This window comes from Hakea prostrata, chromosome 7 (assembly GCF_041222555.1).
Source record: "Hakea prostrata isolate BN-2017 chromosome 7, UWA_Hpros_2, whole genome shotgun sequence".
NCBI lineage: Eukaryota > Viridiplantae > Streptophyta > Magnoliopsida > Proteales > Proteaceae > Hakea > Hakea prostrata.
Window position 1 is genome coordinate 71,586,473 of NC_142606.1, and position 144,179 is coordinate 71,730,651.

The window sequence follows — 144,179 nt, forward strand, 5'->3', positions numbered from 1 at the left end:
AGGGGGCTGAGAGCAAAGGAGGAAAGAAGGAGTGAGAGCAATCGAATGAGGTTGGGGGAGGAGAGGGGTTGGAGAAAAGCAATTTTCATGGTTGTGGAAGTGGCAGTGAAGGAGTGGAAGATGAGGGGAAGGAGGGGAATTCAGAGGCAACAAGGTTCTCTGATGAGGGGGAGGGGAGGAGAGAGGAGGAAGGGGGGACGCCGGAAGTCATCCTTCAGGTAAAGAAACTCAGACTACATCCTTGTCACTTCCTGAGCAGCTAAAATGGATCTTCAGTGCTCCCCCGACAATGAGATGATCTGGACTCTCACTATTCGGCCCCAAATATTAAATCTTGAGTCCACCCCTAGTTAGCTGATTGTATGTAAACCACCTTTACTCTTAAAGACTTAGGCACTTTTAGCTATTCTCTTGGTTTGGAGGTTTCTCGTAGACCTAATGGTCTTCATTCACATTAGGGGAAATATATTCTTGATCTCCTCAAAAGCACCAACATGATGGTAAACTAGTTGTCACTCCCATGGCATTGGTTCTTCTCTTGTTTTGGATTATGGAACTCCTCTACTAGATGCTTGAGAATTCCAGCATGTTACTCGGGCTTCACAATGTCCATTGGTTACTTGTTCGGACTTGGTTTTGTGGCTAATCACCTTGCTCAATATGTGCATTGTCATACTAATGTTTATTGGATATTTGCCAATTGTGTGCTATGCTATCTACAGTATATGTCTACCAACAAGCTTTGTCCTATATCTTCATTAGCTCTTCATGCCTATACAAATGCTAACTAGGCCAGGGCCAGGAATCCTGATGATCACAAGTTTCTATAGAATATACTATCCATTTGGGGTATGATTTGGTTGCTTGGAGCTCTTATAAACAAAAAACAGTTTCTCGCTCCTTAACTAAGGCTAGGTATCACATGGTTGCCTCTGCCACTATTGAGCTATTATGGCTACGTTATTTATTCAGGAGTTTGGTGTTTTTCTCTATTGTGGAGAGCATGAATCACGAAGGCCCCTTGGGAGATACACACACCCCCACTTGGGCTGGTGTGTCCCCCATCTTCATAAGGTTAAAGAGGACCCCCTCGGGAAGTGCGTACCCATCCCTTGAGGGCCACGCTTGAAGTAAGTTCAAGAAGACCTTCTAGACTATGTCAAAAGAGTTAGTTATGAATAACTACTTAACATATCCGTTCCGAGAATTGGGGAGATAAACAAGCGAATAACATCTCTATCTGGCCCGCCAAAGAAGGGATCCTATTTTGAAGATATCTCACCCACTCTTCAACTAACTATACGAGATTCGAGGAAACGCCGCCTCCAGGTATCTTCTATAAAAACTCACATCCTACAGGGAGAAAGGTATGAGATTCATCTTACGAGTTATTCATTACGTCTTGAGAACTCTCTCGAGAACTCTTATTGTTACCTAGGTTGACTTGGGCATCGGAGGCGGTTCCCCAGCCAAAACTTAGCCGGTCCGTTCTTGTTTTCTTTGTGAGTGCAAGCATCTCAGCTATTCCAACTTGGTTGGGGAGTTCTTAAGGTGGTCATCTCAGTATCCGGCCCTTGAAGAAGTTCTAGATGCAACATTCTCCATAATAAGCTTGTGATTTGAAATGGTATTCACTGGGGCTACCTATCTTGTTGCCAACTCAATCTTTCATGCTCATATGAAGCATTTCAAGATAGATTTCCATTTGGTTCATGATATGATTGCTTCTCAGCAGCTCTCTGTTTGTTTTATTTTTACAGTTGATTAGTTAATTGACGTTCTTACCAAGAGTTTATCTCACACTTTGTTCACATGAATAAAAAGGCAAGTTGACTAATGGATCCCCTAGTTAGCTTCTTTTTTTCTTTCATTCTTCGTGTGTACCATAGTAGCATCGCATCATTCCCTTGTAACATCACTTATAAATACAAGTTTTAAATCCCTTAGAATGAATACGAGATGCAATATTATAACATAAGGATACAAGGCTACAAAATAGAGCCTTGCAAAGGTAGCATGGAAGATGTGGTTGAATTCTAAGTCGCATTAAGCTCAATTGTAAAATCCATTTTTCTCACATACAATTTTCCTTTTTCCATGATTGCAAGGTTGGGGAGTAATCCCTCTTAGGGTTGGACACGGGGTTTTCGTTTTTTTTTAAAGGGAGGAAGGTGATTTATTCAAGGTTGATTTAGAAAATTGGGGATGAGAGCAACACGAACATTTGGTTGGGCCATTCCTCTCTCATACCTGGGATATTCTACTCTTTCCCTTTCTTAGAGTTTTGGCAATGATATTTTATTCATCCAAATTTTTTTTTTGTTTCCCTTCTTTACTATATTATAAATTCAATTCTCTAAGCCCATTGATTGCAATCTTTCCCCTTTTTTTTTCATATTTTATTGGTCATGTGTCACATTGATGGCATGTTGTTTTGTAAATAGGGTATTTTCGTATAAAAGATATTGAAGTAGACTTGTATGTTTCACTAAGCCTTTTTGTAGAGGAGGATTAACAAGTTTGGGATCCTACAAAGGAAGAATTCTTACAATCAAATATACTTATAATTTATCAGCTAAGAAGTAAGAGAGGATACAAAGAGCTAGAACTTCATTGACAAGATCCATCACAAAGAGCACATACGGAAGAACGTCTAGAATTAGATAATCGAGCCGCTTGATTTGGACTTAACCAAAAACCCATATTTTTATTCTTCAAGGAGAACATATAATGAAGCAACTATTACTAGCTCTAAGTTTCATGCTTGATAGATGCGAATGGACATAACTTGTGGGTGATGTATGGCTGTGATAGGGTTAGGATATCATATACTTCTTGCAATAAGCATTTGGTTGGGATGCCCTCTTCAACACACCCCTCCAACAACACTAAGATTGACATAATGGATAATGCAAAGGGGATAACTTCTTCGAGCAAGATAGACAAGCTTGGTCAATCTATCAAAAGCGTCACTCGTCTGTTGGTGTCTTTGGCATGCTAGGAAATAAGAATGACTGATTCTTCAACCGAAATTCATGGTCACTTTTTGGGTCATTACTATGGCAATGAAAGCATACCTTGAATTTTACTCAACTACCAGCAAAGACTTGATATAGAGTAGTCACCAATGTTGAACCACAATGAATGTCAACAATGAACTAATTCTCCCGTAGGTATGGTGAATATCAACATGATGTTGCTCAGACAATAAATTGCTCAATGGGATGCTTAGGTATCATACTTAGAGATCACACAAGAAAACTGAAGGCAAACTTTGGCTATACCAGAGGATTTTGGTTTGGTCCGACAAGGTGAACTCCTAGCAATCTGTAGAGCAATTACAATTGCTCAAGAAGATGATATTCAACAAGTTTAGATTGAGAGTCACAACTAGAAGCCATGGATCTCATTCTTAAGAGAACACATATATAAAACCCTTCCATGGCTTCACGAGTCATGAAGCTTGTGCAACTTGGCTAGTTATACCGTCTTAACATAAAACTCCTCTTTATTTGTCAATGCAGGGTTGGTAGAATGGTAAGATTCATACTTCTTAGTAGAGGTCATGCCATTGCGAATGACAAACCTCCCTCTAAGGATGTAATCAAGGTGTGCACAAGCTAGCCCGGATGAACCTCAAAAAAAAAAAAAACAAAAAAACTCATCGTTATCCATGCAAAAAAGAAATGACAAATTACATATATACCTCTTGGGTTTATGTATTATTATGTACACCCTCTGGAAAATCCATACAAAAAAGAAATGACAAATTGTTATCGTTATTTTCATGCACTCTCCATGACCTAAAGGACCGGTTTCTGGGCCAGACCTTGACAACATATTGGGCTTGGGCTTTTCTTTGGCTAATGTCTCACCAAAGACCCACAGGCCGATAAGTGGCTTAAAGGCCCAAGCCAGTCACCAATCTGTGATTTGGCAAAGAGGCTCCACGTGGCAAGACCATATTAAATGAGCTCGGAGCTCCAGCTGTAGACGCTAGAAGACTTTGCACTCAAGGATCTTCTCGAGCCCTGGGGCGGCGGCTTGCTTGGCCTCCCTTTTCTTTTGTGGGCCTCAGTCACATCAGCAGAAAGGCATGACAGGTGCGTTCCCCGCTGATGGAACCCCCGGATGGCTAAGGCGACTCCCTTGGTCGCATCTTGGGTCCTTAAACTGCATAAGTCATCTCCACCCTCCATCTCATCACATGAGCATCTAGAGGCTGAGAAGCGTGCTATCTTTGGAGGTATGAATCAACTATATAACCCTTCACCAAGCTTGAATGGGGTAAGGCTCTGAACATTTTCAGCCACAAATCTTTTTAGCTTTCTAACTCTTAAAGAGCTTGATCTTTATCATCTTTTTGAGTTTTCACTCCTCAATAAAGTCTTTGATTTGCTGGCCTGGACTAAATCGATCGTTGGAGGTAGCTTCCCATCCTCAGAGACAGCTCACTTTTACTTTGTTTTGGTCTCAGGAGCAAGGGCTAGATCAAGAACAGACCATGGAGCTAATAATATTTTTTCCACCAACACAAATTACATATATACCTCTTGGGTTTATGTAGTATTATGTTACACCCTCTGGAAAATTTTCTATTACGTATGGCTTAAGTATGACTTAACATCTATTATATTTTTTAAAATTCCTTTACTGTGTTCTTTTAACCTCATACCCTGTTTCATTTTGAGTTTTAGAAAAATAAGAAGACATAAGAGGGGAAGGTCGTTCCATTTTTTATTGGTGGATTACAACGAACGATTTTTAGGTTTTCAAACTTTTCCTAACTTACAAAGAAAATTTAGCAAGGACAAGTATTTTATTTATTTATTTAAACAAATGTTGTTAAGCTAAAAAAAAATAAAATTTGAGGGATAGTTTATGAATAGGGCATATATATGTAAGTTGCTTCAAAATAATGTGTGCTTAGTATTCTTAATTGTCGTATGAAATACACTAGAAAATATCTTTATGTTAAAGGGGCTGCACACTAGCGAAATACGTTGCAACATGCTTTAGGAATTAGGATCATAAGGGGACTTGGTGCTCTTTCCATGTACCTCCTCAAACCTTTCTTCCTCGAGGGCAAAATACTGAATCAACTACCAATGGAAAGATAGTGGAGTGGTTAAGAATGTCACATCTCAGTGGAGAGATTGTGGGTTCAATCCTTACTGGTGGCATATGTAATATCCTCACCCCCAATTTCCCTACATATAAAGATTCATTAATTTCAACCATGTCATATAGATTGCTATTATATTCTTCTGACTCTCTTATCGGTTACAAAGGCAAAAGGAGATGCAAGCACCTAACAACGATAACCTGATGACAAAACGTAACTAGTTTCCAGTTAGCATCATACCTAGTGATTACAATCAACATGGCTAATCAAATAAAAATATTAAAGGAAATTGCAATAAAAATATTTTTATAATAAACAGTATCTGGATTTTTTAGTGATAAAGTTGACAAATATATTTAATAAAAATTCAATTTTGAGGTCCTTACTTTTTTTAAACATAAAGTGAGGTGTCAGTGCTTTTTTTTTGGTAATGGGTGTCAATGCTTTAAGGCCTCTATTTTGGGATGCCAGTGCAATTTGCTCTTAATATTACCTGTTTGTATAGAGACACATTTCCATTTTTGTACAAGACAAATGAATATACATAAAAATATACACATTATGACCAGCTCAAGCGTACCTTTTTCTTTTTTCTTTTCTCCTTCAGAAAAATAATATATATTTATAAATTATTAGAAGTACATATAGTAGACAGGAGAATATTAGGCACAGTTAAGGGGCTTCGAACATAAAGGACTTGGTTATGTGCACCTTAACTACTCCTCAAGACAATTGTTATCCGAACATAAATGGCTTGGCTATGACTACTTAGGATAGCTCTTATACATGATTTAAATACGAAGTTTTGCTCTTGGAGGCCGGGGATTCAAACAAAATAAACAAACTTACTTTCACCTAAAACTCACTTTCTTAGGCTCTCTTTTGTATCAATTATCATTCTCAATTATGAGAATTTTTCATTATTTAAAAATGTTTGGCATCTATCAGTTTTGGTTTTAGTTAAAATAATAGAAAAGCCTCCAAAATCCATAGTAGACTTTTTGTCTATTATGGATTATGGTGATAATTTCATTTTTTTCATCTATACAAAGGTTTACTTCAAATTTTATAGTTAAGATGAGGGTAAAATAGTCAATATACATTTTTAATAAGAAACCATACTTTTTTTTTTTTTCTCTTTTCTCATTTGCTCACTATCATTTCCTAACAATTTTTTATTTTGACATGTCAAAATTATTTTTCATTTCATAATTTATTTTTGACAACTTCACCAAACCATTTTTCATTCTTGACTAATAATGAATTCTTATACTTATATTTTTTGAAGGGTAATTTTCATCTGGACAGCTTGAGGTTTGGTTTATGTCATTTTTAGCTCAAAAAAGTTAAGACTTTGCATTTGCCTTTTATGCTATAAAAAAAGTCAATTTAAAGACAAATTGTCACTTTTTATGACCAATTAGTCCTTTTTTTCTTAATTTAATTTTTTTACATACACATCTCTACCTGCCAAGAAACTCATGACTCCCTTTTTAGTCAAAAAATTATAAAAATAATCTTAGAATTCAAATAAATTTTAAAATAAGATCAAAATACCCTTGTATGTTAAAATGACTCAAGTACCCTTTATTTTAAACCTTATTTGCAAAGTAAAATCTTAGCCGAGATGGATGAAGAGATTCCCCCTTCACCCATCTTCTTCACTTTCCGTTTGCTCAACTCAACCAAAGAGCAAACACTAGGGGTGTCAACGGTGTGGTTTGGGGCGGTTTTGGGCCGGTTTCGGTTTGGTGCGGTTTGGGTTCGGGCTAACTAACGGTTTGGGGTAACGATTTAGATTCGGGTTGACTAGAGATTTATGATGTGTAAGAAAAATAACAAGAATAAACAATTGAGCATCTTACAACAAAAGTGAAAATTATATGGAAAGCAAAGTTGCTATTGGTCAATTTCCATTAAAAAAAAACCCACCCATTCTATAGAAATCAAGAACCTAAATATTAAGTAGTAAAATGACTATTTGATATTTGAATTCATGCTTAATTTTTTTAATTGTCTATACCAACTACCTAATGGTAATATAATAATTCAAATAATATTTAATGTAAAATTACAAAACGGGTTATAACAGGTTGCGGTTCGGTTTCGGGTTGGTGCGGGCTCCACGACCCTCACCCAATTACGGCCCATTAAGGTTCGTTTCGGGCTATAACGGGCCGGTGCGGTTTGGGCTATAAATTGACACCCCTAACAAGCACCCATCTCCATTTAAGTTTTATCTTTGCAAGTAGGGTTTAAGCTACGGGGTAATTGAGTCATTTTAACATATAAGGGTAATTTGTTCCTAATATAAATTTATTTGAATTTTAAGACTTTTCTATAATTTTTGGACTAAAAGGAGAGTCTTGAGTTTCATGGCAGGTGGGGGTGTATATGTAAAAACTTTAGATTAAAAAAAAAAAAGCAAATTCATTATAAAAGTGATAATTTGTCCTTCAATTGATTTTTTCTATAGTACAAGAGAGGCAAATTGAAAGTCTTAGTTTTTTTAAACTAAAAATGACATAAACCAAACCTAAGGTTCAGATAAAAATTATCAAAAAAAAAAAGAAGAAAAAAGAATAAGGACAAATCAGTCATAGAAACGATAATTTGTCATTGAATTGACTTTTTCTATAACTCAGGGGAGACAGATGCAAAGTCTCAATTTTTTTTCGAATAAAAATGACAAAGACCAAATCTCAGGGGTTTGAGATGAAAATTTCCTTTTTTTAAATAAGCATAGAGAATAAAAATTGAAAAAAAAAAAAACAGAGATCCTTAATGTCTTCCGAATGTTTTCTAAAGAAAACACCCATTGGTGTTGCAAAACTTGCAATCCAATATGAAATATCCTTGAGAGTCCTTTCCGATTTAAAGGCTCATACTTTTGCCGCCTAATTAATATTATGTTCTTACCCCTCCCAAAATTTTCTATTTTCTTTTATTTTGTAATTTCGAAGAGATATTCTTGCCAAAAAGAAAGAAAACCGAAGAGATATTTGTACTTCTGTTCTGTTCGGAACTTTTAACAGTTCGCTTTAGGACTTCACGCCTTAAACGTTTGCAGTTCAAGAGTGAGAACTAGAGTTTCCCGGTACTATCGTTGGTCTTCATCCATGGCTGCCTCTGGGGAGCTTAGTCCACTGAAGAGAAGCTTCGAACAATTCACAAAGTCACAGTCCAAGATGTCTCATAGTGATGAGTGTGAAACTAAGAAAGAGAACGGACTGATTTCGAAGGAATTCGATGCAAGGAGGTCGGCCTTTACACTTTTGAATTTCTTTCTTGACATGCATAGATATTTAAGTGTACATAATGTTTTTCTTTTTTGGGTTGTTGTTTTTGGTATTCTGCAGTTACCAAAAAGAAGTTTTTGAAGTTGCTCTTCGAAAAAATACGATCGCTATGTTGGAAACCGGTGCAGGGAAAACAATGATCGCTGTGATGCTCATAAAGGAAATTGGGCAAGCAATGAAGATGAATGCAGAAAAGAAGTTGATTATATTTCTGGCACCAACTGTTCATCTGGTTAATCAGGTGTCCTAGAATAATCATTGGCAGTTTCAGTGTTTATTTTTTCTTGATGTGGTGTATTGCTACCTAATTTATCAAAATTTGTGTTTTTTTTTAGTGCTTTTCCGTTTTAAGTAAGTTAAAGTCTCCACTGCGTTTAGCATTTTGTTTCTTATGAGGAATGCTGTATTTGAAACATGGCTGGCTCCCCGCTTGCAGCAATTTGAAGTCATTAAGATTCATACGAATCTCAAAGTGGAAGAGTATTATGGCGCTAAGAATGTCGATGAATGGAGTGCCGAATCTTGGAAGAAAGAAATAAGAGATCAAGATGTAAGTTTTGCTTTATAAAGATTATTTACGGGCAGTAACTCATATGTCTCTGCTGCTATAATATGAATGTCTCTCTTCCAGCGTTTGGGGCTAACCAAGTGGGGTAATTATTCACAGTTTTCCACCGATAATATTTAATTTGTATCTAAAAAATTACCCTCTAATTTTCATGTTAATTTGTATAAACTGTTGTTGTTGAGTACATCTTTTCATCTAATCATTTTAGAATTAGAGAATGGGTTTGAAAGAACCAAGGGAAACCCATCCTTGATTTGGGTTTCAGAAGTATTCTTGTAACCTGTATTAGATTTGTAAGTAACAGATGAGAAAGATGCATATTGCTCTTGCTCTGATGATGGTGATGCTTTATGGGTTTTATCTGGGTTATAAGGGAATAAAGGAGACAGGATGAATCTGGTTGGAAATGTCCTTTCCCAGTAACCCTGCATTTGGAGTGGTTGTCTTTCACACCTGGTGGGAGCAGAAGCTTTGAAAATGGAGTTCTGACTTCAGATCCTTCTAGCAGAGCAGAAGTTAATTGTACTTGATGTCAATACCAAGCTAGCTTTTACCCCTTCTGTGTGCACTGACATGCCTAGAAATAGGCTCATTATGAATTCCTTTGGTCTTCTCACTCTGTTTTATAGGCCTCTGCTTCCCCCCATAAAGACAGATGCTTGTATGTTTTATTGCTTGTTTATTCTCCCCATTCTTGGGAAGCCTCTGTATTTAGCCTTCATTCTGCAGGTAATGGTTATGACTCCTCAAATTTTACTGGATGCTTTGAGGAAGGCATTCATGAGCATAGAAATGGTATGCTTGATGATATTTGATGAAGGCCATCGTGCAATAGGAAATCATCCATATACAAAAATAATGAAGGTAAAAGCTTGATTGGAGATTCAAAATTTTTCTATTATATGCATTATGTTATGGTAGTTGGTAAACCCTCTCCCCATTCTCCTTTTTATTTTTAATAATCTATTAATGATTTATTTTGTTTTGCTAAAGGAATTTTATCATAAATCTGGAAACAAGCCAAAAATATTTGGAATGACCGCATCACCTGTGGTTAGGAAAGGTAATATACTTTTAAAGAATGTTGGATTTATTTTACTGTTTCTTTTGTCAGGGTAGCAGGTAGGAGATCTGCAGGTGAAATGCAATATTGGAATTTCCTGTGTGAATAGTTGCTCAAAATTTTGTTCATGTCTTGGATGTGTTTTCATCTATACCAAGTAAAGGTATTAAATTTGATCATAGGGGCCTTCATAAGAAGCTATCAGTTTGGATGATGTTGGTTTTGGAAAATTAAGTTGGACAATAACAGTAGTTTGTGGAAGTCTTTTTGGAAACAATATCTATAACTTCAAACCTTGGAAGGTAGGTGCATAGACTTGATATATATATATTTTGTTATTTGGTAAGAGTAATTATGCTACATCAACATAATTCATCCTTATATGAATTCTTGCCTTCCAATAAGCTCTATTGAGATCATACTGGATACAAGGCCTAATCCATGCATATATTTTCTCACCACTTCTCCTAATGTTACTTTAGGTTTGCCCCTAACTCTCTTAGTTCCTTTAATCTAGATTAAATCACTTTTGCATACTAGGGCATTTTAAGGTCTTTGTTGAACATGGTTGTGTTGCCACCAATGATATTTTTCTAGCTTATGGTAGCTATTCACAAACCAGCTCTATCATGATTGTTCCTTACTTCATCCTCCTTTGTTTTGCCACTCATCGATCTCAACATCCTCATTTCTAGTATATAGAGTTTATCCATATGATGCTTCTTAATTGCCCAACACTTTGCACCATCCCTGATAGTAGGTCATACAACTAAACTATAATTTTTATTTTATTTTATTATTATTATTATTTTTATAGATTTTATAGGTGTATATTGTAAGCAAAGCCTTGTGAACAACTCTTTGCTTAGTAAACTATTTAGGATACATGGGAGATGATTGAAATTAGGGCAAAGTTCAGGAGGTATCTGTAGTTTAATGAATGCTTATTACCAAGAAGAAATTTTCTTATAGTCGAGTGAGGTGTACCGCCATACCATGTACTTCAGATCATCAAAACTGCTTTGTCTCACGTTTCCAACAACAATAATTACAAGAGTATACCCTAATCTCAACTGAATGGGGTAGGCTACATGGATCCTAGCTTACAAGGCCTAAGCTATGCATGGCTTTCTTCAACACCTTACTTAGGCTTGATTTAGGCTTGTCCCCGGCCCTTTTAGTTCCTTAAATCCCAAATCAAATCATTCCTCTAAATTGGGGCATCTCGATCTTTCCATTGAACATGCCTTGCCACCTCAAATGAATCCCCAGTTGCTTATCATGTGTTGAAGACTTGAAGCTACTCCAACTCAGTTGTCATCCAGTTTGGCCACACAACCATCTCAACATCCTCATTTGTATGATGTGTCTTAACCACCCAACATTTTATACCATATACCATAGCTGGTTGCATGGGAGAAAAAGGGGCCATACCTATTGCACAGGTTCCTGCATCTAGAAGGGCCCTATGACAGTTCTTTAAATTCACCTTCCAAGATTTAAAGGTACATGCTAATTACAAAGCACTTTGGATCTGGATGCTCCTGTTTTTTTCATTCATCGTACTTCAATTCTTTTGGCAACACCATCATCTATATTGCTTTCTTCGATATGATAGAGCCCAAATATCTAAAGTACTTACTTTAAGAAATCCCTTTCTGATGTAACCAGATCTAGCAAGCATAGGGCCCCTCTGAACGTGGGCCCAAAACAAGGCCGAATTTTCAAATTTCCCCACCCCCTTTGGGTATAGATAGGATATAGTTATTTCAGAATAATTTTAGGATCCAACATCTACTTTTTGTTTTTCAGTTGGATTGGTGGTTGGAGTCCTTGTTTGAGTGGGAGTCCCAGTTGGTATTTGATAAGATCCTTCTAATACCTTAGAAAATCAATACTAAAATGCAAGAAATTAACAAGATAGAGCTGGTTTTAATGGTGTCAATCACCCCCACACCTCACAGTGGTGTCCCTTAGCCTACGGCTGCCCAAGAAAACTCTCAAAAAACATTCGATACCCTCTCCACTCACTTGTCCCTCTATTTATAGACCCTCAACTAACCCTAATTCTCTCTCTCCTCCACATGGCCTCATCCTAGGGTCCTAACAGTATTCAATATTCAAGTCAGATTCCTGGTGGAAGTTGGTTATTTATTTTTACACATTACTATTAACGAGGAGATCTCTAGAATACTCCTTCCGAATTTGTTTTATAAGTTGTTGAGGCGTAAAGTGAATCCCAATCCAAAGTGGATTCCCAAATTGAGTCCAATTAAGTTCCCTAGATTGAGTCTTAGTTTGTTTCCCTCCAATGTAAGGCAGAAAAACATTAATCCCTGAAAAACAAAAAGTAGATTAATCCCTCAAATGGTTAATTCCAGAATAATTTTAAGATACAATTATGCATTAATCCCTGCTTTTTTCTCATTTATCTGCAGAAACTATAAGGAACCTCATCAGGTATGTAGCTGGTCAAATCTTCCATGATAAGCACAAACATGTAAGGGCTTAAGGCTGATCCTGGATGAAGCCCGCTTATAGTTGGGAAATTCCTTATTTGACATCTCGTGGTCACTATTAGCATCATAGATGTCTGTAATTATATCCACATATTCATATTACACCTTTTCTATAGTAATATAGTATATGCTAGAGAACTCTCTAGTTACTCTGTTCTAGGCTTTTTCTTGGTTAGTGATTTAACACATATGAACAACACCAAGAACGACGGAAGAAGAGTTGAGGAAGAAGGAGATGGAATTGGGGAAGAAAAGTAAGGAAGAATGGAGTAGCATGTTGTGTGTTGGAGTGAGTCTCCAATACACCTATATTACTTCACTGATGAAAAGGAAGAAATTACATACACCCTGCTGACGTAAAACGGTAAAGGCAACATTACATTATAAGGCAACTACTGATGAGACTAGTTTCTGAACTGCTGCTACACCACATGAACTCTAACATAAAGACCATATAGATATCCTTTTATCCTCTCTCTATCTTTTCCATGAGCCATCTAAGTAAGAAAATGACTTCCGTTTTGGACATTCTCAACTTCCTATTACAAATTCAAATTGGTTCTCTGAAATAGTAGTTTCCTTTCTTGGGTGGGTTGCAAGTTTGCAACCTCCCTCTTTCATAGCTTATTGTTTTGAGTCTAGAGTTATTGAAGCTTTTGGTATCACCTTTTATTTTTGTAAATGGAAAGCTCAATGCTTCTCGTTCATTACCATGGCCTTTTCTTGTGCCCGTAATCTTGTTAGATGGGTTGGTTAACCAAGATAAACCACAACCCTAAGCTCTTCCACATTTCTGTTGGAACCTCCATCTGGGTTTGGTGCTTTGCCTGTTCATTTCTCCTAATGCTTCTTTTACTTCAAATGCCTAATTTTGCTTATATATCTATGAGATGACATGTGGTGTCTTGAACTCCAAATGAATGCAGCCTTCTGGACACTATTAATTAAAGAGTCTCTGTTTATTTGATGTAACCTGGCCCTAGACAGCCCAAGAAGAGCCAAAAAGTGCCGAAGCCTACTTGAAAATGGAAGCTAGTTCAAGAAGGGCTGAGCACGCCCAAGGGCATTTTGGTCAATTTTCAACCGCTCTATATGGGTCTTGATAGAATTTCCTTGATCCAAGGGCCATAGATCTACTTTTGTTTTTCTATATGGGTTAGTCAATTTTAAAAATATAAAGTGCCCAAGTCATTAGAAGTTAGTTAGTCATAAGATGAGATTCTTTATCCAGAAGGAATCCTATATTTTAGAGTTTGTTTTTATTTGGAAGTTGTTTGCTTCAGTCCCAGGTTAAATGTCTTAACAAGATTCCAATTCTAGGGTTGTGATCTTGTTGTAATTTGATTCCTTTTTAAGTAGGGTAGTCTAGAGTTGTGATCCTTATCTATTTGGGAGTCCCAAACCCAGACAAAGTCATTATTAGGCTATAAATAGTCTCTTCTTTCATTGTAATTTTCAGATTTGATTGATGAATGACAAATTGAGTTGAAAGAATGGACTTGAGAGAAGTCGTGGGATCCCGAGATGGTGACCTGCAGCTGGGTTTGTGCACTGTGATTCTGCAATTTGAGTGATCTTCTCCTCTTCCTGACTTCAGCAGCAAGCCTTCCAAGTAAAATACAATCCCTTCCCCTTCAGTTCCGGCCAAGCCCTACACCTACTCTCACAACCATAGCCCTCCCATCCCCTTTCTTCTTCCCTTCGATACAGCAAACCCCTCCTCCCCCCTGTTAAGTCTTGTTTTCCAACACCTATTAGGCCCCCTTCACCTCCATAGAATTGCATTAACCCCTAGGAGCTACCCTTATTATTTCTTGAATTCAGCCCTATTTCCCCTAGCCCAGAAATTCCTGCACTTGATCTTCTATGTTGTGTGAATTCTGCAGAAATTTTAAAACTTAAGGAAACCCTAAATTAGGCAATCACACCTCCTTTAAACCCTCTGAATCCTTGAAACCAGTTTTGAATTTTCAGAACCAGCAAAACAGACCCAAAACCCACCATGGCTGAAACCTACCATTAACCCTAATTCCAGTTTAAATTTGAATTTCAAATCTGGGATTCAGTTTACAGTAGAATTCTGATCTGTTTCCAGTTACAGAAAAGCCCTAGAGTACTCTCACAACCTCTGAAACATCATTCACCCCCGCTGGAAATCCTGGGCAACCCTAAGAATCTGGGGAAATTATCAAACTGCCCTAGATACGGGCTTCATCATTAGTGTTCTATGAAAAGACGCTATCCATCTTTCCTTTAGTGTACTCATCATTAGTAGCCTGCCCTCGTCAGTTTCAATTCATCTGACAAAATTTCTACTCTTTCTTTTCTGGTACTTCAACTATCCAATGTAGTCTCATGTTCATTAGCTAGAAAAATGGAATATGCCAATTGTCCTCATGATCAGAGGATTCTTAGCCATTTGGAAAAAAAAACATTGTTTTAGCTGACCCACCAATAAATATATAAATTATTCATCCCCCCCCCCCAAAAAAGAAAATGCATGGTTGTGAACCAAACTAATCTCTGGGATATGGGATGATGATTTCTCATCTCCTCTAATTAGACATATCTAATAAAATGCCTCAGAATGTTAGTTGGCTCCTTCGAAGGAAGACTTAGGGTTCTCCATTTGTGAAATGGAGAACATTCTAATTTCAAATTTCCACCTAAGGATACAGCTTCTTTCTCATATGCTGAGTGCTTTATATGAGCTTAGAGATGTATGTAAAACTGACTTATGTATTTAACCTCAAGCTCTGTCCATGAACACTTTATATTGTGTTATAAAAAAAGAAAAGAAACAATAATCTTGTATGCTCGTCATTGCTTCTTTCATTTAGTGCTCCCTTAATGGTTCATTTATTAGATTACAGAGCATTTGGTGGATGCAACCTTTTCTACTTTTGAGTTATGTTTTTTCACCTGGTTCAAAAACCTTGTGGCATTTGCTTATATTTTCTTCAAACTGGTTCAAAAACTGGGTGGTAGTTGCTTCATGAGACCTTTTCTAATATTTTTTCTGAAATGTTTATATACGATAGGTGTATCATCAAGCATGGATTGTGAGGATCAAATTTCTGAACTTGAATGCATCTTAGATTCAAAGGTCAGTTATAGATTTCACCACACTTAAGTTAATTTCTGTTTTCTGAACTTTTTTTGGGTTACACAATGCAAACCTAAGTTTTTGTTGTATGAGGTGCTGCAGATTTATACTGTTGAGGATAAAGCTGAACTGGAGTTATATATTCCCTCTGCAAAAGAAATCACTAGATATTATGACCCCTTTAACTTTTGTTTTGAGGATTTCAAGACAAAATTGAATTCTTCATTTTCTAAGGTTTTCCTTTACCATTCTCTTTCCTCTCCCATTTGTGGCTTTTCTATTTTAGAAGTTTCTGATATGGCTCTTCTTTCTGAGCAGTCTGATGCTTTGTTGGTTGAGATGCAAGAGAAATTGCCAAGTCAATTCAATGACACTGATGAAATATACAGGAACTTCAGAAAACGTTTATCCAATCACCATTCGAAGATTCTGCATTGTTTGGATGATCTTGGCCTTATATGTGCTCGAGAGGTATTCCTATTTAATATTTAACCTGCATAATTTATATCAAGCATGTTCGAACAGTTGTGAGCTATTTCCAGGCCTTTCCATTAGCTGATCCAATTTACTCATTCATGAATTTGCTAGTGATTAATATTGAATCTTGATAACCCCCTCTTTTATTTTTTGGAGAAGAAAATGGGGTGGGCATGGTTTCTGAGCTTCTATACTGAAGGTTGGTGATGTGAACGCAGAGACCCCCCTTGCCGAACCCTAAGTGGGGCCTTGCTAGATGGCTATAAGAAGCCTTATTGAGCTGGCCGAATCTTCTAATAGGGGTATTTAGGGCATTTTCAGCCCTCTTTTATTGCTGGAATTATTTCCAGCTTTATCTCTAGAGTTTGAGTTGGTTTTTATCTCTTGATTTGAGCTATGTTTGAATTGGTTAGGTTGTCGAATGTGGATAAGATAAGACTCTTGTACAAAGAGGGTTCCCATCTTTTGGTTTTTATCTGTTGATTTGAGTTGTGTTTGAATTGGTTAGGTTGTCGAATGTGGATAAGATAAGACTCTTGTACAAAGAGGGTTCCCATCTTTAGGAGCTTTAGGAGAATTTTTATCTTGTAAGAGTTTACTTTTAATTAGAAGTAGTCTTTCAGTAGTTGGTGGTTGAGTGTCCTAGGGAATTCTTTTGAAGTGGAACTCCTTAGAGTCTTCAGTTAGTTTTTATTTTCAGCATGTGTCTCTAATTGTTTAGATTCCAATTCAAGAATCCACATTATATGGTGGGATCCTTGTCTGTTAAGGAGTCCCACATAGTGTTAGAGTCTTTTGAAGGCTATAAGTACCCCTCTCTTCTCCTGTCTCTCTGCTCTATTCCCTCTCTTGATGAGATCCGCTCTGCCATTCGTTCCCACAAAGCCAACAAGGCCCTTGGTCCTGATGGCTTTAGTATGGGATTCTTCCTGGCCACTTGGGACTTCATTAAGCCCGACCTTATTCACGCTATTCGCAGTTTCTTCCTTTACCCTGCCCAACTCTCCACCATCAACAACACCTTTCTTTGTCTTATCCCCAAAAAGCCTGGAGCCTCATCTCTCTCTGATTTTCGTCCCATCTCGCTCTGTAATCTCATCTATAAATTCATCTCCAAAATCCTGGCCAATTGTCTTAAATTGGTTTTCCCCTCTCTGGTCAGTCCCAATCAGTCGGCCTTCATTGCCGGTCGGAGCATCTCTGATAATATTCTCCTCTGTGCTGAGATTATCCGTGGCTTTGATAGAGCTAGCCATTCCCCTGCTGCTCTTATAAAGGTTGATCTTCATAAAGCCTTTGACTCTATTCCATGGGATTTCATCAATGAAGTCCTTTCGGTAATGGGCTTCCCCCCCCTTTGTCCACAGGGTCGAGACTTGTATCTCTACCCCTCACTTCTCGGTCATCACCAATGGCTCCCCGACTGGTTTCTTCGCTTCGCGTATTGGTATTCGTCAAGGATGCCCCCTATCCCCTTTCCTCTTTACCTTAGCGTTGGAAGTGCTCTCCCACCTCATTCAATCCAAAACTGATCAGATGCTCATTTCTCCCATTCCCAAGTGTCGCTCCTTTAAGCTCACCCACCTCGCCTTTGCTGATGACCTCATGATTTTCTCTAAGGTTGGCCACTCCTCCATCTCTTCTATCCTCTCGATCCTCTCCCACTTTGAATCCCTATCGGGACTTAGAGTCAACTTTGAGAAATCCACCATCTTTTTCTCTGGTCTCTTTGATTCCTCTAGAACCTCCCTCCTTGCGCTCTCTGGATTCAGCCCAGGCTCTTTCCCTGTGACCTATCTTGGTCTCCCCCTCATCCATGGTAGGCTCACTCGCCACCACTGCTCCCCCATGCTTGATCATATTCGAAAGAAGCTACAACTTTGGAAGAGTAAGCTACTTTCGTTTGCTGGGAGAATGGTGCTTATCCGCTTTGTCCTCCAATCCTCTTACCTCTACTGGTGTGGTATCTTTTCCCTGCCTAAATCTATCATCCATTCTCTGGAATCCATGTTTTGTGCTTTCCTTTGGAAGGGCCAGGAGTCTCCCCGCTTTCTTCATCCTATTAGCTGGAAGTCAGTTTGCTGTCCCCAATCTGAGGGTGGTCTTGGTTTTCGCCGTATCCATGATATGAATATGGCTTGTCTCATGAAACTCATTTGGAAGATTGCCTCCAAACATGATTCCATCCTGGGTTTCCGGGTCTATTCCTACCTTCTCAAGACTGACTTGATTTGGACTGTTCCGCTCCCCTCCAATCCCTCCTGGATTTGGAGGAAGCTCCTGATTCTCCGTGGTCGTGCTCTCCCTACCATTTCTATTAGTGTCTTAACTGGTTTCTCCATCTCTTTTTGGCTTGACCCCTGGCATCCGATGGGTATCCTGTACGCTCTTTTTGGCCCTAGAAACGTTTATAACACCCGTATCCCAAAATCCACTCCCCTTTCCACGTTCATCTCCTCTGGGTCTTGGTCCCCATCCCCCCACCCAAGTCTCACACAGGTTTGGAGCTCCCTCCCCCCTTTTCCCCCTCATCGATGATCGCATTACTTGGTTGCAGCCCCATCCTACCCCCTTTTCTACTGCATCAGCTTGGAACCTCCTAAGAACCCCATCTCCTCCTATCCCTTGGTCCCCTCTTGTTTGGTTTAAAGGCCACATCCCTTGCCATGCCCTAACACTTTGGAGAGCCCTTGGCCTTGCCCTGCCTACCCAAGCTTTTCTTATTAGCTGTCACATCCCCGCCAACCCTAACTGTACCAACTGTTGGAATAGTTCAGAGGATATTGACCATCTTTTTTTCAGTTGCCCTATTTCCCGCTTTGTTTGGTCCCTTGCCCTTGCATCCATTTGGCCCAGATCACGTCGTTCTTTTGGCTTTGCTCGAGATTGGAAATGGATCCTGAGAAATTTTGCTAGTACCTCTATATGTGACGATGTGGCTAAGCTTGTCTTTGCGGCCACTATTCACCATCTTTGGTGGGAGCGTAACATGCGAAGATGGACATCCAAATCCCGTCCTAGAGATTTGATTTGGAATGCCATCTGCTTTGATGTTTCTTCTAGACTTTGGTCTCTTCCCCACCCCCCTGTTGTAGATTCTCCAAGAAATAGTTTGATTGTTAGTTCTTGGAGTCTCTCAGCTTCTTTTTGTCCCCTTCTTGATTGGGACTTCCCCCCCCCCCCCCCTTTGTTCCCTTTGTAGGTGCTCTTTGTATGTGCTCTTTTGGCTTTTGGTAATTTAGTTATTTATTCATCCAAAAAAAAAAAAAAAAAAGTAGCCTAGTATTCTTTGTAATTCCCAAGTTCTGATTATTGAATAAAATTGGTTTGAGTTTGAGGATCAATGTTTCCTAGTTGAGGGGTCCATGGTTGAGTAAAAGTTTTGTTCAAGGATCAGTAATCTAGCATCCATTGCAACTTCTTCTTCTTCATTGCAGCAATCTACAAGCAATCAAGCAACTTTCTTCAAGAGATACAGCAGTAAACAAGTAAGTCCAGCAGCCCCCACCCCTTTCCGCCACCTCCTGTCTCACCTGCAGCCTTCCCCCACCCCTTTTCTTTCTTGCGCAAGTTCTAGGAACCCTCCCCCTTCTGTTGCGGACCCTCTCAGCCCCTCCTCCACTCCCAACAGTACCCTTATCCCCCTGCCTGCTTCCTGAGACAGCCCCCTGCCCATCCTCGACCTTTCCCCTAACCCCATGAGTCCCTTAACCCCTCTGCTGCCCTGCGGCAGCTTTAAAACCTCAATCCCTGCAGTTTCCTTTTCCCGGCCCCTTTAACCTTCCTTTTTCTCTCCCTAGGACCGACCTACCCCTAGGCCTTGGTTCTCTTGTTATTCCCCCAATTGAACCTAGTTTCCTTAGTGCAGAAAAATTCCTCCCCTTCATCTTCTTCCTCTGAATTTCTTCAAATTATTTTCTAACTGCTGAAACATAAACCCTACTTCAATTCAGGCCATACCAGCATACCCTACATTGCAGACCATCAAACACAAGTTCTGTAATTACAGAACAGCAAGTGCAGCCCCTCTCCCACCCTAGCTGAAACCCTCCAAACCCTAATTTTCCTGTTTTTGTTATAATTCAGATCTCTGTTAAGTATTACAGCAGGGTTTCTTGAGCTGCAGAATACCCTTTAAGTTCTAGAGCAAGCTTTCTCTTTGCTGGCATTCCTGGGCAGCCCTTAGTTACAGGGAAATTCCGCAACTACCCATCACTGTAAAACTGGGTTTACATCAGCTGGTTGTGGATCAGATGTGGACCTGTCATTCTGCGGCGCTGTGGTACACCATTCTTCATGTTTGATGAGCAACAATATAGGAAAGCCATTAAAATCGATGGTTCTTGCATGACATGAGCTGGTTGAACTCGGAATACAATCAAGCCTATGGAGTAGGAACAGCTGAATGTCAGGTGGCAATGAAGATTGACAGTTCATAATGCAAGCTCATTAGTGTTTCTTTTCCTATGTTTGGCACACAAATGCACATAAATGAATGGTTTGTGCACATGTGACATGTGAATACACTAACGTCACGGAATACAACAGAAAATTTTGGGTTCGAGTAAGTTCAGCTGAGACAGTCACCAAAATGCTCCACTGCCTTTTTGATATGGTAGTAGGAGGCTATAATTCTTTCAGTTAGAATTTTATGTAAGTTAATCATTTAAACCAGTCAATATGGTAGAATCAGATCTCCAGAGTGGTTGAGCAGCTTCAGTCTGTTAACATATTCTGGATTGATTTACTGGAACTTCCATAATGTGATAATATTATTAGCATAATTGTCAAAGCTTTTTGTAGGCCTGGTGCTTTTATTTTTTTATTTTTTGGATTGAGGGCCTAACCACTAGGCACCTTGTTGATGTTGTCTTAGTTTTTGAACTGCCTTTGTTCGCCTAGGACTTTGACAACCATGATTATTAGATGTTTGTGAAGATGCTCACATTGATCTTAGTCAGATTTGTCAGAAACTTTGTTTAATAAAATAATAGAGCTCATTAAATTTTCCACCTCTGAGAAAGCTAGATTGTTTAAACTTGTCCCATGAAAAATGTCTTTAAACTTTCAACAACATTTTTTGTTTTCTTTTCTGGATGCATTTTCAACAGCATCGTAATTACAATTGCATCATTGCTGTTGTTGAATTGGTGATATACTAGCATGGTTGGTTTCTGAATTTCAACTTTCTATTCCAATGGGTTATTGTTCTCTTCCAGCTGATTTCACATTAAAAAAATATCAGTGTCTTGGGAATAGAATACCTCCTGAGATTATGTTGGTATCATCTTTGAGGGATTATAGTGTTTCAGAGAGAATGTTGAGATATCCTAAATGATCCTTCCCACTCACTACTCTGCTAGTCAAATGGCTTAGATCTTCATTTTCCACATCAACTAGATAGTCTCCTTCAACAGAGATGTTACCCACTCTGCATCATTTTAAAGTGCCTCTTGCACCCAAATTTACTAATTCACCTTAATTAACCTCAGTGACATATCCGAGCATTCTGCAATCCTGAATAACGAATAATTAATACACAACCCCTTTCTGAATTTTTAGTGTTCTGCAAAAGAATATATGCTCAGTGATTTTTTTTTTGTAAACACTATTTCAGTGACAAGACTAGGAAGGATAAGATAACGAATGATCATATTGGAGCTGGTCTGGGAGCAGCTCAGTAAGTGACAAGTTACAAGAAAGTCGTTTGAGGTGACACAACCATATGTTCAACAGAGGCCTGTAAATGCCCTATATGGAGAAGTGATATAATCCAAATTGATAGAATTAGAAGAGCTAAGGGCATAGCAAAGATAACCTTAAGATAACCTTGTATCTAGCATGGCCTTAAACAGAGTTGATTGGAAGGTAAGAATCCATGTAGCCAACCCCATTTAGTTGGGACGAGGCTTCTTCTTGTTGTTGTTACTCTATTTGCTCAACCAAACAAACCCATTATTTTGTATTGATTGGAAAAAATGTGTGCCTTTTCCCCTTAAATTGAGCAGCCTGTGCAGTGTGCGGAGAGGTGCATGAGGTTGTAGGTTAGATGCAACCTAGTGAAGTAGTCTGAGGCACAGAGGAAGCACTTCATGCTTGAGATTCAAAGCACTTGCTGAAAGCCTGTTCTTTCATTACAGAACCTCTGCCCTTGCTGCCATCTTGGCTGTTGTTTTTTGTTGGGGCATCATATTGTTAGTGTTGACAAAGCGCTTGCTCTTCGTGGCGCTCTCACTTATCAGTCACTTCAACCATTCTTTCCATTTTGATTTTCCTGTTTCCTTACTAAGTTTGCCATGGTTTCTAATAGATTATGTTGGTTGAGTCCTATTAGGAGTTCAATTCTGTTAGATTTTTAGTTTGTGTAATTTTCTATTTCTTGTTACCCAAGTAAGGGTATTTATGTAATAGTTATTTTCCCACTTTATTATAAATAGAGGGCTTAAGATCACTAATCGATTAAGTCATTCTACCACAATCGTTTTTCTTAACATGGCATCAGAGCCAAAAATCGATTAGAGAAAAAAAGGAAAGAAAAGCAAGAAAGGAATGATCGTCTCTCTATCTCTTGATTTTGGGACTTGACCTGCTACCGCTACCGCTACACCATCGCTGCCCTTCACCTCTTCGCCATACCAGCAACCATCAATTCTCTTTTTTTCTTTTTCCTTTTTTCTGGAACCGCAAGACTCCACTGCTTCTTTTGGAATCACAAGAGTCCATCGCTGCCTTTTTCCCATTCTCGTCGCCTTCTAGCATCAGGACCTTTTTGTTTCTTCTTTTTTGGGAATCGCAAGAATCAATTGTTGCCTTCCAGCAGCAGAAGAATCCACATGTCCAGACCACCTCAATCCTGATAGAACCATGTCTTGGTTTTTCCCTTTCTAACTTATGGTTCTATTAGCCCAAAAAGAATGAAAGAAAAAGAAAAAATATATATTGATGTTTCAGGGGTCTCCTTTATAAATTTGAATATTCTCAGGGACTTTTTTTTTGCAAAGTTGCATATTTTCAGGGATCTATTTGTAAATGTGCATATTCTCAGGGACGTATTTGTAATTTTACATATTTTTTGGAGGTTTGTTTGTAATTTTTGCATATCTCTAGGACCTATTTGTGAATTCACATATCTTCAAGGGTCTTTTTTTGATTTCACATTTCTTTAGGGGTTTGTTTGTGATTTTCCATTAAAAAAAAAAAAGGGAAGAAAGAAAGAAAGAAATGGTGTTACTTACCCTATTCACCTTTTGAGTCCTATAAGTCTTATAACTCCCTAGACTTGATTGTGTAAGTTGTTTTGAAAGGGTGAAGATTGAAGAACTGCAGACAGTTTTTTGGCATTGTAACCACCGTTGGTACCATGGTATCTCGCCGAGATCTCACGAGATATCTCGTTTTTTCACCTTGGCAAGACGAGATGGAGGTCGAGATCTGCGAGTTGGGATGTCTCGCTCGAGATCTCGCCATATCTCGCCCTGGATCTCGTTGGAACTCTCAATTTTTGCCTTTTTTTGTGGATTTTGGCTGAATTTTCACTTGCAACTACTCTTAGCACATCTACAACAAGGAAGATCAATCATTCTCTACTTGTCTTATGAATTTATGATTTAATGACTTATATAGAACTTCTAATGGTTGTATAATTATTTTATTCTTGAAAATTGAGATTGGGATTCTCATATGGATGGAATTTTGATAACATTTAAGTTAGTTGATGCATTTGATATACTTGCTTTTCATTTATATGCTTTAAAGGTTCTATATTACATGTTGTATAACATTGCATTCCCTAATCCTACTACATTTCGGTTTCACACTATGGGTAGACTTAGAAATCATACATAGGGTTGTTTCTGACAAATCCAAGGCCACCAACATGTTCAAAAGGCCTTAGATAAGCTAAATACCAAGTTTCAACCCAATTGGGACCCTAAAACCCATCGAGATGGGCCACCGAGTTGACGCCAAAAAATTGTGTATCTCGACCGAGATTTCACCGAGATGGTCGAGATCTCTCTTTTTCAAGGTGGCGAGATCTCTCTCGAGAGCGAGATCTTTTACCATGGTTGGTACTACAACCTCTGTTGGCTCCAAACATTACTCCACTCTTCATCCTCTTTCAGTAAGATTTGATGGAACAAATTATTTGATTTGGTCTCGATCTGCCTACCTAACTATTTCCGGAAGAGGACTTGTTGGACACCTTACAGGCGCCACTATCAAACCTCCCACCACAGGTGTTTCACAAGATAAATGGATCTCGAATGACTTTCTTATTATGTCATTCCTTTTGAATTCCATGATTGCAAAATGCAAATATTGTTTGTGGATACATATTACTTGATACTGCAGCTCAAATCTAGAAGACTACTACTGAAATGTATGGACAGTTGGGGAATAATGCACAGGTTTATGAGCTATGGAAGAAACTTCATGAGACTACCCAAAAGGAACTGACTGTGGCCCAATATTATGCCGGGTTGCGATCTCCTTGGCAAGAGTTGGGGATTATCACCCCACTAATTTGGATGATGTGGCTACTTATAGGAAGCATGTTAATAAGATTCGGGTATATGACTTCTTGGCGGGTTTGAATGTGGAGTACAATCAGATTAGAGTGCAAGTATTGATTCGTTCTCCCTTTCCTACACTAGAACAATCTTTTGCCCTTGTTCAACGTGAGAAAAATCGTTAATTAGCCATGCTTCATACTCCTATTATGGAGAAATCAGCCTTACAGTCTGTTAGCACTAAATCTAATTCGGCCACGGAGATTTTCAAGTGTGAGCACTGTCACAAACCATATCATAACAAGGCTAATTGTTGAAAGCTCCATAGGAAGCCTGCTGATTTTGAGTAGAAAAGGGCATAAAGAATAGGAAAAATGAAGGCTAATCTTTTTAAGATGGTTTTCACAACACTTCTGCAAAAGTTGGTTTTTCACAAGAGTTAGCTACTCTGTGATTTATTCTCCCATCTTCTCCTACTGGTACAACCCTTTCTGCTGCTTCCTCCACTATCCATACCAATTCCTACCTTTCTACTTCGGGTAAAATTTTTACAGGCTTCCATGTTTCTTCAATTTCTGCTCCCTGGATTATTGATATAAGAGCCAAAGATTATATAACAGGTTCATCCTTCTTTTTCTTACATTATTCTCTAACTTGTTGAAAAGATAAAGTTTGAATTGTTGATGGCTCCTATTCTTCCATTGCTGGAAAATGTACCATTCAACATTCTCCATCACTTTCTTTATCTAAAGTTCTGCATGTTCTCTCTTTCTCTTCTAACTTGTTTTCTATGAATTGTAAAGTGACATTTTCCCTATCTTACTGTGTCTTCCAGGATCTAGTAATGTAGAAGGAGATTGGACGTGGTAAACTAAAGAATGGACTTTATTTGTTGGAGTTGATTGGAGGATTTACTTCTACTTTGACTGCCTCTTCTAATCAGGTCCATTTGGTAATATTAGACTTTCATCAGTGACATTGTAGGCTAGGTCACCCCCCTTTAGGAACTCTTAAAAAAGTATTTCTTGATTTAGTTTCTTCTTGTAACAAAGATGAATTTTTTTGTGAAGCCTACAATTTTTGCGAAGCGATTCCGTTCTACTTATTTACCTTCTTTTCATAATAGAAAATCTATTTCTTTTATGCTAATTCACATTGATGTGTGGAGCCCCTGCCAACGTGTATCTATTACTGACCATAAGTATTTTGTTACTTTTATTGATTGTCACTCTCGTTCTACATGGATTTATCTTTTAAAACAAAAACATGAGGTTTTTTAATGTTTTTGTGATTTTCATTATATGATTAAAGCTCACTTCAATGCCATTGTGAAGATCCTTCGCAGTGACAATGACATTGAGTATATTGTGGTGAATTTCAGAGATATCCCTCTGTCTCTGGCATAATACACCAGACCAGTTGTGTTGATACGGCTGCCCAAAATGGGGATGCCGAAAGGAAGAATTGGCATCTTTTAGAGATATCTCATTCAATTATGATTGCTATGAATATCCCTAACCAATATTGGAGTGATGCTATACTCATTACCTCTTTCCTTATGAATAAGATGCTCAGTAGGATACTTGTTTTTAAATGTCCTAATGAGATTATCTAGGGGGCCTTTTATTTTGTTCTTCCCCTAAAGGTTTTTGGTTGTGTGTGTTATGCCAGAACCACATCCCACCAGAGTAAGCTGGCTCCCCGAGGCCTACGCTGCGTATTTCTGGGGTAGTCTGCTTTTCAGAAAGGATACAAATGTTATCATCCTTCTTCCAAAAAGACTATTGTGTCTATGGATGTAATTTTTAAGGAGTCTTGCCCTTACTATACACCTCTTTAAGGGGAGAGTCCTAGAAGAGAGGTGTTCTTTTCAACTTTAGACCTTCTTTATCACACACAATGACTCCCACACACCACCACAACACAACTTAAGAGTTCAAAGAGAGTTTCTTGACCGGGGGAGACTTCGGTCACTATACCTGAGGACTCTAATTCTTCCCTTTGATTTTTGAACCATGTGAAGAACCTTGTCAGGGGGATACCACTCCTGTGAGGCACACTATTGAGGTATTTCAAAACAAGATTGATTATAATAAGGAGGTGCAGACTTATCAAAGGAAGAATTACAATTGACCAAAGCAGGTGGAGAAAAGTGACATGGTACCACTTCAGTCCTTTGCACCATAATCAGATTCTATTGTTTCCCCTCTAGTATCTTCTTCTAATATTCCTATTGCTTCTAGAAAAGGAGTTCGATCTTGTACTCAACATCCCATAGCTAAATATGTTTCTTATGACCCTTTGTCTGAGTATTACCATGTTTTTATATCCTCTCTATTATCTGTTTCTGTTTCGAAAAATTGGCAAAAGCCTATGCTGATAAGAGATGGAAGGCATCTATGGTAGAGAAAATGAGGCAATGAAAAGACATGCAGATGAGCCCTTGTTCCAGCTTTCCTTTGACAAAAAACCTGTCAATTTCATTGTGTGTAGTTCGATCATGTTGTAAAGGATTATTGGCAATACTGATGACAGCCTTTTTGTCACAATATAGTATTATAGGGTTTGGAACTTGGACTCCATTATCTTTTAGTAGGCCTTTCAACCATAGTAGCTTACAAGCTCCACGAACCACAGCTTAAGTACTAGATAAAACTACCACATTTTGTTTCTTACTCCTCCAAGTAACAAGATTACCTCCAACAAAGGTACAATAACCTTAAATTGACTTCCTGTCAGGAGATCCAGCCCAGTCTGCATCAATGTATGCTTCTACCTGAGTTATCAGTGGACAAAAGTATTCCTTTTCTAGGAGTTCCCTTCAAATACTGTAGTATTCTGGTAACAGACTTCATATGAGCTAAATATGGATCATGCATCATGTATGAACTGGCTCACTATCCCCACAGTATAAGCAATGTCTTGTCTGGTGTGAGACAAATAAATAAGCTTCCTACCAACCTTTGATATCTTCCTTTATCCACTGGTTCTCCCTCTTTTTCCTTTAGTTTAGCTCTAGCCTCAATGGGGGGATTAACTGCTTTACACCCCAACATTCCCACTTCTGATAATAAATCTAAGTCATACTTCCTCTGGGATTGGTATATACCATTCTTTGATCAAGCCACCTCAATCCCTAGGAAGTACTGTAACTTCCCTAGATCTTTATCTCAAACTCTCTGCAAAGAAAGTCCTTCAACCTTTGAATTTCCTTACCATCACTCCCTGTGATGACAATATCGTCCATATAAACAATAAGAAGTGTGATATTGGTACCTGACTTCTTGACAAATAGTGTTTAATCAGCATTGCTTTGTTTGTACCCAATAGAGGTCACTGCCTTTTGGAGGCTTCCAAACCAGCATGTAGGATGCTATTTTAACCCATAAATTGATCTCTTTGACCGACAAACTTTCCTATAGTATTGTCATTAGAGAAACCATGTGGGAATTCCATATAGACTTCTTCCTCCAACTCCCCATGCAAGAAGGCATTCTTTACATCTAGTTTATGTAAGTTTAAGTCTTTGTTCACAGCTACAGAGCATAGAAGAAAATTTCGGTCGAAATGTCTGCATTCTTAAAAAAGAAACTAAATTCCAATTATTTCGGAAAAGTGTCAAATTTTGACTGAAATTTCGGAGATTTCGACCGAAATTTTGACTATTTCGACCGAAATTTCGAACATTTCAACTTTCCAACTTGTTTTTGTTGATTTTTATCCTATTTTCACCTAATTTCCACAACTCCTTTGCCTTCAAACACCTCTTTTGCTCATTTTTTTGCCTCCAAACACTTCCTAAGACTCAACAGCTACAAAGGAAACTCCGGCAACAGTAGAATGTGAAGTAGAAGCCATACCCAATAGTTCCAAACTTCCCCTTTTTTATTTTGTTTTGTTCATGCCTTAAATGATCTTGTATTGCCTTGAAATTAATATATGTTTAGCCTAGGACTATGATCTATGATTGTGTTTTGTTACTTTATCTTTTTATTATTTGCTACCATTTTTTTATTTTAATAATTATTTTCTAAAATTATGTATTTTTATTTTATGTATATATGATATATGGGCTTCAACTTAATATATGTGAGACACCATCACTTGATCTAGTCGGTCATTTTATTTTGTTGACTTGTTGTATTTGTAACCATTCTACCAAACAATTCATTTGTGCTGATGATGAGTTTGTGCCTGTATGCAATACATTTTGCACTTGTTGGAACCAGTCATTTGTTAGTATACTTGAATGATAAATTTTCAATGGTTTTTTTGGGGCAAAATACTAGTTTCATTGTGTTTATTATGCTTGAAATAGGTAGTATGCAAGAATCCAAATCATTTTGAGTCCATATGAGGCCCAAAATTGAAGTTTCAATTTCCAGAATAAAGTGTCCAGTTTCGACCGAAATTTCGGCCTTTTGCCAGGTTGAAATTCCTGTTTCGGTCGAATTTTCTTCCTTGATACAGACAAAAGAACTCTGAGAGTGTTCAGTTTCGCAACAGGAGAAAAAGTCTCCTGATAATCAATCCCATATGTTTTGGTAAACCCCTTTGCAACTAGTTTAGCCTTCAACTTGTTGACGGATCCATCCATATTTTGTTTAACCGCAAACACCCATTTCCAGCCCACGGGATTTTTTCCTGGAGGAAGTGTAACCAACTCCCAAGTATCATTTTTCTTCATTGCCTTCATTTCCTCTACCATAGCTGCCTTCCATCTTTTATCAGCATAGGCTTTTTCCAATTTTTCGAAACAGAAATAGATAATAGAGAGGATATAAAAGCACGGTAAGAGTCAGACATAGAGTCATAAGAAACATATTTAGCTATGGGATGCTGAGTACAAGATCGAACTCCTTTCTAATAGCAATAGGAAGACTAGAAGAAGATACCTCAAGGGAAACAATAGAATCTGATTCTGGAGCAGGAGATTGAAGTGGTTACGTGTCACCTTTCTCCAATTGGTGTGGCCTGTTGTAATTCTTCCTCTGATAAGTCTGCCCCTCTTTATTATGGTTAATCTATTTTTGAAAGACCTCAATAGTGTGCCTCACAAGAGTGGTATCCCATGATAAGGTTCTTCATATGGTTCAGAAAACAGAGGGGGAGAATTAGAGTCCTCAGGTATACTGGACGAAGTCTCCCCCTTGTCAGGAAACACTTCTTAATCTCCTAAGTTATGTTGTGGTGGTGTGATAGAAAGGTCTAGAGTTGGAAATAACACCTCTCCTCTAGGACTCTCCCCCTGGAGAGGTGTATATTAAGGGCAAGACTTATTAAAAATTACATCCATAGACACAATAGTCTTTCTGGAAGGAGGATGATAACATTTGTACCCTTTCTAAGTAGTAGAATACCCTATAAATACGCTGCATAAGCCACAGGGAGACAACTTACTTTGGTGGGCTGTGATTCTGGCATAACACACACAACCAAAAACTTTTGGGGGAAGAACAAACTAAGAGGCTCCATGGAGAATCTCATTAGAACATTTAAAACCAAGTATCCTAATGAGCATCCTATTCATAAGGAAAGAGGTTGTGAGTATAGCATCACTCCAGTATTGGTCTGGGACATTCATAGCAATCATAATTGAACGGGATATCTCTAAAAGATACCGATTCTTTATTTCGGCAATCCCATTTTGGACAGCCGTATTAATACAACTGGTCTGGTATATTATGCTAGAGTCAGAGAGATATCTCTGAAATTCTCCATCAATATACTCGGTGTCATTGTCACTGCAAAGGATCTTCACAATGGCATTGAACTGAGTTTTAATCATATAATAAAAATTACGAAAACATCGAAAAACCTCAGGTTTTTGTTTTAAAAGATAAATCTATGTAGAACGAGAGTGACAATCAATAAAAGTAACAAAGTACCTATGGCCAGTAATATACATATGTTGGCAGGGGCCCCATACATCAGCATGAATTAGCATAAAATAAATAGATTTTCTATTATGAAGAGAAGGTAAATAAGTAGAACGAGTCTGCTTGGCAAAAATGCAAGTTTGTCAAAAAAATTCATCCTTTTTACAAGAAGAAACTAAGTCAGGAAATACTTTCTTATGAGTTCCTAGAGAGGGTTGACCTAGCCTACGGTGCCACTACTGAAGGTTTGATATTACCGAATGGGCCTGAGTAGAAGATGCATTCAGAGCAGAAGTAGATCCTCCAATTGGCTCCAATAGATAAAGTCCATTGTCTAATTTACCACGTCCAATCTCCTTCCCCGTTACTAGATCCTTGAAAATGCAGTAAGATGGGAAAGAAATCATTTTACAATTCAAGTCATGTGTAAGACTACTGATAGAGAGCAAGTGAGTAGAGAAAGATGGAATGTGTAAAACTTTAGACAAAGAAAGTGATGGAGAATGCTGAATGGTCCCTTTTCTTGCAATGGAAGAATAGGAGCCGTCAGCGATTTGAACTTTATCTTTTCCGAAAGTAGGAGGATAATGTAAGAAAAAAGATGATGAACCTGTCATATGATCTGTGGCTTTTGTATCAATGATCAAGGGAGTAGAAACTAAAGGAACATGGTAGCCTGTAAAAGTTTTACCTGAAGTAGCAAGGTAAGAGTTGGTATAGGTAGTGGAGGAAGTAGTAGTAAAGGTTGTAGCGACAGTAGAAGACTATAGAATATGTCGCACAGTAGCTAACTCCTGTGAAAAACCAATGTCTGCCGAGGGTGTTGTGGAAACTGTCTCAAAGAGATTAGCCTTCGGTTTTCCCCTTCTTTGTGCTCTTTTTTGCTCAAAATCAATAGGTTTCCCATAAAACTTCCAACAATTGGCCTTGGTATGATATGGTTTGTGATAGTGCTCACACTTGACAATCTCCTTAGCCGAATCAGATTTAGTGTTAACAGACTGTAAGGTTGATGGCTATTCGACAGCTCTCCTCGCATTGAATAAGGGCATAAGACTATTCTAGTGTAGGAAAGGGAGAACGACTTAAGACTTGCACTCTTATCTGATCGTACTCCACATTCAAACCTGCCAAGAAGTCATATACTCGAATCTTATCAACGTGCTTCCTATAACTAGCCACATCATTTGGATTTGTGGGGTGATAATCCCCATAATGTTCCAACTCCTGCTAAAGAGATCGCAACTCAACATAATATTGGACCACAATCAGTTCCTTTTGGGTAGTCTCATGAAGCTTCTTTTGTTGCTCATAAACTTGTGTATCATTCCCCAACTGTCCATATGTTTCAGTAGTAGCCTTCCAGATTTGGGCTGCAATATCAAGTAATAGGTATCTAGGGGCAATATTTGGATTCTTGGAATTCAAAAGGAATGACATAATAAGAGAGTCATTCAAGATCCATTTATATTGTGAAAAATCAGTGGTTGTAGGTTTGATAGTGGCACCTGTATTGTGTCCAACAAGTCCCCTTTCAATTAACTTGGCGTCGGAGGTCTTACTCGACCAACCCGGTTGAGCACGTTTTTTGCAGGTGCATTTTTTACGTTGTTGTAGTGGCATATTAGTCTTGGGTTCATGCATTTACCTATTTTGTCCAAGTTGTTTCTTGACTTTGTTAAAAAGTGTAATTTGAATGATTTTCATTTGTGAGGCTTGCATTCTAGCTAAATAGACTAGGCATGTTCACTTAATTCAGACCATCGTTGTAATGTTCTTTTTTTAGTCATTCATTCTGATGTGTGGGGTCCTTCTTGGGCTAAGTCTTTGTCTGATTATAGATGGCTTGTTATCTTTGTTGATTGTTGCACTAGGACCACATGGTTTTGCTTACTTCACCAGATGAGATGTTTTCTTGTGTTTCCAAAATTTTCATAATATGGTTAGAACTCTGTTTGGGACTATAGTCAAAATCTTACATACAGATAATGGGACTGGGTACTTGGGTGCAACATTTCCTTCTTACCTTGCTAACCATGGCATCATACACTAAACCGGTTGTGTCAACCCTCCACCTTAAAATGAGGTTGCCAAACGCAAGAATAAACATCTACTTGAGGTAGCACATTCCATGATGTTTACTATGCATGTGCCTCCTCAGTTTTGGGGTGATGCGGTTCTTATTGCAGCATATCTAATTAATAAAATGCCTTCTCCGGTCTCAGTCCAACGCTGCCCTCTTGAGGTTCTTTTAGGGGTTGCAGCCTTTACAGTACCTCCTAAGGTTTTTGGTTGTGTTGCCTTTGTCCGAAACCACCGTGTTTATGGTAAGTTGGATCCTTGTGTGTTAAGATGCATTTTCTTGGGTTATCCTCTTATGCAGAAGGGGTACAAGTGTTATCATCCTGGTTCTCGCTGTTTCTTTGTCTCTATGGATGTTGTGTTCTAGGAACAAGTTCTTTTTTTCCCCTTACACCTCTTTATGGGGAGAGTCTTAGTGAAGAGGTTCCAGTGTTGATTCCTCTTTTGGAGGATGGAGTGATTGGACATGAACAACTGGTGGATGATGTACAATGAGAGCTTAGACATTTGAAGACCTATAAAAGAAAGTTGCAAGTGACCCCTTCTGAACCGAGCTAGTTGGAAGCTTTGGTTCCTAGTCCTAAAGAATCCGTTCCTCAAGGTGAGTCTGTCTCTGACCCTTCTTTTTATCCTAGTTGGACTTGCTAATCGCACGGAGAAAGCAGCCGTGGACTCATCCTATTTCCAATATGTTTCATATCAGTTCCTATCCCCATAATTACAAAGTTTCAACCTCTTTGTCGTCTTTGTTCCCTTGGCAGGAAGCATTATCTCACTTGAACTAGAAGAAAGCTATGGATGAGGAAATGCAAGATCTGGAGAAAACAAAACGTGGGAATTGATGACTTTGCCAGCAGGAAAGCGGATTGTTGGGTGCAAATGGGTGTTCGTGACAAGGTTGTGAAAACATTCGTCTAGGCACCTAGGCAGCCTTGTCGCCTTGGTTTTCGTTGCCCTCTATTGCCTAGCATTGCCTTGCAACTATGGTTCGTGATCAAACACAACACAGATGGGATTGTTGAGAGGTACAAGGTAAGATTGGTGACCAAAGGGTTTACTCAGACTTATGGCATTGACTACTAGGAGATGTTTGCCCCTGTTGCCAAGATGAATGTAGTTCGAACTATTATTTCATGTGCAATAAATAAAGGGTGGAGTCTGTAATAGTTAGATGTGTGCATGGAGAATTCGAAGAGAAGGTATACATAGATGTGCCACTTGGGTGATCCACTGCCAAGACCCATGGGAAGGTGTGCAAGTTAAAGAGATCTTTGTATGGGTTGAAGCAGTTTCGTAGGGCTTGGTTTGGGAGGTTTCATAAAGCCATGATTTCCTACGGCTACATGTAGAGTAATTCAGACCATACCTTGTTCATTAAGCGAGATGTTTCCCATACTACTATACTTCTGGTGTATGTAGATGATATTATGATCACAGGTGTGAGTGAGAAAGAAGTTTCAGCCTTGACTTTTTTGGGGACTGAATTTGAGACAAAGGATATGGGCAAACTTAGGTATTTCCTTGGTTTAGAGCTGGCATATTTGGCCAGTGGTGTGTCTCTCCTTTAGAGGAAGTATACTCTAGATTAAATGGAGGAGACTGGGATGTTAGGCTGTAGACCAGCTGCCTAATTCACACTTGAAGGCAAAAGAAGGAGAAGCAGCTTATAAGGCAAGATGTCAAAAGTTGGTCAGGAAGTTGATTTGTCACACTAGACCGGATATCACATTTGCAGTTAGTCTTGTCAGAGTATGTGCATGATCTCTGTTCTTCGTATCTGGATGCAATATACCTGATCTTGAGATATTTAAAAACTCCAGGGAAAGGCATTTTGATTTCAAATCATGGATACCTAAGGGTCGAGTCATAACAAATGCAGATTGTACATGGTGTCAAGATGACAAAAGGTCTACGTTTGGCTACTGTGCATCTATAGGAGGTAACCTGGTATTTCTTGAAGAAGTAAGAAACATGCAGTAGTTGTATGATCCAGTGCTGAAGCAGAGGTTAGGGCTTTAGCTTAAGGTATCTGTGAGGTATTATGGTTGAAGGGGCTTTTCAGGAGCTTGGGACAGATTTAGAGGCACCCATACAATTGTGTTTGAACAACAAGTCAGTGATTAGCATAGCTCATAATCCAGTACAGCATGACAGGACCATGCATGTGGAGATTGACAAGCATTTCATCAGGGAAAAGGTTGAGACTGGGTGGCTCAGATTACCTTTGTTACCTCATATATTTAGCGGGTGGATGTATTTACAGAGTGTCAAGATGTTTAGTAGTATTATTGGCAAGTTGGGCATGATAAATATTTATTCTCCAACTTGAGGCGGAGTGCTGTGGGAGGTATGGCAGAGGTTTCCTAATTGGAATGGGATTCTCCAACCAACAACAACAACAACAACAACAATAAGCCTTGTCCCAACTAAATGGGGTCGGCTACATGGATTCTTGCCCTCCTTTTAAATTCCACCATCTTATTCTGGGATAGTTTACCTTGGACCTTTTATGTGTTCTTGAGACTAAGCACATATCCAAGACCACAAGTCTATGTTGTGCAGTTAAGCTTTCCCCCGGTATCACCTTGCAATCCTTGCACAACAATCTATCAGTCCTTCTAGTTAGGAAGAAATCTATTTGGCTTCTATGTTGTCCACTTTTGAAGGTAATTAAATGTTCATCTCTCTTTTTGAAGTAAGTATTTATAATAGATAGATCAAAAGCAGAAGCAAAATCCAAAATTGAAATCCCCTCTTCATTCCTTTCTCCAAAACCATATCCTCCATGTACACTCTCATATCCTCTTTGATCTTTTCCAATATGTCCATTTAAATCACTTCCTATGATAATCTTTTCTCCTTGACGAATTCCTTGGTGTTAGGTTGGTTTCCTATATTTTAATGGTTTCCTATTTGGTGTTAGGTTGGTTTCCTAATAAGTCTAAGATTAGTTTATCTACTCGGTTTTGTATTTCTTTTCCTACTCAGAGTGGGATTTTGTAACTATAAATACCCCATTGGGGCCTATGAATAAATCATACCTTTCAGCTGTAATTTCTTCAAGTTCCAGCATATAGGTTATTGAACTTTTTGTTGGAGAAATCCTTGTGTCATGGATAAGTAAGAACCATGCAGTGCATGGTGGGAGATCTCGCTCTCGAGGGAGATCTCACCACTATGAAAAAGCGAGATCTCGACCGAGATGGCGAGATCTCGGTCGAGATCTACCAAAAAATGTGCGTAATCTCAGTGGCCCATCTCGGTGGGTTTTAGGGCCCTGGTTGGGCTGAAACTTGGTATTTAGCCTATTTAAGGCCTTTTGAACACATTGATGGCCTTAGATTTGTGAGAAAATAACTTTAACTATGTCGACTTACCTATGTGTAAAATCGAAATTCTGTGAAATGCAAGTTTAGACAACATGTAATGTAAAGATATCAAGTAATTCAAGTTATCAACTATCAAGTATCAAATACATTAACAATTTAACATTACACATCAAGTATTCAAGTGATCAAACTATCAAAGAACTTAAATAGTTAAATCATAAATGTCTTCAAAATTTTACAACCATTTGAAGTTTTAGACTTTTAATAAGTCATAAATCATAATCCATAAGTTCACAATCACAATTCACAACTCACAAGACTAACAAGATTAGTAGATTACAACTTACAACTTACAAGACTATACAAGTATCACTTAACATTCTGCATCAATTGATTTTGAACAGTGGCCACATATGACTCCCAAGTCAACCCATCACTGTAGTATGTCACATATCGGTTTATATGGAATTGATATGTCTCCATGTCAGAATACTGGAGGAATAACACTTTGGGATAATCGTCAATCGTGGGTGAGTGAAAGAGCCATTTTTGTTGTTGTTGTTGTTGTTTATTTTTGTTGAGTATGTGGGTAGGGGTTTCTAAACCACTTAGTTAACAACCCACCTTCACTCCCATATGTGTACTCTCTAGGTGCAAGATCTTGAGGAATAGCATGACCTCCATAAGAATAATACCCGCTGTAATTTGACCTCGGTGCTATGATCCCCGTATTGGTACCCCGATGACAGGCAAGTGTCCAAACTCTGCTATTGTGAATCACTGTGACCATGATCTAGGCTCATGCTTCCCATGTTCAATTCAAGATCATTCATGCGCACATCATTACTCGTTTGCCCTTGGTTTGATCTGCTCTTCCTACTCTTAGTATACGTCTGAGAGATAGGGGAACTATGGCTCGCATGTGTCGTATGACTCGGATCTGGTGGAGGTGACTCCCTTTGTTGACGTTGACTTCCACCAGTGACACCACCAGCCTGACTGCCTCTATGACTCGATGGTTGACTGCCACTTGGCCCTATGGTATCATCGGCATCATCTGAACCCCCGCTACTAGTTGTCACCTAAGTTGTTTCAAGTCGACCAGGTGGCTCCACAAATGGTATAGTTGGTCCTTCTGATGCTGCTACAGGAACCTGACCCTCATCAGAAGACACGTGCTCAGCCACAGCATCTGGGCCCATAAAAGCAACAATGGTAGGATCCGACTACCCTCTTGGCCCATCCAGCACTAGGCCACCTCGATCCCTAACCCACTAATATATGACATCATCTTCCTCATCTTCTGCGGGGTGCTCGTGGAATATATCAGTCAACTCAATCGGTTCACGATTGTCATCATCTATATCATCTTGTATGTGCCCTACTCTCAATCTCATGTTGTAATGCACATACACTAAGTCCTTGAGCCTTTTACTCCCTAATTTGTTCTGTACCTTACTATGGATGAGCGAGAAGGTGCTCCAGTTCCTCTCGCAACCAGCGGATGAGCAAGTCTGTGAGAGTACTTTAATTGCTATGTCATTGAGATTTGGCGCACTAGTTCCATATAGCACCCACCAGTTAGCTGCATAACCAAAAATAAGAATGCATTAGGCAAGTAAATCTTAATATTTATGTAGCTTATCAGTTATCATTTACGAGTTATAGACTTAATGACTTATAGTAATGGACTATTTACCAGGATCATTTTTTTGCCTAGTTGCAACTACAAAAGGCTTTCTAAAACTCCCAGAGGAATCCCTGAACTCCCTGATCTGTACACCAATTCTTCAATTATTGTATTATGTATATGCTTAATGCACTAATGCAAGAAGTTGAAGAAACAATTGAATAAGTTCTCTCCTCTCCATTAATTGTCCCTTGAATGACGGGATTTGACACAAGTTTCTCCACCACGTTTTGCACCGCATTCATCAACCTTACATCAAGCCCCAAATCATTATTGTAATGGTACTTTGGGTTGAGGTAGTAAGCTTGCATTGTGGAAATGAAAATTTTGGTTAGGTGATTTGGTTGTTTACTTGTTTATAAATTATAAGTTATAACTTATAAGTTATAACAAATTAAGAATGTAAATTAAAGTATACAACAAAAATTTAGAGACTTAAAAGTGACTCACTAGCCAAGTGCAAAGGATGCATCAAGTGCGCCTCCTATCAATTATTGATGATCCTCTCGTAGGATTTGAAGGAGCTAGGGGCAGCAGCTCTAACCAACGCTTTCATTTGCTCGAGGGCAGCATATATGTGGGGCATTGTGGGCTTCTTCTTCGAATCCACCATCCTTGAAACAAACATAATAGGCTCTATAATGCCCAATGTCTTTTTCAGCTGCCTCAAAAAAGAATCATCAGCAATGGTTTGTTGGGCTAGTACTGCATCAGGATGGCTAGATCCACGCCAACCAAACCACTCCTCACTTGCAAACATGTGCCGTAGACCCACCACTTTCTTCCGGGAAGCTTTTCGAGCTACATAGTTGGTGGCGAATCTAGTCAATCTAGGTTTGACTAGATCACCCTTACAGTGGTTCCTTATCATCTTCAACACATAACCATGGTTATAAATAAAATTACTTACCCTTCTAGCCCTCTCAACCACAATATTGATTGACTTTCTTTTCCCCAAGTCCTTCAACATAAGATCAATCGAATGTGCTGCACATGGTGTCCAAAAGAGGTGGATCCTGTTGCTCTTCTTCTTCATCAACATTTCACCAGCTTTTTAGAAGTTAGCACCATTATCTGTGACAATTTGGATAACATTCTTTGGCCCTACCTCTAGGACCATCTCCTTAAGAAGCTTGTAAAGGTAGTCAGCATCTTTGATTTTTATCTGAGGACATCCACTGACTTAAGGAAGGATGTCTTTCCATTGTAGCTCGCCATAAAATTAATGGACTGTCTTGTAGGACCAGTCCATCCATCAGCCATCACAGTAACACCATATGTACTCCATTTTTCCTTTAATGAACCAATGTATTCATCCACCTCTTGCTTTACCTTTGGTAAATATTTATTAATTACTTCCCAAGCTGTTGGGCCTTTAACCCCTACACCTGCCCTAGCAACTGCATTGATCATCCCCTGATAATATGGTGGTTTGGCTACATTGGCTGCAATGTTTTTGTAGAGCATGAATTTGCTGATTGCCAACCTAGCTTCCTCCTCCCTAATGCCTTCTTTACCTCCAACAAACATATATGGAATGCTTCTTTGATAGATGTCTTGATGCTTGAAGAGGGAGGGGTCTTGGTCAAATGTGGCATCATAATGTCTAGTCTTCCTCCTCCTTTCGGTCCTTTTACTTCCATGAAAACTATTTCTAGGTGGCATGGATGCCCCTGATCCCAAACCACCTGCTCCTCTTGTCTGTTCATATTGCCTCACATTCTCAACATGTAAGGACTGTTTGTTAACTTCAATTGCAGCCTTCATCTGTCTCCACTCGGCCCGTGACTCAACACCCATAACCCTCCTCCTCTCTTTATCGTCGCTTGACTCCTCATCAACATCAAGAAAAGGTCTAGACAACACTGTATCCTCAAATTCCCTTTGCTTTTGTGCCATCTCGTCCTTTTTTTGTTTCCCTCCCTTTAAAGTTGTTGCAATTGCTTTTTGCACTTCATAAGGAACTTGGAACACTTGGAAACATTTTTGTAACCACCAGCCAAATGTTGTTTTAATCTAGTTGAACCACCAGAATTCAAAGTCTTGAGGCAATACTTGTATCGGGATTTTTTCTTGTCGGCAGTCAGTGGATCCCCATGTTGCCAAGCAATGCCCTGAGTCCCACTACCAGTGCCGCCACTCCTAGTAGTTGCCATTTTAGATATGTACAGCATTGAAAGTTTGAAATACATACATGAATGTTCCTAAATAATCATTAGAATAAATTTTAGATACATAAAAACATGTAAAAACAATTTATAAAACAAAAAAAATACACATTTTGTTCTAAGATAATATATATACAATGCTCAAACAAACATGTTAGTATTTTTAAAATAAACTAAAAATTATGAGCATCATTTAAAAAAAAGAGATATTTTTTTTTTTGGTTTGCCAACCCCGGTTTTATAAACCGGTGGTTCGACCCGCGTCGCACACCTGGCTGTGTTGGGTGAGTCTCCCAGTGGGGATTTTTTGCATCCACAAGGATTCGATACCGGAACCTTGCTTAAGCGAACCAAGTTTTACTACTTGGACCAACCCCCGTTGGTAAACAGATAAATTTTTAATAACATAATATTTTTTTATAATTATTTTATGTAAAAACAATTTATAAAACAACAAAACACACACTTTGTTCTAAGATAACATATATACAATGCTCAATAAGACATGCTTGTATTTTTAAAATAAACTACATAATATAAGCATCATTTAAAAAAAAGAAGATAATTTTTCATAATTTTTTATTTAATTATTTAAATAAAAATAAAAATAAATACAGCAAGCATGATAATCAAAATATGAATATATGGGATTGTAGCACTCTAAATGTAGTTTAACATAAGTGATAATCACATTCAAATCATAAGTATTTTTTTATAATTTATAATTTTTAGATAATATATTTTTAAAATACGAAAATTCAAAAAAAAAATTATTAATAGAAAATGAATTTTTTTTTTCATGAAAGTGTAGATCAAAGCTTGATCATCAACATATATTTATAACACATTCACACACCCATTGTAGAACCTTCTATTTGAAAAATTCAAATTTGGTGGAAAATCTTACCTTTGTTGAAGATCACTTGAAATATGCTTGAATCTGCTGTTGTAGATGTGTTGATGATGTTTTGAAGTTGAATCGCCAACAAATTCCGCCAAAAAATGACTTTTCCGGCAAAAAATGGCCTTACATTGAGAGAGAGAGGCTCGAGAGAGGCAAGATATGCCTCTCTTGAGCGAGATAGGGGCCTTTTAAACAACTTAAACAGGTGGAAAAACCACCTTAAGCGAGATCTCGCCGAGATATTGGCGAGATCTCGAACTGAGATCTCGTGAGATGGCGAGATCTTGAACCGAGATCTCCCATCTCGTCTCGCTATCGCAAGATAGCGAGATCTCCCTCCATGATGCAGTGGTGGCCAAATCAAGTGCAGAGTTAAATTTTTTTGAGCCATGGCACATGTCACTTGTATCTTGGTATGGGCAACTTGATTAGTGGGTGAACATTGTTTGTTTGATGGTTCGTCTATGCCATTATGGTGTGGTAGGCAAGCTGCTATCCATATTGCCTCAGCCCCTGTGTTTCATGCGCCTGCTAAGCACATTATATATGCTATTTTGTTCATGAGAAGCTGCAGCGAGGACATATGTCTAGTCCTGTTCGCACAAGAGAACAACTAGCAGACCTGTTTACTACACCTTTGGGAACTAAGAGTTTCTTTTTTGATAAGATTTCTATTAAAGAGGAAAAATACAAGAAAGGGTGTCCCCCCCCCCCCCCCCTAGAAAGAGGGCTAAGGAGAACCCAAACAAGAAGGGCATTTCCTCCTAACCAGTATCCCAAATAGGAACATAAACCTTACAGTCTGTAATAAACATGTGCTATCGCATCGCTTGAAATTGTTCAACTAGCTATGTAAGGAAGAGACTAGGATCCCACCCCACTTTTTGCTGGCTTAGGTGAACCCCTGTTATGTAATCTACTGGCTGGTTCTGTTCCCTCCATACATGTCTAAAGTCCACCTCTATTAACACAGCAGCCTCTTGCAAAATGCTCCTTTTCATAGCTTGGCACTTCCAAGGCCCACGGATAGTCCATGCTAAATATTAACTGCCAATTTAGAATCACATCTTACGTTTATGTCCAAATATCCTTCTTGAATGCAAATTTGAATCCCTTTATGTGTGGTCTGCAATTCCATTGCCAAGATTGATAGCTCTTCCCTTTATCAGTGATGCCAGTTCACAGCTGCATGAAGATATCATAGAATACCATGGAAGAATGATTTGAACTCATGTTTGAGTTGATTTGGACCTTGAAGAGTCCTTTATCTGTAGCCTTGAAGAGCTACTTGTCATCTTGAAGAATGACACCTGTATCCTTATCCTTTCTTTTCTATTTTGTTTATCCTCCATATTGATCCTAGCGGTCCTAGGATTGCACCATCCACTAAACCTTATCCATGTGTTGTACTAGATCAAGACCAATCTTGGTTTTGGTTTGGTTCTTCATACGGGCTGATCTCCTCAAGGCCTGGATGTGTAACCTTAGCATCTATAACAACTTCATGCAGCTATGAACTTGCATCAACCAGATTATGCCATAGGAGGATTGCCAACATTAGTTGTCAGCACCCCACCATATGTAGCTGTTAATTTTGATAGTGCTCTGTCATAGTGCAAATAGACCAAATTTGAAGTAGGCCTAAACCAGGAACAAGCCTTTGGAAACCTAGTCTTCCAGATAACATCAGTGCTCCACTTCCTAGTAATACAAGCAGATTGGGTAGTCTGTTCACTAGAAAAAAACATAGTAGCATGCTAACCTTCACATCATCCACAACGGCTGAGAACTATGAGAGTTGATTATATCTTGTAACAAGTTGTACTTGATTAATAAAATGCTCAATGCTCCAACGTAAGTTGAAGGGTAGTGTTAAAAGTATAACATATCGAAACAAGGGTTAAGTTAGGAGGGAAATCCCAATCCTCAGGATTGGTGCTGTAAGTGGCAAAATTGTCAAGTTAGTTGCGAAACCCAAATCTCAAGATTATCTGGCACTTATTCAGAGATGAATTCAAACGCATGCAAGTACTCATTTTTTCTGTTCTTATTTCGTAGTTGGTCTGTAATTCTATGTCTGTGCTCTATGAGATTGGAAGAGTAAATCTTTTTAATGTGAAGCCTACCTTGGTTGGTTTCTTTTTTCTTCTCCTTATTTGGTTTTCTCAATTATTAACATACCAAGGTCTGAAAACGGGTTCTGTGGTGCATGCCTGCATCCCAGCTTTGTTCTGATTTTTTAAATTTGACTTCTTTTGTAGGCTGCAAAAGTATGTTTTGAAAATGTACAGATGCTGGGCACTATGGAGGATGAACTTTATAGATCTAGTTCCATGCAGTGTAAATATTTTCTTGAAGACGTCCTACGAATAACTGAGGAGGTTTTGCCCTGTGGTATGGTTTCGAATTTAGATTCATTCATTCATTCTTCCAAAACTAGTCCAGTTGTTTGAACATTCCATCAAAGTCTGTTACCAACTTGCCATGACAATGGATTTGTACATAATCAAGCAGTGAATCAGTGAATGATTTTTCATGAGTTTCAATTTTAGCATTCATCTTGGTGGATTTCTAAAATATCTTTGTGTTGATCAGATCTTCACCCCTGTAAACATATGTAGATTTCCTGTATAATAAATTCCAAGGCTATGTTACTTGGACATTCTTTTAGATATCTGAATTCTGAACATCTATCCTTGGCGTATTCTGTTTGGCACCAGCATTTATCAACTCAGGTATTTAGCTGTATCAATGATTTAGAGGGAGGGGACAGGGGCTCAAAATGTATTGTTAAACCATAGATAGAAGCATGATTCGAGATCTTGGTTCCAGAACCCAACTTGTCATCCAAAAAACTGAGTTGGTTCAAGATCTTCTTGAGATATTTGATTGATCAATTTGTATCCCATTTCATCTTGGCATCCGAAGAAAAAAGGAGATATTACTACGATCTCTTTGAGTTCTCTATTTATGGGTGGATGCTGATTTTAGCTGTACCTCACGGTATTAGATTGTGGTTTCTATTTTACTTTATCCTTTGTAGTTTCCAAAATTTGTGTTTCTAGTTGCTTTCATCTTGTCATTCACTTTCCCCACACTAGGTAGGAAAATATTCTTTCAACAACAACAAGAAGAAGCCTTGTCCCAATTAAATGGGGTCAGCTACATGGATTCTTGCCTTCCTATCAGCTGTATTTGAGGTCATGCTAGATACAAGGCCTAGGCTATGCATATTGTTTCTCCACTTCTCTTGAGGTTACCTTAGGTCCTTCCCTAGCTCTTCTATTTCCTATCTTGATTATATCACTTCTCCATACAGGGGCATTTACATGGCTCAGCTCTACGTGGCCATATCACCTCAAACAACTTTCTCGTAGCTTATAACTTATTGGAGCTACTCCTAGACCAGCTCTAATATGATAATTCCTTATCTTATCCTTCCTAGTTTTTTCACTCATCCATCTTAACATCCTCATTTCTGCTACATTGAGCTTATCTACATGATGTTTTTTAACAGGCCAACACTATGCACCGTACATCATAGCTGGTCGAACAATGGTCTTATAAAATTTTCCTTTGACCTTTAAAGGAATACATCGATCACATTAGACCCCAGACACATTTCTCCACTTTGTCCACCCTATTTAATTCCTTGGTAAACATCATCCTCTATGTCACCTTTTTTATTTATGATTTAACCAAGGTACCTAAAACAATCGCTTTGAGAAATCTCCTTATCATCATTTCACCACCTAATCATCCACACGATCATGACTAAAGTTACAAACTAGGTATTCTTCTTTGTTTTACTTAGTTTAAAACCTCTTGATTTCAAAGTTTCTTTCCATGATTCTAACTTGATATTAATCCCTACTTATTTTTCATCTACAACACAATATTATCAGCAAAGAGCATACACCAAGGAACTAAGGCCGAGGATTCTGGAGAAGGCTCTGAAAATAGCATGCGTGAGAACCTGATCTTCTTAGAGCTTTAATACCATTTCAAGAGAAACCAGAACAACTGAAGAACAACAATAATATGGAGAAGATGGGGGAGGGAGAGTTGTGCAGAACACAATAATACTCTCCTCCTTATAGTAACCATATATTTATATTTTCCGTTAAAGTTAAGGAATCTAAACTGCTTAGTACCTAACCGAATACCCCTACTCCCCCCCCCCCCAAAAAAAAAAAAAAAAAAAAAAAGGAGGAAAAAAAAAAAAAAAAAAGAAGAAGAAAGAAAATAAAACAGAATAAATAAGAGAAACCTGCTTATGGTGGAATTTGCACAAGTAAAGACAGCATGGTAAATACACTTGACCCAAGTGTTCCCCATGGTACATTTCGGTCAAGTACCTATTGGAACTTCTAGAACATAAATAATAAGGATTAAGAAGAAGAGTCCCATGACCAGTAACTGGTCTACTAACCCTATTGGCAAGAAGAATAGGTGTGGGTTGTGAATTCATACAAAAAAGGTGTTATTAATGATGACTTACCAGTCATATGGGTAGAAACCCACAATAAATAACCCAGGGTGTTGTAGTAGTACTAGCAGTAAAGAGGGTAGGGGTACCTCCATAAGCTAAAGTAGCTGGAATTTAAAGGCCCAGTAGATTTAGAAGTCTCAAGGCTCTGCAATTAACACCTCAATTGTTGAGACCTCTTATTGCTGGTTAGAGTTCCTGGAAGATTTCTGCAACGTAAAAAGCTTGAGATTCTTTCTTAGAAATAATAACTTCAGAAAATTATGGTTTTTGATCAAAATATTAGCAAAATGGAATGTTACTGGAATCTGTACATTTTCTTTTGTCACACATCAGTTCACGAAATCTTGAACGGATATGTTGTAAATGTAATGACTTTTCATCTAATTATCTTTTTTGCATCTTGCAAATTATGATTTTCTTCTAAGATTTTGCATGGATAAATCCTTTACTCCAGCTTTAATGGTTTATATTATTTTGCTAATTGTTGCTCTTTTTCAACACTTAGACCACGAAAAAGTTTTAGATGTTGGAACTCTTGGCCTGCAGTCCCTTGAAATGGGTTATATATCACCAAAGTTGTATGAGCTGATCCAAATATTTCAATCTTTGGGGTGAGTCTACTGCGATTGGTGACTTGAATTTAAGGAATTAATGCTGCTTTGCGCTCATAGTCTCATACGAATATTTTCATCTGCAGGGAAACTAGGCAAATCTTGTGCCTCATTTTTGTAGAAAGAATTGTTACAGCTAAAGTAATTGAAAGATTTATGAAGAAGCTTAGTTATTTATCTCATTTTTCTGTTTCGTATCTAACTGGTGGGAGTTCATCAGTTGATGCACTAACACCGAAAATGCAAAAGAAAACTCTGGATTCATTTCGCCGTGGCGAGGTATCTGTATTGTGTAGCCGTTGAATCTTTAAACTTGCGTCATATTTCTGTCCCTAAGTAAACAATATGTCATGTAGGTTAACCTATTGTTCGCTACTAATGTGGCTGAAGAGGGAATTGACGTACCAGAATGCTCCTGTATAATACGCTTTGATTTGCCAAAGACAGTTCGTAGTTATGTCCAATCACGAGGACGTGCTCGCCAACCTGATTCTCAATATGTGACTATGCTTGAAAGGTACAAAAACTTTAGAGCTTATTTTGTTTACTTCTTTGTTGTTGTATTGTGTGGTTGTCTTCAAGAAAATTCTGCCTGACAATTCGGATCTTAATATCCAGCTTCACTTCAGTTTATTTTTATGCTGATGGAATGATGGTTATTGGGAAAAAGAAGCGTTAGGTAAAGGTTCTTGATAACTGGTTGCAAGTTTAGTAGCAAATTCAGTTTGTTTGGGTTTTTCCTTTCTGGTCTGTAAGGTCTACACTAGGAAAAGATAAGGGCTGGAAAGAGTATCATTAGCAAAGACCCTTCTTAGTCTATAAAAAGCAATTCCCCTTACAATCATTTAACTAATACCAGCCTTTCAGTTCGCTTAGCCTTATCCATCTTGGGATTTCTGAAAAATTGCATATAAGTAGTTAAGTATATCTCAGTATTAGCTAGCTTTGGGTAGTGGTGACAGGTTTTGTGATTGTTAATGTAAACAATCACAGGATTTGTGACCAGTACTGGGTGGAGAGAAGAAGAAAGAGAGATAGATGGAGAAGAAGGGAGAACAATTGGAAAGTAGGGTCAGTTGATAGAAAATATATTCTGTTGTACCAGCCAACATGTAATATCTATAATTATCCAAGATAGAATTACATAAGGACTATGACATAGAATTACATAAGGAATATGACATAGAATTACATAAGGAATGTGACTCCTATCTCTTACTAATTAACCCTAAAGCTTACCAAGAGATTCACTTGGACTAGGACAGTAATAATTAAAGACTCAAAGCAACGAGGAAATCACATTAGTGGGACTCCCCACTATCGTGCTACATCATAATATCTCATATCTGTATCTCATATCTCTGATACTCCCCTCAAGCGGGTGTATGCACAAAGACAGCTCCAGCTTGGACAAATAAGGACAAACTTGAAAGGCAGCGCTAGCCTTGACCTGTGTAGCAGTCAGACACAACAAGATGATGCAGACTAGCAGCCTGCGGCACTGCCTAGCAGCACTAAAGCATATTTTGGGCATCAGGGCTATTTTGGTAACTTTGGGTCAGATACTCTAGACAACAAGGCCCATAAGGACCGAAAGAAAGGCCTAGGGTTTCTGTCCAGCACCCTGCAACACTACTCGGCATTAGAGGAAGTTTGGCCAAACATAGGGGTAATTTAGTAATTTTGGGCAGTCCTAGTCAAAGCCCAGTTGGTTTAATTAAATTCAGGATTGTATCACTTACCTCTCCTCTTAGTCGATCAAATGGTACTTGGACCCCCCCTTTTTTTTTTGGTACAAAGGGGCTTTATTAAGCCGGGGGATGGGGATATTATTAATGTGCCTTAGCAAGAGTCGAACCCACGTCCTCTTCACTAATAGGTGTTGGTTTCAACCACTAGAACAGCTCTGCGATGGTCTTGGACCCCCTTTTAGTTGGATAATATTAGTTACCTCCCCTCTTACTAGGCCAAGGTACCAAACACCTTCATTTTCTTAACTTTTTCAATTAAATTCTATTTTTACCATCAAATATTTTTCTAAAACCCCGAACTACGCTTAATTGAAGAGATATTTTAGTTTAAACCCCAAATTATCCTCAATTACCTAGTAGGCAAAACCCCAAATTGCTTCCAAATGGGGTTTAAAGTGAAACATATTTTTAGTTAAGGGTAGTTTGGGGTTTTAGAAAAAAAAAATTTGGGTAAAAATAAAATTTAATTGAAAAATTAACAAAAGGGAGGTAGTTGATATCTTTGCAAGGTAGAGGGGGGGTAAGCATGGTTGTCAAGGCGACCAGAGGAGGCTAGGCGACAGAGGGCAGTGAGAACCAAGGTGACACCAAGCAAGGCCTCAAGGTGACACCAGGTTGCCTTGACCCAAAAAATTGGCCTAGGCACCAAGGTGGCTGCCTAGGCAGACGCTTTGACAACCATGGAGGTACGTTAGATTATCTGACTAAGAGGGGCTCCAAGTGTCATTTGATCTACTAAGAGGGGAGGTAAGTGATATTTGCTCTTTATGTTGTTATATCTGAGTCAGTCTAGGTTAAGTAAGAGTCCTAGTTAGGATATAAGTCCTTTTTTTTTGTTTCTATTTCAAAGCTGAATATTAGTAGGATGTCTAATAACGACTATAAATGCATAGCCTATGCTTGTAACCAGATCAGTTTTGATGAATAAAATTATTAGGAGTTACAGAAGAGAAGAGTTTTGATTGAGGTTCCTGGGTTTCGCAGCGCAGGAAGGACCTGCAGCAGCTAGGGTTGGAGGTTTCTTTCAGCAATTCTTCATCTCTATCCTCCAAAAGCAGTAAATACTAATCCCTACCCCTCCGATCCTCCTGAGTCCTAACCCCATTGACACCATAGCCCTTCTCCCCCTCTCTTGGCCTATGGCACCCTTTCTTCTTCCCCTAAACCCTAGAATCCTGTATCTTGTAATTCCCTCCACCAAATCCCTTCCCCTTCTAGAGTCACAACCCATCCTCTTCATCTAGCACTTGACCCCAACCCCCAGCCTGAATATCACCTATAAATTGTAGAATTTGAAAGCCTAAGTTGTCAAAACCCTAGAACCAATGAAGTTTGAATCTGAAACTAAAAACAGCAAGGTTCAGATCTGTGTTTCAATAACCCTAAGCCTAAACCTCCTAGCTGAAACCTATCTACCCACCCTAGGAACCGAGATTCCCTTAACTAGCCTAGAAACCCTAGCCACAGGGTTTGACAAACCCTAATTCGACTGCTGATTCCTTATTTGATGCTAGGTCTTGGTCCTCACCCCAACGAGGCTACATCACAAGCTCTGAGCAACACTCCGATCTATCGACATAAATCCATGTCTTCCCTTGAAAGACAATAGAATGCATCACCTGATGACAACATCAAACACAGTTCCCAGTGAAGGTCACAAAATGCAGCCCCTAGTAGCAACATAAAAGTCCATCAAATGATGCACCTAAATGCTATAGAGAACTCCACCAACTGTCACACCTAACGGCTTCATAAAATTCCATAAAATTGTAGCTTCGTTGCCTCCAAAAAAGATATCATGAAAGTGCAACTCTCATGGCTATTCAAAAATTTCATAAAAGTCTGGTCCAGTGACTACACAGAAGCGTATCCCAATGAAGGCCCTCAAACAGCAATCAGACTCACTCTTGAGTGCATAATATATATTAAAAGAATTCCGCAAAAATTGTTTTGCTTGCTGCAGACATTGAACTTTTCAATGGTTTATTGGTAAATGAAGCAAAAGAATGGCAAATCTATAGATATTACAAAACTGAAATGGGAATGACATGAATGTAACTAGGAGAAATGTCAAAAAGACACAAACTTAAAAGGCAAAAGGTAAACTTGGAAGGGGAAACTCTTAAACGCAACATGTAAACATTGTGAAGGGTATGGGTTATGATTAAAGATGGGATCCCCATGCTTTAAATACCAAATAAGTTAAAACTGAGAAAGCGGAAGAAATCAAATAAGGTTAAATCTGAAAAAGAGGAAGAAATCAAATAAGGTAATCTGATAACTCTAAAAAGGGTTATTTTGGTGACCAAAAAGAAGAAATCAAGCGAAGGATTATTTTGGTGACCAAAAAGGAGAAAATCAAGCAAAGGATTATTTTGGTGACCAAAAAGGAGAAAATCAAGCAAAAGATTATTTTGGTGACCAAAAAGGAGAAAATCAAGCAAAGAGTTATTTTGGAGACCAAAAAGGAGAAATCAAGCGAAGGATTATTTTGGTGACCAAAAAGGAGAAAATCAAGCAAAGTGAGGGTTATTTTGGTGACCAAAAAGGAGAAAATCAAGAAAAGTAACGTGAGACTCTTCTCTGTCGTTGAGAGTCACGCAAAGAAAGTCAAGTAGTCAACATCAGCAAAAAAGGAAACCTATTCATGATTGAAGAAAAAATATACCCCATGGAAGCCTGGAATGATCTTCAGACACAACCGTGAGTGTCAACCTCTGGTTACCTGAACCAAGCGGAAAGCGGGTTTGCAGTCTTGTGCTTGGATCTTTCTCGTTTTAATGTATGAGTCGCTCGAAGTCCTTAATTCACAAGTGACCGAAGAAAACTAGCAGAAGAGAGGGATCTGAAATTTTTTGCAGTTGTTTTTACAGTTCAAATCTACTATCATGAACCAGGAGAGGAGGCGGTGATTTGATCTGGACCGAAATAATCAACGGACCCTAAAACTCAGAATCAGGTGGTAGAACAATCCTCACTTCCTATCAGATCTAAGGATTAAGGGTGTCAGTGCCTCTTCAATCACTCCTTCCAACTCAAATAATCAAATAAACTCTACTGATCGACCAAATCTTCGGACCATAAAATATCAGAAGCTAAAGCAGCCACAGTGAATCAGGAACTCAACACCATATTAGCAAATGCAAGAACATCAAAGCATGAGATTGGATTGCAAGAAATAGCAATTTGGAAATTATTAACAGCGGAGCAATTTGATACTTCTCCCCTTAATTGGTAAGTCTTTATTTGCGATGATGACAACAGATTGTAATTAGTTTGATCCGCAGATAAAATTGATTGCATTAACCGATAATTCTCTACTACTTTTTGGTTCTTGCTTAATTGTATTGTCATTCTTTTTCATATTTAAAATGTATCCTGCTCATGGTTTGAGATCTCGCTGAGATCTCATTTTTTTCAAATGGCGAGATGAGATGAAGGGCCAGACGAGATAAGGGGCAAGAACTTGCTCAAGATCTGGTCTATCTCACCATATCTCCCCAGATCTCGCCAGAACTCTCAATTTTTGCCATTTTTTGTGGATTTCAGCTGGATTTTCACTTGCCATTACTCTTAGCACATCCACAACACCAAAGGAAGATCAATCATTTTATGCTAGTCTTATAAACTTATGAGTTATGACTTATGAATTATAACTTATATAAAAGTATAAACTTCTAATGGTTGTATAATTTTATAATTCTATTCTCGAGAGTCGAGATTGTGATACTCATATGAATAGAATTATAATGACATTTAAGTTATTTGATGTATTTTATACACTTGCTTTTCATTTATATGCCTTAAGGGTTTTATATTACATGTTGTATAACCTTGCATTCCCCAATCTAACAACATTTCGGTTTCACACTTAGGGTTGACTTAGAACTTATGCCTAGGGTTTTTTTCCTCACAAATCCAATGCCACTAGTGTGTTCAGGAAGCCTAAATTAGGCTAACTACCAAGTTTAAGCCCAACCTAAACCTGAAACCCATCGAGTTGGCCCAGAAAAAGACAATATTTCAAGAGAGATCTCGCCAACTCGGTAAAGATCTCGGTTTTTTGAAGGGGCGAGATCCTTGACGAGAGCAAGTTCTTGAACCATGATCTTGCTATCAGTTGGTTTGTTGATATGCTTGCTAGTTTTTCTAAATATAATGCTATTGGCTGATGTTAGTGCTTGCAATATCGTTAGGCATCCTGCCATGAGCTTTACAATGTTGCTCCCCTAGCTCTTATTACTCATTGCATGTTTGTGTTAATGGTTTTAAATGATCTAGCTTGTCATATTCTCATTTGGCAAGGCATTTAATGCAATTTTCTAATTACATAACAACCTAAATGGAATTTCTAGTGGGTCAGATTTTCTTTTTTGATTGGATGCATTACATTTTAAATTTGTAAGTAAATTTAGGAGGCCTTCTACCTTTGAGCTTTAATCTAGTTTCTAAATGAGTTTGTAGTGCAGAACATGACCCGAACCGGACCAGATTCTATTGGACTGAAATCCTGGTTTGAGGTTTGGGTCGAGTTTTTTTTTTTCTTCCTTCCCTTGGCCATCTCGTCTTCCTCTCATTAAAAAGCGGGATCTCATGAGTTCTTTTTCTCTGTCTCATATACAGGTCACCAACTTGGAGTTCATTGTAACTCACATTCTTTATAATGAACAAAAACATTCATGTTAGTTTAATGAGCAAATTGCACTGGCACCCCAAAATGGAGGCCTTAAAGCACTGACACCCCACTTTATGTTTAAAAAGCATAGAGACCCCAAACTGGATTTTCATTTGATATATTTGTCAAATTTATCACTCAAAATAGTTAAATCACTGTTTATTTTCAAGAATATCCCTATAATAAACAATGTTTGAAAGGTTTTCAGTGATAAATTTGACAAATATATTCAATGAATATCCAATTTTTGGGTCTCTATGTTTTTTAAACATAAAATGGGGTGTCAGTGCTTTAAGGCCTCCATTTTGGGGTGCCAATGCAATTTGCTCTAGTTTAATTAATCCCAGAGGGAGTTGTGCTAGTTGGAAAGTTTGATGTATAGTTTGCCAATCAAATAAATAAATGAACAAAACTGTTGTCAGTTGTCAGGCTTCATAGTAATTGAAAGCAACTATTTTATCTTCTGTCTAAACTCGTCAGATTATAAACTGTCTTAGTTTTATTAGCTCATTGAATTGCTTGTTTATAATACTTAACATGGTCCAGTGCTTGTTAAAGTTTGGTGGCTGATGCATATACTGCACCAAGAGAACTATATGTTCCATCTGAGTTGAAAATTTTTGGTTCTTTATTTGAAGCCATTGTTTATTACTGTTTATTTCTCATCAGCATATGCAGCAGGAATTTAGGTTCTGATTAGACATACATATGCAGGGGAAACATCAAGCAACGAGATCTATTATTTGATATCATAAGAAGTGATCGTTCTGTGACAGATACAGCTTCGAATAGGGACCCCAATGCATGCATTTCTAGAGTTTGTTGTGTTGATGAAATAAAAGCATATGTTGTGGAGTCAACTGGAGCATCAGTTACAGCAGATTCCAGTGTTGGTCTAATCCACCGATACTGTGAGAAGCTCCCTGGTGATAAGTAGGAATTTCAGTTCTCTGTATTAAATTTTTTTTCCCAACACTTGTAATCCTAGCATTTATTTTTACTATGTTATATCTGGGTTTCTTTCCTTCCTTGATTTCCTAGCTGTCTTATCACTCAGGTATTACACTCCGAAGCCAATCTTTCAGTCCTCACTGTCTGGAGGATGTTATGAACATACAATAATTTTACCTCCTAATGCAGCATTTCAAAAGCTAGTCGGCCCTGTGAACAGAAATTCTCATATATCAAAACAGCTTGCGTGCTTAGAGGCCTGTAAGAAATTGCATCAAATGGGGGCCCTTGATGATCATCTTCTCCCATATGTTGAAGATCCTTCAAGAGATGCAGTTATTGAAAGGAAAGAGGAGTCTGCTCCAGGAGCAGGTAGGTATTCTTATTTCTATGTATGAAGTTAGCCTTTGTTACCACGTAGTTGTTTATGGTCATAATATGTGGTTGTGATGTATTTAAAAATATCATGCGTGGTAGTTTGTTGTTGGTGTCAGTCTTGGTGTTTTATAATGTCTTGACTGTAACTAGATTAGAATTGATTTGAATCTTCATTCCTCAAAGAACAGCTACGTGGATAAGAATTCTAACTTATTTGTTGGATGGATCGTGTCAAATCTGAAGCCAACTCAAGGCCAGCTCTTAGAAATCGACTGTGGTTGCTTGTGCCACAAATAATCTGATTTACTGACTATGCTAGTGCTCTTCATCTCATGAAAAAGCATATTTGATATCTCAAATCTTATTTATGATCGGACTTTGGATTGGTTTAGCAAGCCATGACCTCAGTGGTGAGTAGGGGTGCAAGTTCGGCACTGGCGGCCCTGAGCCCGAATAAGGCTTGGGCTAAAGATTTTGGCCCTAAGGGCTGGTTAGGGCCAAAATATTCTAGCCCTGAACTAGGGCCAAGGGCGGGTCTAGGATTACTCTCTGGCCCGCCCAGCCATCTCGGCCCGTCCCTGATTTTGGCCCTAATCTTGGCCCTGATTTTGGCCCTGATTTTGACCCTGATCTTGGCCCTGATTCTAGCCCTGATCTTAGCCCTAATCTTGGCCCTAATCTTGGCCTTGATCTAGGCCCATGATTTTGGCCCTGATTTGAGTCTGGACCCTCCACCCGTATGGAGATGAATTAATTATAATCCACATGGGTGAATATTTGACACGTGTCAAATTTTAAAAACATGATCACGTTTTGTAACAAATAAATTATATCTTCATTACTAATGTAGTAAGCATCCACCTGATTTTGGGCCGATCTTTACTCTAATTTTGGCTATAGTCTTAATGTTAATTTGACCCTGATGTAGACTTTGACCTTCAGTCATTTTGATCATATTAGACTATGAGTTCACTTTTTGTATTATTTTTAAGATAATATTTTTTTTTAAAACTAAGTCATTTTTTGTTCCAAAAAATCATTGATTTTTTTTTGGACTAAGGTGAGATTAATATAAATATATAGAGAATCAATATTTAACAAATCTACACCCCAACTTCTGATCATGAATATTGACATCTTTCTTTTGCTTCCAATGTGATATTTCAGGGAAAAAAAATTATAAATGACAGATAGCTATGTTTGTAACTAAAATATAATTTTCTTTAACTACAAAAAAAATATCAATACTAAATTATCGTTGATTTACTTGTTAACAAAGTTTTGAATATGATTTTTTTTTTTTTTTTGGGTTGTTGTTGAATTAGGATATCAATGGGAGGGGTTTTCAATTTCCATCACCAAAGTAATGGGAGAGGTTTTACAATTTCCATCATCAAAGCAATGAAGACTTTTAGAGATCAATATAGAATTATGGAGTATGAATTTATTTATGTTTAAAGCAACACTATCAACTTATTGACTATTTTATCATTTTGTATGAGCTTGAATCATCTTATATGTTCCTATGAATTTTATTTTTAATTTACTTATGATACCTTTATTTTTATTATTATTAATTTTTTTGTATGAATTTACATTTGATATTTTAGGTCCAAGGATAAGACCAATTAAGGCCAGGGCCAAGATAGGGTCAATCAGGGCTAGGAACAAAGCTAATTAGGGTCAGGGCCAATTAGGGCTAATCAGGGCCAACCCATCCCAACCCGGCCCAATTAGGGCGGGAATGGGCTTGGCTTGGCCTTGTAGGGCTTAGGGCCAGGGACAATAATCCTTGGCCCTGAACTAGGGTCAAGGAGGGAATGGGCTATGATTAGAACATATAGGGCTGGGTTTGGGATTGCAAAAGCCCGGCCCAGCCCAGCCCAGTTGCAGCCCTAGTGGTGAGCTGAAGATTGACTACAACATATAGTTGTTGTATTTCCATATTGGCTTGCATCTATGCTCATACACCTATGTAAATATGAGAAGATGTTTTATCGAGAGACTGATGATGAAGCTTGTGTGGAGTGTCACTCATTTGAGCATTAGATGGATACGGTCTTTTCTAGATTAGCCCAACGCCATCATGGTCTACCATTTGTTAGTAACTTAGCCTTGAATTTGAGATCAACCAAGTGCCACACCCAAATCAAAACAGACTCAGCAATGGCAAACTTGAACCACACCTTTGGAGTTTTTGCGAAGACACTGGTGATCCTATGAGACTGTGCTTTAGACTAGTACTTGACAAATTGGAACCAGATCTGTTAGCCATTTGGGGTGACCTTGGAGGTGTTTGACTTTTAGAGTTTGTTGGAGTGATTCTAGGAGTGGCAAGTTAGAGGAGTTAGGATTTGAGTGTCAGACTGGAAGTTTAAGGAATTGAAGAAGGTATGAGGCCACTTCTAATGATTAGACCAGAAGTTGTTCAAAGTTGCAGGTTTGGGCTATAAAGGAGGTTTTAGTACAACAACTTAGCCTGATCCCTATTAATTGGGGTCAGCTACATGGATCTGCCCTTCTAGTCAGCTCTATTTGAGGTCAAAACTAAACACAAAAACCTAACAAGCATGTCTAATCCCACCAACTTTGTTAAGGCTATGAAATCACTTGTCCATATTGAGGCCTTTAAAGACCTCCATTGGACATGGTTGTCCGACTTCAAACGATTTTCTCGTAGCCCATCATGTATTAGAACTATTCCCAGAACCAGCTCTAACATGATTATTGCTTACTTTATCCTTCTTAGTTTGCCACTCATTCATCTGAACATCCTCATTTTTTGCTACAATGAGTTTATCTTTGTTATGCTTCATAATTGCCTAACACTCATTACCATACTTTATTTTTGTTGGTCATCATCATTTATTAACCAGCTAGAGCGACTTGGGGCCCACAAGCCCTGAGGGGAGGGGGAAGGTGTGGTAGGGGTGGAGGTTCAAACCCATGACCTCCTTGGACTTACTGCCTCTATATAGGTGGCTGCCACCACTATGCTAAGAGCACATCCACTCAGCCCATAAATTATAGCTGATCATTTGATGGTCTTGTAAATTTCTTTTTTTGAATTTCTATTGGAGTATGTTGATCAGACGAAACCTTGGATGCACCTCCCCACATCATCCATTCTATTTTAGTTCTCTAGGAAACCTCATCCTTTATACCACCTTTATTTATGTTTGAACCAAGGTACTCAAAATGATTGCTTTGGTGGAATCTCCTTATGAAGTTTCACCACCTCATTATTTGTCGAGTGTGACTAAAGTGACACTAAATATTCTATCATTGATTTATTTAAAGCCTTTTGATTCCAAAGTTGATATCCATAACTCTTAACTTGGCATTAATCACTACTTGTGTCTCATATACCAAAACAATATCATCAGTAAATACATCCACCAAGAAACCTCATCTTGAATGTCTCTAGTTAAGTGTCAATGATAAGTGCAAGTAAATAAGCGCTCAAAGATCCTTGGTGTAACTTAATTCTAATCGAGAATTCAGTAGCTTTGCACACAATTCTTACTTGTATCATCGAACGATTATACGTATCTTTAACTATGTCCTTTAGTACTTGCCATATTCTCTCTAATGACTCTGTTTTATGCTCTTCAATGTCAATAACGACCATATGAAAATCCTCCTTACAGTCTTTGCCTTTCCATAAGTACTCTAATTATGTAACAATAGCTTTCCTTTTAAATCTTATTGGCATAAAACCGAATTCGTTCTATATAATAGTTGTGTTAATGCAACATAGAGGGGGGTGAATAGGTTAAAACTAGTGGATTTGCCCAATTTTCGGGTTTAATTGGAAATACAAGATTAAGTATGCAAATTTAAATATAATTGAGCAAATTAAAGTGAAATTAAACAAATTTGTGAACACACAATCTACAACACAAGGATTTTATAGTGGTTCGACTTTACAAGTCTACTCCACTCTTTTGGCCTCAAAAGAGAAAACCATTGGTGATTCTCTTTCAATACGGTTGATAGAGTGTAGAGAATCAAACCCTTATAATCTTTGTTAAGGGGCAAGAGTATCTTTTTACAATCTTTGTTCGCCAACAAAAGTACCCTCTACAATCTTTGTTCAATAGGGCAGGAGCACTCAAAACCAATTCTAGTCTACCTTGACTTAAAATTAAAAACAACCAAATACAATAGATAGTTAGAGATTATCTTACAAGGGGTGTGACACTTCACCCCTTGTATTTGAGTGATGCAAATGGAGTTGTATATCCAAATAGAGATGATATGCACCACCAATGACCTTCCAACAATAGCCTTCAATCACCTTAAGCTTTGCTTCAATGAGCTTGCTTAAACATCTTATTATATTTTTTAAGGGTGGAGTAAGGTTGAGAGGCAAAACAAATAATTTCTTGTAATTTGAGAGATTAAGAGTATTTGGGGAGTGGTCGATCAATTTGCAAGGTTGTAGTCTCAAATGGGGTGGATTGGGCTTATATAGTTAGCCTTCAAGTGCCTTAGCCCAACCCCCAATGGATAGAAAATTGGCAAATTTTGGCCCAGCAGGATGTCCGTCTGACTAAAAAAGAGCCGTTACAAAATTGTCGTTGGAGCTACAGTACTAAAGGGAAAATCCGTTTGAACTTCTGTGACCAGACGAATGTCTGTTTGTAGCACTGAAGCACAAATTGAGACTTTTAAGGGTATTTAAGTTCTAACAACCCTATGTCCACAAACACACTTCCAACATGTCCAAGGACAATCTAATGACATGATGCACATGGTTTTGATGCAAATGAGTGTAATTACATATAAATTTGCACAGAGGTGTTCTAGGTGCTAATTTGCTAAGTCTTCTTGCTTTAGTTTTAGTTGATGTTCTTAATTCTTTTTGTACTCCATTTTTCATGCTCATCTTGACTTAGACTTCATGTCCATCTTGGCTTGGTCTTGACCTTGACTTGGGCTTGAGCATCCGGCATTGAGTTGGATTTGGTCCACTTGCTCTCTATTGAATTAGATATACACAACGTAATATAGCCATTAGTAATTCATGTTTGTTATCATCAAAACTAATGGAGGCTGACATGGCATTTCCTAACAAGTTTTTCCTTGTCTCATAATTTCACAATATGGCTCCTCGGTTTTATGCTTCTATAGTAGCACTTGGAGCTTTGAATCTCACCTTTCACAAATCAGAGCCATGATGCTTCTCCTTCATTCATCTGGCATTTTCTGAGGTTTTACTAATGGATTTTAATGGCTTTTAAGGGAGAGGAAAATCAAAACATGAATGGGTTTCTTTGTTTAGGGTACAATTGTGATTGGAAGTCATGTAGTGGAAGGGGATTATGGGCATAAAAAGAAGGGATTGGGGTGGATTTTCTTTCCCCAAATTGATGGAGATGTATTATGGTGAATGTAGATTGCTTCCATTGTCAATGAAAGAGATAGTTCACTTCCTAGGCACCCTTTAGTCTTCGAGTGTGGATCATCTCCCCTGACAAGGAGCACTCTGTGCTCCCCCGATGACATTACAACCACAAATTTTGTGGGTCCCACAAGTAAAAAATAATAAAATATTTTTAAAAAATAAACTCCATCATCCTAACCCAGTGGGCCCCTTGTAATTCGTGGTCAACAGCTGTCGGGGGAGCACAGAGTGCTCCCCGTGAGGAGAGACAATCCGGACTCGTAGTCTTCCTTCTAGAATTTAGGAACCCTAGACAGCAAATTGTCAAGTCTCTGTTGGAGATCTTCATGAAGGGCATAATTAGCAGTAACATAAAAGCAAAATTTGAAAATCGAAGTGTGTCCTTATTATCTTTCAGCAGGGAGGCAACAAAGCTGGTCAATCACAAAGGTAACTAGAAAGTCCTAATTGGATTCTAACTGTCCTCCTAATCCAAAACAGAATTGGACTTGAATATGATAAACACAGCCACAATGTTGACTTTAATTAGAACGGAGCATATCTATTTAGGGCATCTGTCCTTTTACAACTTGAATAGCATCATCATGGGATTTTTATTACTAATTAACTGAAATAAAATTGCTTATTTTCACCTTTTTTTCAATATTCAAATAAAATAAAAATATTGAATTTAGTAGAGACCCTAACTTATACAGGTGGACTGCAATCTTGGCTGCTGGGCCGCTTTGTAATGAGCCTTCGTTTACCCCCCTCCCCCCGTCCGCCGCAGATATGGATCCTTGGATCTGCATCAACTGTGTTGTTTCACATTTTGGTCTGACCCGCCTAGAAGTTGGTATTCTTTGTTTATCTACATCTTGCCACAAAGTAAACTGTGTTTTAGCAAAATGGTCTTCATGAATGGATGGCCGTCCAGAATTTAGGTATCAATTAACTTCCATTGTGGTGGAGCTTGGACAACCTGTCCCTAAATGATTTATCTTGTCTGTACGGCATCCCATGCTTGGGATTATTTGGTTTCTTGTACTACAGGATCTCCTCCCTGGTGCAACTGATTGCAGCTTGCGTTTAATATTAACTCCTTGGGATTCTCATCTGTCCTTCTGTTTCCTCGATTTCCAAAGGTGGAATGTAGACATGAAAATGTGGCATAATGCAGATATTTGGTGACAGAAAGTTCTCATCATTATTTGAATTTTTAGTACATTGATCTGCACAAGTTTGGTGTAATAGAAGGACATGGATTTGTGTTGACTTATTTTTATGTCTAAAGACACCTGTACACATGACATGCAATTATGATATTCGATTGTAACTATAGTTTGATCTTATATTCCTAAATGAAAACGTGTACCATTAATTGTATTTTCTGAAGTGGTTACATCTTCTATATGCGGTGGATAGATTTTGTGCATTCTTATCCCCCATCTCCCTTTTTCTCAGTCAACTTGTGTTAAAGCGGTGTTGATTTTTTATTGATTGTCTAAAGGAACTACAAAGCGGAAGGAGTTACATGGAACTGCCATGGTCCGTGCTTTATATGGAACATGGGGAGGCACACCTGATGGTTTTACGCTTCAGGCATATAAACTAAGTTTCTCCTGTAATCTCGTTGGGGAGTTCTATTCTGGATTTGTCCTTCTAATTGACTCAAAACTAGATGATGATGTAGCAAATGCTGAAGTTGAACTTTCCTTGATCCCTGACAAGTTGGTCATGTCATCTGTTTCCCCATGTGGGGAAGTTCGTCTGGATGCAGGGCAGGTAAAACAAAATGAACTTGTTAACATAGTCTTGGGATTATATATTAAGGAAAAATCTCTCATTTAATTTACCATGCTATGTTATTACTAACTAACTTTTCCCCCCCCCCCCCCACACCTAAACCCCCAAAAAAAAAGGTGAAGAAGTCGATGTGTTTCCAGGGATTTTTCTTTAATGGATTATTTTTAACTTCCAAGTCACGAAGAGAATATTTACTCAAGACAGAAAACAATGCCTTATGGTGCAGTTCGAAAATGTATCTGCTTTTACCATTTGATCTTGCGGACTCTGCAAGTGATGATTCTGTGAGAATTAACTGGAAGGCCATTGATGGATGTGCTGCAGCAGTTAACTTTTTGAAGGAAAAATCACTTTTCAGTGCTCATCGCTCTTTCATTAGTGAAAAGGGGGACACATTAGTCTCTAGTTCACCTGACACAAAATACAAGAGCTCTGAAGTTGTTCACTTGGCTAATGTTTCTGTTAATTTGAATGATTTGAAAAATATGGTGGTAGTGTCCATTCATACGGGGAGAATATATTCCATTCTTGATGTGATGATTGGTATGTCTGCTGAGAGTCCGTTTGATTTGACTTCTGATGCAGTCCCCTCAAAATATTCCTCTTTCGCTGAATACTTCAATAAAAAGTGGGTCATCATTAGACTTTCCGGATCATTTTTATTTTATTATACTTTCTTAAGTGGTCTTACTATCATTTTATCTGTCCAGATATGGCATTTTGCTGAAGCGTCCTGGTCAACCTCTGTTGCTGTTAAAGCAAAGTCACAATGCACACAACCTTCTCCTCGGAAAGCCAGATGAAGGTGGGGAAACATGGTTATTTTTTTAATTTACAGGGGCATATAAGAGATTTTTCCTCAAATATATGCACCATATTTAGTTTCAACCTTTGATGATGTTCAACCCTTCAACTCCCCTTTTTTCTCATTGTTATTTTTGTTGAAATATACGCAGGAACAATGAGCTGTTTTACCATTCACGTGAATAGCATTAGTTTACTCTGAATGAAATCCCAATAAAAGACAGAAAGATGGGTAAACTTTACTCTGAATGCCCCTAATGGGTCACTGATTGTGATCCATCCTCCAAATGAAATCGGAGATAGATGTGCTATGAAATTCATTGCAGCAAGGGGGTGTGATGGGTAGTGATGGGAGTCAGTCCAAACTGGCCCAGCTCTGGCTGCTGTCTGGTATGCTGGACTGCCATAATTTACAAATGCTCTCTAATTGTATGTTAAACAAGTCTATCGATTGACTGTTGCCTGAAAAAGTGACTGTGATTTCCTTCCTCACTGGCTAGCTTACTGATTTTCTACTCCCTAGTGCACTTGTCACCTCATTGTGGGTTAGAAGATGATGGGAACCTTCAGTGATGTTGACCAGAGTTGGATGCATTTTGAGATGTAGAAGGCTTTCTTAATTATATGGTTCAAGGTTAAAGTTCTAGCAAGATAGGTTGCCCATAGTAAAATCATGATGCGCTATGTTACTTCATAGCCAACTTTCAGATATAGATTAGCATATCCTAGGATGTATGCTAGGTCTGGCACAAGATGGTTGCATAAACTGAACTGGAAGCTCTGTAGGTATCTTTGCATTTACTGGTGTCTAAAGTTATCCAGGATATCCCCCCCCCTTTCTTTTTTCTTTTTTCCTTTTTTTTTTAATTTTTAATTTTCACTTTAAGATAAGACATAGGTGTGTCTTGAAGGAGACTTACTGATGCAGAAAGTTTGTTCAGTTGGGTTTAAATTAAATATATTAATATATCATGGGATGTGAGAGATGGCTTAAATGGTCATAGACATAGTTTTTAACACCACATTGTAAGCTCTATAATGTGATGGCATAAATCTCACAACACATTGCCTCAAGTTTTCAAGGTGATTAGGCAACCCTAAGTTATTGGAGGGGTCCTGGATGCCTAGGTGACACCAATAAATTGCTTGGGCACAACTGTGGTAGGCAACCCAATGCATCATCCAGCAAGCAGGTGTCTACATACCACGTACATAACTATCTTTTGTAACAAAATTTTAAAAGATTTGTAACAGGGTAAAATTTAAGTGGGTAGAATTTAAGTTATGAATAATTACCAGCAATGCAGATAAAAGTACCAAGATCTATTGAAATGTTTTACTATGTTGACGGTTCATTTATGTCAATTCCTGAATTTTCCTACTCCTTTGTCTCTTGATAGTATCTCAGTCCCTATTAGGAATATCGTGGTCAATATGAATATCTTCCACAGGTAAATGCTTGGAAATTCTGGTGTCCCACTTGATATGGTTAGCACTTTAATTTTTGAAAGCTGTAACCAACATGTGTGTGTAAATAGTTTCACACATCGTAGTGTTGCAGAATTATTATCTGACCTTGGCTTCAAGAAAATTAATGCAACTTAGTAGTAGGTTGACAGTCTTTTATCTCAATTTCTGAGGGCTATTTACTTACTAGAATTAGGTTGAGTGGTGTTTAATTATATGAGTATATGACTATTAAGTAAAAATGTACATAACTGGTAAAGTGTGTGTGACTTTAGCTATACCTAAATGCTTCAATATAGTGGCAAACATCTGAGTGCATTATATTTTCTGCTTTTCTTATATCTTAGTATCCTAATGCTTGCTATTTATCATTAGGTGGTGGGGTTGTTGAAAAGCTACAAAATCATGTTCACATGCCTCCAGAGCTTCTAGTTAGTGTTGGTGTATCAATTAATGTTTTGAAAACATTTTACCTGTTGCCTTCCTTGATGCACCGTTTGGAGTCACTAATGCTCGCCTGTCAGCTCAGACGAGAAATTGCTTGTCACCCAAATGACGGCCCTATATCAGGCTATCTGGTTTGTTAATTCATGCTTCAAATTCTAGCATTACTTTTGTCAATTGCTTTGTTTGATATTTTATTGCTCTAATGAATGTTCTGTGATGTCTAGATCCTGGAAGCACTTACTACACTTAGATGTTGTGAAAAGTTCTCTCTTGAGCGTTTAGAATTGTTAGGTGACTCATTATTGAAATATGCCGTAAGTTGCCATCTCTTTCTTACATTCCCCAAAAAACATGAAGGGCTGTTATCGGCCCGTAGGTCCTGGGCTGTTTGCAACTCAACACTACATAAACTGGGTACCAATCGCAAAATTCAGGTATGTAACTGTTTGTCATGTATATGTACATGCCAGCTACTTGCTTCTTCCTTTTTTTTTTTTTTTAATTGTGCAATGATTACGTGCGTGTAGCAATTTACTGCTAGGTTTATTGGTCCTAAATTCCCAAGTTGATTCACATCTCTCCTAGTTTAGTCTTCTATGAAACATACGTAGTTTATTCATGCTAATGGCCCCATGTATGCATGAACCTTCCAAGTCAATTGTCAATTGCTTGACTCATGAGTAGGCAGTAACGATTACTTGGTGGCGACTTGCATGCTTTGTTCATGATGAGAAAGAAGAAAAGAAGGAAAGACAGAAATGAAAACAGAAAGCTAAATAGATTTTATATATATGAACCTGATAACTTCTCTCATGGTATTTTCATCTGACATCCAGGGGGGGGGGGACTGCATCGTTCTACCTTCCCACAGAAGTTTCCCCCCACCCAGGAAAAAAAGAAAAAAAAAAAAAAAAAAAGGAAGAAAAGAAAAGAAAAAAAAAGTACTCATCCTTTACTTTGGTTGGCTTTAAGGACTGGTAATTGGTAATACAAAATGACTAACCAATAATAGCCATTGCTTATAAATTTTTTGTCAGTGGTCTCTTCGATTACTAATTATTATTGATGGCCTGATACAAATTATATTGGAGAATTTGTAACTCCCTCTACGAAAGAGATATTTTATTTATAAAATTGTCATACTATAAGTCTATAATTGGATTATGAGCTAAATCTTTTTAACCTTGCCTTATTATCATCATGAATTGGTTTTTTTGCATCAGGGTTATATAAGGGACAGTGCATTTGATCCTCGTCGTTGGGTTGCTCCTGGACAGCTTACTTCTCAACCAGTCTGTTGTAAATGTCTGGTGGATACTAATGAAGTGCCTCTTGGAAGAAAATTCATTACTGACGATACTAATATTGTTGTTGGAAAGGCTTGTGACAGAGGTCATAGGTGGATGTGCTCTAAGACTATAGCAGATTGTGTTGAGGCATTGATAGGAGCTTATTATGTTGGCGGTGGATTGAGTGCTGCCCTATTAATAATGAAATGGTTTGGCATAGATGTAGAGTTTGACCCCAGATTGGTAGAAGAAGCCATTAGTAGTGCATCTGTCTGGAGTTACACCCCTAAAGTTAATGAACTAGAAATGCTGGAGTCAAAGATTGGCTCTAGGTTTTCTGTGAAGGGTCTTTTGTTAGAGGCTATAACACATGCTTCTCTCCAAGAATTAGGAGTTGGCTACTGTTATCAGGTAATGAAATTTGACCAGCTACCACTGAGGAAGTTATTTGGTACTTCATTTTGGTTTTTCATGCTTCTTAATTTATGGCTTTGGCTGATTTATGACTCTATGCAAAATATTCTCTCTTTTTCTTTGTGGCCGGAGAAAGAGGGCAGGGGGAAGCTTATAACAGTGCCTAATTTTTCACACTCAGTAGATTTTTCTCATTCTACATTTAGCTGCATATACAAGAAGTATAACTTTTCTTACTGATGACCTTGTCATCGCAAATTTTTATCAGAGGCTTGAATATCTTGGAGATTCTGTATTGGACCTGCTTATTACTTGGTATCTCTACCAAAATAATACTGAAATTGATCCAGGGGAGTTGACTGACTTGCGATCAGCATCTGTTAGTAATGATAATTTTGCTCGAGTTGCTGTGAAGCACAACCTTCAGCAGCATCTTCAGCATGGTTCAGGGGTGCTATTAAGGCAAATAACAGAATTTGTGAATTCTGTTTCAGAATCTCAGGATAGCACGTCCCTTCGAGGCACAAAAGGCCCCAAAGTAAGTTTACTTGCTCAATAGACCATTCTTCACCAAGTTATAGTGGCATCAAATGACTGTTTCTTTTCCTAGTTACTACTATATGGTCTCTGCAGGATACAGGCTATGGTTGGATGCTTGATGGCTTCTTTTGTGCACATTATTACTATCGTTGTTGTTGTAGTAGTGTTTGTTTTGTAGCAAAGAATTACAGAATTGGCAACCAAAGCTACCATGTAATGTCCACGTTGAAGCAAATTTGGCATCAAACTTTGGTGATCCAGAATTAGGTTTTACTTCTTGTGGGGATTCCATATCTACTCATAGTTTCTGATTTAGACCCTTCTAGAGTGAGATATGATAGAGTTCTTGTGTGAGTAAGAGTGTTTAGTCAAGTAGGAGTTTTAGTTTAATTTGTCTTCTAAAATAGAGTCCTAGAGTGAGTTCCTTCTAAGGGCCATAAATAAGCCTCTCTACAATGAAACTAGGCAGTTTGTGATTATTGAAATTGACTGAGAACTGAAGGAGTATAAACTGGAGTCAGTGGGTTCCCTAGAGAGGGACTTGTGGCTACTGAATGGGAATTTCTGCAGAATTTTTGGAATTCCAGTTTCCCCTCTTCTATCTTAAAGTAAGTACATTAAACCCAGCCCAACCCTAGCCTTCTCCCTTGCTTCTCTCCCATCCACAAGCTTCTCCTCACCCCCAAACCATAAAGCTGGTAAGATCAGCCCCCTCCCCATGGCAAATCATCTTCACCTCCTTCCTAAACCCTCCAGAAGCCCCAAATCCCCTCACTCAATCCTAATCCTTCCTTCCCAACCCTAGGTTAGTAATCCCAGCCATGGTGGGAGATCTCGCCCGCGGGGGGGCCCGCCCCCAAGAAAAACGGCCCCCGGGGGGGGGGGGCCCCTTTTGGGGCGGCCGCCGGCGGGCCCCCCGGGGGGGGGGGGGGGGGGGCCGGGACGGGTCCGCCTTGCCCCCCCCCCCGGGGGGGGGGGGGGGGGCCCCCCCCTCCCCCCCCCCCCCGCGACGGGGGGGAAAAACAAAAAAAAAAAACTTAAGGCTTAAATGAATCATGTGTATCAAATACATCAAATAACTTAAATGTCATCAAAAAAACATTCAAATGAGTATTACAATTTTAACTTTCAAAAAAAAAAAGAAAAAAATAAACAACCGTTAGAATTTTTAAATAAATTATATTCTTAAATTTTTAAAAAAAAAGAGGAGGGGGGGGGTGTTTTGGTTGTGGGGTGTGGGTGGGGGGGGGGGGGGGGGGGGGGGGGGTGGGAGTATATAAAAAAAAAAATAAAAAAAAGAGGGGTGGGGGGGGGGGGGGGGGGGGGGGGGGGGGGGGGGGGGGGGGGGGGGGGGGGGGGGGGAGAGGGGAGGGGAGGGGGGGGGGGGGGGGGGGGGGGGGGGCGGGCCGCGCCGCCCGGGGGCCCCCGCGGGCCGGGGGTCGGGGCGGGGACACCGGGGGGGCGCGGGGGGGGGCGGGGGGGGGCCCCCCCCCCCCCCCCCCCCCCCCCCCCTCTTCCTCCTTCAACCATGTGGCACTTTCTGAAATTTCCAGAAATTACAAAACTAGAATTTTAGAAACCAAAGAAATCTAACCTAAACCCTTGGCTTCAGCTACCCAACCCATGACCTGTCCGAATCAGGAATTAGAATCCCATCCTTAGATCCTAGCTTTCAGCCCTACCCTCTCCTCAAAACCCTAGGAAGATCTGAAATTCATCTTCTTAAAAACCCCAAAACTCCTTAACCCCTCAGGCCTCATCTAAACCTCAAGCCTTTTTAGGATTAGTATCCAATCACCTATTGAACGACTCGACCTAACCCTAGCCTCAATTCAAACCCTAGAAACCCTCGATTCTTAAGAAATCCTAATTCCCAAAACCCTAGAACTGCAATTGCAGCAATTCAATTTTAAAATTTAAATTATAACTAGGTTTCAGACCTTGCCCACTAAACCCTAGCCCCTAAAACTTAGCCGAACCTAACCCTACCCCATTCTCAACTCTAGAACCCTCTTACCAGCCCTAATTCCATACTGGTAGGGTATTTTAGAACCCTAGAAGACTGCTGTCTCAGAAAGAGGATCTGAAGTGGACCTAAATCAGGGCCTTACTTCCATCAATGAAGCCCTAGATCCTGGTTCACATCATTATATCTATAGGGGTTATAAATATGTTTTCTCAGCTTTGGAGGGATGTCAACTTAGTCACTTATCTTTTTTTTCTTTTAGTGGTTTATGCATCTGCACATATTAAAACTCTCAGATAAGCTGTAAAAGTATAGGAATTTCCTGGGAAAATTATTGGTTTAATAGCATAAGAATTGCTTGTTATATGTGGATATGTGGACCTGACTTGTTCCTGAAGTTACATAACATGGATCTTATTATTGTTACTATAATTCATTGTTGTCGTTTATAGTTACTTAAAATGGATTCCTCTAACAGAATTCTTGTCTGTTTAATCAAAGGTTCTTGGGGACATGGTGGAAAGTATTGCAGGAGCACTACTTATTGACACCAAACTTAACCTCGATGAAGTGTGGAAGGTTTTCAGACCTTTACTTTCGCCTATTGTGACTCCTGACAAACTTGAGTTGCCACCACTGCGTCAACTAAATGAATTATGTGATCATCTTGGATACTTCATAAAAGAGAAGTTAATAACTAAGGGAGACATGGTTCATGCTGAACTCCGCTTACAACTGAAAGATGTCCTCTTGGTTGGTAATGGATGTGAGAGGAATAGAAAAGCATCAAAAGCTCAAGCAGCTCTTCAATTGTTGAAAGACCTAGAGGTTTGTTGATATTAAATATTGCATGTTCTGATTAGTTTGCTGGAATTTATGCTTCGGTTTATTGTCGCTTTTGTAATATTTTCTTGGTATCCTATTGAAAGCTAAACAGTGAAAGATTAAGAATGTCGAAACAAATGATTAACTCCTGTGATTGTTTCTGAAGAATTGCAGTTAAAACTAATGTACTAAGCTTCCAACAAACTATTAGTGATTTATTTTTGGGTTTCTTACGTGCACCATGAGGAAGCCCTTTACATGTGCCCTCTCCAAAAATCACATAGTATGTTTACATCCTACAAAACTGCTTATATTTCTGTTAAGGTCATCATGAAATGACCAAGTTACCCTTACTAATAAAGGGCAACAATGAACCATTAATGAAATGTTCATTTTACCCTTTCCATCATTTTCTTCCTTCTTAAGCGGAGCAGAAGCTTGACTTTCAGAGCGGAGAAAATAAGAGACCAACACAAAAACTAAAGAAGAAATGAAGGAGAAGAAAGTTGTTGTTAGCGATCAATGAGGAATCACACAGATCACAGATTTTTTGCAGTTTTTAATTTCCTGCATGTAGAGATTGTTGAAACTGAGATATCTTGATCTAAGCCACTTCTTCCTCATGCTAAAGATCAATCCAATTTTCAAGGTGTAATCTTGTTTATTAGTCATTCAACGTGGCATTAACTTTTTTTTTTCTCCCAATTGGTTTTTGGAATTATTCTTCATGGAGTGGGAATCATCTTTGAAGCTTCTATGGTTTTAAGTATACATCATTATGAAGTCGTAGTGAGAATCATCTCTGAAGCTTCTGGATCAAACCCATGATTAGATTTAGAAATCTAGTTGCTACCTCTTATCACATTGGATCTCTTGAAAGCTGCCCTTCTCATGGAGCTTCACCTTGGTGGAGAATTTCTTCTTGGCAAGCTAATACTTGGTCTATAATTTGTTCTTGTTTGCTTCTAGGGCTGTAAAATCTTCCTTCATTGTCTTCACTGGTTTTAAACCCAAAGAAGATTGAACAAGAGGGAACAAGAAAGAGAGGTGGGCTTCACTGCAAACTTGTTGGTTACCTTCTGAGGTGTTCTAGTGGTGCTGATGCAGTGGAGGCAGAGGCCAGAGAAGGAGAAGCCTGAGTGCTGGTGGTGGTGGTGCTGATGCTTTAGAGAGGGAGAGGGCCTAGGAGGAGGAGCTGGAGGGGTGGGGCTGGGTTAGAGAAGGGTATTGAAAGAATAGAGTTTAAGTAGTTGGTAAAATGGTCATATTATCCGTACAGGGATAATATGGTCATTTTGAGTTTTATCAGTTAACATTTAACAGATTGGGTTTTATATAATTTGGACCTATTTTTGAAGGGTGCTTGTTATCCACAATTGTTGGATGGGCGCATGTAAAGTTTTTTTTCCCCCCCCTTGTTTCCTTGGGGGGGTGGGGGTGATGTGGAGGTGTGTGCATGTAAAAAAACCTTTATTTAAAAAAAGAAACACCATGAACTTATGTGTATCTTCTGAAAAATTCAAGTCATAGTAAGGGATTTTTCTATGATCAGATTAGAAGTCATGTTCTGCCATATCTTGTATACTGGACACCATAAAGTGTTTTTGTTCTTGGAACCTCAAGTTTTGAAAGATTTGTGAAAGTAGGAAACATATGACAAGAGATGACAGTATGAGTACAGCTTGGTAAAGTTATATGCTTAAGAATTTGTTCCACTTATCTTTGCTTGATGACATAGTTTAATGTTGTAATGTTTGAAATGTAGCAGGAAAGAGGTATTTCACATTCACTCTATGTTTCTAAGCAGAAGAAACTGGAACCCACCAATGGTTCCTCTTTCATGGACATGGCTGTTAACGACAATCTTCAACCAAATGATGAGGCTGTTGTGGGATCAGTCTCTCTTAAAAGACTAAGGACAGTTGAAAGCCTGCACCCTGTCAAACCTTCTGGAAATAATTCCGTTTCTGAGGATGCTATTGAGAAAGTTTATGACCCCAAGCTTTCTCCTCCAGGTATACATCACCGATATTTTCTTCCACATCATGATTTTGAGTTTGTAAAAGAAGGGGCCAGGCAAATCTATTTTGACAAATTACCTTATTGCTTTTACTGCTAGCTTTAACTCATGGTTGCTGAGTTAGGTAGATCAGAAAGGAATCCAGTATGTTGTGCATTCTCCTGCATCCTCTTGTTGCTAGATTTAACTCATGGTTGCTGAGTTAGGTATTCAGAAAGTAATCCAGTATGTTTGACCTCTTCTCTCAACCCTCAACCCTGATGTAAAGTTTGAAATTCTTTTGCTTCTATTGCATATAGGTGCTCAATATATGGTTACTACGAGAAAGACAAGAGTGATGCAGTTGCTTGGTTCATGAGGGTTAATTAAGGGTTTAATTTTCTGATTTCATTTTAATTTGCACATAAGTACCCAAAATGTGCCTTACAGTTAATTAGAATTTAGAATATCTCCTTTGTTTTTCAGATTGGGGCCATCAATGCTTCTCCTCCAATCCACTTGGCATTTGGTGGGCATGATCTTGTTGAATAACCTTTCTTTTTCTTTTTTTTTTTTTTTTTTTTTTTGGGGGGGGGTTTAATTTTGGATAAGCAAGCTTCGTATTAGAGAGCGGAGGGTGACAGAATAAACAGTGTTTTGCTGCCGGTCCCAAGCCCGGGTAAAGGAGGAGGGTTGGTGCGTCAGGTCGGCAGCCGGCACCGGAAAAAAATCTAGCCAAACCGTTTTTCATGGATTCGACCTTATATGATAAAAGCTATGCTAGGGCGTTTCCCTAACAAAAGAAGCGACACGCTACACTATGGCCTGAGTGTAGTGATAAGTGGGCAAGGGTTAGCTAGGGTGTCCCCTGTAAGCGACGTGTCGCATCGGCGCCCGGATGCGGTGAAAAGTAGGCAAGGGTTCTCGTGCCGTGGACGAGTGCGGGTAAAGAAGCTAGTCCATAAGCATAGGATTAGATTGGCATCTTGGAACATAGGATCTTTAACTGGTAAGAGCTTAGAATTGATAAATGTTATGAGGATAAGAAGGATTAATGTAGCTTGCATCCAAGAGACTAGATGGAGGGGTAAAAAAGCCAAAGAGTTGGATGACTTTAAACTTTGGTATACTGGGGATAAAACAAATAAAAATGGAGTGGGTATAATAGTGGATAAAGATTTAAAAAATGAATGTGGTGGATGTTAAAAGAGTGGGTGATAGGATTATTGCTATCAAGCTTGTAATGGAGAAAGAGTTCATAAATATAATTTGTGCATATGCACCTCAAGTAGGATTAGATGAAAGTCTAAAGCTAGAATTTTGGGAAAATATGGATGGATTAATGCAAGGAATTTGTCAAGGAGAAAAGATTATCATAGGAGGTGATTTAAATGGACATATTGGAAAAGATCAAAGAGGATATGAAAGTGTTCATGGAGGATATGGTTTTGGAGAAGGGAATGAGGAGGGGATTTCAATTTTGGATTTTGCTACTGCTTTTGATCTATCTATTATAAATACTTACTTCAAAAAGAGAGATGAACATTTAATTACTTTCAAAAGTGGACAGCATAGAAGCCAAATAGATTTCTTCCTAACTAGAAGAACTGATAGATTGTTGTGCAAGGATTGCAAGGTGATACCGGGGGAAAGCTTAACTGCACAACATAGACTTGTGGTCTTGGATATGTGCTTAGTCCCAAGAACACATAAAAGGTCCAAGGTAAACTATCCTAGAATAGATGGTGGAATTTGAAAAGAGAGTACTCTAAATCCTTCGTTAATGAAGTAGTCAAACAAGGAAAATGGGATTTTAAAGGGGATACCAATGCAATGTGGAATGAGATGGCTATGTGTATTAAGAAGGTGGCTAAAGATGTTCTAGGTGAATCAAAAGGAAAGATCCATTCTTATAAAGAGACATGGTGGTGGGGGATAGTGAGGTTCAAGCTGCCATTAGGAATAAAAAAGCTAGTTTTAAGACATGGCAAAGAACTAAGGATGTTGAGGATCTTCAAAGGTATAGGTTGGATAGAAATGAAGCTAAGAAAATTGCGGGAAAAGCAAGGGAAATGAAGTATGAAGAGTTATACAATAAGTTGGGCACAAAGGAAGGGGAAAAATCTAGTTATAAGATAGCTAAGATGAAGGATAGGAAGAGTAGAGATCTTGACCATGTTAGATGTATTAAAAATGGAGTTGGTAAAGTATTAGTTTGTGAGGAGGATATTAAGAAAAGATGGGAAACCTATTTCTCTAGTTTACTAAATGAACATTCTTCAAGCACTTATGTTTCGGACGATTACACTTTTCACCGAGGCACCAATGTCTGAACTTATATACGTAGAATTTCGATGTCCGAAGTAAAAGAAGCTTTAAGGAGGATGAAACTCGGCAAGACACAAGGTCCTGATGAAATCCCAATTGAAGTATGGAAGAGCTTAGGAACCCATGGACTAGTTTGGTTGACTACGTTGTTTAATAAGATTATGAGCACAGGGAAAATGCCAGATGATTGGAGGAGAAGTGTTGTGGTTCCAATTTACAAAAATAAAGGAGATATTCAAAGTTGTAATAACTATAGGGGCATTAAATTGATGAGCCATACGATGAAATTATGGGAGAGAATAATTGAAACCCATTTGAGACATTTAACTACAGTTACGGAGAACCAATTTGGGTTTATGATGAGAAGATCTACAATGGAGGCTATTTACTTAATTAGGAGACTCATGGAAATGTATAGAGAATGTAGGAAAGATCTTCATATGGTATTTATTAACCTAGAAAAAGCTTATGATAGAGTCTCTAGAGCGTTAATTTGGCAAGTACTAGAGAAAAGAAGTGTTGCAAGTAAATATATAGATATAGTTAATGATATGTATGATGGTTCGGTGACTAGTGTTAGAACAGTGGGGGGACAAAGTAATTAATTCCCGATAACAGTTGGGCTACATCAAGGGTCAACTTTAAGCCCATATCTATTTGCACTGGTAATGGATGAATTAACCAAAGACATTCAAGATGAGGTCCCCTGGTGTATGCTTTTTGCGGATGATATTGTGTTGATTGATGAGACCCAAGTAGGGATTAATATCAAATTAGAATCATGGAGATTAGCTTTGGAATCAAAAGGCTTTAAACTTAGTAGATCGAAGACAGAATATTTAGTTTGTAACTTTAGTCATGATCGGGCAGATGATGAGGTGGTGATACTTGACGATAAAGAGATTCCTCAGAGTAATTGTTTTAGGTACCTAGGTTCAATCATAAGTAAAAGAGGTGATTTAGAAGATGAGGTTTCCCAAAGAATTAAAATAGGGTGGATGAAGTGGAGAGGTGCATCCGGGGTCTTATGTGATCGGCGTATTCCATTAGAGCTTAAAAGGAAAATTTTATAGGACCGTTGTTCGACTAGCTATGATGTACGGTGCAGAGTGTTGGGCTGTTAAAAAGAATCATATAGATAAACTCAGTGTAGTAGAAATGAGGATGCTAAGATGGATGAGTGGAAAAACTAGGATGGATAAGATAAGAAACGATCATATTAGAGTTGGTTTGGGAGTTGCTCCCATAAGTGATAAGCTTAGAGAAAGTCGTTTGAGGTGGCACGGCCACGTTCAACGGAGACCTATAAATGCTCCTGTACGGAGAAGTGATAGAATCCATATTGAAGGAACTAGAAGAGCCAAGGGTAGACCTAAGATAACCTTAGGAGAAGTGGTGAGAAAGGATATGTATAGCTTAGGCCTTGTATCTAGAATGGCCTAGAATAGAACGATTGGAAGGCAAGAATCCATGTAGCCGACCCCATTTAGTTGGGACAAGGCTTATTGTTGTTGTTGTTGTTTCAGAATTCAAGAAATGCATCCTTGATGTTACATGTGGTCAAAACAGGGTCCCTTTTTATATTGTCTTAATTGATCATCCATTCAGCCATCAATGTCAAATGCCTCTGCCCCTCCTGGATGCATAGTTCCTGTTGTATACTGAGGAATTGTTTCTGAGAAAATTGTGTTCCTATCCACATTGTTTCTGAGAAAATTGTGTTCCTATCCACAGCCCCTAAAGGGGTATTTAGAGTTTACAATCATTAGGTAAGACAATTTTGAGAATGAAAGGAATTACAAGGTGGGAAGGAAAAGAAAAACCATAAATATATCATACTAGGAATCCTTGGACAGGTTCCTATTAGAGCTAGGAAATAAAAATGGAAAAAGATAGGGAAGTGTCCCTCTCATGGACTTGTGCTAGCACTATCTAAAGCAATCTTGAGGGAGGGAAACCTCTTCCTGAAACACCCCTGAGAATACTCCACTCATGTTGGGGGCATAGGTGTCACACTTGCCCAACTTGGTTAAAATAGGATGAAATACATGTCCAGGTAATTCTTTGGTGAAGACATGCTTTTGATCTTCGGACTTCACAAATGGCATACAAATATGCTGCTTTTTAACTTTTCTTTGATGAAATGTCTGTCTAATCTCCACATGTTTTGTCCTATCATGCTGTAATGCATTATGCGCTATCCTTATAGCTGCTTTTTGTCATAATAGAGCATCATTGGAAGAGAAACTTGCACACCAAGGTCTTCAAGTAGACCACAGCCATAGTAGTTCACAAATCCCTTGATTCATAGGCTGAAATTCTGCTCGGCGCTTGGTCTTGCAATAACATTCTATCTTTTGCTATGCCAAGTGACCGGATTTCTACTGGCAGAAGTACAATAACCTGAGGTGGGCTTCCTTTCATGTGATCCTCCCCAGTCTGCATTAGAGTAGGTTTCAATCAAATATGATCATGTGGGGATAGAAGAACACCATTGCCTGGAGCCAACTTCAGATAATAGAGAAAAACAGTAGACATGTGATTGGGATGCAGATCATGCATGAATTGAATCACAATACTAATAGCTGCAGCAATGTTAGGTCAATTATGAGCACGGTCATCAAGGTGTCCGCCTAGGCACTGGCCACCTTTTTGACATGCAGGATTTCAGCCGCTTTATCACCTGGGCACTAAAGCAGCTACTTTTTTTAACATTTTGCACCTAAACTTTTTTTTTATTACATCATATTTTATTCTACAAAACTATATATCAATATAATAGTTATTCATTTCGGATTCGGGAATCACTAGATGGAGAATCATTCAAAATAATGTGATCTATTATACCATCGATTGGTCAAAAAAGCAATAAAAAAAGGGAGAAAAAAAAGAGTCGGGTAAAAAGAATTAAATGCCGATTTGGATTCAAGAATTATTCGTTTAGTTAAAAAAGAGTCAGATAAAAAGAATCGGATGTTTAAGTCTAGCAACAAGCAAACAATTGTTTATATTGTAGACCACATCATGCATATTTTTCCCCATACCACAAAAGATATTTTCCCCACACTTTCATTTTCATATTTATGATTTTATATAGTTCATAATCGTATATTATAATGTTATTACACTGTATGTATTACCTATTTACCTGGAAAATTATTATTACATTTATGTTGGTAATTCTATTGTACATTTGTATTGTGATGAGATGAACTTATGTTTGTTTTTATGTAATATTTCATAATCAAAATACTTTAACATTTTTTTAGCTTATGGTAAAACTATATCAGTTTCTTATATACTATTTATGCCACATAAAATAGTATGTATTAAAAAAAAAGTGCTTCAACCTCTTTGGTTGTTGTATTACCATTTAAGTGCTGATTTATCACCTAAGCGCTTAAGGAGTGCCCCAGCCGCTTTGGTTGCCTTGACAACCTTGACTATGAGATAGGTAGATTAATTTTCCTACCAGTTGTTGATAATGACTAGTACCTTGTTTCACTTGGATGACAACTTTGTAACCTGTTTCAGATAACAAGTCTACAATAGACTTTCTTTAGGGCAGAAATATACTTTTAGCATAATTAGCAACTACAATCCCTGGAAACTACCTCAACTTTCCTAGATCTTTAATTTTAAACTCGTTACTCCAAAACTTTTTCAGGTTGTTATTTCATCACCATCATTTGAAACTACCTCAACTTTCCTAGATCTTTAATTTTAAACTCGTTACTCCAGAACTTTTTCAGGTTTTTATTTCATCACCATCATTGCCTATCACAAATATACCATCAAAATAGACAATTAAAATGGTTACATTGGACATGTTTTTTGATGAATAGGGTATTGTCAACATTATTTTGTTTGTATCCTAGTGACAAGTGACACCATAGCCTTGTTGAACCTTCCAAACCATGCTTGAGGTGAATGTTGTAGCCCATGTGATGCAAGTCGGAATTCGCGTAATTTCCTTTAGGCTTTGTCATTAGAGAAAGTTGGAGGAATTTCCATATAGACTTCTTAATCTAATTCTTCATGTAGGAAGACATTCTTCACGTTCAACTAGTTTAGATGCCATCCCAAGTGTATAGTACATGCTACTATGCAAATAATACTCTTGACAGTTTCAACTTTGCATCTGGTGCAAAAGTCTCTTGATGGTCAATTCCGAAGTTTCGAGTAAATTCTTTTGCAACCAATCTAGCTTTGTATTGATCAACAGATCCATCACTGTTTTGTTTCATTACAAACACCCACCTACAACCAACAAGGCTCTTGCCTAGAGGAAGAACAACAAGCTCCCAAGTTTCATTCTTGTCTAGTGCTTTCATCTCTTCTAGCAGTGCTGCCTTTCTCTTAGGATTTGCATAAGCCTCTTATCGCTTCTATGAGATAGGTATCAAAGGAAAGGGATGACATGAAACTACAATATATGGGGTAAGTGCATTTCCTAGCACTCTTACGAAGGGCTATAGGTTCCTCGAGAAAGATCCTTACTGGACAGCAGAGCAGGTAGAGATCAAAGCTTTGCTTTTGGAGAGGATTCTTGTAATGGTGAAACTATTATGGTAGTCATCTCCTGGTGACACCTACGAACATACGTCTTCATAGGACTTCTACCAGGAGGCTACTGCTCCCCCTCACTTAGTATTTCTAGTTGCTTTATATGTGGCTCTGGCTGCTCTGTAGCAGACTCTGGCTGCTTGTGGGTGGCTCTGGCTGCTCCATCTTATTTGAAATTGTTGGATGAATATCCATGTCAGTGTAACCCGGGATAGACAGATCTTCACCAGAAATATTCTACTCCTGGAGAATGTCAAGTTAAAAAAGGATACTGATTCTTGAAAGATGATATCCACAGAAACAAAGAACTCGCGTGATGGAGGATGCTATCATTGATAGCCTATTTGGGAAGGAGCATAACCTACAAAAATACAATTAAGACTCCATGGATCAAGCGTGCCTAGGGGGTGATGATTCTAAACATAACATTCACAGCTGAACACCTTAGGGTGTGGGAGAAACACTTCTAGAACCTAATATAGGTAGAAAGTCTCATTAGCTATAACAATAGGACTATTTGTAGTGGATTTAGAGGAAGAACTAAACATGAATGATTACAAATCATATGAGAAGAAGCCCTTGAATCAATGATCCAAGGGGTGGATGTAGAAGTAAGTAATGTTGTGTTACTTGCATGAGAAAGAGTTGTGGCAGAAGTACCAGTGGATGTGGAAGCATCCGTTTCAATGTTCTGGAAGCGACAAAGAATTTGACTCACATCATCTCGTAGAGTCTTAGATAATTTCCCAGAGGAAGATCCAGAAGCATTATCGTTAGATGTCACCTTTTCTATACCACCATCAGATACAGCATGATTGTTAAGTTGCTTAGCCCATTTTAGCTTCCCATGCTTAACCCAACAACTAAGTACCACATGTCTAGTTTTGCCACAATGACTACATAGGTTAGATGACTTATTTGTCGGCTAAACACCATGACCACCTGATGATCAACTAGCTTTCCCTGAACCACGACCACAACCTCTATCGCGAGTAGAAGTAAAAGCTGGACTTTCCTCTTTAGAACCATTCCCAGGAGGGTGTTTTTTAGGCAATATAATTTGTTGGGGCTGGGAGTAGGCATCATTGAGAATGGGAACATGTTCACCAGCTAAGAGATGTCCTTTTTTATGCCTTTACTTCAGGATTGAAACCACCAAGAAATTTAGACACAAAAAATTCATATATCTGAGCTTTAAGCTTCTCAATGACAACAGCGAGGGGCTGAAAAATGTCCAACTCCTCCATGATGCCTTTACAAGAATTATAGTAGTTCTGAAGAGTTTTATCAGTCTACCGAGACTGAAATAACTTCTCATAAATACTATTGATGCATGTTATATTTGTCTTGGGAATATGTTTTTTGCAAATCTTGCCACATTCCCTTGGCAGTTTTTTGAAATATAACATATGCAGCTATACCAGATTCCATGTTGTTCCACAATCAGATCTTAATAATAGCATCTTCTTGGGCCAACTTGTATAGGTTTTTTATCAGTTTCGGCAGGAGGTCAGACTCAATAAACCTTTGAAAGAATATAGACACAGACAGTTTGGGACCATAATAAGTAGCTGGAACTACCTTTCAATTTGATGGATGTGATCTGTACATTCACAGTATCTCCTAAAGGTCCCTTGGACTCAGCAGTACTCATGGTAGAATCACCCGTTATGATTGACATGAAAAACTAAAGTAGATCTTACAAGAAGAAAGGACACTAGCACTGAAGTGGATAGCACAGAGCATGAACCACAGCCTAGAAGCATAAAAAAAATGGCAGCCTGAACTTGGGAGAGTATATCAAATTATATTCTGCAGAACCATAATAAAAAGGTAGTACAACTGAAGTCGATCCAAGTTCTGGGGTCTTCAGTACTGGTAGTAGATACAGGGAAATCAGAATACATGAAAAACCAATCTAAAACATATTATTTGCAGCAATAGGTGGCTGCACACCAAGACAGAAAAACCAAAACCTCTCAGAAGACCTCTATTTGTAGAATATTGGTTTGATTTCTCATACAATGTCAGAAATCATACTCTAAGAATCAAACCAGATGCAAGATTGTAGGAGGCAAGGAAGAAGAAGAAGAAGAAGAACCAGCAGGTTAGAACAATAACCTGCGATTCTGGATAGTCTCCCTAGAATCGGCAGGCCTCTTTATTTATAGGCTGCAACTTTCCAATTACAACCGTACTTCTAGGATAAGTAATTCTGACCTCCAAAAAAGAAAACAAATATTAAAGAAAAGAACAGAATAATATGACAGAAATTCTGTCCAAAATAGAAACAAACAAAAACAGAAGGTACGAAAAAGGAAACTTCAGATTGCAGCGATCCAATCTAAAACTCCAGCTGTATCCAAACCTTGCGCAAATCTCAACACACATCAGAAGAAAGACATAGTTGTAAGTTACATTGCAAAGTACAAGACTAGAAACAGCAAGGCACTAATAAACTCCTCCAACTCCTGCTCCACCAGATCCTGTGGCTCCTCTATGTCCTTGAGCTCTAGCCAACTCCAAATGATATAAGTTTTTAGCTACATCTTCCTGCACCTCAACAGGGACTCTGTTGTACCTGGATTTATCTGCATAAAGTCTAACCAAGTGCTGCTTTAACCATGTTTTATCTCCAGCTGAGACTTCACCTGAGTTGTTAAACGCCATCCTCTATCTTCTTGCACCCATCAAGAATCCACATAGCCATGCAATATCATCCTCCACCATTGTGTAGTTTTAGGAAGTAAGAACTAGGAAGCAACCTGTAAATTGAATTGGAAACCATAATTTTCAATGCCATATTGAAATAATTAAGGTACTTACAGAATGCTAATCAAACTATCTAAGTGCGTGTTCAAAGTTCAAACCTAATGCTGACATGGAGAGAAATTGTGATTGGTGAGTATCACTAAACATTATGGAACATCTTTCATGTTTGATCAAGAAGGTTTCCCATGTCATCTCATTCCTAGAGTACCTATCATAGGTGTCTACATTGTGCATATATGTGGTATTATCTACAAACTTAAGGAACAACCACCTAGGTAACCTTTAATAGTAAGGCATCTGAAAGCTCAGAGTGATGGTCTTGATAAGGTGTATATGGGTTTCTAAAGTAGTCGCTCAATAAACCACCTTCCTTCTCATACTGATTTGGCTAGGGTTGGCTTCATATGGATACTGATGACCTCCATACTGAGAGTCTGCACTATAATCAGAAGCCGTACTATAATCACTAAATAGATACTCATATGATGATTGCCAAGGCTGATGATGGTGACCACTAGTGGTGTAAATGCTCATACGTCTCATCCTCTATCAAATCATCTATACTCATATCACTATGCTCCTCGTGTAAGTCGTAATTCTGCCTCTTGTAAGTAGTAAGGGGCTGGGAGCACCTTGGTCCTAATCTTGCATAGTATAGGTAAACTATGACTCACTTGTGAATCAAATTGGTAACTTTCCCTTTTTGACTTCCTCCATACTAGCTCTTTGTTCTGGATTTTAGATTTTTTTTTCCTTTCGCTCCTATTCTTATCTCAGCATCTTGGAATGAAGAGATATATCTCAAGAGATTTCACGAGTTCTCAAACCATGACAATAAGCAACTTGTTTTGCTCTTGCTTCATACTTTTTGAAATTATATTATTAAATCTAGAAGTTCAAAATAAATAGCATAATTGATGGAAAGAAAAACAAATTTGACTCCATAAGCTTGTAGTCCTTCTAATGGAGTCTAATTTGTATTAGAATCATTTCCAAGACATTGATATTTTTTATAATATTTAAATTTTAATTTCTAAAAGGATATACATTTTAAATTGAAATTTTTTTCTTTTCCATCAAAGTTTAGATCAGACCAAATTATTTAGCATATATTTAATCATCAAGCATAGGAATTGACCAAAACAAATCATCATGCATAGAATGAGTGTTGAACATAGATTTTGAAAAAATTCAATTTGGGATAAAATCCTACCTTTCTTGAAGATCTTTTTTGGAGAACGTCTTCAATCTTATGTAGTAGAAGTTGTTGATGAAGTCTAGTTGGCAATAGGCATTGTGACCAAAATCATGAAAAAACAAGTTTGATAGCAAAGTAGCAATGAAGAGGGCAAGAAACTCAAAATCTTGTCAAGATCAAGTCAACATATCTCAACTCAATTGAGTTGGAGGATTTTATAACTGTGGTTGGACTGAGATATTGGTCAAACCGAGATCTTAACTCGGCCAAACTTTCGATCAACTTTTACAACTTCTATGGACTCGCATGTATTCTCCTCTCAATTTTCCAAAAAAATGAGATCTCAGCGAATGCTCAAACCATGTCTGGGACAAAGGGCGAAGTTGATGGAACCATCCGAGGATGGTATAACAAAATGAAGGGAAAGCTCAGGGTTTCTGTTATAGAGGGAGGTGGAGAAGAGGGAAGTCCAGGGGAAGAGCCAGCCAGAGGGGGGAAGAATGAGGGAGAGGGGAAGAGGATGGGGAGGCTACATCACCGAGGCAGGTTACAGCTTTAAAACTTTCTTTGTGTTATTTGGAGGTCAGTTTTATCACATGATGACACTTCTTTCAGAGATTTAAACTTTATGTTTTGCTTTTGTGACGATTCTTGAACAAGACTCTATCATGGAAACTGCTTGCCTTTATGTTAGTAGCTCTTGTACTGTTTTTTTCCTAGAAACGATCTAACTGTACTGTTGGTTTTGCAGTTAGTGTGTCAATTAACTTACAGAAAGGAGGCCCTCGATCCTCTCTTTATCAGCTCTGTAGGGTATTACAATGGCCAATGCCTACGTTTGATACAGTGGAACGCAAGTCAAAGTCAGTTTTGCTTTCTGGAATAATTTCTTGTCTTTTATTTTCCTATGATGTGATCTTTTTCCCAGTTGGTTAGCTGCTCAAGTGAAATCCTATCTCATTATCTTCTTACTATTTATTTGTTCTACAGAGTGCCAATTGAGTTTGGTGAAGGCTCTGAGAGACGCACAGGTTTCAGTAGCTTTACATCAAAGATTTCTTTGCACATTCCAAATAATAATAGTGTTATTGAATTGATGGGAGATCAGAAAGCTGATAAGAAGAGCTCACATGATTCTGCAGCACTTGCCATGCTTTATGAGCTTGGAAGACAGGGGAGATGTGTAATTGGGGATTAGTAAACAGTATTTGATTTAAAGGCACACCTTCCCCCCCCCCCCCCCCTCTTCTTTTTCCAAAGGGGAGTTCTTTGTTGGCTGATCTTGGAACAGAAGAGGAATAACAGGCTAATTAAAGGGCTTTGGACTATATGCCATTGTAGGCAGATTCCCTTCACACATGGCAAATTGATATACTCATTCACCGTGGTCATTAATGAGGTGGGACGAGGATCATTGTTAGGGTAGTGGAAACTTCGAACTTCCTTCTGATGGGGTCAGATCGTGGGTTGGAACTTTCTTCTATGCCAGTTGAGGGTCTAAGCTTTATTTGTATGTTGTCGCGCGTGGCTCGTTTGACCATTTGTTCTGTTTATTTACAATGTTGTATATATATGAAGCTTTTTACCATTTGAAAATACCTTCATTTAACCTTGTCCAAATGCAGGGAGAAGAATATCTTTAAACTTCAGAATTATTTTGGTAGTAGGCTTCAATCTAGGGCTTTCTCGGCTTGATTTTTTAGCTTTATTTTGTTTATTGTTGCTAAGCCTTGTGGCTTTTGTTTCTTTGCTGGGCTCTTGCCTTAGCTTCCTTGTATTCCTTCCCCCCCCCCCCCTTCTCCAACCCCCACCCCCCTTCTTTTCTTTCCTTTGACAGTGATTATTTGTACATGTGAAAAAAGGTAAGCTTCACTTCCCTTGTTAATAAATTACCAGTATCTGCTTTCTACAGGTTAGTAGTTCTGCTCTTTAGCAAACTCGGACTTTTGTAGCTGTGCTAATCAGTTCTGATGGAGATTTAATGTTGCAATTGTCTAACTGACCAACTATCACAAACTCTGAATAAGTCTATATTTTGTATTACTTCTAGATTACTACTAGCTTTTGAGTTCATACCATTAAAAGAGGGTTATCATGCTTACTAATAGCCTTTCAATGCCAAGATGCTCTTTACTGTGACCTAGAAATTTCCTATGATGAAAACCCTATTTGGATTTGTGCAGAATGTCTGGAGTTCATATATTGCTTCCACAGTTGGCTTGTGTCAGCTTTGGTGTTTATTGATAACCTGGACAATGCTAGGATGTTCTGTGTTGTGATCTAGAAATTTTCTATTGTGAAAAACCCTCTTTTGGATTTAACCAGGATTTTTGAAATTCATGGATTGCTTTCAGGCTGGCTTGTTTCAGTTTTGGTGCATTTCAAGTGCTGGAGAATAAGTTCAATTTACAGTATCGTGGAAATGCAATTTCTCTGCTTAATACTCGAATTGTCAATCTTTTCTTTTCCAGTTGAACAAATTGTCGATCAGACCTCTAATACAAATATGCCCGAAGGGCTCTCAAAGCATGCTGACAGGCTTTTTACGAGGTCTGTCCTGAACCTTATGGACCATTGTCCGTAAACTTCTAATTGAAACGCCCACAAAAGAAGATGATAACAACCTGATAGATCAAGCTGTGTTAGATCAGGACCAAAAACAATTTGAAATTTCGAGGCACAAGACATACGTTTCGATTCCTCTGTGAAGTTCCATTGCAACACCAGATCCACTATTGGGAGAAACACAAAATGACACGTTAACCATCATGTGTGAGAAACTCCATATCATACACCAGAATTTTGGTATAAACACTTCTAATTTCTTTACCCAAAAGAAAAAACTCTTCTGCTTTGTCATGCTTAAAAGGAACACATGAGTTCCATGACATCTCACACTCTGATCAGTAGCTCATACAAATTGCTGTTGTTATCCCCGCTAACACGCTTCAACATTTCAAAGCTTTTACGACTGCCCAGAAAATCAATACGCTTGAATTGCACATAACCAGATTCTACCGTCTCTTGGCTAGCATAGACCATCCGAAGTTGATCAGCATACATAGAGTCTGAATGAATTGCAGCATCTACTTCATTTGGTGACATGTTTTCCTGCAGAGAAGCGTATGCATAATTATAGAAGAGGCAATTATCATATCTAATCATCAGGCTGTCTCTTGGACTAGTCAAATGGTTGGATCAGTGGACGATTGTAAAATCTAATATTATTAAATGAACACTGTTGGCAGCAATACAAGATCATTGAGGAAAATGTGATTTATTCATGAAAATGGCCCAGCTAGTGGATATTATAGTAAATCTGGGGATCTGGCAAAGGTTGTTTCTGATTTGTTCAGTATGATCTGGTGTGCTCAGTGGGGGGAAAAAATTTATGTATGTTCAAGAACTCAAGGATTAACAGGTATAAAAAGATGAAGTAATATGGAAAATGTTCATGTGTCATACAACCAAATTATGCAATACATAAATTTTCAGGTCATTTGAGAAATTACAGCATATTTAAAATAAAAATAGAGTGTCATATCTGCAAATTAAATATGGACGGACCAGAACAATTTTACAAACAAACAGTAAAAGTTTGAGCAGGCAAAAAACAGAAGAAAGAGAGAACTGGAAACACACCCCCTCAAACCCCCCCCCCCCCAAAAAAAAAAAAAAAAAAGCTCACACTAAGAAAAGAAGATCCTTTCTGTTTTATAAGAGAAGGTAAAATATTTCAGACCATAACAAGTAACAGAAAGGAACACCTGCAAAACTCGTACCTGATAAAATTCATAGATATGATCCAACACTTGCACACATGTAAAACCTTTATTGCTGAAGTATGTTCTGGAAGAAGGCCCCATCTCACCAAATCGGTCAATTGGAAACAAAATTGTAAGAAAGTGATATCTGAATATCAATTCTGACTTTTCACTGCAACCAACCAGTGAATTTAAAAAAAAAAAAAAAAAAAAAAATGCAGTTAGAAAAAAATAAGGCTTCATGTTTAAGAATATCAGAAACTGACAGGAAAATAAATCCAAGACATCTGGAATAACAATAAAGATGGAAGCACCAGTAGTGGTTCCAACAGAGGAAAAGGACACATGAGGGCAATAGACACAATCCAATCTATATAATAAAAAAAAGGGCAATTTCACAGTGCAGGTCCCACCCATGCATCCTAGGAGGGGACCAGTTTGGAGGAGACGTTCCTAATATTTGGCATTTGTTTTGCACAAAGTGGCTGCTCTCAAGATTTGAACTTGAGCATTTACCCTGGCAACCCAAATCTTGTCCTATTTCCCCAAGTAATGTCCCCTCATAAATCTTTTTTAGAGACTACACTAATCAAAGAATGATGAGTGGGATCTTTTGAGTCAAGATTTTCTGTAAAGGTCTTCGTAATGATACAAGCACAACAGAACTAGTGAGTCTGATCCCATACACCACATCTTCATATGAAACTAACCTTTCTCTGAGTGGACGGGAGAGATTCTCAAACGAAGCTTCTGCATCCCTTCCAGCCCCTCTTGTTTCAAAGAATACAGAAGTATCTTGGTCCTTTACACCCTCAAAACCAGAGGAATCTGTATAAATAGAAGCAGTTGAAGTTGGCTCAGATATTGACCAGCAGATTGAATCCAGAAGGCTGCTTGGGGCAATCGGACGTATTGGAGCTTGAAATGTCTGTAGAAGAAGGCACAAGAAGGTTCTGGACATATGATGATATGAAACATGAATTCACATAGATATGCTCTAGTGAAGATTGAGGATGACAAATAAAAAACAAACATTGAACTTCAGGGGAGGGGTTCAAAAAGATTATTCCTCTCATTCTTCTAGTCTATCAATTATTAAACATGGTAGCATGTACTGAACCATGGGTGATCCTTTATATTCCAACTCAGGCCATCCCCCAATGCCCATAATTATCTCCACAATAAGATCATAAGACCATGTACAACCACTTTTCTGGAGCCCAAGCCAACCCCTGACTCGCATTATGTGATGATTTGATGGTCAGGAATATAGGATCATCTGTTTGGCTGATTTTGCTGCTGGATAACTCTGAAGGTGGATAGCATGAAAACCAAAAATAAAAAACCACAGGAGGGCAGCCCCTCCCCTTCTGTTGGCACAGTTGTACATTTTCTGAGTGTCTAGACAGCAATTGCACATAAAAATTTGACAGGTGCATCTTATTAACAGAAAATGTGGCATGTAAGTACAATAGAGAACTTAATCTTTCTTTCTTTTTCCCTCTTTTTTCTTATTGAAAAGAAAAACCCCTTTGAGAGGAGTGCCGGTGGCATCTACAAGCAACACAGAACAGATTAAATATTATTATTTATTATTATTTTTATTTTTTAATTTTTTTTTTGTGGGGTGGGGGGTGGGGGGGGGGGTGCACAATCCAAAAACAAGAGACCAGAGATTTTGGTGCATATGAAGCTAGACGATCAGGTACTGAATTGCTTGCTGTAAAACATGTTTGAAGCTGAACTGCTTGCAATGATGAAGTAAAATCAAGGTATAGAAGTTTTGAAATCCCAACAAATGAGAAGCAACACAGAGATCGATACAATAATTTCATTATATCCAAGAGCTGAGGTGATATATATCATGGTTGGGTGTTAAGAAACCAGCACAGTTAAATCAATAAGCCCCATGCAAGAAAATATTACCTGCATAGGGCAGGCACGGCGATTTCTTACTCCAACTTTTGCCAAGTAAACAATCTTCTGTCTTTCTTCAGGGCTTTCTATAAATTTTTTTCGTGATAGTTGTGCATTCAGTGGATCTGGACAGGCACCAATCGTGTTTTCTTCCTGAAGCAATTCAAAGATCAATGACTGCACCAGTCAGGAACTATACAGACCAAATAGTAGTTAAAACTTTAAAGGAAGAGTGGATGCCAGAGAAAACATTGGGCTGAAATAGTGATAATAAACTGAAATGTTTATGAATCAACAGAAGAAATGTCCCTTGATCGATGGAATGGAAGAAAAAGAAACATCATAAACAGGAGTGGGAAGAGAAGAAGAAGATAAGGTTCCCTTTGGTGCATAGAATTTCACTACTCCACAATCTTCACTTTGACAATCATGTTGTTTAAATACTTTACCTTGACCAAGATCCCATATTCATCAATTTCCATTTTCCAGTACCATGCACAGGATCAAAAAAATGAGAACCAAACAACTACATTTGCAAAGAATAAAGTATATTTCAAATTTCCTCTTGAGTTTGAGACTTGACTCAAATAATTCTAATTTCATTAATTAAAGAAAAAAAATTGATTGTATAACAAAATGCACCAAAAGTTCATACTTAATACACTACATAGAACTATTTATGGGATTTTTCCCAAGAGAGAACCATTTTTGGAGGGTTTATTAAAAAGAGCAGATTTTTCGAATTTATTGACACAAACACACAACCCGGTAAGCATGTAAAAGTCACACTGCATCCAAAGCATCTGAACCAAACATTATAAATACCTTCCCAGAAATAAGGTTCTGAAAATTTTCCAGGATCACGCCAACCTGCCTTGCTAAGTCAGGGGACATGTGCAAGAGCCGTTGCTTATTTTTCTCCTTGATTGTTTTGAGAATCCACAGTGGCTGAAAAAATAAATTAATATCAATCATTAAGATGGTCAGTATTGAGCTATAAAGAACCCCTACAACGACGCAATACAAGTCTATTTAACAGCATATACTGAATTTTACACCACACTCCTAGATCATTCTCTCAATCAGAAGAGATATAGGGTTTTACCCAAAAAATGAGGTTCAGCAGCACTTACTGTGACAACATTATCAGTGTGGCCAAGATATCTCTGAACAGCAGATCCTTCACACACTACATGACTTGCAGAGCAACCAACAAACCAGCAGTCTACAATTGTAGCCCCTTCTTGAGTAGCTGTCTCAACAACCTGTCATAAATAAACCAATGATCCTCAAATACAGCACTTCTCAGAAATTCTTTTCACAATAAACTTTCAGAGAGAAGTTAAATTCCTTTTTTACTTGTGGAGATTGAGCAACAGAAAGTGAAGCATCAATAAAGGTCTGCTCACAGCTACTGGAGTAGGGTGACATTTGCTTTCAAAAGAAAAGATATATCTTGATTTCCTGGCTCCTAAAGGAACAGCAAATAGTATTGAATAAAGTGCAACTCAGATCCTACCTTACTTCGTAATTCTGCTGATATATCTGAATCAACGAATATGGAATGACTGGAAAGTATTGCTTTCCCACTCCTACAACTTTCCTTTCCACTAAAGTATGTCTGTTGTTGCAGAGTGGTGCTATGCTGCTTAGAATCATCATGCACACTAGCTGGCAAACAAGTGCTCTCAGTAGCACTGAACTCCAGCAGCCGATTCAGCTCCTCCATTTGTAAGCCACTTCCTCCAGCAGTTCTAACACTGTAAAGTGATTCACTCAGCCTCGCTGCGGCACATGTGAGCAATTGGAGAGAAATTTATAATTCACAGAGACAATAGATTTAGATAGAAAATCTGTACCCATGTCCCACTGTACTGATAATAATAATTATGCCTATTCAACTGGTCCAGGACATATCTACCAGCAGTGAACCATTTCAGCAGATAATTCATGATAAATGTTAGAGAAGAAAATAATATAGCATGTCGTCCACAAGACCCCGGCTCAATCATAAATAAAAAAGGTGACATAGAGGATGATCTTTCCTAAAGAATTAATATAGGGTGGATAGGTGTGTCCGGGTCTAGTGCGATCGATGTATTCTTTTAAAGCTCAAATGGAAATTCTATAGGAACATCATACGACCAGCTATACGTATAGTGCAGAGTGTTGGGCTGTTATGAAGCATCATATGGATAAACTCAGTGCAGCAGAAATGAAAATTCTAAGATGGATGAGTGGCAAAACTAAGAAGGATAAGATAAGGAATGATCATATTAGAGCTGGTCTTAGAGCTGGTCTGGGAGTAGCTCCAATAAGTGAAAAGGTACAAGAAAGTCATTTGAGGTGGCAAAGCCACGTTCATGAAGACATGTAATACCCCTATTAAAGAAGTGATATAATCAAGATTAAAGGAATTAGAAGAGCTAGGGGTGACCTAAGATGACCTTAAGAGAAGTGGTCAGAAAGGATATGTATAGCTTTATATCTAGTATGGCCTCAAACAAAGCTGACTGGAAAGCAAGATTCCATGTAGATGACCCCATTTATGTCCTCCCGTAAAAAGGGTATGCTGCACAAAACTTGAATACTTCAGCAAACAATAAATACTGGTATTGGCCATCTGAATACCAGCATGACTTATTAGCATCCAAGTATTGTCTACCAACACGAATTAAGCACACACTATACACATTCGATGGTATACTCTATGGCCGGTATGATCTTTGGCAAATTACTAACATCCTAACACCAATTTAACATGTATTATTGTATTGTAAATGAAAATAAGGAAGCAATAAAGTTTCATACTCACTATTTCTCTTGACACTGTCCATGAGCCATCCCAAGGTGACAACAAAAAGACCCTTTCCCGATCCATGCTTTAGAGCATGCTCAAACTTCCGTCCACTGAAGCTGTAAATGGGGGGTTAAGTGCTCACAAAGGACACTAAAAAGAAAACACATATTAATACAGAGAAACAAGCAGAAGATGCATTCTGACATGATCAGGTGTTTTCTCCTCTTTCCTTTGGGAGTCAATAGTTTCCCATAAAGTATCAGTATGGGAAGATATTGGCCAGCTCTTAGGAAATGAAGCTGGCCTAAACTGTACTACATCACAGCAGAAGATGTGACCACTTTTTCCAACCACAAAATATTCAAAACTTCCACAAGATTCAACCATAGCCTTTCACAGAGAAAGAGGAAACGGTTATTGTGACCAGTGTCTTGAACAACTAAAAAAGGGCAAACCCAGTGCTGCAGGCTTCTGCACAAACAGAGCCTGCCCCAGGGGGTTCAGACTAATGCAAAAACTATCAGCCCAATCAACCGTCATTTTGTTGTAGGATATCTGGACTATCAGGTGAGTACATTTTGGATGTAAACTGCGACTGTATTGACCACCTAATTTCTCTGTGGCATCCATGACCTGCTTCCTTGCTCCTGTAACAATACAAAGCATATCAATCAATTATCAGCTTTGAATTGTGCTGATAAAAGAAAACTAAAAAGCAAAACAACATGAAGTAAAATAACAAAGAAATGAAATAGATCAATAATTGGAGCAGACAAAATAAGGACTGTAAGGATTTCCTTTAGAAGAAATACATAAATTAGGAATATTCTAGCAGAACTTAAGAAGTCATGCTTTTAGTTTTAGCTTCTGCCTTTGGCATTGGTCATCAGGTAAATTTGGAAGGCATAGGATCATCATTTTGATGCTACCCACCAAATATCTCAACTCCAAATAATTTGGTCCACTATGTACAATACAGTCCTCAAATAAACAAAAGATTGTAATAGATTAGATGGTTAAATTCACTCAAAAGAATTGATTCCACCCAAAGATCCTCAAGGATCTTACTCTGCCAATCAATGCACAGAGCCCAGAAGAGGATTAGTCCTATCTACTCAGTGGACTTGTTCTTCTGTACCTAATTCAGGGTATCTTGGCAGTATTTTGTGGAGTTTTATACCCAAGGAACTAATAGCATTCAAGTTTAATTTAAGCATAGTCAAGCCTTTTGTTTTTTTTGGCACTATAAGCCTAAACTCAAAAAATTTAGAGAGACCGAAACTCAAAAAAGAAATCGACTAATATAAGAGGGAGGGGAATGTTGGACTAGTCTTTTGATGTCACAAACCTGAAGCCAAAGGTACGATAACAGAAGTAGAAATGGACTAGAATACAGCATGATTAACTGCGTACCTTTGGATAGCCCAGTCACACATATAACAAGACCAGAGAAAGGACCAGCGGCTCGAACGTCAAGCTGAGACATAGCAGAGGACGCTGGAGATGTTAGCTCGAACGTTTGCATTCGGAAAGAAGAGGAAATCCCTATGAATAGCCTCGAACAGCCGTTGCTGTTGATCACTTCAACTCTACCGCTGGTCATGACTAATTCTCAAAGCCCCACCGGAAAATTTAGCGTAGAAAGACTGAGGCATTTTCAGAAACAAAATCTCAAAACCCTCCATTCAACATCTCATTTTTCAGATAACAAAATATATATATCAACAAATTTTCAAATTTCAATGCACAACACCAAATTGCAAAAAAATCATGTTGCCTGGATAATATTTCATATTTTGAAGTTTTGAACACATAATTAAACGAGGAAAAACCATCCGACCCATGGAACACTAAATTAAATTGGTTTTCAAACTTCCTTACTTCATTATCTGACGAGAAAAAGAAAACAGTTAACTTCTTTGAGGTAATCTACAAATCTTCACTAAAACAACGAGAGAATTAGATCCGGGATTGAAAAGGGAAAAAAATTGGACATAACCAAACGCAACGGAGATTCTCAATGGCTAAACATGGTCAGAAATATTTTAAGTGACAGCATTACAGTTATGACACAGGAATCTTACAGGAAGTAGCAGAAAAGAAGAACGTTCATAGATTCTCAAGTGCTATAACCACAAATCGGAAGAGAACTGATGAAGAATCAATTAAAAGCATGGGAAATACCGCAAGAGGTTGCTGTAATATCGTTCACACAATGACGACAATACAAGGAAACTGGAATTCCAAAATGGAAAGGCGGGAAAACGGAAATGGGATATCAAAGAAGAAGGTCAAAATTTTCGTTTTCATTGGAAAGAACACAAATTTAAGATTTGACAAAAAAGAAAAACAGAGAAGCTATGCAACAGTAAAAGATCTTTCTCGACCAAAAGAAAAGCAAAAGCAAAAGAAAAAGATAACGTATGGCTTATATGCTTTCGAAAACTTTTTTGCTCTGCTCCTTCTGCTTCTCTTCCGCTTCTTTTTCACTTTTTCAGATTTGAAAGAGCAATTCTCGAACTGGATTGACGGCCAGTAGCAGTGTCTCAACAAGCCGGAAAACGAATTTTGAACTAGATCTTGGTAATTTTCATAACTCGTTTAGTTTCAAATATTTATGGGAAATTTCAACCCCACCCCCAAACTTATCCAAATTATCAATTAGATGTTTTCAAGTGGAAAGTGTATCAGTGACGCCCCTATTGTTTGGAAATCAAAGCTAAATGCTGGTGTTAGCAAGTTAAACTTCTCAATAAGACAAGAATATCTTGCATAAAAAACCCTAAGCTCGACTTCCTATACATGTTCGCAACCACTCCTCTTCTTCCTTTGTTGCATCTTCACAACTTCTATAAAAACACCAAAGAAAAAACAATTTATTCTCATTTGCCATCTTCTACTATTCAAATGGGGGATAATATTAGAAATGGATAAATAAAAACTAAATGAGATTAACAGTGTTAGTATTAGGGGGTGGGATTGACAAATCAGATAACTCAGGAGGTACCATTAATATTGGGGGGTCATTCAGGGGGTGGAATTGAAAATCTTCCAATGTTTAATTGAGGATCCGAATTTTATTGGATACAGCTCCTCCCCATTGAGGAGCCCCCAATAGTACCAAGCCATCAAATGACAAGCCTAATTCTATGTGTACTTCGTAGTAGACCAGAAACGGATTATATTTGGTTCAAATACACTACTAGTCGTATCCAAATAAAAAAAGCAAAACTACTATCTGAAACCAATTCAATATTTTGTAGAAACCTATAAAAGGTAACCAACTTTGAATTCAGAACTTTATTGGATATATGATGATTATCCGATATTGTTGATTTATATTTCAATTTCTGATTTTTGATTTATGGTTGTCAGCTGGTTGCTCAACTCCAAACAATATTTTTAGAGAAAAAATGTTTAATCTAAGGATTTTTCTCATAATTTGACCAATTGACTATGAATAATTGATGGAGTTTAGGTTAAGGATCAATGTATTAGCTAGGCTTAACGAATTCAGACTTTAGCTAAGTGTCAAAATGTTACTTGGTGAATTGCCATTTAAAAATTAAGCACACTAGACTTTTTCTTTGAAAATAATAATAATGACAAAATTTTAATCAATTATCTGAATCGGAATTTGATTGTTTTATCAGACAAAAGCAAATATTTTTTACTAAGAAAAATTTCAAATTCGAACACACTTAAATGCAAAAGCGAATTTGGAGGTGGCATTAATATTTGGGGATAATTCAAGGGGTGGAGCTGAAAATCTCTCAATATTTATTATGAGGAGCCCCATTAGTACCAAGTCATTCAATGACACACCTAATTTCTATTTGTACTCTTGTAAATGGAAGAGACTTGGCTCAAATACATTACTAGTTATATCCCGAAAAGCAAAACCACTATCTGAAAACCAATTCGATATTTGGTGGAAATTTATGAAAGGCAACCAAATTTGAATTGAGAACTTTATTGGATATCCAATGATTATCCGATATTGTCAATTTATATTTCAATTTCTCAATTCAAATTTATGGTTGTCAGTTGGGTGCCCAACTCTAAACAACTTTTTTTAGAGAAAAAAATGTTTAATCTAATAATTTTCTTTCATAACTTGACCAATTGATTATGGATAAGTGATGGAGGTTGAGGTCAAAACTCTAGCAAGTGTCAAAACTGCCACTTGGTGAATTGCCATTTAAAATTTTAGCATGCTAAATTTTTTCTTTGAAAAAAAAAGAAAAAAAAGAAAAAAACTAAAATGATAAAATTTTAATAAAATATCATCAAACTAAAATGATAAAAAAATAATTTGATTGTTTTATAGACAAATGCAAATATTTTCTAGTAAGAAAAATTCCAAATTCAAACACACTTAAATGGAGGTAAATTTTGATTATCCATTTATACTTCTACTTTGTAGGGTGTAAAAAGGCCCCAAATGACCCATACTGGCCTTGGCCTGCCTGAGCCCAATCAGGATTTGGATTGGTATTTTGAACTGTGAGTTAGGGATGGGCTGGAATAGGGTTGACGTCAGGCCCAACACAATCTTGATTTTAACAACTTTTTCTTTTGGTAGTAATAGTAATTTTATCCAAACTTAAGATTTTGTGGTGATTTCCAATTTTCGCTCTCTGATCGTTGAAGGTTTCCCTCCATTCATCATTTATAAAGGACATTTTCATTTTTATCTTTGGAGTGGAGAAAACTTAGGGTGGGCAATAGCTCCAAAAATGATTAATTAGGGCCAACCTGGCCTTGCTTATCAGGGGCAATCAGGATAGGCTTGTACTAGGTTGAGCAAAATAGGGTTGGGCCTAGGTTGAGATTTCTCAACCCTATGGCAAGGTTAGTTTGAGCCCGAGCATTGATTTCTCGACCCTAAATCAAGGTCAGTGTGAGCCTGGGTGAGGTTGAATTCGACAAGGTTGGGTTTGAGCTGAGATTTTTCAACCCTAAGTCAAGAGTAGGATGGTCCTAGGCTGAGCTAAAGCTGAGCCATGGTTGGACTAGGGTCTGGAGAAACCAGGCCCAACCCAACCCGATTTCACTCTCTAACAAATTATGCACAGGTAAGCACATGCTAGGATTTTTTTAAGAAAAACAAATCTTGTTTTTAAATTGAACACGTGTCAAACATCCAAATATGTAGATTAAAATTTGTCATTTTCATGTGAATGGAGGATCCATATTTCATTCTAGAAGAGACTGTGTACTTATACAATCTTGATGGACAACTAACCAACCTATCCATTGAACCTCTCTTTGGAAAAGAGTTTACTACTGTTTGATATGATTGTTTTGTTTCTATTTGAATAGATTACTTTTAGTTCTCCCCTTTAGGAATTGAGGATGTCGATCAGTTATATTATTTGGTTTAATTCTTAAAAGTAACACAAAGTCGAGTTGGGTCAAGTTTTTTCAAACCCAAATCGGATTTTTATCACCTCCGGTTTTGAGAGCCTCCTGTTCTGTCCAATTGACCATTGGATAATAGACACGTATTTTATCCTCATCTCACGGTTAAAATTTTTCCTTCATCTCCAACATATTCTCTCTCCTCTCTCCGCTCTAACCGTCTAACTCTTGTCCGCCCTCCCCAGCGAACACCGACCCACAACCGTACCTCCGCGATTTCATCGCCCCCCTCGGCTCCAGCAGCAATGAGCACACCACTATTATTGGGCCTGCAAAAATAGGTAGCAAGAGATTGAATAGAAATTTCCAAATGTTGTCCAAGACTTTCGAGTTACTATAGGCTGTTTAACAAAGAAGATTTTTATCTGAAATCTTAAGAAATCAATCTCTCAAATAGCAAACGGAATTTGTGTAGATCGTCTTGAGTCGTCTCAGATTCCACAAGAATCGAATACAAGTCTCATCCACAAGGCTATGAGCATCCAAACATGATTTCGAAAAGGGTTTTTAGTGGTAGTGACTTAGAGTTCCAACCATTTATTCTTAAGAAATGACAAATTTAATTTCCACCATTATAATTCTCAACGGCTTATGTGTTTATGAAGTTCAAAGTCATTTGATAAAAATTTAGATTGAAAAATCCTAGTGTTGAACCCCATATCGAAGAAGACATTAACTAGATAGCAACAGGGTATTGTCTTTGCTGAAGGAATCATTGCGAGAAGCTTTGGAAGAGGAAAATGAAAGAAAAAGATACAATAAGAGAGAGAGCAAGGAACACGGAGGACAAGAAGGAGTCGAGAAGATGGAAGAAGAAGAAGAAGAAGGAAAGGATTAAAAGGACAGTTTGGTCTTTATAAAGCCTTTCGAATCTGTTGAAGAAAAAAAGAACCCTAGTACTCCTCGATCTGTTTTGAAAGCAATAAATGGAGAATCAATGGTTTTAATGGACAAATGATGATTTTGAAAGAATATGATTAGAAAAATGGAAAAGTTTTCCGAAATAATCTGATCAATATGGGTTTCAGCCTTTCAGGTGTTAACCAGATGGAGTAGAGAAGAAGAAAAGGAAGAAAAGGAAGAAATAAAGAGAGTTAATGGTCAGAAAGAGAAGCAAATCGTTGATCAACATTTAACCTACTAGATTATTCTATTTTGCAGCCAGGGATGGTGTTGGTGGTCCATTGATGTGAAGAGGGTGAAGGCTGAGAAGGGTTAGAGACGTTAGAGCAGAAGAGGATGGAGAAAAGGTTGGACATAAAGTGGTTAGAGGTGGAAAAATTTTAACCATGAGATGAGGATAAAATACGTGCCTATTATCTAATGGTCAACCGGACAGAACAGGAGGCTGTCAGAACCGGAGGTGATAAAAATCCACCCAAATCCAACTTTGACATTCTTCAAGGCCCACCGTAATCCTGACTCAGGATTTAAAACTCAAGCCCAACATTGCTTTGGTTGAGCTCATGGTAATTTAGGAAAGGTTCAGGCCACCACAACCAAGATTATGCTATCTAATTATTTGTGATGAGAGAGGTGCTTCTAGCACATAGGTAGCACCCTCTTATGTAGAGGCCTTAAGTTTAAGGAAGTCATGAGTTTAAAGCTCTACCCTTATCGCACATTTTCTCCTCTTTTTGGCCTGTGGACCCCGATCTCTATGACTAGAGTTGATGATGATGACCCCCGATAAAGAGTGGGGTTGGGGGGACCACAAAGAAAGTTATTTATGTCACTCTGCACAAATAGGCAAATCAATGGTGGTCTCACATGAGAAGACAAATGGTGATGGTGTAGTAAGTTTGGGCATGCATTAATTTTTTTATTTTTTTGGTAAGAAAAAAACTTAATTCAAATAAAATTAAAAAGGAATACAAAAGCACACCAAAAAAGAAATACAAAAAAATATGCATGCAAACACAAGGTTCTAACAGAACATCCGAAACCAAAGAGCGGAATTAACCAAACTATCATACATGCAATAGACACGGTCATCCATATTAAGATATGAGTCGAGTTCGCCTAATAAAACCTTAGAAAAGAAGATGTAAAAACAATAGCAACTATTAAGCTCTAAAGATGCAAAATACAAATCCTCAATCGCCCAATGAAGCAAAAACATGCCATAGAGGCGTAGACTGGCACATCACAGGACGAAGAGATAAAATGTCGCAGGGGCGGAAAGATAACACGCTGCAGGGGTGGAAAAGCTACAACAATAATTTAAGAATGGATAATACGACAATTTATTGGCTTATTCAATTAGCCTGGTCAATCATGCACTCTTCTTGCACTCTTCTTGCACTCTAGGACCTGACTTTCATTGCCTTTCAAAGTTATCGAATCCAGCCCGGCTGCTAACCAATACAAAGTGATTTCCATCCATTTCAAATGCACCGCCAGATATCAATCAAATACACTGGAAAACGACCATATATTGGGTGTAAATAGTCAGATGTAACACTAAGGAACTGGAGACCATTTTCTGAAGGCAAGACTTAAAAGGTGAGATCCATCCTAATCCCATCAAGTGATGTCAGAACCAGAATGAGGGCCTTAAAGGATGAAAGAGTCAAGCAAAATAATTGGAGAATTGACTTGGAACCAGGGAAGTCTGGTATGCCATGTTTTTCCATTTAAACGTAAGAAAGAATACAAATCGCCTTATTAACTTTGATAGCATTGGTGAAATACAGAGCATATTGAAGTAACTTAATGATGTAAAATAAGTAACATGTACTGATGTACAAGCTCTTCATTGAAAACTTTTGGAAGGCCGCTTCATCCACTGGGGTGAGTATTACCTTTATTCAGCAATTTGACCAGCTTCCTTTCGTATAAAATCCTTTATGTCAAAAGAACCACTGCCGATCTTCGTGATTACCCCCTGGTCAAAAAATCCAAACATAGAGAATACATCAAATCATCAAGGTTGGCCTCTATAGTCTATATAATAATCCTAAAGCGAACACCAATTGCTCCCAAGTTCACATCCAACCAAAAAAAGAAAAGAAAGGAACCACCACCACCTAAGAAAAAAGCAGCACCAACCACCCAAGAGAGAGACAGAGAGAGAGAGAGAGGAACCTTTTCTGTTATGATGGCAGTAATGAGATTAGCTGGGGTAACATCAAAAGCTGGGTTCCAGACAGAGATTCCAGAAGCTGCCACTTGCTCTCCAAGTCCACCCCGTGAACACAACAATTCCTTTGCTGATCTTTCCTCTATAACAATTTCTTGTCCAGAGGTTAGGGCCAGATCAATCGAAGTTACAGGAGCAGCAACAAAAAATGGAATGCCATGATGCGATGCACAAACTGAAAGGCTGTATGTTCCTATCTTATTAGCAGTATCACCTGCAGTTAAATAACACCCATGAAAGTATTTAAAACCATTATCAGGATTAGGCTCAAAGCAGACCATTTGTCTTCTATATTAAAAAGAAAGTTACCATTTGCAGCCACACGATCAGCTCCAACGATAACAGCATTGACTTTACCAGCTTTCATTAATGCAGCAGCCGCAGAATCAGCTATAAGAGTGGCGGGTATCTTATCATGTACCAACTCAAAAGCTGTAAGCCTGGATCCCTGCAGTTCAAAGAGCAAGGGTATCAACTTTGGGATAGTGTGCAAACAGTGAGTGAAAACCGAGGGTTGATGAGTTGCAACAGGGGATTAAAATTGACCAAGGGGGTAAACTAAATAATAGTGCCTTGGATTCCAGAAGCTTTTATCACTGTTCTTTTCCTCCATGAGGATGTCATACTCTCACACCCCTGGTCTGATCATTCCCAAAGCTTTGGGAACAAAATTCCAGAACACCATATCCCCTACTAAGAAAAGCATGCCAGAACATATTGGCAATGCTGTCGCAGAAGAAATGGAGTACAATTAACAATGTCAATAAAATTATTTCACAACATATTTACTGCAGTTTCTCCAATACGTAAAAGCACTACAATTGGAAAACTTAATAAAATTATGTTAGTATATAAGTACTCCAGATGACCAATCCCTTCCCCACTAATTCAGAAGAATCAGAACATGTGTACTTCAGATCCTTACCCATTAAGAATTAGCTTCCTTCAGTAGGCTTGGCTGGGATGATCAAATAAGTTGAACAGAACCATAACAATTGAGATATTATTACAAAAACATTTTGGGTATCAACAGGGGTGAAGATGAGGGACCAAGCCATCAAAGAGTTAAAAGGAGCTGACAATGGTATGCCCCTTCATCAATTTCAAAGTTCGGTTCTTTGGACCATGACCTTTACAAATCATGCGGCAACGTTCAGAGCTGACATTGTTCAATGGTCCCCGTTATAAGATGAGATGTAGTTGGCTTGACATAATCTAGATTTGGTTTCTTCAGTGCCCGTTTAAGTTAAAACACCTAGAGCTGCAGTGCCTAGTGCGAGAAGCTTCAATCTACAAGGACCAAGGAACATCCTAGTAACTGGCAACATTACAATAATAAAAGTATATAAGGATTGAGGTGTCCAAGAGAACAGAAGAATACATACAAGGGTTAAGATCAATGATAGGAGAAAATTATTTAATGGTAGTTGCTGACATGAATAAAGTGGAGGCATCCACCAGTTAATCCACCAAACTCATTACAGACAAAACTGCAGTGAATGAAATGATCAATGTCACACAGAAAGTAATAATGTATATGCTTTCTTTCAGTGAACCAACTACATCTGCAGGAAAAGCAATTAACCAGTAAAAACCTTATCCCTTCAGTGCCCCTCTAAGGTGCGCAATAAAGCACCATCCCTTGTACTTGAGCATGACAAAAATCCTAATCTCTCTCTCTCTCTCTCCCTCTCTCCCCCCCCCCTCTAATAAAAAAAGTGCAGACTTAAGCTCCAGGGTGAAATTCCTGTGGATATTTGAAATCACAATATGCAAACAAGAGGCAGCATAATGAACTACAGAGTTATTTAAATTCTAATTTGGTTGTTTCACTTAATTCTAGGGCTTTCCAGGAAAGGGTGCTGGAAATATTCTAAAGTGCCTTGTGAAGTAGTGAGAAAAGATATGAATGGCTTAGACTTGACACAACTAACATGATCTAAAACATAATAGAATTAAATAAAAAACAGAACCCTTGCAGACAACCCCATTTGGTTGAGAAAAGGCTTGGTTAAGTAAAGTGGTAATCCATCAACCCCATTTTGCTTCTTTGTTTATTTTATTAATTCAATGTGATAGGCTTTGGTTGCAAAATCTCGCCAAGATTTAGCCTTTTGCTGGTTGCCGCAGACATTTCCGGCGCAAACCAAAACTCTTGAAAAGAATGAGAAGATAAATAGATAATAAAGCAAACATTATCATTCATTCATTCTGCCACGTGTGCTGCTAGAAATGGTTGTTTGAGGGTCAAGTCATTTTTTCACTTGGGTCCAAGACTTAAATGGACATTGGACTTGTCTTCTTCCTGACATTCATTCTAGATGAACTGTGAATATGGTCTACGGCGGAAGGTCGGAGTTCATCACTCACAAGCCAAACCTGAAACAGCAGCTTTGAGGTAACCAGTAAACCCTAACCAACTGAATCTGCTCATTCCGGCGATCAGACAATCCATTCAGTGTCAATGAAAAGGTCCATGGACTTGTTGGTGCCCACTGTGGAATACAATCCAACGGTCTCTCCTACGGCCCTACCGAAGTGATTCTACTCCTTCCCAATAATCGATTTTTACCACCAACAATTTGTTTACAACTCAAGAACAGAAGTCAAAGAAGCAGACAAAGGTTCGAACGAAAGAAAGAGATATCTGCCTAAGTTTCAGCGATTTTTGCTAGTATTTTGCCAGTTCGCCGGAAAATCGACTTTTAGTAAATTTCATTTTGGGCCCATTTTTATTTCGCGCTGTGTCGAACCGGCTGGATATCGCCATGTTTCGGCGATATTTTTCCGATTTTTCCTTCCATGGGCTTTGTAAGCACTTGAATTGAAATCTTCGAATGATTTGGTCTTTTCCAAACGCCCCCCCCCCCGAAAGATGAAGAAAAGGTTCTAGGCATTAGTATCACATTGCCCAACACAGATGATCCATATTGGTTTTGCACCTTACTGATATTGATACCAAGATGATACTATATAGGTTGCATGGTACAGGCAAGTGGTAATTGTGCCAAAAAAAATCCACCTTTGAAGGAATATTAAGGACAAATCTCTCAGATAATGCTAATGCCCTTCAACAACATATCGATTTCCTTGTTGAGAATAACCATGCCCCCTGGGGGAGAGGGGGAAGAAGAAGAAGAAGAAAAAGAAAAAGAAAAAGAAAAACCCATCTTGAACTTATAAATGCCATCTGCACTCCATCACATCCTACTGAACTTATTATCATGGGTAGGTCTTGGATGTATGATCTATGGTCTCTCAAAGAATATATCCTTTTCAACAATTGTTTTCCAAATATGTATGTAATTTAGCTATATCATATATCATGCAATATGCAAGTCAAGAGTAGTACTGTATCAGTTGCACCAGCAGTCTAGTGATATACACATATAAAAGTTAAAAGATGTGAGTTTCATGGGTTGAGTGTATCTTGAAAGTAACAAGCATTGGAGGTTCTGGTTGCTAACAATGAACAGCAGAGCACATCTAAAGACCATTGAAAACTGCAGCTTCCTCTACTCATGAAGGATTACCAATCCTCAATCCTCTTCGTCAAAGTAAGGTGATCTTTTTTCTAACATGTGATTGAGCAATCTTTACCATAAGGCAAATAAAAACAGATACAAATGGACACTAGATTATCACCTGGTTAAATGGCCGTGTCTCTGTACAAAAGGCCCTTTCAAGGATTCCTTCTGTGTGAACTGCACGGATAACACCAAGAGCTGTACCATATCCAGCTGTAGCAAGGCTGTCATGGATGGATAAAAGCCAGACAAATTCAGTTACATAACCCTAAAAAGGATCTGATGAGTACACAAGGAATATAAAAGTCTAAAACTATGACGAGAATTTATTGGACCTGCCAGTGTTACAATGGGTCAAAATTGAGAGCTTCTTGGAATCATGGAGCTGACTCTTAAGAATTCTTGCTCCATGAGAGCCAATTGCTCTGTTTGAAGCAACATCATCCTCAAGCATAGCTTCGGAAGATTCGATATAGGCCTGCAAATGAACACAAGTTTATCTTCTCATTAGCATAGACAAAAAACAACACTCATTTAGCCAACTGATGTATCCAACCCTCAGGCAGCCCCAAAAGAGCCTAGAAGGAGCCCAAGCCCATCCAAAACAGGTCCTAAACCAAAGGGGGCAGAATTCTATCCAGGGGTAGAATGGTCATTTTTCTACCCTTGGATCTATTCATATTTGGTTGACCAAGTCCAGTTTTATTTTAGGAAAATAATTCTGTCTGTTTTTATTTCCTGTTTGGAGTCCTACTTGTTGAGTAAATGTTGGCCTTTGATTGTTAGTTGGAGTTGTTAGTAGGTGAGGATACGGTTCCCTAATTTTAGGAACCTTATCTTAAAAGAAGTTCTATTCAAGTAGGTTAGTGGAATCAATTTAGTAGGGATTCAATAGTTGAGTCTAGGAAAGTCAGTGGAGGTTAAATAGCCTAGTTATTTGATGTAATTTTTCAGTCTGAATGAATGAATTCATTTGTAGAGAATTTGGCTTTGGGGAAAGTTGTGGGATTCCCCTTGGAGCCCTACAGCTGGGCTAGAGTGCTCTTTGTCTCAGTTTTGACATTCCTTCATCATCTTCAAGCTCATCTACAGAACTTCAGCAAGCTTGCCTCAATTCAAGTTAAGTTAAGACCGCACCCCCATCCCCTATCTCTCTTCCCCCTTTACTTCTTCCCACGTTTTCAGTCCTAAACCCCCTAGGATTCCCTCAACCCCAGCCCCAAAACCATGCATTGTACCCTCATTAGGATCGCCTAAGCCTATAAAACCTAGTCCTAATCTTAAAAACCCTAACGCAGCCCTAATTCTGGTGTTCAGAATTTCTGCACCTCATCTTCTTCTTTGAGAAGAGTTGCAGAGTTTTTAGAAGCTTCATTAAACCCTAAGTCAGACCTTCCAAACCCCATTAACCTTTCCAAAACCCTTAGTCCTAAATCTGAAACATAAAACCAGCAAAGTCAGCCCAAAAGCCCACTGTTCGAAACTTCTGAAGCCCTAACCAAATCCCAGTTGCATTAGGTTCCAATTTCGAACCTAAACCTCAAACATCACTTTGTTTCAGATCTGTAACTCAATCACAGCAGGTTTGAACAGCAATCCTAGGCCCAACTTAAACCCTAACCGAAACCCATTCCCAAAACCCTAACCCTAATTGAGTCATAGTTGGCCAAAGACTGGAATTTCCACATCTTAGTTGAATTCCTATTTAATTTCAGACCTAAAATTACAATCCCAGCAGCCTTATAACCCCTAAAACCCTAAGCCAAAGCCTCCATAAACCCTAGTTGAGTGCTGGAGTTTAATTAGAAGATCCTGAAGTCTAACCCTAAACATGGGTTTGCATCACCAACTTGAGATCCCAAAGGGATCAAACTTTGAATACACAGAAGACAAAGTTATTGAGAGTCTAAGACCAATAAATATAAGAACCCGATCATGTTCATAATAGTGTCAATAAAAGGGCCACAACAACAAAGCATCACAACCTGAAAAACTGCTCTGGCCTCCCCAGCTGTGGCAGCAGCCTCTGATATGATCTGTTTGAGCTTTGATGCAGCATCTGAAAGATTTACAGCAGTAGGACGGCTGCAAAAGATGAAACATATAAAACGATATGATTCTAAAACCATCAGTGCCTTAATGGTTGGTGTAAAGTATCATGAAACCATTTCTACCAACACCTAGACTTCTTTAAGTAGACACACAATTCCACCAAAAATTACCTTGAGACAAGGTAATCCAACTTCTTGGCAAGGAAAGAAACTGCATCTATAGGTGTTCCATCGAATGTCTTCAAGTTATACACTTCCACAGCAAGGGAGAGTGCAGCTGATATAGCAATTGCAGGTGCACCACGGACTACCATATCCCTGATTGCATTCCTATAACAGGCATTCAAATGTCAAATCCTCATAAATTCCAGAAATTAGAATACACTGATATCTTACAGACAGTTATATAGAAGGGAAGGAATTCTAAGCAATCAAAGAAATGGAGAAAGGCCAGAAGGCACCACTGCTTATCAAATAGAGACCTCAGGGATAAAATTTGATCATCTAGATTGGGGTAGTCATGGTGTCAGTGAAGACCAATTTTGCTAAACCAGAATGTTCTGAGGACCCTTTTTTTTGGTTTTTCTTTCCAGTTCTATATATTATGTTTTAAAACGATATGTCCTTTATTTGGGAGTGTCCAACAAACTTGGGGAGGTATTTGTTCTCTTTGTTCTCAACCCAGTGAGAACCAGAGTCACAGCTCGGCCGTGGACGTCCACCAACGAAAGATACCTTTCTTGTGCAATTCTCTCTTCTTCTATTTATCCTTTTTGCTATGTTGCTTTGCGAAGAATTGAAGTTGATTACTACAATACCCCACTCCCTTTCTACAATCAACAACTCAGCTTTCTCTGAACCAAATTGGGTCAGCTACATGGATCTTTCAAAATAAAGCAAGGAAATTTGGGAACCAGGAAAAAAATGCAAGTAAGAGCAATGACAAACAAAACTGAAGCAATGAGGTAAGAAAACTTAGGAATGGAAAATGAGAAATGAAAGTGGAAGGAAGAGGGTAGCCCAAGAAATTAGAAAAATCTAAACTACATAGTCTCAACAATGTAGATCTTTCGCTTCCGATAGACCCTTCCCCTTTCTACTTGGGCCTCCCTTAGATGAATTAAAATAATTCAGAAGCAAAAGAAAGGATAAATTTTATAACAAGACCTCAAGAATCTCTGAAAGAAAAGGATCTGAAACGAAGAGAGGATAAGACTGGACTAACAGGGTTCACTATCAACCTTCGAAGAATCAACAGGCAGAAACACACAGACGCGCCGACAAATGCGCAAGCACATATTCCCTCTGAATTAAGTCCGAATGAAACAGGATGGAAGTGCATTTGATGACTGGAATACTCGAACAATCAGCCAATATTTAGAGTAATAAAAATTATTTTTTAGGGTTGGGGGCGGGTTCGGGGTGACTGGGAAACTAGAATACAAAAAGCAGAAACCATTACCATCCATCAGTGGCGTCGTGAATGTCCAAATAGATTGTTTCAAGAGGAAGCTTTCTCTGTAAAAACAGAAACAATAATTCCACCAAAAAATATAAACGTTAAAACAATCACAAAAGAAAAAAGTCTGAGAAACCCAATTATTTTGTTCGAACTTTCACCCAGACACCCAGAATCAGCCCAACGGAGAAAAAAGAGGGACCTGATCAAGTAGCCGAAGAGAACCTCGCTTGTAACAGATTGATTGCAGAGAACTTCCTTCTTCAATTCCTTCGTCGAACTTAGAAGACATTCTGCCACAGAATCCTCCGTTAATGAATGAATTCTAAACGATAATCCAGCGAGTAGTTCTTCAATTACACAATTTTCACATGCAGTATTCGTCGCGGCAGTGAAGCAGAAAGAATCCAAAACAACTTTTGCAACTTCAGAAATGGCTGCTTTATTATATGGGCCCCACTTGTTTTCCTTTTGGTACTCTAAATAAAGGATTCTTTATAGCACCAACCAGCCCAGGACTTGGAAACAGAAAAACTAAGTCTTGTGACTCTTGTCATAAGTCGTCGCTTCTGTTTCAGCTGTCGTTTTTCTCATCGTTTCATTGGTTTTAAATTTCACTTCAGGTCCGAAGTGTCGGTCACACACTCATCTTCACTGAGTAACACTCCCCCCTCATCAGTGTGCTCTCGAGCTTACTCTTGGTTGAGGGATTATCCTCTTATCTGCACAGAAATGGAGAAAGTATTCACGAAATCAGTAGAGAATGGTTTAAAGCTCTCGAAAAGGATTTACTTCGGGAAGGATAGTGCTGTTTCACCTCCGATACTAGAGGCGATGAAGAAAGAATCACATTCATATCTCCCAACATCTCCAATGGTTTATGCTGTCATCTATGATCCTTCAATTGTTGATAATCCCGACATTCGGAGCTATCAGCCTCATGTTTACGGTCGCTGCGATCCCCCGGCATTGATTCCGCTTCAGATGAATGGCGTCGCTCTGGAAGTGGATTGTTATCTGGACACGGCGTTCATTACCGTTATTGGTTCTTGGCGTGTTCATTGTGTCATTGGAAATCGTAGCTGCGACTGTCGCCTTGTCATCCCAATGGAGGAGAAGGTAATTTTCAGATGCACAATTTTTTGCGTAGGATTGTTACCTTTCATCAAATCTTAGATTACTGAAAAAAAAAAAAAATTCAATATTTCTTGGTAGCTTTTATATCAGAGAGGGTGGGGACTATTACGAGCTTAGAACCTGTGAATAGACCTGTAAACGGCCACTGGATTTGGATCGGATACACCAGTATCCGAATCCGATTAGCAAATCCGAATCTTAATCCGGCAAAAATTTAGAGAGGGCATCCAAATTCGAATCCGAAACTTCATCGGATATCCGGTAATAATCCGATCTGATAAAATATCCAATTGATTGATAATTGTCACTTTTTTACATTTTTTATTATAAATTTCTAATTTCCGATTACCGAATACCGGTATCCGAATCCAATTATCATCTATTTTTAAATAAAAAATGTTAAATACTTTACTCTGTTTAGATAAAAATTTATCTGGATATTTTCCGATCCGATAAGCAATTATCCGAATCCGAATCCGGTTTCTTAGCGGACGGATACAAATATTTTCCGGTAAGAAAATTTTCGGATACGATACCCTTAAACGAATACTAATGCGAATTTGGAAGCGGATTTCGGCTATCCATTTATAGGTCTACCTGTGAATAAATGGTGGCTCAAACCTGTGAACTTAAGGGTGTCAAAACCTAACCTGAACCGTTAAAATCGGCTCGAACCGGCCTGTTATAGCCCAAACCGAAGCTTAATGTGCTATGTTTGGACTAAACAATCTCAGCCCGCACTGGTTCGGGCTAGGCTGGGCCAGCCCGTGTGTGGCCCGCTAGCCAGAACTATTTGGCCCGAAACTAGCCCGAACCCGAATCAACCCGTTAAACCCGTTATAAATAAATAAGATAAATTTAATTTAAATGTAAAAGACAAGAAAACCCATTGTTTTCCTTAATTATTTTGCTTTGGAATATGCAAACAACAAGCATGCCAAAACCTTTGCCATTTGGAAGATGGCCTTAGTAAATATTTAGCAAGTGTATTATCATTTGAAAATCTTTTAATGCTTTATTTTGATCTATTTTTACAAGTGTCAAGAAGGGGGAGGAGAATAAGCAGAGACAACCCATTAAAATTCATCAAGATGCCAACTCTCTTTTGTATATTAGTTCTATAATTTTTATTTTTTTTACAAAAAAAGTTTTTCGTTTTGAACACCCAACACAAGAGACTTGGAGAGAACTTAATGCTTATATGTGTTCACATGTTCTTGATAAATTCCACACATCAACAAGGTACTCAAAACATAGCGCTAGTAAACTCGAACCCAAACCGTTAGTAAACCCAATTCTAAATCGTTAGCCCAAACCGTTAGTCAGCCCGAATCCAAACCGCACCAGCTCTTAACCAGCCTGAAACTGTTATTTTCTTAATAGGCCGTGTTTGGGCTGAGTGTTTTTCAGCCCGAAACCGTTAGGCCCAATCTGAAACCGGCCCAACCAAAACGTTGACACCCCTATGTGACCTCTTCACTAAGACATTGTTTGTTTGTAGAGTTGGTGGAAAAACTGTGAGACCCATATATAGTGGGTGGGGATGGGGAATAGTAAAGAATTTTGTGAAAAATTTTAAATGTGGATCCCACTTTTGTTATTTTTTTACAAAATCCTACTAAATATATGGGGCTTTAAAAAGGGATAAAGTAGAAAAAATACCATGTCACATTAGCAAACTTTTGCCAACCTTTTCATTTTCATTGAACCAAATAAATTATATTTTTTTATTTTATGGAAAAATTGACTTTTTCCCACCCCACTTTAGATTTAGCAACACAAACGATGCCTAAGAGGTGGCAGTTATTACTGACTGAGCAACCCTTTGATTGTATAAACCTCGTGTTTGGACCACAAACAAAAAAAAAAAAAAAATTCTCTTCCATGTGTTATTGTTGAATCCAGATCCTTTCTACCCAGCCTGCCCCTCCATTATTATTATTACTATATGTCATTGCTTCTAAATACCAACTTAGGTTAAAGTTCTTACAAGAGAAAAAAAAATCAAAAAACCAAAAAACTTAGCGTAAATTATATATATACCACTGGTTTGTAAGCTATTATATTTACAACCCCTGAAACTTATTCTTTTACATTTACATTCTTTATGTTTCAAATTAGATATAACTGCACCCCTATTGTTAGAATAATGGGGTTAAATGGTGACCATCATCTTTACTCTCAAACCAGCTATGATTTTCTTGTTATTTTGAGAAAGAATAAGGGGAAGAATGAGGGAGAAGAGAAGAAGGAAGCCACGATTTAGTTGTGGAGGCTCCCATAGAACTTGTGAGCACTCCTCAAAATAATATCACTATATATAGGCTAATTTACAAGTATAAACTATATAAGAAAGCATTAACCAATTTCGATTGGTATAAAACTCTTAATTACCGCCTCTTTTTCCTATCGAGAGTTAGTGCAAGGCACTAACTCTCGATGGATCTGTCATTTCCCAAATTGCCCTTTTCTAACACTCCCCCTCAAGCTGGAGCATATATATTACTCATGCCCAGCTTGTTACAAATATATGTAACTCTTGTATTCCCTAGAGCTTTGGTGAACAAATCTGCGAGTTGTTCTCCAGTCCTCACATGCTTGGGGGATATTATGCCTTGTAGTAACTTCTCACGAACAAAGTGGCAATCAACTTCAATATGCTTGGTACGTTCATGAAAAACTGGATTTGATGCTATATGAATCGCAACTTGATTATCACACCATAACTTCATTGGTGTGTCATCAATAATTCCTAATTCCTAGAGTAATTGTTTTATCCATACCATCTCGCATGTTACCTGTGCCATAACACGATACTCAGATTTTGCGCTTGATCTTGCTACCACAGTTTGTTTCTTACTTTTCCATGATACAAGATTTCCTCCAACGAATGTGCAGTAGCCTATAGTCGATCTTCTATCAATAGGTGATCCAACCCAATCAGCATCAGAGAATCCTTTAACATTTCTATGCCCATGATTAGTGTAAAGAAGTCCATGTCCTAGTTCTTTCTTAAGATACCTCAGAATTCGTATAATGTGATGTTCGTGGGGCAGACAAAAATTGACTCACAACACTGACTGGAAGGCAATGTCAGGTCTAGTCACAGTAAGATAATTCAGCTTTCCAACTAGCCATTTGTACTTCTCTGGATCAGTGTTGTCTTACCTCATGCAAGAAAATCTTTATAGTTTCTCTTGATATCAATGGATATTCTACTGCTAGCCCTAATAGAATCTTGAAGTCCTTATTGTCAACTTTACAAAGAGAAGCCTCAAAACATCGCCATCATCAGTTCCATCATCCAACTTCACCATGGTAGAATAGTAAAAGCTAGCCATCACCAAACTCTCCCTCAAACTCATCCAGACCACATGGAAGAGAGATGAAGCTATTTTAAAAGCGTTTAGGCACAATCAATCCATGGTTGAGTTGGAGAAGAAGTTCAAGAACTTCACATCTACTACCATAGCCTGAAATTAGGTCTTTAGGTATGCTTCTCATATTTTATTTTGTAAAGTAGAAAAAATTAATATATAAAACATTTAAGTGTTTATTTAGTTTATTCTTGATAAACATTCTCTTAGTACCACCTTAAAAAAAAAACCTATATATCTACTTGTCATCGTGCATTGCACTTGGAACTTTATTATGTGTGTGCATGTGTGTATCTAGAGAGCAGCTTTGGAATCAAGAGGCTTTAAACTAAGTAGAACAAAGACAAAATATCTAGTTTGTAACTTTAGTCATGATTGAGCAAACGATGAAGTAGTGAAACTTGACGATAAGGAGATTCCTTAAGAGTGATTATTTTAGATATATAGGTTCAATCATAAATAAAAGAGGTGATATAGAGGATGATGTTTCCCTAATAATTAAAATAGGATGGATGAAGTGGAGAGGTGCGTTTGGGGTCTTGTGTGATTCTATAAGATCATCGTTCGACCAGCTATGATGTATGGTGCAGAGTGTTGAGCTGTTAAAAAAGAATCATATAGATAAACTCAGTGTAGCATAAATGAGGATGCTTAGATGAATGAGTGGCAAAACTATGAAGGATAAGATAAAGAATGATCATATTAGAGTTGGTCTAGGAATTGCTCCCATAAGTGATAAGCTTTGAGAAAGTCGTTTGAGGGGCATGACCATGTTCAACGGAGAGATATAAATGCCCCTATACAAAGAATGATATAATCCAGATTGAAGAAACTAAAAGAGTTAGGGGTAGACCTAAGATAACCTTAAGAGAAGTGTTGAGAAAGAATATGCATAGCTTAGGCCTTATATCTAGCATGACCTCAAACAGAATTGATTGAAAGGCAAGAATCTATGTAGCTGACCCCATTAAGTTGGGACAAGGCTTGTTGTTGTTGTTGTTATTGTTGTGTGTGTGCGTGTTTGGGTTTTTCCCCTTTGGTTTTGGGTGGGGGGGGGATCAGGTACTAGAAATGTAGAAGATTCTAATGAGGTGATTTAGTTATGTCATAGAGATAAAGAGGGAGAGGTTGTCCTGTTTAACCATTATGTGATTCACTAGAACTTGGGGAGATTTGTTCAAGGACACTAGCGTAGACAGTTTGTTGATGAGGTTGATATCATGATCCAAAATCTCATTTCATTTCAATGTCAGACCAAAATACCAAAATTTTGCTGAAATCTGGTGTTTTCTTGGGCCATTTTTCAGTGGGATTTAGGTCCAATTGTGGCCTTAAACTTCATCAAATCTTATGTTAGGCTATATAAACACATCTAATTGATCATATTGCAAAAATGTTACCCAGATTGGTGTTTTATATTAGCACCCCCGATTGGTAATTCATGGTCAAATTTCAATGTAGGATTACATATTAACATATATACACATTGTTTAAGTAGTAGAGGACATAATTAATAAGCTGTTTAAACAAGTATCAAAAGCAAATTGTTGCTAAAGATCTATAATAATTAAGTACATTATTTTCAACAACTCATCATGTTACTTCCCTCTTAAAGGCCTAATACAATTGTCTAGAAATTGGTAAAAACTACTAATGATTACTCTGAGGTCCAGGTTTCATCCCACTAAAGGTCCATTTGACCTGACATGGACTGTTCTTTGAGTGTAGGATATATTTTTGCCATGTGATAGTTGCCATAGTCGATACTAGTAATGATTACTCTCAGGTCCAGGTTTCATCCCACTAAAGGTCCATTTTGACCTGACATGGACTGTTATTTGAATGTAGGATATATTTTTGCCATGTGATAGTTGCCATGTAAACCACTATGTTCCTTCGCAGTTTACATGTGCATTGCATCATCGACATATTGAAGGTAACCTATCTTAGGATATGGATCACCAAACTGTGAAGAAACGCATGATCCAATGTGATACGAGTCAGAAGACATCACTACTACACACATCTGGTGCTTTTGGTAGGAGAAGATGATGCCAGCAAGACAATCCCAGTTTGTCCCTTTGAGTGGTGGGGGGGGTCATTTAATTACTGAAATTTCTGGAATTTTTTCCAATTTCGAACTAGCATTTCATTTTGGACACTGGGAGAATTTTTAAGTTTTTGTTTCTTTGTTGCTATTGCTGCCTGTTCTGCTGTATGATGGTATGATCTCAGCAAAGGAAAAAAGAAAATGGAATCATCTGAAAAATATCTTGAAAGAAACTGTGGAGGAAAGAAGATTTAACAATGGAAACTCAAAACAGAAATGGAGGAAAAATAAAGAAAAAAACAATGCAATAGTGCTAGGTTAACTGCTTCCACTTCTTTAGTAGAATGTAATGTGAAACAGGACTATAGTCGGTGACCCATTTGGTTGGGATAAGGCTTAGATGAGTTTTATCAAGAATGGTTAACTAATACAAAACAAATTGTTATTAGCTGTCTCTGAAATTATGCCACTTAGGCCCAGACTAGCAGGTGAAGCAATTTTATGGGTCAACCATCTGGTATGGTGTACGCCTGGAGAGGTGGAAATCTCAAGGAAAAAATTTCCCAAGAAAAGGTCGAAACATATGATTTTTTTTTAAAGTTTCGACCCTAGGTTTCGGGCCTTATATGACGTCATTTCATCTTATTTTTTGCCTCCTACCTATTTAAAGCATAACAAACACAATGGAACTAGTATTTTGCCCAAAAAAAGCCATTAAAAATTGTTGTAATGTGAAGAATTGCTCAGAAGTATATTATTCATAAATACCATTTATGGTTACAATCTAGTAAAGTCCCACACTAAGTAGGAAAAAGAAATGCAAAACAAATAGAAATAAAAAACTAACTCTAGACTTATTAGGAAACAAAATCATATTCTAATTAGAAAACGTCAGTCCATGCTTTCAACACTCCCCTTCAAGTTTGAGCATAAATATTTATCATGCCTAACTTGCTCATAATGTAATTGAATACCTTTATGCTCAAGCTCTTTGTGAGCACATCAGCCTATTGCTCATTTGAAGTAACAAAGGTAATATAGATCAACCCTACCTCAACCTTTTCTTTGATGAAATGTCTGTCAATCTCCACATGCTTAGTCCTGTCATGTTGTACTGGGTTGTGAGCTATGTAGATTTGTTGATTTACTATCTGAGTATAACTGTATAGGAACCTCCAAATCTGTCCCAACCTCTTGAAGCAGCCCTTTAAGCCATAGTACCTCACAAATGCCTTGAGTAATCGCCCTAAACTCAGCCTCGACACTGGACCGCGCAACCATAACTTGTTTCTTTCTTCTCCAAGTCACAAGATTACCTCCCATATACACACAATACCCAGAGGTAGACCTCCTATCATCTAGACATCCTACCCAGTCTGCATCTGTATATGCCTCAATCTTCAAATGTCCATGAGTTGAAATTAAAATCCCTTTTCCTAGAGTTTCCTTCAAGTATCTCAAGATCCGATATACTGCATCCAAATGTGAGGAGTAGGGATCATGCATATACTGGCTAACAAGACTAACTACAAATGTGATGTCAGGTCTAGTGTGAGATAGATATATCAACTTTCCTACTAATTTTTGATACTTTATCTTGTCAATTGGTTCTCCTTCCTTTGCCTTCAAGTGTAGGTTAGGCTTATTAGGAGTCTCAGCAGGCTTACATCCTAGCATCCCAGTTTCCTCAAGAAGATCTAATGTATACTTCCTCTGGGATAGAGATACACCGCTAACAGAATATGCCAACTCTAAACCAAGGAATCATCTGAGTTTTCCCATGTCTTTGATCTCAAATTCGGTTCCCAAAGAAGTCTTCAATGCTGAAATCTCATCCTCACTACTGGCTGTGATCACAATATCATCCACATATACTAAAAGTAGAGTAGTGTGGGAACCACCTCTTTTGATAAACATAGTGTGGTTTGCATTACTCTGCTTATAGCCATTAGATATCATTGCCTTATGGAACCTCCCAAATCACGCTCTTGGAGATTGCTTCAACTCATATAAAGCCCTCTTTAACTTGCACAGTTTTCCATAAGTCTCGATAGTAGAATACCTAAGTGGTACATCCATATATACCTCCTCTTGGAGTTCTCTATAAAAAATGCACTCTTCACATCTAACTGTTGTAAACTCCACTCTTTATTAGTTGTATATGAAATAATAGTACGAATTGTGTTTATCTTGGCAACAGGGGCAAATGTCTCCTGGTAGTAAACACCATAAGTTTGAGTGAAGCCTTTGGCCACCAATTTTGCCTTGTATCTTTCAACAGTTCCATCTATCTTGTGCTTGATCACAAACACCCATTTGCACCCAACCGTCCGCTTTATTGTGGGCAAGTCACCAAGTCCCATGTTTTGTTTTTCTCTAGAGTTTGCATTTCCTCATCCATAGCTTCCTTATAGTTTGAGTGAGATAATGCCTCATGCTAAGTGTTAGGAACAATAGTAGAGAACAAAAATGAAATAAAACTTTGAAATTCTAGGGATAGGGATTCATATAAAACATAATTGGAAATAGGATGTTTGATGCAAGTTTGAGGCTACTTTCTTAATGCAATTGGTAAGTCCAAAGTAGGATAAAAAAAAAGGGTTAAAGACAGACTCACCTGGAGGAACGGATTGTTCAAGGCCAGGAACCAAAGCTTTTAACTGGCTTGGTTCAGAAGGGGTCACTCATTGCTTTCTTTGATAGGTCTTCAGAGGTTTAGTCTCCCCCTCTATATCATCCACCAGTTGTTCTTGTCCGATCGCTCCATCTTCCAAGTTCCAATGGAGGAGCATTTGCAAAAATTTCAGGGGAAATATTAAAAGGAGGAATTAACACTGGAAGCTTTTCGAAAAGAGGAATCAACAATGGAACTTCATTAAAACTCTCCCCCTGAAGAGTTGTAGGGGGAAAATAAGGAATCTGTTCCTGGAACACAACATCCATAAAGACAAAAAAACGACGAGAACTAGGATGATAACACTTATACCCTTTCTGTGTAGGGGGATAACCTAAGAAAATGCACTTTTAACCCACGAGGATCCGACTTTCCATGAACACGGTGGTTCCGAACAAAGGCAACGCATCCAAAAACCTTAGGTGACACTGTAAAGGCTGTTGTTCCTAAAAGAACTTCAAGGGGACAGCGTTGATCTAAGACTTGAGAAGGCATTCGTTTAATTAGATATGTTGCAGTAAGGACAAAATCACCCAAAATCGAGGAGGCACATGCATAGCAAACATAAGGAATGTACTACCTCAAGTAGATGTCTATTCCTGCATTCACCAACCCTATTTTGAGGTGGAGAGTCAACGCAACTAGTCTGGTAAATTATGCCATGGTTTGCTAAGTAGGAAGGGAATGCTCCACCCAAGTACTTAGTTCCTTTATCTGTATGAATGATTTTGACTATCGCCCTAAACTGAGACCTAATCATATTATGAAAATTCTGAAAACGCAAAAAAACATCACTTTTTTGGTGAAGTAAACCCATGTGGTCCTAGTGCAACAATCAATAAAGTTAACAAACCATCTATGACCAGATAAAGACACGGTCCAAGAAGGACCCCACACATCAGAGTGAATGACTGAAAGAGGGATTTTACTACAGTGATTTGAAATAAGGTAAATATGCCTGGTCTATTTGGCCAAAATACATGCCTCACAATAAAAATCATTCAAATTACATCTTTTAATCAAATCTAGAAATAACTTGGACAAAATAGATAAAGGAACGTGGCCAAGACAACAATTCCATTGTAATAAGGTAAAAAGTGCAGGAGAGGTGGAACTAGAGACCGTAGAAAGAGCTAATGAGGACCCATCCATCAAGTAGAGCCCCCCTTTCTATCTACCACTGCCAATCGTAAGTCCTGTTTCTAGGTCCTGAAACACGCAATGAGAAGGAAAAAAATGTTATTTTGCAGTTCATATCATGAGTAAGGCTACTAATAGATAAAAGATTAGCCGAAAACTTGAGAACATGCAAGACATTAGATAAGGTAAGAGAAGGCGACAGATAATAAATCATTTCCTAAAGATAGGGGAGAGAGACCCGTTAGCCATTTGAACATCTTGAGCAAAAGGAACAAATGAATAAGAATGAAACAAAGTAGATGAGCCTATTATATGCTTAGTTGCCCCAAAGTCGATTATCCAGGAGTGATAGGTCAAATTGACATTGTGACAACAAAAAATACCTATAGGGAATTGTGGATCAACAAAGGGAACAATGATAGAGGCTATACTCGCACTAGAAGTCGGTACTAGAGAAGACGAGTCAAGTCTGGACATCAACTAGCGAAGGTGCTGGAGCTCATTTGAGGAAAGAGGTGTTGGAGTACTCAGGGTGTCAGAACTGGCCTGATTTGTAGATGTTTGATTGCTGCCCTTGGTTCCATTCCTACCTCCTCCATAGGAATTTGTTGGACGTCCATGCAACGTCCAACACTTGTCCTTTATATACACTCTTTTCCACAATACTCGCATTTTACTGGAGGACGAAAATCACCAGAACTATATTTTTTTTTGCCAAAACCAACCACTAATACAGATCTATCAGATGTCTGAGTGTGTACCATAGCTATCCTTCAACTGTCCTTTGTATCTACCATGGCATAGGCTTGAGCTAGAGAAGGGAAAGGCTCTCGAGAAAGGATTTGCACAAATTTGATCAAATTCTATATTCAATCTTACCAAAAAATCATAAACTCTCTGTTTATCTTCCCATTGTTGATAGGCAATAACATCTTCAACATTTTTCAATATAAACTTCCTATAGAAATCTTAAGTCTGGTAATATCCCCGAAGAGGGTTATAGTACTTGAGAAAGAGTAAGGTTTTTCGTTGTAATTGATTGATTTTCCGTCTAATTTCAAAGCATTGTGCATCATTGCTTACTATAGAGTATGTATCTTTAGCAATTTTCCAAATAGTTGTCGCATCAGGAAGGAGGAGATAACTCTCTACTATGGTTGATTCAATGGAGTTGAGGAGACAACCATGACCAAGCATTCATCTGTATACCACTTAGAAAGTTGCAGACCAAGTGTGGAAGGTTTGGTAGAAGCCTCATCAAGATGGCCAGTAAGACCACGAGCACCAACAGCAAGGGAAAGGGAATCATCTAAGATAATTCGTCTCATTAAGTTTCACAATGATCATCTGAAGTGGAGAAAACTCATGATCCCTATGAATGGAAGACATAGGAGACTCTTCAGATGTACCAGACAAAGGAGATATGGGATTAACCATCGCCAAGAAGAAATCACTCAAATTTACAAATAGCTTCCTAGAACTATTTGAATTTACAAATAGACCACTGGTACTATTTGAAATTGCAAACAACCCCCTGATAAGATTTGATTTACGGAAAATTCCCTGGAAGTTTTCGAATTTCTTAAAAAGTCCCCAAAACTTTTTGAATTTGCAAAAAAATCCCCGAAACTTTTTGATTTGTGAAAAAGACCCTTAAACTTTTCGAATATGCAAAGTAGCCCCCCAGAGCTATTTAAATTTATGAAATAGGCCCTGTGAATCGAAGGAAATATCTGCCCTTGGTGCTCTTTTAGAATCTCTAGAACCTGCTGCACCTCTGTATATTGTTCACCAGTGAGTGAATCCCTTGGCGGGTTATCTCTATCTGTTAATGGATTCCAAAGATATATTGGTTCTATGTCAACAAATGATGTCTTTGGCAAGAACAGTATAAATTTGTTTATTTGCAGCGGCAGTGGCAGCAACTTCCTGATCTGCGTGCGGAAGAAACCCAAATATAGAAAACAACGCCTTCCTGGTAACAGCGTAGTTAATCAAGTTGAAAAAACTAGCGACATCGGCAGCGAGGGAAATCAAGTGAAAGAAAGTTTCTCTAGTTCCCTCTTTCTTCCCTAATCGAAATTAGGCTTTTGATACCATGTTGTAATGTGAAGAATTGCTCATAAGTATATTATTCATAAACCCCAATACGGTATTTATAGTTACAATCTAGTGAAGTCCCACACTAAGTAGGAAAAGGAAATGCAAAACAAATAGAAATAAAATACTAACTCTAGACTTATTAGGAAACATAATCCTATTCTAATTAGAAAACCTCAGTCCATGCTTTCAACAAAAATTTATCCTTCAAGTATGCTAACGAATGACTAGTTCCGACAAGTACAAACTGTATTGCATACAGGCATAAAATCATCAGCATACATGAATTGTTTGATTGAATGGTTACATGTATAACAAGTCAACAAAATAAAATGACCAACTAGATCAAGTGATGGTGTCTCACATATATTAAGTTGAAGCCCATATATCATATATGCATAAAATAAAAATACATAATTTAGAAAGTAATTATTAAAATCAAACAATGAAAAAATGGTAGCAAATAAAAAAAAATAAGTTTAACAAAACACAATCATAGATCATGGTCTTAGGCTAAACATATATTAATTTCAAGGCAATCCAAGATCATTTAAGGCATGAACAAAACAAAAATAAAGAAAGGGCAATTTTGGAACTGTTGGGTATGGCTCATGCTTCACAATCTATTGCTACCGGTGTTTCCTTTGTAGTTGTTTTGGCTTAGGAAGTGTTTGGAGCAAAAGATGAGCAAAAGAGGTGTTTTAAGGCAAAGGAATCGTGGAAATTAGGTGAAAAGGGGATAAAAATCAACAAAAACTGAGGAAAAACCAGTTGAAATGGTCGAAATTTCGGTCGAAACCTGTAACTTTTCCAAAATAATTGAAATTTCATTTCGATTTTTAAAAATGCAGGCATTTTGGTCAAAATTTTGACCAAAATTTCTTTTATGGGTGGAATAACTGCCTATGGCATTTTACCCGTTCATCTGCTTTGACCATCTGCTTTTTGGATTTAAAAGGCATTGATTGATGAATAGATGTATTAATTTCCATTAGGTTTCCTACTCTTAGTCCTAAGTTTTTGTTGGAGCATTGAATGTGGAAATCGTTAATCCCCGACAACCCCCCCCCCAAAAAAAATGATGATTTTTTTTTGGAGAGATGCTTTTGGAGTTTGTGCGTACTTCGGTGTGCACAATTAATTCCTTCTTAATCATTGAAAGTTCGAAGTGCATATGTGTATGTGTAATACTAAAATAGCTGATGATTACCTGTTCTTATGCTATATTTTGACAATAATATGCTATTATTTACTCTGGTTGTGACACCAAGTTGTAGCATTTGGCTAACAGGGTTCAATTCTAGGTGTCGAGGTTGATGCTGCTAGAAAGTCATATTCTACCCGCTTAATTGCCATGGATGAAAAGATTGATGTGGGAACATTAGCCAAAGCCAGACAGGGAAGTTTTCTGAGGGGCCAAATTTTTTCAGTGACAATTCCTGAGGTGATCACTTGTTGCATTTTATGGTCCATTTTTTTATGTCTTGATACCTGAGTTGAGCTACTTTCTGATTCTCTAATTGTATAATTGTATCCGGTTCTACTTTCTAGATTGATGGAGGATCCACTCTGTCCATCAAAGTGAGATGGTCTCAGAAAATATTCTATAATGATGGTCAGTTCTCCCTTAATATACCATTCAGCTTTCCAGAATATGTTACTCCTACTGGATATAAAATTCCCAAAATAGAAAAGATACAGTTGAATGTGAATTGTGGAATGGAGACTGAAATTGTATGCCAGACAACTAGTCATCCCCTGAAGGTATGGATTTCATGTAGAACTTTCAGATTCATTTTCTGTATTAATTAGCTTACTTTTTATCTTTTCCTTTACCTCCATCCTTTTTATCACCTTGCTAGGAAATACAACGCCAAGCAGGAAATTTGGGATTCTTATATGAAGCGGATGTTCTTACATGGTCAAGAACTGACTTTAGTTTTTCATACATGGTAACTCCACTTGACTGTTATTGATAATCTTCTGAATGTGGACTGTTGTGGATCTATTGTGATCCATTCTAGAATTTCTTCTTTTAGTAACACAAGTGATGCATGAAACTATTCTGTTAGAATCATTTTCATTTTATACATATTCCTGATTTATTACTGGATTATCTTTGTGCCTGCAGGTTATGTCTAGTGAAATATCTGGCGGTTTGCTCTTGCAATCTCCTTCAGTACATGATTTTGATCAAAGAGATATATTCTGCTTCTATCTTTTTCCTGGAAATCACCAGCATACAAAGGTTCACTAACATATCATAATTAGCATTTGTCTTTAGTGTAATTCAAGTGGATCTTTTTAGTTTGGTTTCTATATGTTATCTGTTGAAAGTCATAAGTTGATTCCAGTTAGGAGTTTTGAGTCCAGTTGAGAGTTTGGTCTATTAGAAAGTCTTTATTGTTTATGTTTTTTAGTCCACATCGGATATCATTGTACTTTCTCATTCATAATTATTATTATAAATAAAGCCCTGCTATGTCACACAAGACATAAGTTAGGACTCTCTTAAGATTTCAAGATGGTATTAGAGCCATGTTAGACCTGACGCACCAACACCCCATCGCAACTTACAATAGGCCATCGCAGGTTTCAAAGAACCAGAATAGCTTCCGCCACCATCTCTCACCTCTGCAACTTTATTCTTGCGTCTATCAACACCTCCAACAGACCTTAGTCACCCATAAACACCATCGTCTACCCCTGTAAAACCATCCTAGCCCCAATCAATCTCCAATAGCCCTTTTTTTAAACCCAAAGATTGACCTTAGAATTAGTTGGGAAGTTGATTTATTTGTCACATACTAGGCCAGATATCACCTTTGCAATCAACCTTGTTAGTCAGTATATGCATGATCCTTATTCTCACATCTAATGCAGTATATTGTGTCTTGAGGTATTTGAAGGCATCTCCAAGGAAATGTATTTTAATATCTTTTGAAGGACATCTTTGAGTTGAAGCATACACTGATGCAGACTAGGCTGGATGTTCAGATGTCTACCTTTGACTATTGTGCTTGCATGGGAGGTTACTTGGTGTCCTAAAGGAGCAAAAAACGGGCTGTAGTGGCTCGGCCAAGTGCTGAAGCAGAATTTAGAGCCTTAGCTCAAGGTATTTGTGAAGTGTTACGTTTGAAGGGTCTTTTTCAAAAATTTGGAGCAGATTTGGAAGGACCTATAAGGCTATATTCTGACAACAAATCAGCCATCAGTATCACCCATAATCAAATTCAGCATGACAGGACCAAACATGTGGAAGTGGATAGGCATTTTATTAAAGAAAATATATGAGTCTAGACTAGTTTAGGATTTCTTTTGTTGCCTTTGACAACCAATGTGCTGATATATTCACAAAAAGCTTGAGTGTCAAGTTATTTAGTAGTATTGTTAGCAAATTGGGTATGATAGATATCTATGCACCAACTTGAGGGGGAGTGTTGTAAGTCATAAGTTGAGTCCAGTTAGGAGTTTCAGTCCAGTTGGGAGTTTGGTCTATTATAGAGTCTTTATTGTTTATGTTTTTAGTCCCACATCGGGTATCATTTTATTTGTTCATTCATAATTATTTTTATAAATAAAGCCCCGCTATGTAAAGTTAGGATTCTCTCAAGATTTCAACATTATCTAACTCAATTGCAAAAACTTGTCTACTACATGTTAAAGAAAAAATTGTTCATTTGTACTGGGAAGAAATATCTATGCTTACTTAAAGTTAAATGTTCAACAACAACAACGACAACAAACCTTGTCCCAACTAAATGAAATTAGCTACATGGATCATTGCCTTCCAATTAGCTCTTTTTGTGGCCATACTAGATACAAGACCTATGTTATGCACATCCTTTCTCATGACGTCTCTTAAGGTTATCTTTGGTCTACCCCTAGCTCTTCTAATTCCTTCAATATGGATTAATTCGCTTCTCCATGCAAGGCCATTTATAGGCCACTGTTGAATATGGTCGTGCCACCTCAAACGACTTTCTCATAGCTAATAACTTATCAGAGCTACTCCAAACCAGCCCTAATATGATCATTCCTTATCTTATCCTTCCTAGTTTTGCTACTCATCTATCTTAGCATCCTCATTTCTACTACATTGAGTTTATCTATGTGATGCTTATTAACAACCCAACACTTTGCACCATACATCATAGCTGGTCGTACAATAGTCTTATCGTTTGAGCTTTAAAGGCTTATGTTGATTATACAAGACCCTAGATGCATTGCTCCACTTCATCCACCATATTCTTTAGGAAACATCATCCTCTATATCACCTTTTTTATTTCCGATTAAGCCAAGGTACCTAAACTAATCACTTTGAAGAATCTCCTTCTCATCAAGTTTTTTTTCCCCAACATAAAATATATTTGCGTTATTAATTCATGGAGATTAAAAATGTGGTGCATTGTTCTGTATTTTTGGTAGTTACATACTTACATCTACTTTCAGCCTAGAGACAAATTTCTTAAATGGTTTTATGATTGTTGGAACTAGTCATGCTCTCTCTATAGTTTTCATTATTTGTTTTCTCAATGTGGTTTTTCGTTTGTATATGAATCTTATGATCACTTTCTGCTTTGTTTACTTTTTGTCCAACTCAGTCTCATCTTAATTAATTGCACAGGCTTTCAAAAAGGAAGTGGTTTTTGTTGTTGATATTAGCGGGAGCATGAAAGGAGGGCCTATTGAAGACCTGAAGACTGGGCTGTGTGCAGCTCTCTCCAAACTCAACCCAGAAGACTCATTTAATATTATAGCTTTCAATGGAGAGACATCCTTATTTTCACTGTCACTGGAGTTGGCAACGAAGGAAAAAATTGGAAAGGCATCTGAGTGGATTGACTTAAACTTTATTGCAGGGGGTGGTACAAACATTTTGCTTCCATTAAATCAGGTATATTAATCTAATGTACTAGGTGTTGGCAATCAATTCATCCCCGCTAAACCTTTTCCTAACTAGCTTTAAGCATAGTACTGTTGTTATTACATCCTCAACCTAAGTAGGTTCACATTTTGATGTTCATATTTATGTATTTATTCATTGTGGAGCAGCCTACTTCATTGATTTAATTCTGTTTATGGACATTATTTCCCAGTGCATGTCACACAATTATATATATATATATCTTCCCTATACATATTGCATGTTCAGGCCATTAAAATGAGATGTTGGGATGCGATTCACAAAATTAATTTGATACAGAAAGTCCCGTGTTAGCAATTTAAAACTAACTAAAACCGATCCTAAATATCCCACTCAAATTAAATATGAGTACATAGTTATTCCATCAAATTAAAAAAAATCCTGCATTTTCTCTAGAACTCACATGCAAAACAGACTCTCTTATTTTTTATCTCCTGCAAGTTGGACTTGGGGCCCACCAAAATTTGAAAAAATATCTCCTAGGTTACTATTTATATTATTGTAGCGTGAACAGTTACTTCTGGTTGTGCTGCATCAATGAGTTTGTATTTATATTGAATAAAGGAAACAAATTGCAATCAGACAAGTAGCCAGTAGGTCCAGAACTAATAACTAGGTTCTAGACTTAAAGACTAGACATAAGTAGATTTGCTTTTAAAGTAGGCAATACCACTTATTTAACACACCCATAGAACTGACTCACATGACATATTCTAAGCATATTTATCTGTATTCTGAAATATTTCCATGCATGTTTTTAGATATCTTGCATCTCTCTGATACAACACTGCGGTATACTAAATCCACCCTCCTGGTGTATTGATCGACACTGATACTCAGTATCTTGTGAGGGGCTAGTTGAGACCTTCAAGGTCTTGCCTCATACCTGTGGCCTATCACAAAGACTTTTCTCCAGGGAATCTATGAATCATTTCTCTGTCGCTTGTCTCATGTTTACTACTTTTTGTGTTACTTCCATTTCTATTAGCACCCAAAAAATGATGCATTTTAGTTCTACTAATATCAATTTTGATTTTTGGTGGGAAATTATATGGTTATTGGCTCATTTGGGCTAGTACAGGCAATTGGGATGTTTTCAAGTACCTGTGATTCTGTTCCATTCGTTTTTCTAATTACTGATGGGTCAGTTGAAGACGAAAGACACATTTGTGATGTTGTGAAAAAGAACCTGACAAATAGAGAATCAATGGCCCCACGCATTTCTACTTTTGGCATAGGTATGAATTATTAAGTTTGAATTCCATAGGTATGACATCAAAAGTTTCAATTTCTTCCAACATGTTTTACTTTACTGATAGGCAATGAATGATACCTCTTTGCATACATTTTTCTTTGTGAAGAAAATAGCTCGCCAATGGGATATTTGATCTTTGTGGTGGGTTATTATTATTATTTATCTTTTTTATTTATTTTGGGGTGGGGGGGGGGGTGGAAGAGTATGAGCAGAACGGATTGATTTCCCACAGAGTTTCTGTTTCTTCTAATATTTAAGCAGACATAGCTTTACTGCCAATAATTTTCAGGCTACATGTGTGGCCAAATGGTTTTGAAAGAATGGGGTCCATCAGGTCTACCTCTCTGTGCACCCATAAAGTACAATAACAATTAAAGAAGTTAGAACTAGAGGAGAGCAAGGAGTTAGAACTGCTTGGGAAGCCAGGAAGGCAGGAAGTCTTATTGAGGTAATATGGTCCTTCATTGAGGGCAATAGTAGGGAAAGAGAAATCATGTACATGTGACCTGCTTGTTTTATTTGTCTCCACTTCTGCAAGCTGTAGCATACATCATGTTATGATGAGCACATGCATACCGATATTTACCGAAATAGTGCAGTTTTTCCTTTTTTATGTTGATCCCACAATTTATGATCTGAGACGCTACCATTCAGGTTCATTTTGCAATCATTATTTTCTGCAAATGCTTGCACTTATCAGTGGAGGTCAGTATGATGCTGCATATGATGCAGGTTAGTAATCTTATATTTTGAGAATATTGTGTTAATCTTTATTCTGAATTTTGCTTAGGATTTGCAGTATCTAACAAAATTATGAATACAGTCATGGGATACCAACTGAAATGTAAATTTTTATGACAGGAGCTGTTGATAACAAATTACTGATGCCCAGCCCCTCTTTGTTTTGTAGATTCAATTATGTTTCGTATGGAAAGACTGTTTAGGACAGCATCATCTGCCATTCTTGCCAATATAACCATTGACACTTTAGAGAACCTTGATGGACTTGAGGTATGGTTCCTAACATGTCTTCTCCATTTAGGTTTCTCCCACACCTAATTGTTTTGGCTGGAAAGTAAGCAACCGGATACCTCTATGCTCTATAAACAATATTTCTCTGTTTCCACAATTATGTAATTCACATATTTTATTACTGGTTTTTCATTCATCATTCCTCTTTTTCTTTTTCTTTTTATCATTCTGTATTTTAACCAAACCTGAAAATGAGATGTCATCCACATTTTGGGGTTGAATGTTGTTGCCAGATCAATATTTGCTTATCCATTATGCCTTCACTAGTTGGGGTTTCTTTCCTATCTTCTCATATATTTCCAAAGATTGGCTTCTTGTATTGAAGATATTGACTTATGTTGATGAAAGCATCTTTTCCTTTTCTTGTCTTTTCCATTCATTTTTTAAATTGTCACCCCAATACGCATTTTGGATGGGCTACCTTTAGTTATGACTAACAGGCTTTCCCTAATCTTCGTTGTAGGTGTACCCTTTCCATATTCCAGACCTCCTATCTGGAAACCCATTAGTTGTTTCAGGTAGATATCGAGGGAATTTTCCGAACTCTCTAAAAGCTAGAGGTATGCTTGGAGATATGAACAATTTTGTTATAGAGTTGAAAATACAAAAGACAAAGGACATTCCTCTTGACAAAGTGAGATTCATTTCCTCTATTTTGTAATTTAATTTTCTTTTCCTCAAGTGACTAAGGGTTATTTGCACCATGGCATAGAAAAATAATTTTTCCATCCTATTTGAGGGTTTAAATATTGAATCTATTAAGTTCAAGGCATAATAATTTGCATGCGACTGAAAAAAGGAAAGGAAGATAAGATATTTTTTCCTCTATGCATGATGGATATATTTTTTTTGTGAAATTTTTAGAGGAAGATTTTATGAGAATACCAGAAAATATTCAAATTTGTGTATGATTGAGATTAAAGTTAGTCGGCGAACATACTTAAAGACTCACAATTCACCCAAAGCTATGAAAGTAAGAGGCTTCCAAAAAGTAACCTAAGGCCTGAGCTTTAAGCTGCAAGGGGGATGCATACATATGACTGAAGTGAAGCAGAAAAAGGCTGTGAGGGTTAATATAAAATGAAATTAACATGAGCATACTCAATGTGGAAAGTGAAAAAGATATGATCCTCTAATTCTATTAGAACATAAGCAATCTGCAAGACTATAAACCACAAACTTTGTGGCACATTATGTGCATGCATCAAATCCGAAGTTGTATAATGGCATGCTCTATTTTCTCTAGTTGATCAAGCCCGTTGGTTTAAATTGTCAGAAACAAATAGAGCATAAGTTCATTACTTGAATAGAACAAACCAACCAGAGTGATATAGAGTGGCTTTCAAAGCCACATTGAGCATTGTTGGAAGTAGCATTCCGGTAAAAAACTTCTGATTGCATATCTGAAAGTCATAGGGCCCAAAAAATTTGTTATACGTATTTAATTTGTAAACTACATGCTTTAGAAAATCAAATAATGAATGCCTCATAGACTAATTGATATTTAATCTGTAGACCACATGTTTTTAGAAAATCAAATGGTGAATGCCTCATAGACTAACTGGGTTCTGAAACTTCTGATTGAAGAAAGATATTGTCATTATTTGTTTATGCTTTTGAATCTTCAACTTCTTGACAGATTGTGGCGAAGCAACATATCAATGTACTTACAGCTCAAGCATGGCTAGTGGAAAATAAAGCTATTGAGGAGAAGGTTTGTTGATTTTTCCTCTTAAATTAAAAGTATAAACAGCAATGTAGGTGTTCCTCTCACTAAGTTTCTAAATAAATTTTAAATCCGGAATTTTAAAAACTATGGAAATGTAGATCATGATCCTGATATAGTCCAAAGTTTCAAATATTAAAGATTGGAGTAGGCTGATCAGCTGGCACTCCAGCTGACACTGGCCAAACAGTACTATAGTACTTATGATCCAGATGGTAATTTGGTACTATCTGATTCAAATTGTAAGACAGAGTTTTAAGTCCTTGATTGGCCTATAGGGAAGAAATTAAATCCCTGGCTTTGCTGTGGCCACCCAACTAGTTTTTGTTACTAGTTGATAGGCATTAGGTGACAATACCTTCAGTTTGCAAGTTTTCTGATGATTGCGAACCTTCCCCCTTTTTGGGTTGGTTTGTTGTAACTTCTCTTACCATTCAAAAGGCTGACGATCAAATCTTAAGGTATTATTGTAGTGTTGTACAGTTGTACTTATTGTCACAGATCTTGAAGTTAATCATGTTTCATGTAAATGTTCTTCAAAACATACCAGAGGCTAGCTGTTTTTCTGATTTATCTGCAGTCTGCCAAACCCATAACGAATGAACTTATGTTCAATAAATTTTTTTTGCAATCTGTAATGGTAAACTGCAATTTAAAATATGTTGTCCTGTCTACAGTTGCATAATGCTGATGGGTGAACACATAATGCTGGTTACCAACCATAATGAAGTGATGTGGGGGCTGCATAAATCCTGGATTGATTTCCTCATTACCTTTTGTGAATCCTTGTTGAATTTGTTACCGACATTTTAAGGGTTCTTTCCTATTGTCTCACAGGTAGCAAAAATTAGCATACAAAGCAGTGTTCCATCTGAATATACACGTTTGGTCTTACTTCAGATTGACAATGGGAAGCAAACATCCAAATCATCTAGGGTACAAGAGGTATGCATTCTAGTAAAAATTATTAAAGACAATTGCTAGCTGCATCTATTTTCAGAATTTCATTGCCAATGAATTACCATACTATGACTCCCTTCAATGGCTTGCTGACTATAAATATACAGTTGTTTATTGAAAATAACAGTCCATGTGATTTCTATTTGCATTTGATGTTAACCACAATAATTTATCTCCCTAATAAATTATAATGATAGTAAATTATCTTTTCTTTTGATCTTTTCAACTGTCAGAGAAATTTGTACTTTGTAGGTAATTTACCATGTTAATAGTGTGCTTGCTCGCATGTTGAAGTGTTTGTCTGCAATTGTAATTTGTACCATTTTTTAGTGAATTAGTTTCATAAAATACAAATGGATAAAAAAGGATATTGATTTTTGTTATGCTTTGTCTTGTCAACAACTATAGTATTTCCTAATCTTGGTCTAAACTATTGGTACCGGACACTGTATCAAAAGGATGGCTTTAAGAGACATGTTATATTGTATCGCAGAGGTGCAAGATACAGTAAGCATACGTCTGAAAATTGTCACAAAGGTATCTAAATGCTATGAGTACATGCAAAAAACAATTTTTTAAGCATAAAACACTCTAAATAACTAATATGTTAGATATAACATGCATAAAAGGAGAGACAACTCCATTAGTGCATTAACTTAATTATATATTTAGGGTGAACAAAAAAGTTTTAGGTATTGTATCAGTATCTTATCAGCAGACAGTTAAACCTTCACTGTAACTTGTATTCATTATTTGCTTTGGAGTTCAACTTGCAAATCTTTCAAGACTTCGTTAGGACAGCAATAGAAACTGCCCGGTGTAAGTTACAGCATGATATCTGCATCATGTTTGTGCAGTTACTTCTTATTTCTGTTAGGGATAATGAATGCACAACCATGAACAAAGAAGAACACAAACAAAGCACACAAGAGGGATTTAATGTGGTTCGGCAAAACCATGTCTACGTCCACCAGAGAGAAAAGGAGTTCCACTATTTCCAGGAAACTACACACCACTCTCACACTCACAAAGTGCTACCCTTTGCTTGCCCCCAATCCTTATCCTTATCCTCAGGATGGGTTCCCCAATCTCCTACAGGGATTGATTCCTATAGTTTATCCCACAGAGACTATTTATAGGGAAACTTAAAACCCTAATCCCAATGTAATTACAATGTTACCCAGTACTAGTAATTGACTCAAACCTAGTTTCAATTACAAATACGATCTAAAACCATAATTACATGGACCCACAGAATACAAGACACCCAAACCCAGCAATTTCATCATGTTTTTGTCTGTTATACCTTTTCCTTTATTCCTCGAAAAATAGTGGTAGCAGTTCTTTATTTACAGTCTGTTTGTTCGCTGATATGGTGACTTTGGTTTGAGAGGTTTTCTACCTAACCTTCTGATCAGTCTTTAATTCCATGTCATCAAGGACTTGAGCAAAGTTGACCTTCATAGTCTGCTAGGCCCCCAAGGCTGCAAAATAATTCTGCTTCGGAGCTTGGGTTTGGGGTTTGGAAACTTGAACGCAACAGCTGAGAACATTCCTCCAGGAGCTGTGGAAGATGAATCATCTGATCCTACGGGCGTACTAATCAAAGCAGCTTCAAACTGTTGTGGCCGGCTGGCCGATTGCTGCTGTTGCATGTGCCTCATAAAGACTTGTTCTAGGATGAGTGATCAGTGTGCAATTGTTCTAGCACAGCTTTGCACCGTCCTGTCATGCTTTGGCTGCATATCCTGGTGTTCAGAACTTTGCTTTTGAGATGGTGATGGATGATCAAGAAGTAAATAGAATACTATCATGCAATGTTGCTTCTGTATGTAGTCTTGCTAGTTCTTTATAGGTAACAGGCAGTATTCTTCTGTTATGGTATTCCTGAGAATGGTTGATATAAAGTTATTACCACTCAATCATGGCTCGTGTAGAAGTATATGATTAATCTAGCCCACACTGCTTAGACTGACTTCTTTCATTATTCTCTTTTTCTCTTTGTGTTAAAAGTACACCGCTTCAACTCATAGGAGGACCAGGTTGTTAAAACTGTTCCAGTGTTTTGGCAGTCAGAAAGTTTCACCAAGTCCTGAAGGTTGTGTTAGAGAAAAGAGCAGTTCCAGTTAACACTTCCATGATCCATTAATGCTTCGTGTCCATAGTCCACCTTTTCCTGTAAATAACATGCATGGAGATCACTGATTCTACTTAAGGAACTTGGGTTTTCCTTGTTCAAACCCCCTAACGGATTCTGCTGTCTGCTATTACCAACATTTTTTCAGTTAATAGCAAATTATAAGCTGAGATGGCAAGTGTGTACACCTCAAGCCATGTAAATTTACTACTTTGGTACTAGGTTGAAGGCAACCAAGTAAAGGAGATGAGCTCTGTGAAATCTCTAAGACTAGTTCTGGGAAGGCTAGATAATGCGGGTGTGCATTTCAACCTTTACTGAAGAAATCTCTCATGATATAGTCAGTTTTTTCCCTTAAAAATAGAATAGTGGTTGCCAATGGAATGACAACAGCCGCACCTACTAATCACAGGGTCTTCAAATTGGCGAAGGTCAAGTTGTGTCAAACCCGTAAACTTTCGGACCTTGCTTAAGTCATGCGCATAATTGTCAAGGGATACATTTCGGACCATCAAATCAAGATCTCAATCAAGGATTTTGACCATTGAGATTCAATGGAAATTTGGATCCGACAGTCTATAGTTTCGCTTGATGGTTATGCGCATGATTGAAGCTTTTTTGTAACCTCTCATACCCTAGGGTAGGGGTGTCATGGTTGAACAGGATCGGAAAAATTGATCTAGACCAAGGCGAAGAACAAATTGAGGAAACTGAGTAGGAAAAATTGATTCGAGTTTTATTGGGTTAGTTTTGATTTGAAACATTTCAACCTCAAACCAAATCAAATCCAACAAAACCAGAACCAAAAAGCCCAAACCAAAATTATGAAAAGCTAAAGCAAGACTAAGCCGATCAAAATCGATTGATAAATCATGTTGTTTTCGTGGTTTTACTTTTACCAAAGTGTTATAAAATAAAGAAACTAGAACGAGATCAATCAAAACTGTTCATTGAGTTGAGTGCATTACATATTTATAATAGAAGTTGTATCTTCTCTGATATGGAAATATCAAAGTCTACAAAGAAATACAATATATGATTCTTCCACACAATAAGATGTTCTTGATATGGAAGAACAGATTGCCGCATAAAATAAAATGTGCACATAATGGAAATATTGACTGCCAACATTGTGTGTTGAGATGATTGTGATCTTCTATTAAGATGGGAATGTAAATCACCAAGATTGCATATTGAGGTGGTTGAGATCTTTAATTGGAAGTATTATCTATCTAGGGGGTGATGAACATCCACAATCAATATTATTTATAACGCTCCCCCTTGGATATCCATCAATAGATAATGTACCTCGTTAAAACCTTATAAAGAAAAATCATGTGGGAATCAATCTTAGTGAAGTAAAAAAGAGTGTAACACGTATTTTACTCCCCTTAATGATAATATCAGTGAATATTTTTAAGTATGTATATTCCAAAATCATGTACCAGCTTATCAAAATTTGAAGTAAACAATGTCTCAGTAAATAAATATGTCAAATTATCACTTGAACGAATTCAATGAACATCGATTTCATCATTTCATTGAAGATCATGAGTGAAGAAGAATTTTGGTGAAATATGTTTCGTTCCATCTCCTTTGATGTATCATATCTTCAATTGAGTTATGCATGCAGTATTATCTTCATATAATATTGTTGAAACCTCTTTTTCTAGTGGAAGACCGCATGTTTCCTAGATGTGTTGAGTCGTTGATCTAAACCAAACACATTATTGGTTTGCTTTATGAATTGTTATTATCTTTGCATGATTTGAATAAGTGACAACTTACAACTATAGTTTGTTTTGTTAAATGCCATGAAATAGCTAATCTTCACTTATGAATAAATAGCATGTTTGAGATCTAATTTTATGTGGATCAAATAAATATCCTGCATTTGCAAAAATAGTAAGTTGATGTTCACATTCATAAAAGAACATCATGTCAATAATTCCTCGAAAATATTGAAATATACATTTAGCAACATTCCAGTGTCTTCGTATTGGAAAAGAGATAAATCTTACTAATACACTTATAAAAAATATTATATTTAATTGTGTATTATTAGCAAGATATATTGGTGCCCTAATTACACTTAGATATGGTACTTCAAAACCAATAAGTTCTTCATTGTTTTCATGGAGTTGAAATGAATCTTTTCTTTATGTTAAATGATCTCACAACCATTGGGGTACTCAATGGATGTATTTTATTCATGTAACATCGCTTCAAAACCTTATTTATAGAAGTTAATTGATGAACAGATACTTTATTCATCAAATAATCATTTTACAAAACAAGACAATACTTTGTCTCTTTAAGATCTTTTCATTTCAAATTCTTTCTTCAAATACTCTACTGCTTTTGAAAGCTCTTCAGAAGTTCTAATGATATTTAAGTTATTAATATAGCACTTATTATGACAAAGTTAGATTCATATCCTTTAATAAAGGCACAATAATAAATTGGATCATTTTTATACCCTTCATTTAGTAAATATCCACTATAAAGATTATATCATATATACATTGATCATCTATGAAGCCTTATTAAACAAACTTCCTATGAATTTTTATGTGCTTCAGACATTTTAAATCCTTAAAGGATTTTCATATAAAATTCACACTCGAGTGAACTATATAAATAGGTTGTAATAATATCCATTAAACGCATGTCGAAATTTTCATGTACTGCTAGATTAATAAGATATCTGAAGGTGATTGCATCCACCACAAAAGAACATGTTTCCATATAATCAATGTCAGGCTTTTGCGAAAGTTCTTGTGCCATAATTCATGCTTTATATATCACAATTTCATTCTTTTTATTATTTCATTTTCACACGAAAACTCATTTATACCCCCACTGGCTTTATACTTTCAGACGTTTGACTACAAGTCCAAACTTTACTTTTTTGAACGAATTCAATTCTGCTTGAATTGCGTCTTTCCATTTTAGCTAAGCATTTCTTCATTTATATTCATCAACAAATTTATTCAAGATCATCGTCTTGTTGCATTACTTCAACAATAACATAATATGTACAAATGTTGTCAAGAACTTTATTTTTCGATTCCATCTTTTTCTTGAAAAGACATGACTAATCGAGATCTCTTCATTATTTTTCAGGTATCTGAACCTCTTCTAGGGTTTTATAGAAAGTTATATCTTCAGGATTTTCATAATTAATTGTCTCTATATTATGACCATTTTGATCCTTTGATCATTTTCTTTTCTAGAATTTTATCATTAAAACAAATTGGCATTCTATATTTTAAATGTGGTTTATTATTTATTTATTTTTTGCATTGATAGATTGTCCTGCTGACCCAAATTGGAGCATTTGCAGCTGAAATATAAGATTTAGTAACTCTTAGTAGGTCAGCAAATTTGACAATTGATTCATAATACTTTGTAAATGCATTATCTTTTGAACTTCAAGTTCACATTGCTCAGTGCGATGATCTAAATGAGATAATAATAATTCATTACAATCAATCTATTTTTCTAACTATTTATTCTCTCCCCCTCATGTTGGAAAAACTAATTCATCAAAATGATAATCAACAAGTCTTACTTTAAATAAATCTCAAATTATTGACAAGATATTAAATTATATAAGGAGATTCATATCCAACATATATTCTCAACTTTCATTGGCGACTTTGTGCGTTGTGGTGGAGTAAGTGAAATATAAACCGCACATCTAAAAGTTCTAAGATGAAAAATATTTGGCTTCTGACTATAAGCTAATTATAATTTGGAGAATTTATAACAATTTGTTGACCTAATGTATACAAATGATTATGCATATAAAATAACATATCTCATACCGACACGTGAGATTTTGTTTTCATAAGCAATGGTTTTAACTGTTATTTGGAGACATAATAATTTTTTCTAAATCATTTTAAGTATAAACATAATCAACATGCTATTCAACTGTGATTTCAGTTGTTATACATGAATCACAAAAAACTTGAGATGTAAACTTAGCAGCATTATCAAGACAAATTGTCTTTATTTTATAATCCATAAATTATGTTCTTAATCTAATTATTTGAGCAAATAATCTCACAAATACCAAATTGCGAGTTTATAATGAACATACATGTGATCATCTTATAGATGCATCTACTAAAACCATATATTATCTGAATGATCCATATGATTGGTGAATGAGCACATATATTTCATTTTGTATATGCTTCGAAAACGCAAAATGTTCAATCTCAACTTTGGCTGGTGAATATCCAATAATATATTTCTCTTGAGAATAAGCAACACAAGAAAATTCAGTTAATTGAAGAATCTTCTAGTTCTTCAATAGATGACAAATTAATTTTCAATAATTTTTTCACGTCATACTTGATCCGAGATGGTCCAACTGATCATGCTAAATAATAAAAATATATGAATCAATGTTCTTTTGATTTACCTAAGCATGTGTTTCAACCATGCGAATATTCGTGTAATACAAATTGGGAGAAAATATTTAACATTTTTGTAGTAATGTATAGATATTCACTTTTACCATAATTTATAGTCTTAATTTGATAATCATTTTAATAAATAGCTTTGAAAATTAATAAGTTTCTTTGAGACTTACTACAAAATAATGCATTATCTATAACTAATTTGATCTCCTAGATAATAATAGATTATCTCTTCCAGAGCCCTCAATTAATGTTGTACTATCAATTATTGTAATGAACATTGACTTCTGCGTCATCAATTAAGATAAATATTTTTTCCTCTCTTAGTATAATATTTGTCGTAGCACATTAAAGAGTATTCACATTCTTCATCAAGATGAAACAAAATATATCAAAAGATATATAAAAAATAATAAAAAATTAGAAAAATAATATTAATTTAAAATAAACTAACATATGAGATGAGATTTGAGGGGAAAAGAATTACAAACTAATATAATATGAATTTTATTTTTATTTGAACCCCACTAACATAACTAAATATTCAATTATTATCTTCAAAGGAATTTGCAACATCTAGATGTGTAGTATCTGTGAGGCACTCAAAATTATTATCTTTATAGACAAGGGCGGACCCAGATACAACATTGGGGGGCCCAAGAATGAAAGCCAAATAACATTCTCATTGGGGAAGCACTAATGCTTTTTCGCCACACATATTGTATGGGCCCTTATAAGACCCATTTGGGGTCCCACCTCTAAATTATTTTATTATATTAAATAATAAACCCAAATATATTTTGTGGGGCCCACACAAAATTGAAAAAAATGTATATTGTTGATAATGATTTTTTTTCCAACCAAAACATAGGTAAAATCAAAGCAATAATATAAAAAAATATATACACATCACTTCAACCCTAAAAAGTTAGATGCAAACCAAAATTTTCTTTGGTAGAAAATGTAAATCAAATTTTGTTTTTTAGATAAGATATGCAAACCAATGGTAATTAGTTACCTTACTAACTACAAACATTTTATTCAAAATACAAAATCAAATAAAAAAAATTACAGAAGAAATAAAGAAACATAGAATATAAAATAAGAAAATGATAAAAAAATTTGATAAATAAATTGAGAAGGAGAAAGATTACCTAATTGTGGAGTAATTTTTTTCCAAATTTTCTTAACCTACGCTTATAGATAGGGAAGAGAATAAATAGAAAGAAAAGAGGAGACAGGAGAGAATAAATAGGGATTAAAGAGTTAGTTCTAATTATTATAATTAGGAATAACACTTTGAATAAGTTTATAATTATTCTAATTAGGAATGACATTTTAAATACCTAATAAGATTTTTTTCAAAAATTTCCTTTAACCCACATTTATAGAAACAAAAAAGAATAAATAGGAAAAAAAAGATGAGAGATAATAGAGGGGAGAATAAATAGGGATTGAGGAGTTAGTTTTTAATTGAGAATGACATTTATATCCATTATTTTACCTTTAAAAATTTGTTCTCAATATTGGGGGGCCAAATAGTGACATTTCACATGTGGGAAGAGAAAGAACTGGAAAAATTAAGAGAATTATTATAAAAACTAGAAAAAATAAAGGAATTCATATAAAAATTTTAAAAATCCGGGGGTGCCTCCAACTCCTCGGTCCCTCTAGAGGTCTACCCCTGTACCGAAACCCAATAATTAACAAAGCAAGAATTTTCTTTAGTCAATTATAGAAAGGGGAAAAGAAGAAGAAAAAAAAAAGGACCTTTTTCATGGCACCCACTTAAGTTGGGCCTAAATTATTAACTACATACTTAAGTGGAAAATTTCTCAAATCGCACACAATTTATTTTCTCAAAATCTTAAGTTACCCATGGTTAACTCTTCCATTTAGGGAACGAAAGCGAACCGAAATTCGCCAGGAAGAAAAGTCATTTATTATATATTATATATATAATAACACCCACACATCAACATCAATTTTTATGTACAATTTTAATAACATAAAATATTAATAGTCTGACTTTTTTTGTCTACAAATCATTAATGCAAATTTTGAAAAAACAGCAAAAACCCTTCAATGAGTCCCATCATGTACCTTTCCCATGCAAAACATTGATTGAAAATTTAAAAAAATAATAAAATATTGATCTTGTCAAATCAATATACTATTGTTTATGTTTTGCTTTTCTTGTTTTTTATAATCTTGTGGTTTAACAACTGCCACGTGTGGCTCAAATATCAATTAACACTCCAACCACAAATTAAAGAACACCGAAAATGACGAGAAATACGATATTTCGCCGGTTTGGCGAGATTTTGGCGAGATTTCGGCGAAATCTCAGCGATATATGGAAAATTTCGTTTCGCCCCCTAGTATCGTTTCGCCAGGGGGCGAAACCACCGAATTTCGGCGAAATTACTTTCCATGCTTCCATTAAATTTGAAATTGAAATGACTATTTGCCCATGGGGTGAAGGGAAATATAAGTTTTGATTTTTACCAAACTTCACTTAATTTTTTAAAATTCACAACCCCTCCCTTGCTGACTGGGGGAAGCTTAGAGGGGTGGTGAATCGAGTGAGCCAGGGAGTTTTCTTGTAAATTAAAAAATAAAAATTAAGTGAGAGTTTGGCAAAAAATCAAAACTTATATTTTCCTTCACCCCGTGTGCAAAATAATCATTTCAATTTTAAAGTTAACTGACAAGTTAACAATGGGTAACTTGGAATTTCAAAAAAAATTAATTGTGGACAGTTTAAAATATTTTCCACTTAAGTGGACAGTCAAGAATTTTGGCCCAACTTAAGTGGGCGCCAAGAAAAAAACTCGGAAAAAATGGGTAAATGATAAGCTAGGACAAAGTCGGCCACGTTCAATGGAGGCTCTTAGATGCCCTTATATAAATAAGCAATTTAATCCAAATTAAAGGAATTATAAGAGTTAAGGGGAGACCTAAGACAAACTCAAGAGAACTTTCATTTTTCTCATAACGAGTTGATCAACAAATTGTGTAAGGCGAGAAGAACAAATGAAGTGAGAGACGCGGCAATGAGAACCCTAGCCCTAATCCTTTGCTTCTCGACTTGCCATTTTAACCTCCAACCTCTGTTCCGACAAAGCATGCACCTCCTTTTTAATCTATAGTGCTATATCCACCTCAGGGCATGTTCATCTTTCCTTATGGCATGTTTCCTCTAAGTAGTGTTTTTTTCTTTATTTTTATATTTTAGGTGCAATTTTAGTTCCTTACACAACCACCATACTTTATAGCTTTCGATGTGCCATGGAGCGGTTTTTCAATGGTTTTGTTCCCTCACCATCGTCGTGTACTTGATCATCGATAGCTTAAAGTATGTACTCAAACTATAACCAGGCTCTACCAAAGCATCCACATGCAACTCTTCACTCATCATTGACCAACATATCCAACAAATTCTCAAGCATATTCAAGGCCTTGATGTCTTCTTGTGGCCCTCCACCTTTTGATACTTCACCCATCGCAACGAATGTGCTCGAATTGTTGCTAATTCGCATTCAAAATTGGGAAATACGAAGACTGCACATAAGGTATTCTATGAAATGATTAAGATGCATGTTGTTTTTGTGGTGTTTGGTGCATTCTACTACAGAAATATGTTCAATGAAAAGATTAAGAGAAATGTTGTTTTGTAGCGTTCGATGCATTGTGTTTTCTGGCATAGGAAATTATATTTACAAACCTATACTTGATATAGAATATTGTGTTTATAACAATGTGTGTAGTATCGTTGTTGGTTTCAACCATCCCCCATCTTGGAGACACAATTTCCACTGCCTTAGGTTCCAAGTTTTATTTGGTTTCCTTTTTCTAATTAGTGTTGTGGGTTTCTGAAGTGATTTGCTTACCTTTTCGTAATCGATCTTTTTCTCTTCATAGATTATCAATTAACTTAAAGACATGTTTGTCTCTCCCGATAATCAATTACAGTTGTAACAAAAAAAAGGGGTGACTGCCAATTTGACATAGCTGTGGGTTTTTAAACTTTTTCCAATTTGTCTTTAAATTAAAGAAAAAGGAAAAACAGGTGAAAAATGATGTTAACAATAGGAAGGACGCAGGAAATGACAGACATCCTTAGAGAGGATTTTCTCAAGAGTTGTGCTTTAGTTTGATTTGGTTTTGTTTTTTGGGTCTTTGACCCCGTTTTGTAACCAAAAAATATATATATAGGAAGGACGGCTAGGATAAAAGGATGCTATGGGGTGGGTGAGTGAGGGGGTGTGCCGATAAAACTGGGGTTTCGTAGCTATCACTATGAGGGGTAAATTGGTTGGCGGCTGCCATACTGGTAGCATTCAAAGTCTGAACTCAACAAGATTACAACGAAAATAGTGGAACCGCAGTACACCATACACCCCTCTGTAACTCTTCTTTCGTCTTTGCTTTTTCTTGTTCTCTGTTTGCTTCTCCCCTCTGCCTTTCTTTTCTTTTCTTTCAAAACCCTAATAGAAAGGTTGGGGTGGTTTGGGGGGTAGTGGATGCCAGTTAGGTTGTGGCGGATAATAGGGGGGAAAGGGAAAGGGTTATCGCCCCCTGGAATGGAAATGGGACTGCGTTAATGTTGCAGTGTTGGAGATGGGAAGGGTTTGCTTTGGTGGGGGCATTTGGGAGGTGGGGTGATGTAAGTCTTCAGCTACTATAAACAAAGAATTACAATAAGTGTCAAACGGGACGAGTGAAGTATTACTGTGGTAAGTGATCAACATCAAACAAAGAAAGAGGACAAAAAAGGATATCATTGGTTTCACTGGTCTGATAGATCAAAGACTATCATCTGAGGTCAACTTGCTTAATGCAACTTGAAATGAACCTTTTGACAAAGTTTTAGTGAAGGTATTACAAGCTAATATTTTCACTTTTACTATAATTCCCTGAACGTTCTCACGAAACAAAATGTCAATCAATCAATGTGTTTAGTTCTTTTATGAAATATCGGATTAGAGGCAATGTGTACAACTGTTTGGTTTGTCATAGAACAACTACATAGGTTAATTAGAACTTCTCATCCCCAATTCTTGAAGTTAGGTGCTAATCCAGTTCAATTGGCTAGTTACAAATGTCATTGCTCTATATTCTATGAGTGACAACATTTTGCTTCTTGCTCTCTAGATCAACTACTAGTTGTTTTGTATTTGTAGCAGAAAATTTGGTCTTTTGGAGAAGTAACAAACAGAATGTTGTTGCTCTTTCTAGTGCAAAAGCGAAATACAGAGCAATGGCGTCTGCAACTAGCTAATTGATTTGAATCGACACACAGCTTCAAGAATTGAGGACTAGAAGTTCTAATTGACCCATAAAGTTGTTCTACGGCAACCAAACAACGACACATATTGTTGTTAAACTAGTGTTTAATGAAAGAACTAAACACATTGAAGTTGATTGTCATTTTATTTGTGAGAAGGTTCAAGATGGAATTATAGAAACTCTTTATTTAAGAAGTGAAAATCAGCTTGCAAATAACTTCACCAAAGTGGTGGCAAAGGGATCATTTCAAGTTGCATTAAGCAAGTTGATCTTAGATAACATCTTCACCAACTTTAGGGGGGAGTTAGCAAATGGCCTTATTGAGGATACTAGTAGGGATGGACCTATTCGAATAGGACTCCTAATACCCTACTAGTAAACCCTCTACTAAGCATGAACCTTGCCGTAACAAGTCGATTGGGGTTTTCCTGCCATGGACGTTTCTTCACAATGAATGTCGAACTACGTTAATTTTTGAGTTCTTGTGTGCGAATGTTTTTGGTAGATTTAACAAATATTATTTAGTTGGTCTTAGAGTTGCATGGAGATTAGAATAAGCACACAATAGACATTTATGTGGTGTAGAAGTATTTTCTATTCAAGTTCACTCTCTTCATTGTTGGGTTACAATGCTTATGCTTAAGTAAACAAACATCAAAAGAATTCCAAATGCAATGTAAGATTCTCTCCTAGTCCAATCCTCAAGAATTCATGTTGGACTGGCTTTCTATGGGTTTGAATTTTCAAACTCGGACAGCTTCTCTACATCACATTTTTCATTTTTACCACCTTTAAGTACTTACACCAAAATTCTTTGATGAGTCATTGTGCTGCTTATTGTCAATATGTTGTTCACACTTTAATGATATCTCTGTGGAAGGAAAAATAGAGGTAAATAGAGTTCACTCAACTCATTTCATAAGCTTTATCCCAACTACATGCAATTGGCTGCACTATGCTTTTTGTGCAATTAAACTCTATTCAAGGCTGTTCTTGTTGTCAACTCTAATCTATTGATGTACTTTTAAGTAGTAGACTAACTAGAATCCAATTCAACCAGGTTTCGATCTGAAGTGGTAGTTTGAATATGTTAAAATAGAGTTTTAGTTATTTTTATGTTAAGAGTGAGTGAGACCAATCATCTTTGTGGATTTATTGTAGTAGTGGTACTATATATCCCCTAACACTTTGTTCCACTAAGATATGCAAGTTATTTGGCCAAGAATATAGAATCTCTTTTTTGGGGGGAGTTTCCACAGCGGAAACCACTTGAAATTCACGAAATAGATCGAACCAAGGTGGTAGTGGACTAGGGTACAAGGGTTGGGCTCGGTAGAGAAATGACAAATGCTGAACCAAATTGAGCCCAAGCACTGCCTATTTATTTTGGTTCAAATTAAGCTCAATTTTAGCATGTGACTTGTCCCATATGACGCAACCAGCCAAGGACATCCCAAGAAGGGCCGGAAGTGGGCCTAGGTCCACTAGTAGTTTGAGGCAAGCCCAGGGGGCCCAAACCAACACGGGTATTTTGGTCATTACCACCCATGGTTAGAGTCCTCATGGTCGGTTATATCACCGAAATTTGTCATATTTTGGTCAGTTTAGTGAGTGGCGAAACAAAACAAAGCACGAAAATGATATCTGCTCCAAGTCGCCAGAAAATTGTCGGTTTTCACCGGAATTCGGATTTTCGAGGGCTCGGATAGCCCTTGCTATCTGTTCGGAGCTTTTGCCGGCCAAAAAGAATTCACTGGGGGGCTATCTATCTGGTTGTTGTTGTACTTAGTGTACACTTATAAGTTATCGGCTCAGTAACAGAAGAAAGGAAGAAAATAGAGGAGAAGAACTTTTCCAATGAATCAGCAAAATAATGGCATAAAATCACCGATCTTTCACCGAACTAAGCTTCGCCATTGAGAAATCCCGACCACTACTGCCTTATACTTTTCTTCTCCTTCTCTCTTCTATTTCTCTGATGCAATGGGCTCCTCTGTGCAACAATGAGGCGGAGGAGAATCTGGCTGCCATTTTCGCTTATAGAAACCTTGAAATACAACTTAGGCTTTGGCATGGCGAAGCTCCTTAGATAGAGGACCACAAAGAATTGTGTTTCTCCAACAATAAGTTCTTTTGGTTTGTACATATGAAAATAAGCAAATTTACCATGAAAGAAAATAAAAAAATCAATCGCTAGAGAGATAGAAGACGATTGAAGGAGAGATAGAAGATGAAACACCGTTGATTTCTTGAAACTTGAACTGCTCAAAGAAGAAAAAGATAAGGCTCTGTTTCCATTGAATGAATACACGTTAGGTTGATAGATAAAGTGGGTTTTGACTTTTGGGTAAAGGTGAGAGATAAAGTGGGTTTTGGGTAAAGGTGACATCATTGCTGAATTTTTGAAATTTTTTTGCTTGAATTTTATCTGAGATATTGGCAAAATTCGTTGTTTTGATGGTTTTGATAGAGGGCGAAACGGCAATTTTCACCGATATTTCGCACCTTGAGAGTCCTATTTAGTTAGAAATAAGTCCAAATATTTTTGTGGAGTCCTTTTCTACTTTTCTTTGGTTAGTTAAGAGTCCTAGTTTCCGAGTTATTTAAGAGTTTTAGTTTGATTGGAAGTTGTTTGTTTGATCTTAAGTTATCTTAATTAGCATGTGCTTGTTAACTTAACTTAAGTTTAATTAAGCATGTGTGTTTAGTAATTTCCAAATCTAGGGTTGATTTCTTGTAGTGATTTGATTACATTTTGAGTGTTTTGGTCAAGAATTGGGATCCTTATTGATCGTGTTGCTAACCAATCAAAAATTAAGTAATATACTAACCTAGTTAGTAGACAGTACAGGATCGAACTACGGGGAACTAAAAGGCTAAGGTACCAAGATTGAATTGAACAAAACCTAATTTAAAGTAAATCAGAACTTTATTTTATTTTTTCACTAAGAAACAAAGAAATTAAACTAATAATTAGTGTGAAAACTTTAACTATGAATAAGTGAGGGTCTTTAGGATTTTGAATCCCCATTGTTTTTCACTAACCCATTTAACTTACACATTCAAAACAAAAGATGGTCTCTCCTAAATATGCCATATCTTTGCAAAACTATCGTCATTCGCTGAAACTTGGCACGTTTAATTTGCTTAGCTATACAACTTCATTGGTCAAGACTCACAATTTAAAGCATCAACTAGAAGGCGTATAACCATAGAAAAACAAAGTCTTTTTGGCATTTGGCTTTTTTTTTTTAACCAAAACCGAAATAGTGGATATATTGCCAAGATATCAGTGATAATCCACCGAAATCGATGATACATCCACAAAATATCGTGTTATTTTTAAAAAAAATTAAATGCACTTCATATGTCACTGTCATTGTCAGTTTCAATTTTTTATTTTAATTATTAATACTTTTTAAAAACCCAACCTAGCTTTTCACCTTCTCGTAGTTCAAAACTCCTGTTTCAAATTTTGATTTGATGGACCTAGTACTGGAGGCTTTGATTCATTAATATCCCCGGTCCCCCATATATATATATATATAGTGTGAAATCACGTCAAGGTGAAAACATACCCACATGGTTTTTAGCACAACTAGTGGCGTGCTTGAATTTTTACAAGGAGAAGGAAGAATCTACAATTCTACCAATGCATGCACCTATAGGCATGCCATCTCAAATCCTTCTTCTATAAAATTAAAAAGAATAAAGAGAAAAAACAGGTCATAAATCTATCTTACTTAGGTTCTCGAAAAGATAAAAGAAATCTAAAGAGTTAGAGAAAGAGTTTTACCATGAAAAAGCTTTGACTTATTGTAGAAGAAAGAAGTTACAATAAAGCACACACATTACAAAGAGAGGGCATCATTCGTAGTTACTTAGGAATCTACAAAGATTTCTCCCAAGAACTATATCAAAGCATGGTGGAGGTATAGTGAAAATAAATTCAAAAAATTTAAAATAGTAACCACAACAAACTTGTTTTTGTACAAGAAACCAATGTGAGTTACCTCCATCACAACTCGTAGGAAGACAAAAGAATTACTCAACTCAATAAAAAAAATGTAGGAAGAAAAAAAAAGCATTGCAACAAGCTCAAGATCATATGTTGAAAGCCTATGAAGAAAAAGAATTAGCTCAAGGAGTAACTCAAAGCAAATGAAGAAGCATTTGCTAAAATGGGACAAAAATTCAGAACCAATGTTGAAAGCTATAGAGAATCACAGCTCAAAGAGCCCAATGCCTTCTTAGAAAACTTCAAAGAAGAAATCATAGGAGAAATTCACACTATGCTACAATCACATTGAAGCCATAATGGGCCCACAAACCCAGAGGTTTCATCACAACTTCACCTCATGCCACCTTCAAAAAATGTTGAATTTGAAGTCATAAGGAAAAAGAAAGGGAAAGACAATAAAAAAAATCTCATCAATATTTAAATTCCATACATAGGGTGATTCCCTT

General features: G+C 37.5%; 4 protein-coding genes across 9 annotated transcripts; 2 read left to right on the forward strand and 2 right to left on the reverse strand.

Moving 5' to 3' along the window:
• Window positions 1-7,934: 7,934 nt before the first annotated feature.
• On the forward strand, window positions 7,935-83,148 carry DCL3 (dicer-like 3). 2 transcript variants are annotated; one of them, XM_089161938.1, is made up of 25 exons: window positions 7,935-8,384; window positions 8,485-8,665; window positions 8,861-8,974; window positions 9,722-9,856; window positions 9,986-10,055; window positions 15,616-15,680; window positions 15,783-15,914; window positions 15,999-16,151; window positions 42,981-43,113; window positions 45,717-45,822; window positions 45,909-46,101; window positions 46,179-46,339; window positions 52,963-53,181; window positions 53,306-53,571; window positions 60,477-60,751; window positions 60,889-61,400; window positions 61,483-61,577; window positions 63,419-63,621; window positions 63,715-63,924; window positions 64,714-65,190; window positions 65,462-65,731; window positions 68,201-68,527; window positions 70,290-70,539; window positions 82,139-82,250; window positions 82,378-83,148. In XM_089161938.1, the coding sequence occupies exons 1-25, from the start codon at window positions 8,245-8,247 to the stop codon at window positions 82,583-82,585; spliced, it is 5,007 nt and encodes a 1,668-aa protein (XP_089018064.1). In that variant the 5' UTR covers window positions 7,935-8,244; the 3' UTR covers window positions 82,586-83,148. The 2 variants fall into 2 exon arrangements, with proteins under 2 accessions (XP_089018064.1, XP_089018065.1); XM_089161939.1 differs by having other exon boundaries at window positions 70,293-70,539.
• Window positions 83,149-83,462: 314 nt separating this feature from the next.
• LOC149011969 (uncharacterized) lies at window positions 83,463-92,420 on the reverse strand. Of its 3 annotated transcripts, none has more exons than XM_089162984.1 (11): window positions 92,053-92,420; window positions 91,282-91,514; window positions 90,423-90,515; window positions 89,884-89,985; window positions 88,588-88,853; window positions 88,202-88,333; window positions 87,894-88,016; window positions 87,078-87,221; window positions 85,862-86,079; window positions 85,170-85,323; window positions 83,463-84,498 (listed from the first exon to the last, which is right to left on the reverse strand). In XM_089162984.1, exons 2-11 carry the CDS (start codon window positions 91,469-91,471, stop codon window positions 84,280-84,282), a joined length of 1,641 nt encoding a protein of 546 aa, XP_089019110.1. In that variant the 5' UTR covers window positions 91,472-91,514; window positions 92,053-92,420; the 3' UTR covers window positions 83,463-84,279. The 3 variants fall into 3 exon arrangements, with proteins under 3 accessions (XP_089019110.1, XP_089019111.1, XP_089019109.1); XM_089162985.1 differs by having other exon boundaries at window positions 91,282-91,345; window positions 91,953-92,420; XM_089162983.1 differs by having other exon boundaries at window positions 91,953-92,420.
• A 5,521-nt stretch (window positions 92,421-97,941) lies between these two features.
• On the reverse strand, window positions 97,942-105,999 carry LOC149011970 (NagB/RpiA/CoA transferase-like superfamily protein). Of its 2 annotated transcripts, XM_089163341.1 has the most exons (10): window positions 105,674-105,999; window positions 105,475-105,530; window positions 105,254-105,361; window positions 104,184-104,342; window positions 103,947-104,046; window positions 102,297-102,439; window positions 102,080-102,185; window positions 98,744-98,882; window positions 98,380-98,648; window positions 97,942-98,179 (listed from the first exon to the last, which is right to left on the reverse strand). In XM_089163341.1, exons 1-10 carry the CDS (start codon window positions 105,761-105,763, stop codon window positions 98,099-98,101), a joined length of 1,251 nt encoding a protein of 416 aa, XP_089019467.1. In that variant the 5' UTR covers window positions 105,764-105,999; the 3' UTR covers window positions 97,942-98,098. The 2 variants fall into 2 exon arrangements, with proteins under 2 accessions (XP_089019467.1, XP_089019468.1); XM_089163342.1 differs by lacking the exon at window positions 105,254-105,361.
• Window positions 106,000-106,182: 183 nt separating this feature from the next.
• Window positions 106,183-129,832, forward strand: LOC149011971 (uncharacterized). Of its 2 annotated transcripts, none has more exons than XM_089163339.1 (13): window positions 106,183-106,590; window positions 119,241-119,393; window positions 119,501-119,713; window positions 119,812-119,901; window positions 120,081-120,197; window positions 122,578-122,847; window positions 123,959-124,115; window positions 124,787-124,864; window positions 125,043-125,143; window positions 125,628-125,798; window positions 126,804-126,878; window positions 127,728-127,835; window positions 129,291-129,832. In XM_089163339.1, exons 1-13 carry the CDS (start codon window positions 106,204-106,206, stop codon window positions 129,621-129,623), a joined length of 2,253 nt encoding a protein of 750 aa, XP_089019465.1. In that variant the 5' UTR covers window positions 106,183-106,203; the 3' UTR covers window positions 129,624-129,832. The 2 variants fall into 2 exon arrangements, with proteins under 2 accessions (XP_089019465.1, XP_089019466.1); XM_089163340.1 differs by having other exon boundaries at window positions 106,508-106,590; window positions 119,254-119,393.
• The last annotated feature ends 14,347 nt before the right edge of the window (window positions 129,833-144,179 follow it).

Bases quoted from the DNA above. Each gene is read 5' to 3' on its own strand.
- DCL3 (XM_089161938.1), top strand. From the start codon at position 8,245: ATGGCTGCCTCTGGGGAGCTTAGTCCACTGAAGAGAAGCTTCGAACAA. The intron at 8,385-8,484 runs GTCGGCCTTTAC...GGTATTCTGCAG, and splicing joins AAGGAATTCGATGCAAGGAG to TTACCAAAAAGAAGTTTTTG. The intron at 45,823-45,908 runs GTGAGTCTACTG...TTTCATCTGCAG, and splicing joins CAAATATTTCAATCTTTGGG to GGAAACTAGGCAAATCTTGT.
- LOC149011969 (XM_089162984.1), bottom strand. From the start codon at position 91,471: ATGACCAGCGGTAGAGTTGAAGTGATCAACAGCAACGGCTGTTCGAGG. The intron at 89,986-90,422 runs TATCCTACAACA...CCCCCATTTACA, and splicing joins TACTCACCTGATAGTCCAGA to GCTTCAGTGGACGGAAGTTT. The intron at 85,324-85,861 runs GTTAGTTTCATA...GGTTGGTTGCAG, and splicing joins TCCCGTCCACTCAGAGAAAG to TGAAAAGTCAGAATTGATAT.
- LOC149011970 (XM_089163341.1), bottom strand. From the start codon at position 105,763: ATGTCTTCTAAGTTCGACGAAGGAATTGAAGAAGGAAGTTCTCTGCAA. The intron at 105,531-105,673 runs GTCCCTCTTTTT...CTGTTTTTACAG, and splicing joins CTCTTCGGCTACTTGATCAG to AGAAAGCTTCCTCTTGAAAC. The intron at 105,362-105,474 runs GTAATGGTTTCT...CGAGTATTCCAG, and splicing joins CACGACGCCACTGATGGATG to TCATCAAATGCACTTCCATC.
- LOC149011971 (XM_089163339.1), top strand. From the start codon at position 106,204: ATGGAGAAAGTATTCACGAAATCAGTAGAGAATGGTTTAAAGCTCTCG. The intron at 124,116-124,786 runs GTATGAATTATT...GCTACCATTCAG, and splicing joins CATTTCTACTTTTGGCATAG to GTTCATTTTGCAATCATTAT. The intron at 124,865-125,042 runs GTTAGTAATCTT...TTTGTTTTGTAG, and splicing joins TGATGCTGCATATGATGCAG to ATTCAATTATGTTTCGTATG.